The 142220-nt window shown below is 50.9% G+C and overlaps 3 protein-coding genes across 6 annotated transcripts; 2 read left to right on the top strand and 1 right to left on the bottom strand.

The window, feature by feature from the left end:
* The first annotated feature begins 16982 nt into the window (after positions 1–16982).
* On the top strand, positions 16983–32046 carry PSMF1 (proteasome inhibitor subunit 1). Of its 3 annotated transcripts, none has more exons than XM_075900897.2 (8): positions 16983–17086; positions 20263–20433; positions 22012–22227; positions 23057–23139; positions 24500–24694; positions 26428–26481; positions 30159–30317; positions 30467–32046. In XM_075900897.2, the coding sequence occupies exons 2-8, from the start codon at positions 20305–20307 to the stop codon at positions 30516–30518; spliced, it is 888 nt and encodes a 295-aa protein (XP_075757012.2). In that variant the 5' UTR covers positions 16983–17086; positions 20263–20304; the 3' UTR covers positions 30519–32046. The 3 variants fall into 3 exon arrangements, with proteins under 3 accessions (XP_075757012.2, XP_075757013.2, XP_075757011.2); XM_075900898.2 differs by lacking the exon at positions 16983–17086 and adding an exon at positions 17125–17265 and having other exon boundaries at positions 22075–22227; XM_075900896.2 differs by lacking the exon at positions 16983–17086 and adding an exon at positions 17125–17265.
* Positions 32047–47393: 15347 nt separating this feature from the next.
* On the bottom strand, positions 47394–49208 carry TMEM74B (transmembrane protein 74B). Its single transcript, XM_075900771.2, has one exon. It carries the CDS (start codon positions 49186–49188, stop codon positions 48565–48567), a length of 624 nt encoding a protein of 207 aa, XP_075756886.1. The 5' UTR covers positions 49189–49208; the 3' UTR covers positions 47394–48564.
* Positions 49209–70701: 21493 nt separating this feature from the next.
* Positions 70702–131065, top strand: RAD21L1 (RAD21 cohesin complex component like 1). 2 transcript variants are annotated; one of them, XM_075900900.2, is made up of 13 exons: positions 70702–70842; positions 81090–81266; positions 84253–84382; positions 87934–88033; positions 89901–90007; positions 90330–90515; positions 101118–101219; positions 104770–104883; positions 113255–113475; positions 120102–120204; positions 121216–121355; positions 123653–123730; positions 129764–131065. In XM_075900900.2, the coding sequence occupies exons 1-13, from the start codon at positions 70723–70725 to the stop codon at positions 129950–129952; spliced, it is 1767 nt and encodes a 588-aa protein (XP_075757015.2). In that variant the 5' UTR covers positions 70702–70722; the 3' UTR covers positions 129953–131065. The 2 variants fall into 2 exon arrangements, with proteins under 2 accessions (XP_075757015.2, XP_075757014.2); XM_075900899.2 differs by lacking the exon at positions 70702–70842 and adding an exon at positions 70866–70995.
* The last annotated feature ends 11155 nt before the right edge of the window (positions 131066–142220 follow it).

Raw genomic sequence — 142220 nt, 5'->3', positions numbered from 1 at the left:
TAGATCTATCGATGGCCATTAGCCAGGATGGGTAGGAATGGTGTCCCTGGCCTCTGTTTGTCTGGAAATGGCTGACAGGAGAGGGATCGTGTGAGGATTCCCTGTTGTGGTCCTTCCCTTTGGGCATCTGGTGTTGGCCACTGTGGGCAGACAGGACACTGGGCTGGATGGACCATTGCTCTGACTCAGTCTGGCCGTTCTTATGTTCTTATGACCTCGGAGACCCACATACCCATCCCAGCAGGTCGGGGTGAGTTTCAGAATCCGTCACTCCTGAGGGTTGGATTTGTGCTTACATCCCAGGAAGCCAGGAATTGCCACCCCAGACTACTCCACAGGCCTCTCGAAGTCAGGCGCCCTCCCCTGACAGCCAGCAAGTAATAGCTCCCAATGGCCTGGGTGTTCCGGAGCTATCTCCCCCTCTCGCTCGCTTTGGTTTGGATGGGCTGGTACGCCCTTGCCTCCCTCTACAGTACTTTGAACAAGCCATTCACAACTGCCTAGGGGGCTGTGGAACCTCCATCCCTGGAGATATTGAAGAGCAGGTTGGACAGACACCTGTCTTGGGTGATCTAGACAGTACTTGGCCCTGCCGGGAGGGCAGGGGGCTGGACTTGATCTCTCGAAGTCCCATCCAGTTCTAGGATTCTATGTCATTCGGCTGCGTCCCCAGGGACCTCACCCCTTGATCGACACCAGCCCCCTGCTTTGGGGATGGCAAATGGCTAAAAGCGGGCGGTAGCCATCCCTGGAGTCAGGGCTTCTTTCTGGGGTCAGTAGCAGCCCCGCTCACCCATCCAAACACAGGTTCAGTTACAGCGGGATGCGGCGCACGTTCAAACTGTGCGTGGGGCAGAGCCATTGGATTCGATGCCGCATCCGAGCAGTGACCACGGACGCTGTGCCGTTCAGTCGCCCAGCTGTTGGAACCACGGGACATTGGAGGGATATTTATTTTTCCATATATTCTTTTTCCAGCTTGTGGCAGTACCTCCCCCTCTCTCTCTCTTAATCATACCTGGCACCTCCAGGAGAATTTTCCCTTCAAATATCCAGCACCACATTTAATGACTTTTATTCTGCATCGTAATTAATGAGCTGGAAAAAAAGGTCGATGTTCCATATGTGAGTCTGCCCCTCCATTTGCAGGGGAAGGAGGCTCACTCCTAAACGGTTTCCAAGCCCGTTATTGGACCAACCGGCAGAGATAGGCCAGTAAGCTCACCCTGCCGTCACAGCAACTGATGCTAGTGTAAATTAAATGAGGAAGCTCCTCTCCCCTCCTTCACGATTGGATTTCAGCTCCTCCCTGACTCCGGTGGAGAGATCGGGCTGTGCGGTACACGTCCGACGGCCAAGCCCGCACCTACCTCCAGCCCAATTCTTTTTCCAATACAACCCTGGCTGCCGCATTGACCCCATGCAGGAGGTTTCCTGTTTTGAGCAGGCCTGCGGTTCGTTAGCAAGGTTAACGAGACCAAGCTGCCCCACATGGCTTGCATTAGGGGCGACGTTCGGTGCACCGTCCTGTGGGTTCCTGCCCTTCGCAGCGCCCGAGAGGCCCTCACCAGCTGCATCGACGCACATTTCGGGAGCTGCTGGGGAAGCCACGTTGCTTATCTCTGGTATCTATTTTCTTCCCGGACCATTTAAGCAAGAAATAACTCTCACCCGCCTCATTTCCTTCCTTGAAACTGCTCTGCTGCTGATAGAGCCCTGAACAACAGTCACCCTGCCAGGGTACACACCCCACCACCTGTCATGCTGTGGCCGGGATCCTTCTGTTGTTTCTTTGGGTTCCATCATTTCTCCATTCCCCTCTGTCGTCTCGTGGCTTGTACTCAGACTGCCACGGGGCAGGTTCCAGCTTCCTGTTCTGTGTTTGTACAGCGCCTAGCACAACTGCGTCTGGTAAGCGAGGCTCAGAGGCGCTACCCTATGAAAAATAGGGAGGTGAAAGGGTAACCGTGTACACACACACTCCCGGTGTGTGTGGGGGGCAGGCTGAAAAGCCGGCTCTCTGCGCGCACCAGCTACCTAGCGAGCCACCTGTCCCATCCCACACGCTGTTACCTCTGTATCAGAGGCAGTAGTATGGGGCGGGGGCAGGAGGGAGCCGGTACAGGGCTTTTAAGCCCGCTCCCCATGTGCACTGGCTCTCAGGGAGCCGCCTACCCCCTACCGTGTAATGGTGCAAATGCTGAAATTTTCAGCGGTTACACAGTTAATTAATTAAATACATTTTAACATCCCTAATTATAAATAATAATGACACGCCAATAACAATAAAAGATGCTGTCTCCTGAGGTTTAATGGTGAGCACATAAACCGGGGTGAGGGGGGGGGCGGGACTGGAGATTCACGTCTGAACACCCCCATGTGCTTCTGATCCAGTTTCAGATCCAGGCTACCCAGCCCAGTCAATCTGCATTGAAGTTTCATCCCTCTGGAGCCTCTCCGCCTTTGGGGAAGCTTGGAACTGCATCCAAGCCCGGGGTCATCTCATGATCTCCCTGGTCGTGTGACCAAACTGTACGTCCACCCAGGCCAATGCGGCTTCATGGGCACCGCGTCCCTGCAGCCTGTACAATCGCCGAGCGTCTCACAAGCAACACAGCCGCTGGGGAGATGCCAAGGAGCAACCAGGAAAAAGGAGACAGAACAACACGGGTATGACGGCGCGTTGGGGTTTTCCCGTCTCCTGCACCCCCATAATGGCACAGACAGACTCCACCAGCCAGTAGAAGAGAGGGGGTTTATTGCTTCTCCAGGATACAGCACAGCACAGATGTCATCTGGTTACAGGCCAGGCCTAGGATGCCTCAGCCCCCCTTGAGATGGGGGAGCCTGGGCCCCTAAATCCCAGCCCATTGCCTAGGCTGCTTCCTCCATGATACCAGCCAGAAACCTAACTCCCTCACTTCCAGCCCTGCCCCCAGCCAGGGTTCCACCCCCCTTCTTCCCATTGTTCCGCTCCCTGGGAGATAACTGGTCAGACAGGTTCAAAGCCCCCTTGCATAATGACTCACCCCCTGCCCTGCTGGGCCATGCTGCAGCCAGCAGCCAGTGGGGGTCACTCACAACCCACTGCCCAGCATAGCAACCAGCGTCAAAGCGGGGGAGAGAGGTGGCTATTGGGACAGACCTTTGTTGCAGTGGCATAGCCATGGGTGGGACTGAGTGAGCTGTGGCCTGACCACTTATGATCCAGGCCCACCCACCCCATCTCCCCAGCACCCTCTTGCCAGCTCCGCCTGCCTGGCGCGCCTGCTAAGGTCTGGGCACAGAGCTTGCTTGGCTCTTCCCTTTTGGTGCCTCATCTGTGGAGCCCAATTGGGACCAAGCCCCCGCGGCCCGACCCTGCTCCCCAGAGGGAGTGTCAGGAAGATCAGGCAAACCCCCAGCCCACTCCCCAGCTGTAGTGCCAGGTAGGGGACAAAAGACAGGACTATGCAGCACTTTAAAGACTAACAAGATGGTTTATTAGATGAGGAGCTTTCGTGGGCCAGACCCACTTCCTCAGATCAAATAGTGGAAGAAAATTGGCACAACCATATATACCAAAGGGGTACAATCAAAAAAAAGTAGGGGACAGTGGGGGTGCACTTTTTTCAACCCCTCCCTTGCCTCCAGGGTGCTGGCTTTGGGGGGGGGGGGAGAAGATGGCCCTGATGGCTCCAGCCCTGCCCTCTTGTCTGTGCCCACCCCCCTAAATTGAGTCCCATCCAAGCGTCCCAGCCTGCCCATGTCACTGCCTTGTGGTATGAAAAGTCCCACAGACCAGTAACGTTCACCTGGGCCAGACTCGGTTACATGACCAGGTGTGTTGTGAGCGAGACACGAGGAGTCCTTCTTCCGCTCTACTCTGTGCTGATTGGGCCTCAGTTGGAGTCTTGTGTCCAGTTCTGGGCACTGCATTTTAAGAAAGATGTGGAGAAATTGGAGAGGGTCCAGAGAAGAGCAACAAGAATGATGAAAGGTCTAGAGAACAGGAGCTGTGAGGGAAGGCTGAAGGAATTGGGCTTGTTTAGTTTGGAAAGGAGAAGACAGAGGGGACATGAGAGCAGTTTTCAGGTATCTAAAAGGGTGTTACAAGGAGAAGGGGAAAAATTGTTCTCGGCCTCTGATAGGACAAGAAGCAAGGGGCTTAAACTGCAGCAAGGGAGGTTTAGGTTGGACATTAGGAAAAACTTCCTAACTGTCAGGGTGGTGAAACACTGGAATAAATTGCCCAGGGAGGTTGTGGAATCCCCATCTCTGGAGATATTTAAGAGCAGGTTGGATAAACACCTATCCAGCGCTTGGTGCTGCTGTGAGCGCAGGGGACTGGACTTGATGACCTCTCAGGGTGCCTCCCCATTCTAGTGTCTGTGATTCTAGGAAAGGTTTTACCCAGGAGATCTCTGTTCCCGGGGCGTGACACACGAGGTGCTGACTGCTCTGGCCCCCGGCCAGCACGGCACATGTGCTTAAATGTGTTGCTGGATGAAGGCCAAAGAATTCAGCACTGGGCAGTGTTCAGCTCCTGGGTCAATTGAGCTGATATAAGACTCATCGAAACTCCCCAGGGAGCAGGAGAACTGAGTATCCTCCATGGCAGGGCCAGAGGGCAGGTATGTGTCCAAAATTTGCTAACAGGCTAGAAAGGGATTTCTAGAGACTCAACATGCTCTCTCATGGTTCATGGCCCCACAGTGCTCCAGTGAACTGAATAAGGATCCATGCACTTTAGCACATTTCTCATGTGCGGATCTCAGTGCACCTGAGTGGACATTCGTCAATGTCACCTCAACAACCTCTCTGGGACTATTATCCCTATTTCATAGATGGGGAAACTGAGGCACAGGGTGATTGACATGATCCGCCCCAGGTCATGCCCCATGTTAGGGGCTGAGCAGGGAATAGATCCCATGAAGCTTGGTTCTCGGGCTCAGGCCACACTGCCTAACTCATGCCGTGTTTCCAGCCAGAACTGACCCTCTACCACAATATTGCAACCTGGCAATTTCTTAGCAAAAAGCGCCATACAGGAAAGGGAAAGAAAACACTTTCTATGCCCAACGAAGTGGAGCAATGTTTGCCTAAATGACCCGGACGCCAATGGGGCTGCGCAGGATGTAATTCAGAAAACCCAGAACACGTCCTCATCCTGCATCTTAAAGGACAGTGCCTAATCTTCCATGACCTTTATCGGCTATGGAATTCCTGAAACGCATTTGATACCAGTAACGAGATTTGCAAGTGAAAGGCCACAGGCTGAGATACAAACGTGTGCTCTTGTATCAAGACTCTAAACATAGTAATAGAGATGTAGCCGTGTTAAGAATCAATGCACACAAAATGGATATCAGACAGTATCACAAAGAAAAAACAGTTTCTTGCCAGTTCAACCAGAAAGGGCATTGTCTCAATGACTTGATTATCTGCATACTGCTTCAAAGGCATTTTCACACCAGACTTGAAAGAGAAACCTCTGAACTGTCATTCATGCTTAAATTTGCAAAAGCGGCGAGGAGTCCTGTGGCACCTTATAGACTAACTGAAGTGTAGGAGCATAAGCTTTCGTGGGCAAAGACCCACTTCATCATCTGACATGCATCTGACGAAGTGGGTCTTTGCCCACGAAAGCTTATGCTCCTACACTTCAGTTAGTCTATAAGGTGCCACAGGACTCCTCGTCGCTTTTGCAGATTCAGACTAACACGGCTACCCCTCTGATGCTTAAATTTGACACTTTACGCAGGGGTCTTAACAAAGACGCTAATTACCTTACCCATTACAAAGATAGCTTCCCCAATTATCACCTCTAATATCATTAGCCCACAGACATTTACCTCCCCCCCCAATCCCCTTCTGTTCTGAAATTTGATTTGTCCTTTTTATGTGTTCACTTTTTTTGATTGTATCCCTTTGGTATCTATGATCATGCCTATTTTCTTCCACAATTTGATCTGAGGAAGTGGGTCTGGCCCATGAAAGCTCATCACCTACTAAACCATCTTGTTAGTCTTTAAAGTGCTACATAGTCCTGTCTTTTGACTCTAAACATGTGTGTCTTTTGCAAAAAAGCTTTGCCCTATATTGTAAAAGGCTTCGCTTTATTTCCTTACGAATATAAAAATGGTCCATCTAGTCCAGGGCCCTGTCATCCAGCCATGGCCACTGCCAGGTACCCCGGGGGAATGAACAGAACAGGGAAACATCATGTGACCCCTTCCCTGTCACCCACTCAAAGCATGGCTAACCGCTATTCATGGATCGAGGTCCTTGAAATGGGGGTGATTACTCCCACAAAAAGTTGCCAGCATTCCCTGGAAAAATGAAATCAAAACACACATGGAAAAAGCATGAGGATTTGTCAACAGGGAAGAGATTCAAACCACATGCTGGGAGAGGGAGCAGCAGTAGCAGTCGACGGAAGCGGGCAGTAAAAGCACAGTTAGGCAAAGCAATATATCTATCAACAGCGATGTTAAATGGAACCTACATTAATTTAGCTTTGAAAACAACACGCTCTGGCTTAGGGGTTTAAACCAATTAGAAAACCAAAGGGGTTTAAACACAATTAGAAAAAGGCCAATCTCGCGTCTTCTCAGCACAGCCTGTTAAATCTGTGATGAAAGTCCGGTAGGGAGCGTCTCACTCACGTGGATTCATGACTCAGCAGCTGGACGCGTCTGCGAACGTGCTGGTTTCAAGAGCGAAAAGGGCTGGAGTTCTTACTAAGGATGTTAAGCAAATGCTTATCAGATAGTCCAGTCGACTAGTCAATACCCCTCCCTTTGCTGCGACTATCAGATAGAGGCAGCAATGGGGGGGAAGAGGGGGACTTTCAAAGCAGCAGCACGGCACAGCCGAGTCAGGTCTGGCCCACGAAAGCTCATCGCCTAATAAACCATCTTGTGAGTCTTTAAAGCGCTACAAAGTCCTGTCTTTTGTTTCAGCTACACCAGACTAACACGGCTGCATCTCTATCACTGTTCCACCAGGAGGTGGCGCTCCGGGGCAAAGGAATTCCCCGGAGCACAGTCCTAGCAGCTGCCTGTGCCCTGCGACCCAGGCTGGCAGGGGGCAGTTGACTCCCCACCTGCTCGCTATAGAAAACCCTCCAGTCTCCAGTCGCCACAACAATCAATGGGAGGGAACCTGGATTCGGGCTCCTCACCCGCCGTGAGAAAAGCCAGCTGCAAGCGGGGGAACCCTAGAACTCTGGGGCCGGCAGAGCCCTCTGGAGGCATCGAGTCCGGCCCCCGGCCCAAAGCAGGACCAAGCCCAACTAAATCAACCCGGCCAGGGCTTGGTCAAGCCAGGACTTAAAAACCTCTAGGGTGGAGATTCCACCATCTCCCTCGGGAACCCAGCCCAGCGCTTCACACCCGCCTAGGGAAAGAGTTTTTCCTAATATCCAACCTAGACCTCCCCCGCTGCAACTTGAGCCCATTGCTCCTTGTTCTGCCACCTGCCACCAGCCTCTCTCCAGCCTCTTTGGAACCCCTCTTCAGGGAGTTGAAGGCTGCTCTCAAATCCCCCCTCACTCTTCTCTTCTGCAGGCTAAACAAGCCCAAATCCCTCAGTCTCCCCTCGCAGGTCATGTGCTCCAGCCCCCGAATCATTTTGGTTGCCTCCGCTGGACCCTCTCCAATGCGTCCCCATCCTTTCCGTAGTGGGGGCCTAGAACTAGAGGCAATACTCCAGATGTGGCCTCATCAGGACCGACCAAAGAACTCCCCTCTATCTGCTGGCCATGCTGCTCCTGATGCAGCCCAATATGCCGTGAGCCTTCTTGGCTACCAGGGCATCCTATTGACTCACAAGAAGCTGCTGGCCCCTAGGAGGGACCCCCATGTCACCAGCACCCACAAGGAAGCTGGGAGGCAGAGGAGCAGTAGCCTCCCCAGGAATTGAAATTGGGGGGGTGTTCAAGTTTACATGGGGGGGTGTCAGGGCCGATGAGGGGTGAGACCGGGAGGGTGAAGTGGGCTGTTTGGCACCATAGTTCACAAAACTGGGGGGGGGTTGGGGAAATTTGGGGGGGATACGTGTAGGGAAATCCCTGCAGAGGAGGGGGGAAAAGTCTCGCAGCCCACACTTTCTGGTAAAAGCGGTGGCACTGCCCTGCTCCAGAACTACGGTGCCTACGAACTCCCACCCGTCTCGTCCCCCCGGCCTGATGCCCGGAACGGGAGGTTTAAATGCTCTGCAGGCTCCATTTCACCCCCGCTCCTTCCAGAGTGGACTCAGCCCTTAACCAGCAAGGCATCACAAGGAACTCTGTGAGCACCTCCCGTGAGCATCCCCACCCATCTCGGCTGGCAAGAGGGTGCCCCAAGAAAGCTGTTCAGCCCCTACCCGTCACCGCCCCCAGGACCAGCTGTGTTCTGCCTAACAGGTGGCTTCCCATATTCCCACAAATAGTGTGGGCACCGTGGTGCTGGACCCCAGGGATCTCCGGCAGGCGCTGCTGGAGAACGGATCAGCGACAGCTGCCATTAGCATCCCCTCGACCACTGGCACCTCTAGGAGGACTTGCGCCAATAGCCCCTTCCGCTTCCCCGGGGTGCACTCTGGAAAGCACCGCCCGGCCCTGCAAACTCCCCCACAGCTTCGTCCTGCTGCAGGCAGGTAGGCGGGAGCGGTGCTTCTTGGGTAACCGTGGGGTCCGGCATGTCAGACAGGTGCGGTCCTATTGCAACCCGGGGCCCTGCCAGCTCCTTAAACAGCCCCCAGCTGGCTTTTGCCGTAGGGTGCCCCCGCTTCCTTTCAGCTCTGCATGCCAGGGAGTGCTAGCTCAGCCTTCACGGCTGCTTTGGCGCTGGGCAACGTCAGGCCCTTGGCAATGATGAAGCAGCTAAAAAGCCAAGCGCCGGGGTTATTGCTTGGGAGGGCTGCAGCACAGACGCTCCCCAGGCAGTGCGTCCGGGCGCCCGGATGTATTCCTACCACGCTCTGGCTGCCCTGCCTGCAGCGAGAGCCCTGGGACTAAACCCACATGCATGCCCGAGGCCGGTGTCCACGCTGCCTGTGATGACAAGCTGCTTCCCGCGCTGCGAGGGGGTGCCGCGGTTCCCACTCCGCCGCCCGGCAGGATCGTGCACCACCCACGTCACTTCCGCTGAGCTGGCGGCCGCTCCTGCCCTCTCTGCCTCCAGGCTGCGTGTCTGCGCCGCCGCTGGAGAAATCTGGTTTCCTTTCCCCTCATTAGAGTGAAATATTGCACCAGGGCTCATCCGTCGGGAGCAGTGAGCCAAAGGGAAAGTATGAACGCTGGAAAGGGCTGTGGTTTGCGTGACGGAGCCAGAGCCGAGCGTGCGATTCTGCGGCAAGTGACACATCGCTCTACCTGCCTCCTGCGGCCAGCCCCGGGGGCTTCCTTCCAGGCCAGCCGGGCTCGTGTAGAGCGGCACGAATTTAACGAGCTGTCACCATCGCTTCCCGCTTTGGCTCTCCCCCTGCGATTCGGAGGTTGCTACAGGTCGTCGGGCAGGTCCCTGGAGTCATTTGGACCCAGCAGGGATGGGTAGTGAAACTGGCACAGCTGGAGCCGTTAATCTCATTTCAGGATATGCGCTGGGCATCTGTCTGTCGAAGCCCAACCCATCCCTGTTACTAATTTACCGCACAACTCCTGGTGCCTTTCCCAGGGCCTTTCTTCAACAGTTCTCAGAGGTTCCTTTCTGGTAGCTCCTATTCGAACACAGGCGTGGGTCATAGCCCTAGTTTAGTGCAGGGATGTAACTTGCAGCGATGTTGCTCCAAGGAGTGAGAACTAGACGCTCTGCCAATGGGACACAGGAGTCTACGTAAGGGGCCTAATGCCATTCCGATGGGAAAGCAAATAATGTTTGGCACAGTTGAGGCAAACTACACCTGTACTCCCACTCCATAAGAACATATGAATGGCCGTACTGGGTCAGACCAAAGGTCCATCTAGCCCAGTATCCTGTCTGCCGACAGTGGCCAGCACCAGGTGCCCCAGAGAGGGTGGACCGAAGACAATGATCAAGCGATTTGTCTCCTGCCATCCCTCTCCAGCCTCTGACAAACAGAGGCTAAGGACACCATTTTATCCCCTGGCTAATAGCCTTTTATGGATCTAACCTCCAAGAAATTATCTAGCTTCTCTTTAAACTCTATTATAGTCCTAGCCTTCACAGCCTCCTCTGGCAAGGAGTTCCACAGGTTGACTACATGCTGTGTGAAGAAGAACTTTCTTTTATTAGTTTTAAACCTGCTCCCCATTAATTTCATTTGGTGTCCTCTGGTTCTCCTATTATGGGAACTAATAAATAACTTCTCTTTATCGGCCCTCTCCACACCACTCATGATTTTATAGACCTCTATCATATCCCCCCTCAGTCTCCTCTTTTCTGAACTCCGTGGTCCACCAAGGGCACCCGCTGTAGATTTCTGGCTCCCAGCCATCACTTTAGCGTTGCCAGGTGTCCGGTTTTCACATGGACAGTCCGGTAATTGCATCTTCTGTCCGGTAAAAAAAAACCCAGAAAATACTGGACATGTAAAATGGGAATTTTCCCAGTATGTTCAGGATTTTTCCCGCCACGTTTGAGATTTTTTTGGGAAAATACCTGGCAACCCTACCTCTCTTGGGCAGAGACCAGAGAGCTGCCTGCAGTTTTGACGCCACACATCTCCTGCTAAGCAAGTACATTTATTCTTAAGGAGACAGCGTTACCGAGAAAAGAGATTAAAACAATACAAGAACCTGCCCACATGCTAAAAAGCTCACCTGAAGGTCTCCTCCAAACCCAACCTAGGCCTCTGGTCGGTTCTAGGTCTTCAAAACCCACAACTGAGTTTTTACACCCTGTCTGACCAATGTAGCATTTTATGTGTAGTCCTGCCCTGAGTTTTCCAGACTTGAAGAAGAGCGCTGTGTAAGCATGACAGCTTGTCTTCATTACCAACAGAAACTGGTCCAATAAAAGATATTACCTCACCCACCTTGTATCTGCACAGCCTTCCAGATGAGGCCCAGCATGTATTTTTAAAAGCTGCATTTTCCAAATGCCGGAGGAATTAAATGTGTAAGCACTCCTGCCTGTGGCCTCGGGAAGGCAAGAGAATCCGCTGACTCACAAAGGATGTTCTGATTTCTCTGTTCCAGATTACTTGTGGGCAAGGTCACCTTGATAGTCTCCTGAAGATGATACATGAACTTCCCTGTGGTTTGTGGCTTCTCTGACATTGTTCATGCCTCTGATTTATGTGAATCAAAATTAATTGGCATAGAAAATGAAAATTGCTGAAAACATTTCAACTCTCGTTACCACAAAAAAAATAAAGATGAACACGCTATAAACCAAGTGGCTCAGTGAAAAATGAGCATGCAAACATGAAAATAACCCTGTTGGAATGAAGAGCTGTCCTTAATTGTGGTACAGCCACAAATGCCTGAGCAAAAGTAAAGGGATGCTTCTCTTTACACAAAAAAAAAATCCCACCGTCATACTGATGCATATTTTAATGTTTTGTAATATTGGTTTTTCTTTTAAAAATTAGGTTAGCAAAATATTTTGGTCTTATATTGGCAAACTCTGCTTAGTAGAGGCTGCAGAAATATCGATGGGGATCTAGAAAACAAGATAGGGCAGACTTTCAAACAGGCATGTCCTTCAGCTACATACACTAAGTGTGAGTCTATGTTGCATGCCCACTTACCAAAATTATGAACCTAACTTGGATAACAACATACACAAATGACCAGAACGGGCCCTTTTACGTGTGCAGTTACTGAATCGACAGGCACAAACATACCCACTGAGCATACAAATTAGATTCACAACTGCGCGTTTGTTTTGATCCTGGAACAGGGCTATTTGTTTCTTTGCAAGCCAATCCCTCAGTTTCAAAGCGGGAATGTACCAAGCGTTGACAGCCAATAGGTTTCATGCAGTGTTTTAGGCTGAATGAAAACTGGACTGCAGTTGGATATCTGCAGGCCACAGGAAAGTTCAAGGGAGCAACATGGGATATTTGAGGTGACTTTTCCTTCATTATGTTACTGGCACACTATGTCCCCTGACCCACTTGCATACCTGGATGCGGGCTGCTTATCTCTGATACCACACCTTAATGAGGTGGGATCTTTCCAGTTCCCATTTACCACCCCAACGTGGTTGGATAGCCTGCACAAAACCACTGAGGAGAAATCAGTGACGGGGAAAGGGGCAGAGAATTGGGGTTGGCGCCATCCAGAAAACCAACCTGCTCTTCACAGAGCTACCGCCAGAGAATTGGGGAGTGACACCAGCAGACTGGTACAGGCGTCAAAGATGGATGGTAGCTGGTTACCAGGACAGCTATTTCCCTGGCAACCAGAAGGCAGGAAGGAAACGGAGGAGGAAGATGGCAGGGTGTGTTTAGCTGGGGGGTGAGATAAGACCAACACTTGCGTGAGACTGGTGCGCTCAAAGCACCGACAGACATTCACTAATTAAGCCCCAAAAAGGCCTATGGGATGGGTACACCTTAGCCCCTTTTATGGCTTGGGAACCTGGGACCCAAAAGTTAAGGGCTGCTAACGTTTGATTGCTCCATTGTAGGGTCCTGTTGTGGGTGTCTCGGGCCTGCTATCCAGAGGTGATGAGCACTGTGGCAGGGCTGCGGGAGTTTGGAGGAGGGCAGGTACACGGGAGGGGGGTGAGTGGGTTCCTGTTCCCTGCACAGGCGGCCAGAGACCGCTGCTCAGCACCCAAGACAGGCAGGCACCAGAGCCATGCAGAGCCAGCCCGCAGCAGCAGGCTAACGGGACACCAGCCACTCGTTAAGGCCGGGTGGGCCACTACACAGTAATTCCTCATGTAACACGGTAGATACATTTCAGAAAATGATCGTGTTACGTGAAAACATGCTACGTGGGGTCAATTTTCCCACTGAAAATAATGGAACAGGTGGAGGTTGCGTTTCAAGCGGTGGTGTCGAAATCAATTTTCTGTTGGTGCTGAGTTGTCAATGTCAATATTAGACAATGTACTGAACAGTAAAACTCCCAATAGGGCATCAGCTGGAACCCGGAAGTGCTCCGGTCAGCCGCTCTCTCGGCGGGGGTGCTCAGAGCCGCATGTGCGCTCACGGCTCCAGCCTGCACTTGTTAGCAGCCCGGACCGGGACATAAGGTTGGGGGAGAAAGGGGACTGGGTTATAGCAGGGAGGGGAGGGGTTTGGCTCTGGGGAAGGGACGGAGAGGAGAGGGAAGGAGGATTGGGTTGGGAGTACAGTATGCCGCTGTGACGGGTCTTCCGGGACCCACACTGCGTCCGTGCGTCTGACGAGGGGGGGGTCGCCGGGGAATGGCGCGGCGAGCGGCGAACCCTCCGCCGCTTTGCAGGGAGGCGGGGGAAGCCCTGCGCAGCTGCCGGCGACAGGCCGGCTGGGGAAACGGTGTTATTTCAGGGACGGTCGTGTTATTCAAAAAACGTTCCCCTCAAAAAATCGCGCTATCGTGAAAACATGTTAAGTGGGCACGTGTTAAACGAGTAATTACTGTAAAAGGCTTCCCCTCAGGGGAGGAGGGGGAAGGAGAAGGGTGACTGACGGGAGACGGGGGAGGTGCAGCGTGGAGGGGAACTGAAGGCTACAAGCAGGAGAGGGGTCACCAAGGTGCCAGGAAAAGGTGGTATGGGAGCTTTTGGGGAAGTGGCCCTGGGAGAGGCTGCTATTCTGTGGGGATAAGGACAGGAGCCCATTAGTGGCTGCTACCTAGGGCCCTGGGCTGGAACCTGGAGTAAGGGGAGGCCCCTGATTCTCCCCATGCCCGGGGGCTGCCACTGGGGTAAAAAGGAGCCTAGGACCATGGAAGGGGTTTTCCCGCACGCTAGTGACTGGCCTGCAATGAGAATGGCTTGTTAGGTGGGGATACTTGCCGGTGGGAGGGTCACCGTGCGTCGGGGGCAAACTAAAAAATCCACAGTGGCTGCCAGCTACATTCCACATCCTAATGACAAAAAAACCAGCCAAAGGGCACTTAGGCTATGGCCACACTCGCGGCTTCTTGCGCCAGAAATATGCAAATGAGGCTGAGCGTGGAATATCGCCGAGCCTCGTCTGCGTACCTAACGAGCCGCCATTTTCGCAGAAGAGGCTCTTGCGCCAGAAGGAGTGTCTACACGGCCCCTTCTTGCGCCACAAAACCCCTCTTGCGCAACGCCGTTCTTCCTGAAAAGTGATCGCAAGAGGGTTTTGTGGCGCAAGAAGGGGCCGTGTAGACAGCTCCTTCTGGCGCAAGAGCCTCTTCTGCGAAAATGGCGGCTCGTTAGGTACGCAATGAGGCTCGGCGATATTCCACGCTCAGCCTCATTTGCATATTTCTGGCGCGAGAAGCCGCGAGTGTAGACACAGCCCTGGTCTCTCCATGTCTGCCCTAGCGCGGGGGCCGAAGCAGCCAGTGCTCACCTCAGTCTGGTTTCTTTCCCCACGCTCCTCACGGCAGAACCCAAGTGCAGGCCCATAGCACACACAGCACCTTGACGGCACGTGACCCAGGGGGAGATGCCCATGCAATGGAGCCGCTTGTTTTGGTAGGGGGTTTTGTTTTATTCGGGTGTCTTCTGCCCCCTGCTGGCAGAAGGAGACACCTTCCCCGACCCCTCAGAGCTGTCTGTTGTACCTCTTCCTACCAACACCCTTCTTTGAGTTCTCCTGGCCCAGCATGGGGCCTTCCGTGCAGGCAGGCCGACCTCCTTCCATGGAGCCGCTGGCCCAGCACTCAGCCCTGCTCCTCATCCCTATTTCACTCTGACTGTCCCCGCTCCCCTGGGCGGGACGTCTGGGTTCTGACACACTGCACAACCAGGACCAAATCCCCTGAGGTCTGTGCCTCAGTTTACCCAACTACAAAACTGGGGTGGCGCCTGCCTGCCGGGGCGCTGGCAAAGTTGTGCGCAAAGCAAGCTGAGAAGGAGTGGGGAGGGGGGCTAGCATAGTGGGGGCAGCAGATCCGGCAAAGCAGTTGGACCCTACAGGGATAGGACTGAACCTGCCTCCTGCCCCCAAACCTTGGGAGCATTTAGGCTGGGAAACCTGATCTTTGCAAGGCCCTCTTTCTGTGTCTCTAACCTGCTGCCTCTTCTCCCTCGACGAGGGGGGAGGAAGTTCGGGGGCTTCAGAGGGGGCTCCCCCTCTCCTGCCTTTCTGCATCGGAGGCAGGCAGGGGGTTACCCTGTTGGAGGAGCCAGGAACGCCTCTCCTTGGGGGTACACGTTTCCTTGAGCCTTGAACGGAGACTCACCTCCAGGGTCACACATTCAGTCTAGCAAGTGCAGCCCCATTCGGCCCAGTGTCTTATTGGAAGACACAGAGGGCCCTCTAGTGGGCATTTGTAATTCCTGGAACAATTGCCTGTCCAGAACCGGCCTGGTGAGCCCATGGCTGTACCACCCTGAACATGCTGGATCTTGTGTGATGTTGGAAGCTAAGCAGGGTTGGGCCTGGTTAGTACTTGGATGGGAGACTTCCTGGGAATTACACAATCACTCTGATCTGCTTCCTGGGGTTTGCAGGTGGTGGGGAGATGAATTGAGGACAGTGTTAGATCTCCGGTCACAAGAGAGTGCCGTTCCTTGCTGCAGAGAAGTTGTCTCCTTCCAAATACAGCAATGTACCACAACCATCCTCTTGCCAGCATTTCCACCAGCCTCCTGCTGGCCTGTGATTTCACACACACTGGAGGGCGCATGCTGAGAGAGACACTTTCCTGCCCAGTCCCCCTCTCCAGAGCCCCACTGTGGAATAGGGGCATTTGATTTATTTCAGGCAGGATTTGATTTGTCAGGAAAGGTCCTTTGCAGAATTTCCTTCACATGGGAGACTATTTCTGCTCCCAGGAGAATTCCAGGGTGCATCTACACTGCATTATTGCAGCTCTGGGATGGTACTCGCTTTAATCCAGCAGGCATGGCTAAAAGCAGCAGTGAAGATCCACAGATGCACAGGTTCCGGCGCAGGCTTGCAATGCAAGCACGTACCCGGGGCCCCTGGCTGTACTTGTACAGCCTGCTCTGAAACCCATTCTGCCATGCCTTCCCTGCTCTTAGTTGTGCCAGCCTGCCCAGCCTAGGGATGTAATAGCACAGTCGATTAACCGATAAGCAAAAGCTTATAGGTTACTGGTATAGACTACACACGTTTCTCTCCCCCTCCCCTGCCAGTTAATTTTTTAGCAGGCTGGCCAGCAGCCCGGCTCAGTCTTGAATCACGCTGGGTCTGGGACCTATCCCCGCTGTGGGTCTGCATTTAAAGTGTATTAGGAGCTAGGCGGGCACTGCTGCCACGCAGGGTGACAGGTAGCCAGTCTGTGAGGGGAGCTGGATTTTAAACTGCTCCCACCTAGCACCCCATGCTGCTCCCTCTGATCCAGAGGCAGCATTGCAGAGTGGAGGGGGCTCCTCGGGAGTGGGGCCGGCGTGCACTGGCTGCCAGCCCTGCCCCCAGGGCCTATAGAATAGTCGAGTAACCAATAAGAATTAATGAGGTTCATCGACTAGTCAATTAACCAACATTTAACACCCTTCGCCCAGCCATGCTCCAATCACACCTTTGATTGCTATGTAGACAGCCCTCTCCCCCCCGACTGGAGTGTGGTAGCCCCACAGCGCTGGAAGTGAATAAATACGACTTTCGAGACGGCAGGACTCCGCTACAGCTGGCTTCCTGTTCCTCTGGGCTGAACTGCTCGGGAGCAAACCGCCTCCTTGTCAGGTACGTGGTTCTCAAATGTCAGTATCCGTGGCCCCTTTCACATGGCAAGTCTCTGAGTGTGACCCCTAGGTATGGCCGTTAGAAATGATAAAGAAGCAAGGCTTGGGGGTGGAGGCTGGCAGGGCTTTCTTGCAACCTAACCCATAATAACCTCGTGACCCCCAGTCTGAGAGCCCCGGCAGAAAACAGCACGCACAGCTCCACTCTCCATCCCCGGACAGCTCAGAACCTGGAACTCAGAACTCTACAAACATCATCACTCGGCAACCTCGGGGTAAGCAGCAGAAGCTGCATCTGCTGAGTTCCCGTCACCTCCCCTGGGCAGGGCAGAACCGGGTCATTTCAGGCATGGGGGAGAGCTGCTGAAAAGGTCAGTAACAGGCCAGGCAGGGTCTGATTCTGCACCAGGAGGAGGTCCTGCTGCATTCACCAGGGTACCCGTTACTCTTCATACAAAGAGGACCTGATTCTCTGCTCGCACCGTCAGTTTTCCGCCCGAGCACGTGCCTTGATTTCAGAGGCGTTCATCTGGACAGGCACTGATGTGAGGTCAGTAGCATTCCAGGGCTCTGCCTGCTGCTCCAAGCTCAGATCAGCTGGGTTTGTAATGGAGCCAGAGCTTCCCAATGGGACTGAGGGGACGGGCTTCATTGTCCCCCCCTTAAACCACCTCTCCACCCCAGCTTGCCAGCAACAGCAGGTTCACAACTACTTGTGAAAGTCCCATCCAATGAAGCGGGATATGTGGGTGGCACCTTGGAGCAGTAAGGCCCTGGTCTTGCTCACACATATGTGGGAACTTATTTCACAACACCCCAGAAGTGTTTGCAGCAGTAGGGCCTAAGACAATTGTAAAATAGTCACTTCTTCCTGGAATAACCCGCCCCTGCTCCCATGTACACAGCCTCAGAAGCTGGGCCAATAACAGATATTACCTCACCCACCTGTTCTCCCTAACGTATGTCCTGATCCGCCGGATCACTCCTTCCTGTTAGCTTAGCATCAGAGCGTGGTGAATCAAAGGTGCTCTTTTGTAATTCTGTCCCCTGGCAGGAAATCCTCTGATCCATTCCCTGGCAAGAATACTAGCTACGTCTACACTGGCAGCTTCTTGTGCAAGAACTCTTCCAGAAGAGAGAGTCTACACTAGCATGTGCTTTTGCACAGGAGCATCCGTGCCAGTGTAGACGCTCTCTTGCACAAGAAAGCTCCGGTGGCCATTTTAACCATAGGGCTTTCTTGCGCAAGAAATTCATGTTGCCTGTCTGCACTGGCCTCTTGCGCAAGAACAGTTGCGCAAAAGGGCTTATTCCTGAGCGGGAGTGTCAGAGTTCTGGTGCAAGAAGCCCTGATTTCATCCATTAGAACGTCAGTTTACTTGCGCAAGAACACGCGGCCAGTGTAGACAGGCAGCAAGTTTTTGCACAAGAGGGGCTGCTGTGGCACAAGATCGCGCCAGTGTAGACACAGCCTTGGGGTGTTTTGTTAGTTTTAATAGGGACTGTTACTAGGTATTCTCCCCAGTATCCATACTGAACATAACTGGAAACTAGGGATGTTCAATTGCGGGTAATCAGCTAATTGAGTAGTTGATGGAATTTCCGTTGATGGGGGAAACTGCAGAGCCGGCCCTGGGAGCTAACCCCACTGCAGCTCTGCCTTTTAAAATTCATTAAGAGCTGCCAGGCTCTTAATACGTTTAAAAAGCATAGGCACAGCAGGGACCAGGCGCAAGCCAGCTGATTCCCGGCTCGTACCCAGTCCCTGCTACGCTTCTGCCTCCTCTGCCCCATCTGCCCCCGAGATGGTGCTGGAGGGAGCCGGCTTAAAATTCGGCTCCCCAGCACTGACTCCTGCTCCCCCCGCCTCGCTGTCTCTCTCTGATAGAGGCAGCATGGGGTGGGAGGGAAGAGCGACTAGTTGATTCACTACTTGACTACCCAGTAAGTGCATGCTTATCAGGGAGTCAACTAGTCACGTACATCCCTACTGGAAAACTCCGTAAAAAGGCCCAGATCCTGCCAACACTTATGACAAGCTTCACTAGATTTTTGAGAGTGCTCAGTGAAGTGTTTGCAGGATCAGGGCCCATGCCCACCTGGCTCAATTAAACCGAAATCTGGGTGCTAGAATTAGTTCAACCCCCCTGACAAGTCAAACAGTAACTACATCAGCCTGACCGACAGACAACGGAAGTTTCAGGTTTTCCCACCAGGAAGTCAAGTGCAACCTGACTTTCCACCTCTTTTGCCTACAACTGAGTTTTCCCCATTGCCAACTGTGATTAAACTAAAATGTCAGATTTTTTTTAAGCTCAGCTCCTCAGACTAAAAACAGCCTTTGAAAGCATCTTTGGGGAGCTTGTGCTTTGATGCTGGATAAAGTTTCTCCGGCTCTGACGGAGAATTCCCAGATTGACTTGGGGGCAACAGAAGGGGAAAGTCAGGGAGACCCTTCTATCAGATTTGGGGCCACCTCCTGCATGAATAACTCAGGGGTGCACCACTCTCCTGGACATAGGGGAAGTGATATGACCCTGTGGTGCCCTCGCACCAGGAATATTCTTGGCCTGGAGCTGCGTCCCAGTGTTCCCTGTAAGCCGAGCACTTGGGCAGCCACCCAGGAGAGATTCAAATGGTGCCGAGCTGATAAGCAGAGCGCCCACAGTCAGCAGCAAGTGTTTATATTGGCGGTGCACATGACAAAGTTTATTCTGCACACAGATGGAAAAATTAGAGAGAACATTGCTGGGCTCCAGCAAACCTTGCCGCCTGGCCCTGCATCTCCCAGTCCCCCCTGCTACCCCTGGGTGATTTACAATGCTTGGGGGGGGGCCGTCACCAGTACTGGCAGTGCAGCGGGGTTAGGGTGCACAGCCCCCCAGCTGCAGAGATGCACGTGTGGGCAGCTGTGGGAATAAGCAGCCGGAAGCCGCTGTAGCCACACTGAGCTGCCGGTCCCCACCTTTCAGTGTTTTAACTTGCCCAGGGATAGCAGGCAGTCTGGGGGATACCTGGGAGGAGCCGGCAGGGTGGCAGGAGGGATGGGGGAGAACATGCTACCACGGGGGCAGCAGCACCCAGTTAACCTCCACTCCTCCAGGAACCATTACCAGAGAGGGGCACCCCTATCCACTCCCCCACTTGTGTACCCCACTCCCTCCAGAGCCTGCACCCTCTTCCCACCGCCAGCCCCCAAACTTTCTCCCAGAACCTGCACCCAGGACCTCCACCTCCCAGTCCCCCCTGAGCTCCACCCCTCACCCCGCCTGCACCCAAGCTTTAGGCAGGTGGGGGGGGGGGGTAAGCGAGCTTGAGGGGGGGTTCTGGGCACCCCCAAAACTTCTGCCAATCTGGAACAGGGTTTGTGGGGGGGGGGCTGACGTGAGCCAAACAGGGCGCCCCCCCCCAGAAGGGAAACCACTTCAAGGCAGGGGGAGCTGCCGCGCCCCCCCCCGTTCCAGCCCCAACGCGAGCAGGGAGGCGGGTCTCGGGCAGCAGCTGACCGCGGGGGGGTGGCGGCTGAGCACCGCACGCCCCGCCCCAGTTCTCGCCGCGGCAGGCAGGCAGGCGGGGCTCGCAGGGCGGCATGGCGGGCCTGGAGCTGCTCCACGCCTCGCAGGCGGCCGGGCTCGCTTGCCCGCAGGACGCGCTCATCTGCTTCGTGCACTGGCAGCTGCTCTCGCACCAGTACCGGGCGCTGGGCACCGGGGACCAGGTAAGGGGGCCGCGGGGGGCGGGGCACCGCCTTGGGGGGGGGGGGGGGGCTCTGCAAGGCGCCCCCTCCCCGCTGTGCAAAGCCCAGCTGGGTGGCTGAGCCCCGCTGCCAAGCCCGCACCCCACATGCCCGGGGGGGGAGCAGAGGTTCCCACCAGGGCAGGGGCAGAGCGCGCTGCCCGGAATGACTGACAATCGGGGGGGAGACGGACGGACAGACCGACCTCCAGCAGGGAGACGGACGGACAGACAGACAGACCGACCTCCAGCAGGCCCTGACGGTGCAGAGAGACGGCCGGGCCCGCCGTGCAGCAGGACTAGGGCCTGCGCCTTGCTCCTGGAGGTGGTGTCGGCTTTCCCCAGGCCCGGGGGATGGGCTGGCCTGAGCCAGGACCCGGCTGAGTTTCACTTTTGTTTCTGTTGTTTTTGCCCTGCCAGACGCAGGGGCCTGTCTCTGGAGCATCCCTCGCCTGTCCCCCCCCCCGCACTGTCTTTATTGCAGAGCGCACAGCCTGAGGCTGCCTGGAAGTTGAATGGGGTTTTTTTTTCTTACCCCACGTAAAGTTGCGACCCCGAAATGGCACAAACAGACTTCACCAGCCGGTGGAATAGAGGAAGTTTATTGCCTCTCCAGGATACAGCACAGCACAGATGTAGTCTGGTCACAGAGCTGGGCTAGGATGCCTCAGGCCCCCTTGAGATGGGGGAGACTGGGCCCCTAAACTCCAGCCCCTTCTCCTAGGCTCTCCTCCATGCTCTCCCACCGTAACTAACTAAATTCCCTTGCCGCCCTGCCCCCCAGCCAGGGCAGCATTCCACGTTCCTTTGTTCCTCTCCATGGGGGGTGTCTGGCCACTGGTTCAACAAGTTTGGCATTACCTCTGCCTAGCGAGGTTTTCCCTGCTGGGTCTTGCTCCAGACAGCAGGGGTCACCACAGCCCAGCAAGTACCCCCACTACGTCACAGGCGGAAAAGGGTTTTCCTTGCCTTTAGGAGCCACCGATGAGACTTCGGGATGCTTCAGCGCTTCCTGCTCTGCACGGCCCTTCCCTGGGCTTGCAAGGCTATTGAAGTGGGGCCTGTTGTGGACCGTGATCAGCCCATGTGGATTAGCTTGCAGGGCCCGATCCTGCATACTCTAGGAAGCGGCGGGAGCGGGGTCCTCTCCGGGGGGGGCATGTGTGTTTACATCGAGAGAGCTACCTGTAAGAACGCGCCTGGGCTTTGCAGTGACGCTGTAGCTAGCTGTAAGCGTTGTATCATATAGCAAGTATGTACAGGATAGGGCCCTGAAAGGGCTGTAATAGGTTAATTAAGAAGGGAAGGACTTTGACTGTTAGCTGGCAGACTGTCTTGGCCTGGGGGCTCCTTTAGAGAGGTTACATGTATAATCCCCAAGTGCCAATGCCGGAAAATACCCTGCTCGGGGGAGGGGGTCTCATTCGGGAGAGGGTTGTTTGCAGCCTGTTTTGTGGGCGTGATCCAGGTCGCCTGTGCAGCAGAACCCTGGGTCCCGATCCTGTAATCAGTGCAGCCCCTTGGGGGGGGGGTCCCCCTCCTGTCTGATTCCTATGCCCAGCCGGCATCTCCGGGCAGTGTCGGCGGTGACTCCAGCTGTGCTCTCTCTGACGCCCTTGCGCAGCCGGGTCCCAACGAGAGGAAGTCGGAGCTGCTGCCGCCCGGGTGGAACGCCAACAAGGACCTGTACACGCTGCGGTACAAGTCCACGGACGACCGCCACGAGCTCCTGCTGAAGGGCATCATGGTGGACAGCAGCATGATTCTCAACATCATGGTGAGGCTGGGCGCTGTGTACGGATCGGGCCCCCAGGGCGTCTCCACTCCCAGGAGGCGCGGGGTCCGTGCCGTCCCTGTAAGGGATAACCACAGGGGCTCCCTCAAGAATCCGTTTTCCTGGGCCCCTAGGTTCCCCCGATGCCCATGGCGCCTGTTGAGTGAGAGGCAAGAAACCCAGACAGCTGAAGGGCAGAGCGGTAGCCCGCGTGGCCCTGATTCTGTGCTCGGGGCACGCGAGTCGGTGTCCCCGACGTCCGAGAGGAGCGTGGCACCGGCGGCTGTGATGGTGGGGTGGTGCCGAGCTCACGCCCGGGATAGATCCACTGCTGGTGGAGATCAGTGTCCCGTCAGGCCTGCCACGGTGTGGTGCTCTTTCCTGCCCACCGAGGATCTAGCCCAGGCCGTGCTGTGCCCGGTGCGAAGCAGGAGGCTACAGTCAGACATGCCTCGCGGTGTAGCAGGGATCTGGCTGCCCAGCCCACGCTGGCTGACACGTTGCAGCATCCACTACAACTGGCCCCTGGTTGCCAGCCTGCGTGGTCGGCCCCGTCTGCTTTGTAACGGCCCCTCTCCTGCTGGGTCAGCGCAGCGCCCGGCTAGCCCTTGGCAGCCCAGACAGGCAGAGCGGGTTGCACTGGGGCAGCTGAGAATCCAGACACGTGGATCCTGCATTGACGAGCGCCGGAGAAGCCACAAACTCCCGTGAGGGCCCCTGCGTTAGATCCCTCCTCCTCCCCTGCATGCACACTCGCCTGTTCTGCTGTTGTCTGCACCCCCTCCCCCGCGTGCGTGGCTGCTGAGGCAGCATGTCGTGTGTCCTTCCCCAGGATTGCAGCTCCAAGCAGGTGGCGGATTTGACCTTGAGCGTGGCGGATTACATCGACCCGGAGCACTTGGAGGATTTCCACAGGTACCGGCCTGCCCCCCACAAGCCCGGGAGGGGAGGGGAGGGGAGGCGAGTAGCCAGAGGAAGGGGCGGGGCAGTGAAACAAACAAGGGGGAAGAGGGATGTGAGAGGCTGTTTGCAGAAAAAGCTTAAATGCCCCTCCCTGTTCTCCCCTTTCCCCAAGCCCTGGTGCACCCCAGGAGGCTGGGAGAAAAGAGGGAGCTAGGCCACGAGGCCTCTGGCTTAGGCCCGGGATGGGAGTCACTGCTTTGGGCGTCCTAATCCCAGCTGAGCCTCTGGCTGGCTCTGCAACTTCATTTCCCTGCGTGAAAGCAGAGCCCCTGTCTCCAAGGAGCCGACAGCCTGAATCCAACACAGACCCCGCGGTACAGACCTCGGCCATTGACTGGCCGTGGGGGAAGTGGTGGTACTTCGGAGAGGTTTGCTTGCAGTCACGGGTGATGGGTGAAGGTCGGGCTGGGGAAGACAAGCCCCCAGCCCCGCCCCTTCTGCCTAGGCCATGCCCCCATTATGGGGGGTGGGGGGGTGCTCAGAGCATGGGGAGGGCGGGTGCTTGCGGGGCAGCAACACTTCGCCCCCAGTAGCCAACACTTCGCCCCCAGTAGCAGGGGTTCTGGGGATGGAGTGTGGGCGAGGCCAGGCTGGCGGTTTGGAAAGGCAACGCCTCCTCCTGCCTTACGCACCGGCCGCCCATGCATGCAACCCTGCACATGTACCCGTGGGCGATTGTAGCACTGGAATGGTCACTGGAGGGTGGTTGTGGGTGCTCTGGGGCTTAGGACATCCGACCCTAGAGTTCACCAAGCACCCAGCATGAGGTGCAGGGAGCAACGCCGCCCCAGCTGCGGGGGGGCAGGGACTATCCAACAGGGATTTATTTTCCCCGCTTCCAAGTTCTGCAATTCCCTCCTGCCTCTGTCCACTCTCCTGCAAAGCAGAGACTTGCCCCGCTGCTCCCTGCTTCCCAGGCTGCATCTCGGCCGACACGTCCGCACAGGCCAGTGCCAGGTGTCTGGCAGTGGTTCTGTTCCAGCGTTTGTCACTTCCCCTTTAGCAGAGCCCCGCTGGGGCTGCCGGCTGCCCCGCCGTTCACAGATAAGGGAACCCTAGCTTGGACGCCGGCCAGCAATGCCAAAGGAGAAACACGCCCAAATCCACAGAGGTCCCTCCCGCTCGGACAGTCTGGCCGGGGCCGCGGGCCGACCCTGCCCACTGCTGGGGAGTTGGAGAGGGCGCTTGTGCTGCGTGTGTCCCCCATTGGGAGCCCATCGCCCCGTGGCCTTAGGGCCTTCCCCACCCCCCCCTTCCTCGCGGGACCCTGGGAGCGGCCCCGTCAGCCCGGACGCTCCCTCTCGCCCCGCAGGGTGTACAAGAACGTCGAGGAGCTGCAGACCAGGATTGTCACCGGCATCATCTCTCCCTTGGGGGCTCCCAAGGAGAAGGGCGACCCCGAAAAGGAGCCCAAGCCCGAGAAGAACGTCCCGCCTGCCCCTGCTCCGGATTGCGACCCCTTTCGGATTCCTCCCCGGCAGCCTCTCCGGGACTGGCAGCCATCTTGGTGAGCAAGACGCGGGCCAGGGGACGGGGCGGTGTAGCCAGCGCTGCTTTTAGATGAGGTGGGGGGTAGGAAAGCAGCGACGGAGCATCTGGCTCTCCAGAGACCCCCATGTTCCTTCCCACCCTCTGCCCCACTGCCATGGGCCCGGGTGCGTAGTCTAGCGCTGTGTGGCAGGCCTAGCTCTGAAGGGATTAATGGTCTGTCGGGAGCGTCCAGGCTTGGGGAGGGGCCTGCAGCCGGAGTCAGGAGGGCTCAGGACAGGGAGGGAAGCAGGCCGGTCTCTGAGGCGTCTGCCCAGCCGAGGGGGGGCTGAGTGCCCAGGGCTGGGGGGCAAGGGGCTGCCCAGGGGAAGGAGGCCCCCGTAGCCGGCTGGCAGCTCAGCGATGGGCGAGCTGCCCGTGTCTGCGCTAGGTCAGGGCCGATGCTGAGTCCAGCCTGGTGCCTCGTGACTGGAGCGGGGAGGGCAGACGGCCGAGCTCCCTTCCATCCCCGGAGCGGAGCTGGGGTCTGGTGAGGGAGGCCCTGCGGGACAAGCCTGGAGCTGCGTTCTTGTGATGGGGTGTTATCGGGGGCCCGCCTGGCGATGGCAGGAAGAGCCGTTTGTGTGCCCCGCAGTGCCTCCTATGCTGCCAGGGGCTGAGCCGTGGCCCTGCAGGGGCAGAAGACCCAGCGCCCGCTTTTGGGAGGGCGAGGAAAAGCCTTTTCACTTTGCTTCCCTTATCAATGATCTCCCCTCCCCCCCTCCCCTGGAACAGCTTGGCAGCACAACACCCCGGATGGAGAATCATGATGCTGCAGCTGCACTGCCAACACTTCTCCCTCCTCGCCCCCCCCCCCCGCCAGTGGGTGGGGTCCCTCTGCAGGCTCAGAGAGGGAGTTTGGAGGTGGGGGTGGCAAATTCAATGGACCCATGATGCCCAGGGGCCCTGCTCCAGCAAAGTACTGGGCTGGGTGTCTTCCCTGGCCCTGCGTGCTACTCCCCTCTTCCCGCCCCCCCCCCCCCACACACCTTCCCTGGTTCATCCCCTGGGCCACCCATTGTATCCCCTGGCCCCACCTGTTACCCCTTCCCTTTCCCCGGTGTGTCCTCCAGCCCCACCTGCCACCCCACTCCTTCCCCGGTGTGTCCGCTTCCAAACTCCCTCTCTGAGCGTGCACCCCCCCCCCCACACCCTCCTGCCCCCATCTCCCTCTTACCCCCTCCCCCACCCCCAAACTGTTCCAGACCTTGCACCCCAATCCTCTGCCCAGCCTGGAGCCTGCACCCAAATTCCCTCCCAGGGCCTGCCCCCACCCCCACCCTCTCCTAGAACCTTAGGCAGATGTGGGGAGGATGCCTCAGCGGGGGAAGGATTTGTGGGCGTTCTGGGTACCACGAAAATTTCCACAGGCCTGCCGCCCCGTCCCGCGACCTGCGGTCTTCTCCCACTCGTCTCTGTACGAATTAAAGCCACCGGCCACCTCCCAAGATGCTGTTAGCGGCTCGCCGGCCCTGACATGCCGGTAACTCTAGTCCGCACAGGGAGTGAAACCGGATTGTTCTATACTGTAGACAAAAATACCCCACCCCGGCTGCAGCAGAGTCTCGCCCCTGAGCGCAGCCTTCCTCTCCAGCAGCAGGCTCCGCTAGCCGCACGGGCGCATCTGCATGGGGTCTCAGTGCTTCCTGCCCTCTTTCCCCGCACCCGCCGGCCACCGTGAACTCGGCCCTCTCATTGTGCCTTGTGTTTCAGGCCTGATCCGCTGGGCCCCTTTGCTGTGGGTGGAGAGGACCTGGACCCCTTTGGGTGAGTATCACCAGGAGAGGATCTGGCCCCTCGTCAGTTCGCACCCTGGCCTCCAAATGTAGATCTGCTCCGTCAGCTTCTCAGGGCGGCGCGGGGAGCGACCGAAATTCCTCGGCTCGGCCTTGCTGCTGCTGTCACTGACCCAGTTTGCGTGTGTCACGAGCCAGGGACCAACAGCTGGTTCCAAACGAAAAAGGGGGGCGAATTGTTCTGAGTCCCTGCCTCCCCCATAGCTGATCGGTCGAACGTGCGGTAATTCCTCTAGTGCATCAAAGGTAAAGACGCAGCCAAGTGCATTTAAGCCTCCCATTGACACGGTGGCTTTTTCTACCCCCGGACTCTCCAGCCCTGTTGGATCTGTGGGCTGTTCCGACACAGGAGCGAGCTGCCCGATGTGATGTGAGGTTGAGATGAATGGGGGAGCTGGGGGGGGAGGGGTGTTTCTGCCCTGGGCCTCCAGCCCTGTGGAGTGGGGAGGGGGGAACGGTGCCGTCACTTTCCATTCCAGGAAAAGAGCCGTGTAACCAAAGTCAGCCCAGTCCGTGGGCAGGCTAACCAGCTCGTTAGGGAGGCCGGGAAGTCCTGCCATTCGGAGCTCGGGATGTTCGATTTCGATTCCTCGGCTAATCGAATAGTCGGTGCAATTTGCTACACTTGAAAGGCGAGAGCACCGCGGGGAACACGGGGCCAGCGGGGGACTCGAGCCGGCCCCATGGTCCTCACAGCGATTCGAAGCGGTAGGGCCCAGAGTCTGGCCCGGGGTCCATGCGGCACTGCCGTGTTAAAGCGCCTTCTCCTCTTTCTGACGGAGGCGGCGATGGCAGGGGAAGCTGCTAGTGGTCTAGTGTCGACTGTCCGAGAAGCATTTGCTTAGCGGATAGTCGGCTCGTCGTTCCCATCCCGATTTGGAGCCTCGGGCTGCTGAGGTTCGTTTCCCCTCCGAGGGCTTTGTTCTGCAGGGGCTGGCTAGAAAGGGATCTTCGGGAAACCTCCCGTAGAGGCTGGAGAGAGGAGTGTGAAGTGGAGGGGGCTGGAAATCAGTCCTGCATGCCCAGCGGCGGGAGATCAGCCCGGTCCCTTGCCAGCCCGCTTCCTGTCTCCGAAAGCGATTTCTTTCTTACGTGTACTTAGCGTCTGGCTCTGAAGGGGGCCTCCCTGTGGGCTTCCCCTGACGGGCGAGTGGCCCACGAAGGCGCCTGCTGTAGCTGAGGCCAATTACTTGTCTTGTGGTAGCGTCCCGAGGCTCCAGCTGCGATCACACACACTGGACTACCAGGGCAGTGCCGTGCAAGGCACAGAGGCTGACACAGCTGGGCTAGCACGCGGCTTCCAGGCCCGGCTTTGGAAAAGGTGCCAAGCGGCTGGGCCCAAAGAAGGGTTCTGGGAACTCCCGCGACATGGCCTTGGGGCAGGAAATGGGGCATTTCATAAAACCCTAGAACTGGCAGGGCCCTCGAGAGGAATCGAGTCCAGTCCCCAGCCCTCCCGGCAGGACCAAGCACCATATAGATCAGTGTTTCCAAATGGGTGCTCCCCCGCAGCCTCTTAAAGAGACAGAGCTTTTTTGTGTTTGGACTTTTTTTTTGCTCAACAAATTGCCGGGGGCTTTTTTTATTTTTAAGCCACCTTAGGGGTTCCATGGCCAAATAAAATTGGGAAACACTGATCTGCATCATCCCTGACAGGTGTCTATCCAACTGGCTCTTAAATATCTCCAGGGATGGAGATTCCACAGCCTCCCTGGGCAATTGATTCCAGTGTTTAACCACCTGGACAGGCAGGAAGTTTTTCCTGCTGTCCAACCTAAACCTCCCTGGCTGCAATTGAAGCCCCTTGCTTCTTGTCCTGTCCTCGGAGGCCAAGGAGAATAATTTTTCCCTCTCCTCCTTGTAACACCCTTTTAGATACTTGAAAACGGCTCTCATGTCCCCTCTCAGTCTTCTCTATTCCGAAACTAAAGAAGCCCAGTTCTTCCCTCATAGCTCATGTTTTCTAGACTTTTGATCACTTTTGTTGCTCGTCTCTGGCCCCTCTCCAATTTCTCCCCATCTTTCTTGAAATGCGGTGCCCAGAACTGGACACAAGACTCCAACTGAGGCCTAACCAGCGCAGAGTAGAGCGGAAGAATGACTCCTCGTGTCTTGCTCACAACGCTCCTGTTCATGCAGCCCAGAATGATGCTTGTTTGTTTGGCAATAACTCTGCAATTTGTATTTAATCAGAGGCAGCCAAGAGCAGGGAGCTACATGAGTGGAAGGAACAGCCATCAATCAGCAAAGGAAACCGAGGCCGGGGAGGGAGGGGGGAAGCGTCTGACCATTCCTGAAGCTCCACAGGTCTGCGGCAGCAGGGGCGGGAGGGGTGACGCGCTGCCGTCCCAAATATTCTCACAGCTGGCGTGGCTCACGGAGCGTCTCTTGACTCCTTGGAGAACCTGGAGGAAAGTGGAACCTGCCCCTCGGCTGAGCCTCCCCCAGTTCGTGGCTGAGCCCCCCATCACAGAAATGTGGGGAGTCACCGGGTCCTGACTCAGCTGGCAGGGAGAACGGAAGGTTTATTAGTTGACAGGGACTCCGCGCAGGACAGACTGGCTGGCACAGACCCCAGGAGCAGTCAGGGCAGAGGGGGGCCCCGAGCCTGGGCCCCCTACCTGTATCTTACGCCAGCCGAGACTCACTCACACGCTCGGCAACTGGTTCCAGCCTCGCCTCTTCCCTTGTCCAGCTTCCCCTGCAGAAGGTGTCGCCGGGTTGCACCCTTCTCCCAGGCTCAGGCAACCAAGGGCATCAGCCAATGGGTACCTGCTGAGGCAGCCTCCGTCCATGAGTCACGCCCGAAATCCCCATCCCCATCTAGGGATGGGTGCAGCGCCCAGGGAAACTGAGGCACAGCCAGGGGGCCATTGCAGGCCAGCAGAGATCCCATGCCACACAAGGAAGCGAGCAGAGCAAAGACCATCCCGGCTTCGTCTCTACCCTTCCCCCCCGCCTCGCCACACCCCCCCCACTCCCCATGATGGCCAGCGGGGCTGCAAGGGATGCATCTGCCTTGAACAGGCTGCTTTGGGGACAGGAAGGCAGGGCGGTGAAGGGGCTTGTCATTTCCCAGCATGCATTGCGGTAGAACAGGTGTTAACTGACCCTACTCGCACCCTGGGCAGTGCCCCGCCCCCGGGGTGAAGTACTCGGGCCCCTGACGCGATGGGAACCACGACAGCCCTTAGCTAACGCTAAGCCCTGTTTCCCATCACGCCAGTGCACGCGGGTTCTCATGCTCGGAGCTTTCCCGGTAAGACCAGTGATGTCAGGCATTGGATGGTGGGGGCTGGTTCCCACTCACCCTGTGACCCCTTTATGTGGCCAGCGCAGACCACAGGGCCTTGGCGCTGAGCAGGTGTGAAGTCTCCCCCTTGTGCTGTGCCTCTCGTCCCCGGTCTTGGGATTACACCTAACCACGCTGGTTCTCGCTGCCTGACTCTCCCCCAGTCCCTGCTCTGCTGCGCTGCACTCGGACAGTCCCACCCCTCGTCCCGCGCTGCCATTCAACACCGGACTCCGTTTTCCTGGCTGCTCAGGGAGCAGGGATCCGCGCTCGGAGTAGGCGGGAGCCGGAGACCCTGCTTGCCAATTCGCGCTAGCTGCGACCCTGCGCTCATTCGCCTCTCTTCTTCCTCCCAGGGGCCGCCGCGGCGGTATGATCGCCGATCCGCTCCGCTCCGGATTTCGAAGGCCTCCTTTCAACCCATCCTCCGGGCTCCCAAGCAGGCTTCCGCCTGGGGCTGTTCCGCCAGGTGCCAGATTCGACCCGTTTGGCCCCGGGAGAGGCGGTCCTGCAGGGTGGGTACCTAGCTGTGCGTCTGTGTGTTGCTTCAGGCTGGAGTTTTCCTGTTGTTTGCTATCTACACCCGACTCTCTTGGCTCTCTGGGTTGCCCAGGGAGGGGTGTTGCATTCTGACTTCCCTCTCTCTCTTCCTTCCTTGTTGCAGGCCAGATCCGGATCACCTGCCCCCTCCAGGCTATGACGACATGTTCATGTGAGGACGTTCCCGACTCCTGCTTCTCTGAGAGAGATGCACCTTTGCCCCACCTTTCCCCTTTCTGGAGGACTTCAGTGTCTTCTGCAGTAGTTTTCTCCCCGGGCACTGGAGTCTTTCCCTACACTGAAGATCAGCTTTCAAGGTTTTGCTGCCTGTATAACAGCCGAGAAGCGGAGTGTGGGTCTCGTCCCTTTCCATGCTTGCTACCCTGGGGGAATCCCTTGCCGCTTGTAACCTAACACCCGTTGAAACATGACTGCCGTGTGCTGAGAACCGAAAGCGGCGTGGAGTGTGTTATTCACAACCGGAACTGCTGTAGGAGAACTCTAGGGGAAAGATTGTCACTTCCCGGGCTTCGCTTGTGCCGCCTCCTTGGGAGTGACGTGCTGTTCGCTCTGGGATTGGCTCAGCTGTCGGTTGCTAGAGAGGAACATTCACGTCCCTTCCCCGGTCCGGGAACGACTTGGTCTCGACGACCTTGCTGTGACCGAGCCCTACGTTCCAGCTGGCCACGTGTGTGCGTCTCTGACCTGGCCTAGAGTGCAGCGAGCCACGGAGGGGCCAAAGCAGGAAGGGGTAGTGTGGCTGCTGCAACAGGCATCTAAAGGCCTCTGTGGCTTCTCCCCTGTTCTTGGCCCTTCAGCTGCCTGTTGAGTAAGTGATTAGGGAGAGCTGGGAGAGACAATGGATTGATTCTTTGCATTTCTGCCTTAGGAACGGCATGGCCGGATTCTCAGAGCTAGACCCAGTTGCTTGGGTCTGTGCCAATTGACACCCGCTGCACATCTGGCCCCGAGGTGTAAGGACACCAACATGCAATCCAGTCAGTTGGTAAAAAGTTCCCGTTTGGTTCAGATCCTGCCCTTGTGTGGATTTTCTGATGGCTTCGGTCTGTCTGAAAGTCTGGCTCTCTCCCCTGTTGCAGTGAGGGAGTCATACACAGCTCGTGGGAAGATAGCAGTGACTGTCTCTCAAATGCACAAGAGGAATACGCGGGGGGGACACGGGGAGAATGGCTTTTTTCCTCCCCCTGTGCACAGTCGAATCTGTAATAGCTCCCTTAGTTTGGGAGAGGTCCCTGTGCTCTGGGGTGGGTTGGAGTCACTGAGATCATGGTGGGTTTTATTGTTGAGGGGGAGAGATAGAAGACCGGGGAGAGCCACTTAGAGCTGTGACTCCCCTTACATTTTACAGGAGGGCTTTTCCAGCGGGTGGTTCTTTGTTGTATTGTCAGTCACATCCGGCTAGTCTGTTAATGGTAGTTCCCAACCTCTGCCAGTCCTGCCGGCTGAATGCACTGATCTCAGTTTTCCAAAGTGAGTCCCGAGTTGGGGAGCTGCTGTCAGAGGGGCCTGATTCTCAGAGGGCGGGCACCTCACACAGTCGGAAAGTCCTGCTCCGTGGCAGGCCCGCAAGCTCGGACCCGCATTGTTAGTTGTTACTGTTGAAAATTTGAGTTGCTGATTCGTCTCTTGGTTTGAATTTTTTTTAAGGAGCCTCTAACTCAAATAAAAACTTGGTGAACTGCTGCCTTTGTGCTTCCTGGACTCTGCCCCCTCCTCTGACTTACAGGCAACGAGGCGACGTCTCCAACTTTCAGCCCTGCAGCCGCTTCTTCAGTGACAAAGCAAAGCTTCCACCAGGCGTCCCCATCTTCTCGCTTTCCTTCCTGGATAGAAAAATCAGAGTCACATGAAATGTTTTAGAAGGGATTGGTCAACAAAATGACAAATGAAATTTAATGTTGATAAAAAGTTGGAAAAAAGAATCCCAACTATACATACAATATGGTGGGGACTAATTTAGCTGTAACGACTCCAGACAGAGATCTTGGAGTCACGGTGGATAGTTTTCTGAAAATATCCACTCAGGGCGCAGCACCAGTCAAAACAGCAAACATTAGGAATCATTTAAAAAGGGATAGAGAATAAGACAGAAAATACTGTAATGCCTCTGTATAAAACCATGGTACGCGCACGCTGCATGCAGATGTAGAATAGTGATAGAAATGTAGCCTTGTTAGTCTGGTGTAGCTGAAGCAAAATACAGGACTATGTAGCACTTTAAAGACTAACAAGATGGTTTATTAGATGAACAGCTTTCGTGGGCCAGACCCACTTCCTCAAATCAAATAGTGGAAGAAAATAGTCACAACCATATATACCAAAGGATACAATTTAAAAAAATGAACACATATGAAAAGGACAAATCAAATATCAGAACTGAAGATAACAGAAGATAACACTCTAGTTATCTTACCCATTACAAAGATAGCTTCCCCAATTATCACCTCTAATATCATTAGCTCACAGACATTTACCTTCCCCCTCCCCGCCCCCGCCCCCCGCATCCCCCTTCTGTTCTGATATTTGATTTGTCCTTTTCATATTTGTTCATTTTTTTTAATTGTATCCTTTGGTATATATGGTTGTGACTATTTTCTTCCACTATTTGATCTGAGGAAGTGGGTCTGGCCCACGAAAGCTCATCATCTAATAAACCATCTTGTTAGTCTTTAAAGTGCTACATAGTCCTGTATTTTGCATGCAGATGTGGTTGCCTCATCTGAAAAAAATCGCTTGGTATCGGAAAAGGTTCAGAAAAGGGCAACAAAAATGATTCGGGGTTTGGAATGGGTCCCATATAAAGCATGGTTAATAAGACTTGGACTTTTCAGCTTAGAAAAGAGACTAAGGGTGATAAGATAGAGGTCTATAAAATCATGACCGGTGGGGAGAAAGTGAATAAGGAAAAGCTATTTACTTGTTCTCATAGCATAAGAACTAGGGGTCACCAAATGAAATGAATAGGTAGCAGGTTTAAAACAATCAAAAGGAATTATTCATACAATGCAGTCAACCTGTGGAACTCCTTGCCAGAGGATGTTGTGAAGACCAGGACTTGAACGGGGTTCAAAAAAGGACTAGATCAATTCATGGAGGTTAGGGCCACTGATATTTATTAGCCACGGTGGGTGGAAATGGTGTCCCTAGCCTCTTGTCTGTCAGAGGCTGGAAGTCTGTGATGGGATGGATCTCTGGGTGATTCCCTGTTCTGTTCCCTCTGGGGCACCTGGCATTGGCCACTGTGGGCAGACAGGACACCGGGCTAGATGGACCTTTGGTCTGACCCAGTCTAGCTGTTCTTACGTTCCTTCCTTGATTCCCCCTCCCCACAACCGCAGATGTTCTCTTTTCAGACCCCCTTGCAGAAGCTGTGGTGGATAACAGATGAGTTCCCAGCACTGGGTAGTTGGAGGACCAGCCAGTGCTATCAAGTTAGCACCATGGCCAGCTCCTGTGTCAGGGTTCATGGTTCCATCAGTCTCCTGCCCTGGCCACTAAGGCTGCAGCGTCAGATCCTTGCACCACCCTGGCCCACCCACCAGTGCCCCTCTCCGTTGGAGCGTGGCCCCTCCACGGTTCACGGTTCTGTGACTCTTTCCGGTCACTGTGAGGAAGGAAGCAGCTTTTCCCAATGGGCTGCCATTGCCGAGATCAGCCAGGGAAGGAAGAGCCTGGCAGAGTTTAGTAAAATACGTTAAGCTGCCTGTTTTTGTTCTGTCCATGCGGGGGGAGGGAGGGTGCTGGGGGCAGGGCAAAGGGGGTCGGGGATGTTCTGGCTCCCGCGTGGAAAATGCCAGTTCCTCCGCTGTCTTTCTTTCCAGGAGGACTGTGCCGTTAAGGGCTCATGACAGCGACAGTGGGCAGGGTGGGTAATACCAGTGTCCGGCACACAGCCCGGTGGAGGAGATCCCGGGGGAGTGCGTGGGATGGTCAGAGCTGGACGATCTCCCATGTGCCCACGCGGGGAAGCTGGCCGCCAGCATGGGCTGCGCTATGAGCCGCTCGGACGTGGCGGGTGGGAGCCCAAGCAGCCGTCTCCTGGTGAGGGGGCAGCCAAGTTTGCGCAGGCAAGATGAGGCGCTTTATCCCGCAGCGTGAGGGAGGCTGCTGGGGGTCGGCGCCCGGGGAGAGCCCACGCCCTGCTCTTGTGTGTGACAGGCCTGAGCCAGCCGCAGGCCGAGCACCATCGCCTCCTGCCCACGGCCGGCTGGGGGGAGGGGAGGGAGCTCGGCGCCTGACAGGCTTGGTCCCTCAGCCGTGGGGGCTGTATAGCAGCGAGGCAGAGGAGCGGGGGGCCCTCAGCTCCCACCTCAGCCAGTGCCCTGAGCTTTGTTTGTTCCAACCGCTCCCGGCCCTTGAGCGCCTGCCCACGTGTGCGATTGCCAGAGTCCAGCAAAGCCCCGCTCGCGGCCCCCAGGGCAAGCCCCCCCTCCCCCGTTTGCTTTCCCGCTGGGCAGGATTCCTAGCCAGGCAGCATTAGGGATGCTAAATATCGGTTAATCGAATAGCCAAGTAACCTCGTGAATTCTTATCGGTTCGTCGACTATTTGATAGTCCCTGGGGCAGTGTGCTCCAGCCCCACTCCCGAGGACTCCCCTGCCACTCGGCGGGGGGTGCCAGGTGGGAGCTGGTCCGCGAGGGGAGCCAGTTTAAAAACCAGCCCCCATCACAGACCGTCTGCCTGTCGCTCAGTGCCTCTGATATAGAGGCAGCAGTGCAGGGCGGCAGCAGCCCCTGTCTGGGGGTGGGGCCAGAGAATGCATGTAGTCTATAGCATTAACCTATAATGAATTGGTTAATTGACTACACTATTACACCCCTAGGCAGCACGGTCCCTGGCCCTGCTGAAACATTTGCCCTAGACTGGCAGGAGAAGGGTTTGGCTATCTCCTGTGGGGGCTGGCACAGAGAGGGGTGGAAGGCAGTGGATTATATTGGAGGGGATAGCTGAAACAAAATACAGGACTATGTAGCACTTTAAAGACTAACAAGATGGTTTATTAGATGATGAGCTTTCGTAGGCCAGACCCACTTCCTCAGATCAAATAGTGGAAGAAAATTGTCACGACCATATATACCAAAGATATAATTTAAAAAAATGAACACACATGAAAAGGACAAATCAAATTTCAGAACGGAAGGAGGATGGTGGGGGGAGGTAAATATCTGTGAGCTAATGATATTAGAGGTGATAATTGGGGAAGCTATCTTTGTAATGGGTAAGATAATTAAAGTCTTTGTTCAAACTTAGGTGTAAAGTGTTGAATTTAAGCATGAATGACAGTTCAGAGGATTCTCTTTCAAGTGCAGTCTTAAAAGGTCTTTGAAGCAGGATGGAGGGAATCAAGTTGTTGAGACAATGTCCTTGCTGGTTGAAATGGCAAGAAACTGTCTTTTCTTTGTGATCCTGGCTAATATCTGTTTTGTGGGTATTGATCCTTTGGTGAAGTGTCTGAGATGTTTGTCCAATGTACATAGCAGACGGACACTTTAGGCACGTGATGGCATAATTTGTATTTCTGGATGAACAGGAATATGTGTTCTTGATCTTGGAATAGGGATGGTTAGGTCCAATAATGCTATCAGCAGAGTAAATATGTGGACAAAGCTGGCACCGGGGTTTGTTGCAAGGGAAAGTTCCAGGGTTGGTATTAGTGTGGTATGTCCTGTAGTTGTAGGTAAGAATCATCGGCTGTGTCTAGACTGGCAAGTTTTTCCGCAAAAGTAGCTGCTTTTGCGGAAAAACTTGCCAGCTGTCTACACTGGCCGCTTGAATTTCCGCAAGAACACTGCCGATCTCATGTAAGAAATCAGTGCTTCTTGCGGAAATACTATGCTGCTCCCATTCGGGCAAAAGTCCTTTTGTGCAAAAGCTTTTGTGCAAAAGGGCCAGTGTAGACAGCCCAGATTTGTTTTGTGCAAAAAAGCCCTGATTGCGAAAATGGCGATCGGGGCTTTTTTGCGGAAAAGCACGTCTAGATTGGCACGGACGCTTTTCCACAAAAAGTCCGTGCCAATCTAGACGCTCTTTTCCGCAAATGCTTTTAACGGAAAACTTTTCCGTTAAAAGCATTTGCAGAAAATCATGCCGGTCTAGACGTAGCCATCCTGAGGTTAGGTGCTTGTCTATAGGAGACTATGGGTAGTTCTCTAAAGCACTGAGTCTCCAAGTGGGGGCCGCAGACCACAACTGTCTTGCAGGTGGGCTCAGGGCTCATCCTGCCCTCCCCACTGCCGGTGAGGATGGAGCACCACCACTGGCTTCCCGCTGTGTGTGGGGAACCTCGCAGGCCGGATCCAGCTGCTGGGACAGGACATGGCTCCCTGTGCTGCCGCTTCCCCGCCTCCTGATGGGGGCGAACAGCAGCACAGGAAACTGCTCGCCTGGAGGCTTTCCCTACTGCTCCCATTGGCTGGAATCATAGCCAATGGGAGCAGCAGGAGCAGTGCCTGGGAGTCAGGTATGCACCCCCCCATTCCCTTCATGCCTGGACTCTGCACCCCCACCCTGCTCCTGTTCCCTTCCTCCCACCAATACCCCACTCCTACACCCTCCCTCTCAGACCCTTGCCTTCAGCCAACTCCTGCACCCTACTTCCTGGCCGGACCCTGCACCCCCACCCCCTCCTGCATCCATTTTGTCATCATGGGTGGTGGCTGGTGGTTCATAGAAAGGTCTGCATTGAGTGGGGCGGGCAGACAGCCAAAAAGTTTGAGAACCGCTGGTCTAGAGAAAGCACCTGAGCAGAAAGCAGAAGGCTAGAAAGCCCCGATTCTAAACCTGTCTCTGCCACTGCTTTCCTCTGGCTTTGGGCAAGTCAGTTTGCCTCCCTGTGCCTCAGTTTCTCCCTCTGTGAAATGGGGGAGTCTTACTACAGAAGGCTATTGGGCTCTTCTGGAGACACAGGCGGTGCGGTGGATGCTCTGGAGGTGAAGATGAAAGCACTCAAGCCAGACCCCATGACTCGACACCTGGCTAGGCCAGCAGAACGCCCCTGTCTTCCGCCCTTCCCGTTCTCGGTGCCCAATGGGTTTCGCCTCCTGCAGAATGTGGCTGAAACGCCAGCCAGCTTTTCTGCAAGTCCATTTGCCACGCCCCTTAATCAGACCATTGGCTGGCTGGGCGCCGCCGTTCCCGAAGCAGTGCCCCACCCAACCATATATATATGGTTGTGCCAATTTTCTTTCACTATTTGATCTGAGGAAGTGGGTCTGGCCCACGAAAGCTCATCATCTAATAAACCATCTTGTTAGTCTTTAAAGTGCTACATAGTCGTGGTTTTTGTTTCAGCTACACCAGACTAACACGGCTCCATTTCTATCACCACCCAAACCCGCACTCTTCTCCTCCACTGGCATCTCTTTTCCACGGGTGTGTTAACCACACGCTGCTGCCTTTGGGAAGGAAGGAAAATGCAGCTTGCTTGCGTGTGGCCACTTATCGGGAGTTGAGTTCTTGTGGGAGAGGGAGTTTTTTCTCTGGATCCACGTTCCTTAGGCTGCAGGATTTAACCCTTGTGGGTGCATGACTCTGTGATGCTGGAGGAAGAGACACAAAAAGAGCCCATTAAAAAGGCCAGTTGACTTGGCCCCTCATTTTGTAACAATACAGAGTCAGCCTATTTCCCTACCCAGCTCCTGGCTCCAAACTCCCCAAAGTGGACAAGAAAGGGGAGTTTTTCACAAATGAGCGAGTCCCAGGTTCCTAAATCCCTTTGTCACTTTAGAAAGTCTTAGAACAACCTGTCCATACGGGACATTTCTTGTAGCAATGCAATGGCCCAAAGCAGAGAGATTTATAGAAGAGCTGCCCAGAACACGTCAACACTGTCAAAAACGTTGGCACAAATACTAGGGGGGAAAAGTCCCAATTGTGACAATTTCTTCCCCATTTTTAGGCAGTTCACATTTATCTCCCATCTTTTAAAGCCCTAGCAAAGCAAACAGCCATGTCTTCCTTATGGGGAGAACTGTCTAGTCCTTGCTTAGAAACTTACAAAGCTTCTGTCCTCAAGGTAAGTTTGTGGCAAGGAGTTCCACAGATTCATTCTAGGGTGTGCTTGAAAAGAAAACCCTTTTACCACTTGTAAACTTGCTGATGGTGCAGCGATAGGTCAGAAGCAATCACTGATATACAGCACTGAAAGCTTTGTCCTTGGTTAGGTGCATGGGCTGGGATTTTCCCATTTAAGACAAGTAACCCCTAATTGGAGGTGAAATCATTATCAGCTGGAGAAGAGGGAGAGCCAATAATCACAGCTGCTTGGCTCTGTTAAATCTACGGAGCTGGTCCCAGAATGGTGCACTGGGGAGGAAAATTGTTATAAGCGGGCAACCCAATACTAGATAGACTTTTAGTGCCAGGGTGTCTGGGGAAGGGGCTTTGCTATGTTGTGTCTACCTGCACTCTGGAAGCAGGTGCACAACAGGGAAAGAGTCAGCCTGCCTTTCAGATTGTCTGGTGCTTAGGGCAGTCATGCCTAGTGGTCAGAGTCAGGAGCCAGAAACTGGAGCTGGGCTTCAGAGCTGGACTCTGAGGCAGGAGCCCAAGCAAGGGCCAAAGCTGGAGTCAGAGTCACGGGTAGGGCAGAGGAGCAGGGATGTGGAGTGAGGCAGGAGCAGAGGATGAGAAGGCCTGGGAGTCAGGCAAGTAGGAAGGGTCCAATGGGTGGGGCTGGAGGTACCCCTGCCCAAGAGTTTTGTGGGTGGAGCCCTGGGTGAGCAACAGCTGTGCTAGGCCCCCTTCACTGGTCCCAGGGAGCTGCTGGGAGGTGGGCAGCAGCAGTCAAGAAAGCAAACCGAATATTGGGAATCACTAAAAAAGGGAGCGAGAATAAGACCGAGAATCTCTTATTGCCTCTGTATAAATCCATGTTGTGCCCACATCCTGAATCCTGCATGCAGACGTGGTCGCCTCGTCTCAAAAAAGATCTCTTGGCATTGGAAAAGGTTCAGAAAAGAGCAAAAATAATAATGAAAGATTTGGAATGGCTGCCATTTGAAGAGAGATTAAAAAGACTGGGACTTTTCAGCTTAGAAAAGAGGAGACTGAGGGGGGGATAGGATAGAGATCTATAAAATCATGGCAGGTGTGGAGAAAGTGAATAAGGAAAAGTTATGTATTTGTTCCCATAATATAAGAACGAGGGGTCACCAAATAAAATGAATAGGCAGCAGGTTTAAAACAAACAAAAGGAAGTTTTGCTTCATGCTGTGCAAAACCTGTGGAACTCCTCGCCAGAGGATGTTGTGAAGGCCAGGACTTTAATAGGGTTCAAAAAAGAACTAGATACATTCATGGAGAGTCGGTCCATCAGTGCCTATTAGCCAAGAAGGGTAGGAACGGGGTCTCTAGCTTCTGTTTGTCAGAGGCTGGGAATGGGCGACTGGGGAGGGATCACTGGATGATTCAATGTTCTGTTCACTCCCTCTGGGGCTCCTGGCACTGGCTCCTGTTGGCAGATAGGACACTGGGCTAGATGGGCCTTTGGTCTGACCCAGTCTGGCTGTTCCTATGTGTTGAGACCTGTGAACCCGCCCAGGCTGGCACTCCGGGACAAGCAAGTTGAATTTAGTTGAGAAGAACACATGGGACTATCCCCTTTTTGGGCCGTGCCCAGTTCAATGGGTGCTTGTCCATTAGGGCCGATCCTAGACGCTCCCACCCTGCGAACACTCATTGTTAAAGCCAATGACCAATCAAAGCCACTGCAGAGTCATGCCTGAGCTCACCATCCTTTTGTTTGGGCTCCCTCACCTTCCCTTGCCCAAAAACAGGCTCGGGCTGTCTTGGGGGTGATGGGGTGGAATCCTCCATGGTCCCCTCCTCTCACCAGGAGTTGGGGTTAGCTGTGTCCCGGATGGTTGAGGCTGCGTGGGGGTGAGTGCTTTCCCAGGTTAGTGTGTCAAGGAACAGGGCAGGGGATATGCACGCTGATTGTACAGACAGGCCATAAAGACAGACGGAAGCTGGACAATCAGCATTCGTGGTGGAGGCTCGGGCCACAGACAACGAAGAAACAGCCCTGCTCCTCCGTGGGCTAAAGACAAGTCACTTAAATGTCACATTCTAAGAAATGCACTTGCCAGAGTAGTGGCAGTAGCTCAAGATTACTAGAGGCCCGTTTGGGATCTCCATGTCCCATTTCTTCAGCCCCAGGGCAGCCAACAGGTGGGGGAAAAGTCCCAGATCTGCAGACAGCAGGGCTATGTCTAGACTGGCATGATTTTCCAGAAATGCTTTTAATGCAAAAGTTTTTCCGTTAAAAGCATTTTCGGAAAAGAGCATCTAGATTGGCACGGACACTTTTCTGCAAAAGCACTTTTTGTGGAAGAGCGTCCGTGGCCAATCTAGATGCGCTTTTCCGCAAAAAAGCCCCGATCACCATTTTCGCGATCGGGGCTTTTTTGCAGAAAACAAATCTGAGCTGTCTACACTGGCCCTTTTGTGCAAAAGTTTTGCACAAAAGGGACTTTTGCCCTAACGGGAGCAGCATCGTATTCCCGCAAGAAGCACTGATTTCAGACAGTAGGAAGTCAGTGCTTTTGTGGAAATTCAAGCGGCCAGTGTAGACAGCTGGCAAGTTTTTCCGCAAAAGCGGCTGATTTTCCAGAAAAACTGGCCAGTCTAGACACAGCCCAGCATGGATCTAAGCCGTGCTGGACTGAGCCATATTTGCACCCCGGGCAGCGGGCGCACGGCGCATGCACAGCCCCACCCCGGGTGCGTGGCACCTGATTGACATGGTAAGGGGTGCCACACCCTTGGGCGAGCTGCACAGGTGCGGCTGCACCCCCGGGTGCAAACCTATGGGGGAAGCCTGATTGAAGTGGTAAGGGGTGCGCGCACCCGGATGCACGGCGTATGCGTGGCATCCCCTTACCACTTCAGTCAGGTGCCCCCCATAGACTGGCAACCCAGACAGCTGCTCAACTAACCCCCCTCTTAATCCAGCCCTGGATCTAAGGGTAGCACTAACAGACCCTACCACTCTTACATCTGCGCTGCTGCTTCTGCTGGCTCTTCCCTCAGAGCTAGGATCCCGGCCAGCAGCCGCTGCTCTCCAGCAGCCCAGCCCTGAAGGCAGCATCTGCACAGAAATATGTGTTGAAGCATCACAACTTCCCCTCCAAGAACCTTGCACTCCTCCGCCCCACAACTGATCAGTACCCCTACAATTACAATGCCAGGACAGTTCAGATTTAAACAGCAGAAATCATGAACTTGACTATTTTAAAAATCCTATAACTATGAAATTAATACAAATGGTCCTTAACTTTGGTAGAGCCCTGCTTATAAGTGCCTAGAGAGACGGGTTGAAATAAACAATTTCTCTGTTTGAATTACTGTGCCTATCACACCAATTGAGCCTATGGCTCTTTGGAAGCTGAAATGTGTAGATGCCAAGGCTGGAACGGACCATTATTCTCCCCTACCTTCCTGCATGACCCAGGCCAGTGAGCATAATTCCTGCACTGAGCCCATCACTTCTGATTGAGCAAGACACAGCTGTTAAACTCTCCCTGTGAGGGCAGTGCTCTGGAAAGGAGACATCCCTGGCCTCTCCTACTCCCCGCTTATTCCTGAAATGAATACAGCATGGACAGAGACAGCACATGTGTTCCCATACTGCTCTGCCAGGGCGCTGCATGCTTGAACTAGAGGGACTCTCATCCCATTTACCCTTGACACAACAAGAGCTTCTGTCCAGTCTTCGGGAACATCCTCTGTGTTCCCCGACTTATTGGAAAAGCAACCTTGATGGGCCATTGAGTGCCTCGGCCAGTTCTTCTAAAACTCTTGGGTGCAAGTTATCAGAGCTGCTCATTTAAAAATATCTGCCCATAGTAGCCTCTCTTTGACATGCTTCTGAGATACTAGTGGGATGTAAAGACTGTTGTAAATATGATAGCCGCATCAGTTTCCCCCACCCCCAACACAGGACGGAAATATGTATTGAACAATTCCACTTTTTCTCCACTACTATTGAAAATTCTACCATTTCCCTCTAGTAATAAACCAATGCCATTTTTAGCGTTCCTAAAATGTTTTAAAACACCTTATTGGGCTTAGCGCTGCTAGCCATAGAGGTCTCCTTGTGTCCTTTTGCTTCCTTTATCAACTTGCTATAATTCCTAGGTTCTGGTTTATAGTCATTGCTATTATCTTCCATTTGTTTTATGTAAAAAATTCACTTCTCCTCTAACGCAGGTCAGTTTTTCAACCAACATGGCCTTCCTCCTTGATTGTGGCTTTCAGGGCATTTAGTAAGTTCTTAAACAATTCCTATTTACCACTCCCATTTTTTTGGATTGAATTCTTCCTCCCAGCTGATTTGGCTTTTACTAGTTTTCAGCTTTGTAAAATTGATCTTTCTTCCCTCGCACATTCTACACAGGTTTGTAAGGAGCCAGTCCTCCTGTCCCTAATCTGGTGGTTTGTAGCCAACACCAACTAATCCCCCCTTGGTTGGTGCATAAGTATTGAGGATCATTTTCTTACATGTTACCAGTGACTCAGAAATGGGGAATGCCATTTTTTATGTAAATTTCTTGTCCCTCCCCTCCCCTTTTGCCTACTCGATCCTCTAAAAAGGCCACAACCACTGACTTTTAACATCACAGTCCTGCGCATCTCCCCAGCTGGTTTCAGTAAAACCAACCAGATCAAATTTGTGCTCACAAATATGCAATTCAAATTCCTCTTGTTCATAGCATGGCTGTCGAGGCAACTTGAGAATTTCTTCTCTTCATAACCTTTGGAGTCTGGATTGATTTTGTTCCACCATCTTGATTTTGTCTTAAATGAATGCTTCTTCTCTCTTTTCATTCCCCTCTTTAGTTCTTAGTTTAACACCCTCCTCCTGCGGATCCTCCCACCAGATTTCAGTAACACCAACTAGATGGTATGTATGCTGACTAATGCCCAGGCCTCTTCCCTGCCCAACCTTGGTGCCTTGGTTAATTTTGTTCAGAGCATCCCAGTTTGGGCCCCGACCTGGTGTGGGCTGGTAAAGAATCCCCCAATGCTTTGCTCTGAGCCTGCCCAAAGAATAGAGGGGATGGTGGGGGTCTGGATTGAAAGGCATTGACAAAGCTGTGTGAAGACTACCGGTACTTGCCTCATCCAGCTTCCTTTATGGCCCAATTCTACTCTTAGGCAGCTGATGGCAAAGCTCACCCCGACTTCAATAGGAGCAGGATTGGGCCCTGCATCTGGCTCTCCCTGGCCACATCAACCCTCCACTCCGATCAATGCTGAAACTGACGCCAGCCCACGACCAACGCGGCGGCAGAACAGCTGTACCAGCTCACTCCACAGACAGGCGAGCCCAAGGGGGCTGAAAACAGACTGAGCGTGTCGCACAAATAATTGTAACGAGCCCACGGAATAAATAAGTGCACTGGTTAGAGAACCCCCACGGCTAGAAATCCATCGGCTCTGCAGGGCTCCCTGTTAATCGCTCGAGCTTACAGTGAGGGACACAGACACGTTACTCAAGGCAGACAGTGCTTACAATGGGAGGGGAGGAATAACTTAGAATGGCCCTGGTGAGGGGCTGTTTTGAAATAGCAGCAGTGGAGCGTCTACACTGGGGATGTTAAATGTCGGTTAATTGAAGAGTCGATTAAACTCATGAATTCTCAGTGGTTACTCGACTATTCTATAGTTCCCGAGGACGAGGCCGGCAGCCAGTGTGCTCCATCCCCACTCCTGAGGAGCCCCCTGCCACTCCGTGCTGCTGCCTCTGTATCAGAGGCAGCAGCGTGGGATGCCAGGCTGGAGCTGGTCCACGAGGGGATCCGGTTTAAAAACCATCTCCCTTCGCAGCCCGGCTGCCTGTCGCCCTGCACTGCTGCACAGTGTGAAGCGGCAGCAGCCCCTGTCCAGGGGGAGGAGCAGGACTGAGTTCCCAGACCCAGCACGAGCTGAACTGCCTGCCTGCCTGGCTCCTGATAATTTTAAATGCAGAGCCACTGCAGGGATAGGTCCCAGACACAGTGCAACCCAGGGCTGAATTGGGCTGCTGGCCAGCCTGCTAAAAAATGTACTGGCCAGGGGGGAAGGAATGCCTGTAGTCTATAGCATTAATCCATACGCTTTTGCTTATCAGTTAATTGGTTAATCGCCAACGCTATTACATACCTAATCTACACGTGCCATAGTTCGAAATAGCTATTTTGGAATAGGCCTTATTCCTCGTAGAATGCGGTTTATAGATTTCGGCATAAGCCATCTGTTATTTCAAAATTATTTTGAAATAACAGAATGGCTGCGTAGACATTCGCATTGTTATTTCATAATAACGCTAGTTATCTCGAAATAACGGTGCAGTGTAGGCGCACCCTACGACGACTCTATTCTGCCTCTGCAGGATATTAGTGATTCCCCTGGATGGAAATAGAAGTTACTTGACTCCTGTTGTGGGAAGATGGAATGCAGATCCCATCTGATCGGACGCTGCAGTGTAGTGAGTAAAGCACGGCTCTGCAAGCTATCCCTGGCGCACAATCCAGGACTCACACATGCAGGTTCTGTTTTGGTTTATGTTCCGACAGACGAAATCCACAAATTCTAATCAGCAAAGATTGCAGGGATGCTGAACGGAGGCCTTTTTTTTGTTTCTCGTAAGAGCTTCTATTGTTCTCTTGTTGAACAACTCATCACAGAGAAAAGTTACCCCCTTTACCCACAAACCTGGCTTTACCTGGAAAAAACTGTGAAAGGATCTGGCAATGTAACTGGCATGTGAAATATACGAGGGCGGAAATGGCTCTCATTTTGGGTCATTCCAGTTCAGAATTAAGACTCTCCGTAGCCATGATCCTTGCAGAGTCATTTCAAAGTCCCTTCCAGTGATTTTATGCAAATGGATGGAAAAAAATGAGGGAAACTCATTTTCTACCCTAAAAGAATCAAATAATCCCTAATTTTTGGCTCTGGGACCTATCTGACTCCCATGCTAACAGAAATCAGCTCTGACCTTAAGATAAAAAATGTTCCCAGACAGGGACTGATTTTTCCCTTCACTTTAGAATGTTTGTGGGGTTTATTATCACTTGCTAACTCCATGGTGGCACATAGTTTGGCTTAGTCCCTAGCATTAACCTCTCTGGGGTGGTTTTTCGCCTCCATTTTACAAATTCAACGGATCACTGGGCAGTGAGCAGAGATAAGTAAAAAGAAAATAAATGTTAAGCAAATTGTAAAAAAGCTCATTCCAGATGCATGTGGATAGCTGGACCTCTGTGTGAGGTGACTGTTTGCCAGAAAAAAACCAGCTGGCTTTAAATCGAATGTACATCTGTGGGTGTGTCTACAGAGCACCCTAAACTCAAAGTAAGACACACAATTTGCGCCATGTGAATTGTGTATCTTATCTCGAATCTATTTTGAAATAGCTTATTTTAAAATTTGGCACATCTATAACGCACTATGTCAAGGCATCGCTTACCCCTCATGTAACAAGGTTTATCGGAATGGTGAAATAGAATAGCCATTATTTTGAAAAATATTTTGAAATAACTGGCGGCTTGTGTAGACATGGGGTAGCTATTTTGGGATACCTCCGGTATTCCAAAATAGCCATGCAGTGTAGACGTACCCATAGTTTACCAGTATCTGGGTGATTTTTTTTTAAGTCTCTCTCAATACCTAGAGTTTTCTGATGTTACAGCCTCTCTCTCTCATGTATTTTTTCCTAGATACTCTTCATTCATCCTAAACATTTATATTTCATTCAAGGGGATTTCTTCCCCAGCCTCCAGGCCTCCTTAAGGAATATTACAGTAATACATTGGGAAAGCAATGACAGCCTGATTCCATTAAATTCTCTTCTTAACCAGCCTTATGTTATCATACAAATGGAGCCCTTCTTATACCCTCATAAATCAGGGGTGCAGCAGATCTAATCTCCTAACAGGTTCATCCTTTCAACACTTAAGAAGCATTTTGTCTTATTTAAAGTGATAGAAATTGATTTGTCATTTTATTCCCTTAACAGGCTTATTCTCCAAACTGGTCTCCTCATCACTATGATTTGGCATGCCGGGGGTTCCTTTCGCTCATTGCGGAGGGCTAGTCTGCACTCCAGACAGCCACTGGAAGTGGATTTTGTGTTCTTAGAGCAGGTTTAAAGCCTGGGGCCAGATCACTGCACCCTTTATTCACTTGACTACTCCCATGGGGACCAATCTGAGCCTGATTCTGTACCTTCTGGGAAGCACTGAGGGTCTTTATCTCTGGCTGATACTAGCGTCAATTCTAGCTCTGCATCTTATTGGATCAAGCTGATTAACTTCAGAGGGTGTGGCATTTGCTCAATACCTGCACTGATTTAGGGATGGAAAGGGTTAACCAGTTAATCAGTTCTCTGGTAAGTGGTGATGCTTACTGGGTAAGCGGTTAACCAGCAGCCAAACCGTGCTGAAGCAGACCCCTGCCCACACGATCCCAGTTAACCAGTTACATTTAACGGTTCACTGGTTAATTTTTTAAATGGGATTTTACATCTTTACACAAATTTGGACCCATGATTTTAATCCCCGTCATAGATGTCCACACTGATTATCCTCTAGCAAACCTCCCCAATGAGTTTGGGGTAAGAGGCACCAGTAAGGACTGCAGTGCCGGTTCCCATTGATTTCCAGGTGCAAGAGTGTGACCTCAAGCCCAGTGAAGATAACACAAAGACTCCCTTTGATTTTCAGGAGGGGTTGGATCAGGTGTAACAGGATTTCACCAGGGCTTCTCAATGCTCAATGAAGAGTTACAGAACATGGCATCTGAGATGTAATTAACTCCACAAAGATCACAGTTTCTAGGAACTATTAAAGAATGTGGTACTTCAATGGAGTTTATCTAAGGTACTAGAAACCATAATTTAATTCTGTCTCTTTAGGAAGACCCCACCGCAAACTGCCAGAAAAACCCCCCACCAGCTGGCGTATCGACTACTCCCCCTCAATGGATAAACTTTAATAGTTATTTTAGGGGTAACCTTTGAAAGCATTGAAATAAAATATCACATGAGCAATTCTTTTGCAGGCAAAATGACTGTTTTGCTGGTAGACATTTTGTGTTTGGATATTTAAATATATATTTGTGTGTGCCTGGGCACATTTGAATGAAGCCATTAATAGTATATATTTATTTATATACTATTACACAGGATATATGCACTGCGGTACACTGCAAATGTCACCTTTTGCTTAGATTATTTTCCTGTCAAAGAATTATTCCCACTTTTAGACTTCCTGCTTACGCTATTTTTTTCTCTCTCTATGCAGAATATTTTGCTTTACTTATATTTCAGGTTTTATTGCCAAGATGTTACTTCGTCTTCTAACTGCAGGCCCTCTGTTCTGGGGCCAGCATAAATGATCGGCCTCAAATATCTGAATGGGGAGAAATGGTTCATTTAAAATGAAAATCAGGAAATTGTTTACAATGCAAGTTGGTTTTCTGATTTCTCATCTTCTGGGCAAAGCAGAAGGTTTTAAAAAGGCTTCGAGGGCTGTGGATTTGCTGGTGTGACTCTCAGGTGGAGTGAAGATTGTGTGTTTTCTATTCCCCCGTTGTGCAGTCAGGAGGCCATGGTGAAGGACTGGAGAAGTCTTTTATATCCACATAACTTGTGAAAACGGTCGCATGTTATCCACATATTCCGCCCTTACAGTTAGGAACAGTGAAAGCTGCCACACAAGTGTTCCAATTCACTATTGCTAAAAAGTTGTGTACAGCTGAAAATCACACCCGACCTAAAAAACAAAACTGGGGCTCTCCCTGTGCTTTGTGGCCCATACCTAGCTCACCAGAGGGCCGCTGATATGTGACTTTGGCTATGCTTATTACCGCGAGCTACCACTGGAACCCCTGGCACCAAAAACTCCCCGAAATCTTGCCCTTTTCCCTCATTCTGATGGCAGGGAAGCAACTCCCTCCCCTCATGCTCTTAGAAAAAGCCACATTTGGTTCCCCAAAGGCTGCTGGCCTTGTTCAGTAGTGGGGTGGGAGTGTGAGCTGCATGTTCAGTGTCTTGTTCTTGCTTTCTTGCAGCAGGTGAAATTCCAATAGCCCTGCTCGGCTCTGGGGCTTGGAGTGACTGTGAAAACCTCCTTGCTCGACAGTCAACCCCCCACCCCCGTTTTCGGGGTGTGTTCACCAGGCAGGCCCCAGGCAGGGGCAGGGTGAGCGGGGGTCTAAGACCCCTGGCTGGTGGTCACCTGGGCGGCTTCATTCTCCACCAAGGCCTGTCCCCCGTCGCCGCCCAGCTGCCTGAGCCTCAGGCTGACGGAGCCGTAGGTTTTCCTGGGCCCCCTGGCGCCGGGGAAGCTCCGCCCGCGGTGCAGCTCCCCCTTGCAGATGGAGGCCATGAGCAGGCCGGAGAGCAGCAGCCCCCCCACGGTCAGCAGCCCCAGCCCCGCGATGATGCACCGGTCCAGGCGCGTGCCCAGGCGGGCGTAGTAGAGCTCCAGCCGCTCCATCTCGCGGGCCGGCAGGGCGGCGGGGTCCACGCGCGGCGCCCGGGGGATGGCGTAGGCGAGCCCCACCAGCAGGATCCCGCTGCCCAGCAGCAGCAGGGCGGACACGAAGCCGTAGTCCACCGAGGGGCCGGCGGGCTCCGGCGGGGGCGCGTCCTCCGAGCGGGGCGAGAGCTCAGCGCGCTGCGCCCGGGCCCGGCCGGGGCTCCCCGCCTCCGCCGCGCCGCGGAACCGGGTCTCCTCCTCCTCCTCCTCCGGCGCCTGGTAGGAGGCGTTGTCCAGGCCGGCGGGCGCTGTCCGCGGTGCTGAGCCGCTCCTCGGGCTCCTCAGCTCCAGCGCCATGGGCCGGGCGCTCGCCGGGCCTGCGGAGACACGAGAGCGGGCGAGCCCCGGGCAGCCAGCGCCCCCGCAGCCCCGCGCCAGGGCCGCCCGGGGCGCACGCGGGGATTGCGGGGCGCACGGTCTGCAGGGCGCACGCGGGGGGGGGGGCTGCGGGGCGCACGCGGGGGGGGGGGCTGCGGGGCGCACGCGGGGGGGGGAGGGCTGCGGGGCGCACGCGGGGGGGCTGCGGGGCGCACGGGCAGGTGCCGGCAATACCTCTCCCCCTCCCCCACTCACTTGTTATTCTCGGACCTGCCCCGGACGCGCGCTGCGGGCTGGCTGCGCGGGGACGGGCGGGGGTCGGTCCCGGAGCTCGGCTCTGCGGCACAGCATGGGTGCGGGGGGAGGCCCTGCCCCACGGGCTGCGCCCTCCGGAGGTCAGGCCGGCGAGGCGTGGCCGGCGGGGCTGCGCGCCCAGCCCGGCGAGTGGAGTCCCGCAGTGTCTCCCGCCCAGCTCAGCCCCGGCCTCCTCCCTCCAGGCCCGCCAGAGACACCTGCTGCAAAGCAGCCGCCGCCCCTGGCCGCTGCTCGGTCCCCGGGGGCGCCCCCCAGCTGGCTCTGGGGAGCCGGATCGCAGGGGGCTACGCCAGCCCGGGGTCGGGGCCGGTAAACAAAGGCGCCGCCCGGCAGATCCTTCTCCTGGCCAGACAAGGGGCCCCGGAGACCAGCGGCCGAGCAGCCGCCTGCGGGGAGGGGACGCGGGGGCACCTACCTGGCTGGACAGGGCCGCAGCCGCCTGGCCGAGGCGATGGAGCCCGCGGGCTGCTCCGGGCTCCCTGCGGACAGCGCGGGAGACATCCCCCCGGGCCCGCCAGCCAATGGGGCCGGGCTGAGCGAGCCAATGAGGGCACCTACCTGCGGGCTGGGGAGGCCAGGCGTGCGGGGCGGGGCGGCGCAGAGCGGAGCGGCCGAGCCCAGCCCGGAGCCGAGACAGGCCGGGCGCACGGAACCACGAGAGAGACCAGCCGGCGAGAAAGTCCGCGGACTGCCATGCCTGGCGCTGGGGTGTGCCGGGGGAGGGGTCATGTGTCCCGTCACTGGGGGGGGAGGAGAGTCCCACATGGCGGGCGCCACCGCGCCCCTCTTGCCAACCAAGGGCCTGGTTCAAAGCCCCCGGGAGCCAGTTGATGTCAGTGGAGTCGGGATCAGCCCTAAATGTTGCTCAGTTGCTCCATCGATTGCTCCTAGGGGCCTAATGCACGGGGCAAAGCTGCACCGTGTCCCTGCCGTGGCACACTGAGATTCGGCCCTGGCACACAGCAACCCCCCCTCCACCCCGCCCCAGTTTTGTGCAAAAACTTGCTGCCTGTCTACACTGGCTGTGAGTTCTTGTGCAAGAACACTGACGTTCTAATGTGTGAAATCAGGGCTTCTTGCGCAAGAACTATGATGCTCCCGCTCAGGAATAAGCCTCTTGCGCAACTGTTCTTGCACAAGAGGCCAGTGTAGACAGGCAACATGAATTTCTTGCGCAAGAAAGCCCTATGGCTAAAATGGTCATTGGAGCTTTTTTGCACAAGAGAGCGTCTACACTGGCACGGATGCTCTTGTGCAAAAGCACATCGCTTGCACAAAGGCACGGGCCAGTGTCGACGCTCTCTTCTGGAAGAGTTTTTGCACAAGATCATGCCAATGTAGACGTAGCGTCAGCCATTGCAATGAATAAAGTTCTTAGCCTGACCCGCAGATGCTCGGATGAGGGCGGTGTAATAACTGGATTTGACTAGTAGGCCACATTTATCCCAGGGACAAGCCCGTTGTATGTGACACAGTCCCACCATGGGTAAGATTAACTGCATGGATGACCTTTATCTTCGATATTGCCACCTCTGAACATCTTTTAGAGCCAGCTTTAGTGTTGTCTTTTTACAGAAACTACCCCCTTGCTAATGGGGATGCTGGATTTTAGCTGCCTCCTCTGATTTGATCGCAGTGCACCCAGTTCTCTTAACAGTGGGTGGGAGGAGGAGGTCTCAGCCCAGTGTGCAGTAGACAAGAGGCCAAGGTCTGACTAAGGACGGGGACTGAACTTTCTGCTCACCCCCAGAAGCCCTCTCTCAAGGTCCTGACTGGGGCACACGGGCGGGGCATTGTATTAGGGGGAGGGGGAGTTGCACTGTCATTCCCTGTCTTGTACCTCTCCCCTGGACAAGGGGTTTCAGTCTCTGTGTTTGTCAGGCCAGGAATTCTTTCGGGGCACCCCTCTGGCCTGTGTTCTACACGATCAGACTGAGGATCCCAGAGGTCCTTGCTATGACTCTCTGAGCACGGCAATACTTTTCAAAGAGGGATGCACTGAATTTGGGGCTGTGTGGCCTGCACCTACCATAAGAACATAAGAACGGCCGTACTGGGTCAGACCAAAGGTCCATCTAGCCCAGTATCCTGTCTGCCGACAGTGGCCAGCACCAGGTACCCCAGAGAGGGTGGACCGAAGACAATGATCAAGCGATTTGTCTCCTGCCATCCCTCTCCAGCCTCTGACAAACAGAGGCCAAGGACACCATTTTATCCCCTGGCTAATAGCCTTTTATGGACCTAACCTCCATGAATTTATCCAGCTTCTCTTTAAACTCTATTATAGTCCTAGCCTTCACAGCCTCCTCTGGCAAGGAGTTCCACAGGTTAACAACACGCTGTGTGAAGAAGAACTTCCTTTTATTAGTTTTAAACCTGCTACCCATTAATTTCATTTGGTGTCCTCTAGTTCTTCTATTATGGGAACTAATAAATAAATTTTCTTTATCAGCCCTCTCCACACCACTCCTGATTTTATAGACCTCTATCATATCCCCCCTCAGTCTCCTCTTTTCTAAACTGAAAAGTCCCAGTCTCTTTAGCCTCTCCTCATATGGGACCTGTTTTAAACCCTTAATCATTTTAGTTGCCCTTTTCTGAACCCTTTCCAAGGCCAAAATATCTTTTTTGAGGTGAGGAGACCACATCTGTACACAGTATTCAAGATGTGGGCGTACCATAGTTTTATACGGGGCAGTAAGATGTTCTGGGTCTTATTTTCTATCCCTTTCCTAATAATTCCTAGCATCCTATTTGCCTTTTTGACCATGCAACCGCTCGCTCACATCTCCAGCTCTTCGTTGTATCTGTCAGACCCACAAAGCTTTCCAGGAGCCTAGGAGCTGCTGCTCCCCAGGATGCCTCCATAACTGGGGCCTTACAAGCAGAATTAAAGTATAAACAAATGTGCACCCAATATGGTAACCCCATGGACACAGATTGCCAAGCTACACATTCCTAGGGCTAGAAAAATAGCCTCAGACCCAGGCAGATCCTGGGTGGCTGGTAATGCAGGCAAGGGAAGGCATTGCCTTCTCAACATTGCCTACACGCCCTGGCCACCGGGAAGTCTTGGGCCACAGCATGGCAACACGGCTTCCCCAGCCCACTAGGAGAACTGGGCCCCAGCCCTCCAGGTGGCCAGAAAGGATCAGGCTGGGGTGGGTGAAGCTTGGCTCCAGGGGCAGGGCTGCCTTCCCCAACACACACACACACACACACACACACACACACACACACCTCGCCAACACACACACACACACACACACACACACACACACACCTCGCCTATGTGGCAGATCAGGTAGATGCTTAACCCAAAATGGTGCATCCTCATGGGAATATGTGTGCATAGTGTGTGGGCACACGTGTGTGGATAGATAGATGGGGGGGTGTATGGGATAGATCATGGGTTCCCAAACTGGGGGGCATGCCCCCCTGGGGGGCAAGAAGAAATTCCGGGGGTGCGAGGTGACCCAACCCCTCCCCCCATCAAGTTTTGATGCCCTAGTCAGTTCCTTTTTTTTTCTCAAGTTTTGCTGCTATTTGGGGGGGGGGAGGCGTGAGGGTTTCTCAAAAATCAAAAAGGGGACATGATACTGAAAAGTTTGGGAACCACTGGGATGGATAGATAGATAGATAGATAGATAGATAGATAGATGATAGATAGATAGATAGATAGATAGATAGATAGATAGATAGATAGATAGATAGATAGAAACTGATTTATCCACTAGACAGAGACTCTTCTAATTATATTTAAATCATTGTAATAAAGAAATTCCAGCCCATATTTCCTCTAGCAGAGCAATGACTTATTTATTTTCTGGCTTTGTCTGTGAGCTTTTATGGGGCTCAGGACTAGTGATGGGAATGGTTAATTGGTTAACCAGTAAGCATCCCCCTTACCATGTGATGTTTAACTGGAGGGGGCTAGAGCAGCTCTTGTCCATGGCAGGGTCAGCCCAGTACTCCAGACTGGCTGAAGCAGCCCCCATCCATGGTGGGCCTGGCCTGGCATGCTGCGGGCAGGGATGCTCCCGCCTGGCAGCCTCCCCCTCACCCATCCCCGTTTAATCGGTTAATATCACATTGAACCGGTTCACTACTTAAATAGGATTTTACACCCCTACGCAGAACACTGTGGCCAATATTTTCAGAAGTGACAAGTGACTTTGAGTGCCTAGCCAGAGACACCCGAAAGGGTCCAATTTCCTGAAAGAGCTGAGCACCCGCCTCTGAGAATCAGACCCCACAACAGAGCCAAACTGAACCTCTAAAGACCAGGCATGGATAGCTTGTCAATTACAGGTCTCCGCCCCTTTAAGGCCAGGGACCTGAAGAGCATGTGACTGGAACTGGCCACTCAGAGGCTGGTCTGCTGGGCTATAAAAGAGGCAGCCTGGTGCTGCCTATGGCAGTGTGGGTGGCTGTGAGAGAGGGAAGTGCTTTTCTGGGGGAGCTGAAGGGGAACAGCTGTGGCTGTGAAGTCCATCCTGGCACCCCCTTTCCTGGGTCTCAAGCCGAGCGCCCAATGCATGGAGGCCTGCAGGTGGCTAGTGACTGCTAACAGCCCTTGGCCAGCCGTTAGTGTTGCCAGGTGTCCAGGATTCAACCGGACAGTCCGGTTTTTGGGTTCTCTGTCCGGTAAAATAATTCAGGCTGGGCGCCCGATGGAAGCCTGGCGGGGGTGGGGGAAGTGGCTGGGAGGCGGGCTGAGAGCCTCTGGTTGTGTCTGACGTAGAAGTGATGCCTTGGGGAGGAGGAGAAGCCTTGTCCGTGCTCCTGAGCACTCGTGCTTTGTCAGGACCGTGCGTGGGACGGGCAGCGCCCTGGCATCTGCATGTGCCCAGGTCAGTCCCGCTCCCCGCTGGCCAATTCTCCCCCCCCCCCCACTCCCTCTCTGGCCAGCACTGCTCCCCCCCCCCCCCCCCCCCGACACCCTCTCGGCAAGCTTTGCTTCCTGCCGGCCGGTTCTCCTCCTCCCGATCTCTGTGTCTTCCATCACAGCCTCTCACAGGCCCCCTGCACAAGGGCACAGGTGCGAGCACACACACGTCTCTGCCATTACACTGCTACCCTGGGACTTGGGAGAGCCCGGCTCCTGCAGCCTTCCCTTGGGTCCTTGGGCAAGTCACTTAGCCACTCTGTGCCTCAGTTTCTCATCTATACAATGTGGATAACAGCCCTGCCTTGCCCCTTAGAGGTGGTGTAAGATGCTGAAATACTGCAGGGATGAGGGGGGATATAAGTAGAGCCCTGGAAATTTGTGGGGATCACTTTTATATCCACATCCGCATGCGTGGCTGCAGGTATCTGTGACTCATTTTTGTGGATGCAGATACACATTTTGGATGCACGCAGGGCTGTACGTAAGTCTGCATGTGGGGCCTGGCTCCCCACGGTGCATCTTCACTTGTATGCTCAGGGGTGGCCCCCACAGTGTCCGCGGCGTTTCACTGCCATACAAACGGGAGTCCCGCAGCGGTGTCTTGGACCCGCCTGTGCCCGGGGCTGGGCTCAGTCTCCTGCCTGCCCCCAGCCTCGTCTTGGACTCACCGGGAGACGAACCTGACGGCCCTCTGGGGCTTTTCTCTCCCCTCCGCTTGGCCAGCCCACGAGGCTCTGCCTCTGCACGGGGCTTACTGCCTCGCCCACTTCTGCTCCATGCAGTCCCTCCAGCCCCGAGCGGGTACCTTGCAACATTGCCCCTGCATAGTTCCTGTCCTATTTACCCTGCACGCCTCCCCCAGCGGCTGTGTGCTCCCTGCCCTGGCATCCGCAGCGAGCGAGAGGGGCTGCCGCTGGCCTTGCTTGGCTTGGGTGGTTTTCTCCGTGGGGAGCAGCGAGGAGCTCTCTCCTGCGTTCTCTGCCAAAGCCCAGAGGTCGGGCCTGGTTCCACATGACTCACAGCTGCCTCCCCGCTTCACTTGGAGCGAAAACCCACACGTGCACGGTTGAGTCACCAGTTGCTTTTATTCTGCTCGGTGCCACTGTGCAGGGGACGCTGCCGAGCTCGTGCAGCCGATGCGGAGCTGCCCAAGGACGGGGAGGGAGCAGAGGGAAGATGTCCCAGAGGCCTTAGGGGCCCATGCGGGGGCCCAGCCAGCAGGGATGCAGCTGGAGGAGGAGCAGAAACTGCATCTGGAGCAGGCGCTGGCCTGGCTGAGGAGGGAGCTGGTAAGACCTCTTCAATTTCATAGCCCTGCCCAGAACCCTCCCTTCCCTCTGCAAACATGTGAGCACACACAGCCAGGCCTGCAAGATGTGAGCGCGCGCACGCACACACACACACACACACACACACACACAGAGCCAGGCCTGCAAGATGTGAGCGCGCGCGCGCGCACACACACACACACACACAGAGCCAGGCCTGCAAGATGTGAGCGCGCGCACACACACACACACACACACACACAGAGCCAGGCCTGCAAGATGTGAGCGCGCGCGCGCGCACACACACACACACACACACACACACACAGCCAGGCCTGCAAGATGTGAGCGCACGCGCGCGCACACACACACACACACACACACACAGAGCCAGGCCTGCAAGATGTGCGCGCGCGCACACACACACACACACACACACACAGAGCCAGGCCTGCAAGATGTGAGCGCGCACACACACACACACACACACACACAGAGCCAGGCCTGCAAGATGTGAGCGCGCGCGCACACACACACACACACACACACACACACACACACAGCCAGGCCTGCAAGATGTGAGCGCGCGCGCGCGCACACACACACACACACACACACACACAGAGCCAGGCCTGCAAGATGTGAGCGCGCGCACACACACACACACACACACACAGAGCCAGGCCTGCAAGATGTGAGCGCGCACACACACACACACACACACACAGAGCCAGGCCTGCAAGATGTGAGCGCGCGCACACACTCAAACACAGAGCCAGGCCTGCAAGATGTGAGTGCGCACACACACGCTCGCGCACACACACACACAGCCAGGCCTGCAAGATGTGAGTGCACACGTGCATACACACACACACACACACACACAGAGCTGGGCCTGCTAGATGTGAGCACGCGCGTGCACACAAACACAGAGCCACGCCTGCAAGATGTGAGCGCACACGTGCACACACACACACACAGCCGGGCCTGCAAGATGTGAGTGCGCACTTGCATACACACACACATACACACACACACACAGCCGGGCCTGCAAGATGTGAGTGCGCACTTGCATACACACACACACACACACACACACACACACACAGAGCTGGGCCTGCAAGATGTGCGCGCACGCACACACACACACACACAGAGCCGGGCCTGCAAAATGTGAGTGCACACATGCACGCGCGCACACACACACACACACACACACACACACACACACACACACACACACATACAGCCAGGCCTGCAAGATGTGAGCGCACACGTTAGTGGACTTACCATGGGATCAGTTTTGTACCCAACTCCCTACAGCTCCCAGCCCGGTTACACCAGGGGCCAATCTGGCAACGGCCTGCCAATAGGGAAGATCAGGCCAAGCCCAGGGCTGATGATATAAGCAAAGTCTTAACTCCCCCCTTTGGCTGCCTATTCCAGCACGTCACCCAGATGCGGAGGGGTTCGGATCAGCGTGGACAGGGAAGCGAGCCCAGTCGCCTTAAAACTACAGCGCCCCCTGCTGGGGCGGGCCGTGGTTACTGGGATGCACAGGGCCTGTTGCCCCCAAACATACGTAAGCCAAGGATGGTGGAGGACCCTCCCCATGGAGAATCCGCCTCTTGGGCAGAGCTGCCCCCAAAGCCACATGATCTGCAAGAAGAGAATCCCTGGACCAGAGACGTTCGGGAGCTCCGCTACCCTGGCACCGGGGGTGGGAGGGACGGATAGACAGGAGAAGGCTGCAGTTAGTGTCTGCGACTCGGGAGCCGGGAGCAGCAGGGAAGGGCCGCGCTCGAACAACGGGGATGCCAGTGGAAAAGAGAGATGGCTTACGTGGATGGGGTCCAGAGTGACCCGGACAGATTAGAGGACTGGGCCAAACGAAATCTGATGAGGTTCAGCAAGGACCAGTGCAGAGTCCTGCCCTTGGGACAGAAGAATCCCAAGTATTGTTACAGGCTGGGGACCGACTGGCTAAGCAGCAGTTCTGCAGAAAAGGACCTGGGGGTTACACTGGATGAGAGGCTGGAGATGAGTCAACAGGGCGCCCTTGTAGCCAAGAAGGCTAATGGCACATTAGGGGGCATTAGGAGGAGCATGGCCAGCAGATCCAGAGATGTCATCATTCCTCTTTATTCGGCTCTGGTGAGGCCACATCTGGAGTATCATGTCCAGTTCTGGGGCCCCCACTGTAGAAAGGATGTGGATGCATTGGAGAGGGTCCAGCGGAGGGCAACCAAAATGATTCAGGGGCTGGAGCGCATGACATATGAGGAGAGGCCGAGGGAGTTGGGTCTGTTTAGTCTGCAGAAGCGAAGAGTGAGGGGGGATTTGAGAGCAGCCTTCAACTTCCTGAAGGGGGGTTCCAAAGAGGATGGAGAAAGACTGTTCTCAGAAGTGACAGATGCAGAACAAGGAGCAGTGGAGCAGGTCTAGGTTGGATATTAGGAAAAACTCTTTCCCTAGGAGGGTGGGGAAGCACTGGGATGGGTTCGCTAGGGAGGGGGTGGAATCGCCATCCCTAGGGGTGTTTAAGTCTCGGCTTGACAAAACCCTGGCTGGGTTGATTTAGTTGGGTTGGTCCTGCCTTGGGCAGGGGGCTGGACTTGACCTTCTGAGGTCTCTTCCAGTTCTATGGTTCTATGGAGAAAAACCAGATTGGGCTTGTGGAAGATGCTGGGGGGGGGGGGAGTTGGGAAACTAATTAGAAATGGGGGTGGCTGGAAGGAGAGAGAGACACTGGTGGACAGAGACGCGGGGGTGCTATGTAAGGGGGTCCAGGAGGGGATTGGCCACTTGGGAAGTGGCAGCACAGTTCAAAAGGGAGGGAGTGTTGGAGGAGAGATGGGAACCAGACAACGGGCCCATAAATGAGGGGGCGGCTGGAAAGTTCTTGGGAGTGAAGAAATGGGAAGGGGGAGAGACGCGTGCCAAGGGCAGGGGCTGGGGGAGGGGGGTGTCCTGCAATGCACGGTGATTTCGCTGGCAGAAAAGGCGATGTGGGGGGGGAGGCCCCACTCCACTGTGGCCCAGGCCCGAGCTGGCATTCGCTGCCAGCCCTGCTGGGAGGGAACGTTTCATTCCTGCCTCTTTAGTATTCATAGCTTTCCACAGCAGCCTGCACACCCGCTGCTGAATGCAGCTCAAGGGGACGCAAAGGTCAGGTCTGGATTATGAGAAAAACAACCGAGCAATTCTGGAGCCAGCGAAAAGCACCAGAGGTCGCGGGGGGCTTTATACTGAGGCAAAGAACCGTATCTGCTGCGGGGCTTTCTAGCACGCCGGCCGCCTGGCGACGCCACGCCGGGGCATGTGCTGAGGTAGAATCCCTCTCTGAATACAGAGAGCGCTACGCCCACGCACACACACAGTGCATGCCCTGTCACGCTAAACATGGCTTCTCCGCTCCTGCCCACGCACAATCACTCCCCTATTCACAATTAAACGCTTGCGCATGCTCAGAATCACTCATCCCAGAGTCGTGGCCGGAGCTGCAGAACTAGGACTGCCGCTTAGACGGCAACTAAACGTTAGGCCCTGGTGACCTGGCTTCGGCTCCTAGCTTGGCAGCAGACTCCCCGTGTGACCCTGAGCAAGACACGCACTCCCTCTGTGCCTCAGTTTCCCCACCTGGGAAACGGGGGGGGGGGGAGTTTATAATCCTTCCTTTGTCTGCCATATTTGCGTGGCTTGTAAGGTCTTTGAGGCAGAGCTCGTCTCTTATTACATGTATGTACAGCCCGGGGGTGGGGGGGGGGGCCTGATTTCAGCTGGATACTCTAGGTGCTACCTAATAGGTGCCTAGAATCCAGGCTGGCATTTAAAACCACAAAGGACCGTTTTTCTAATGCCCATTCCTGGTTTCAAGGCCCCATCTTCCCTTCCCAGACTAGAGCCCATATTCTACCATGGGCCCTTTCCTCGGGGTCCTGGAAACACTCCCAAGATGAAGTTAGTCATTTAGGATTGAGGTGCCCATAGCATGGGGTTATGGCCAGGGCTGCCGGTGGCTTGCCAGGAGCACAGGCCTCCTTAACGGCCTGAGTTTAACACACAGACCCGGTCTGAGCGTGGGCAGCTCAGTCTCAACCACAGGGTCCCCACCGGGCAGGGGTCTGAGCGTTGCTCTGGTTTTATGTCCCGCCCTCGGTCCATTCAGCGAGACCCGGATCCTGCACCTCCGCTGCTGCGGGGTGGGGCTGCTCAGGCTGAATGCGCCCCCGTTGCAGAACCATTTGTATCCCCCCCCCCCGGTGTTCAGCGGTGCACAGGACAAGACACGGGACAGAATGAGCCACCTCTGTCCCTTTGCTCCACTCCCCGAGGGCCTGGCCCGACGCCCCGTGAAACCACCGACAAGGCTCCCACTGACGTAACGGCCTTGGATCGGCCTCACGTCCCCTTTGTCCTTCCTTTGATGTCCGGGGTGGCCGGGTTCCCACCACGCTGCCAAGTTCTGATCTCCAGCCAAGTGTGGGCATGAGGCGGAACCCACTGGGGGTCCACCGCTCGGCGGCCAGGGGAGCTCCGTTTTATCTGTTCCACCGACAGGAACAGTTCATCTGCAGTGGTGCTGTGGTGCTGGCGCCTTGCGGAGGGGGATTCCCTCAGGAGCCCACTTGCTGTGCCAAAGGATACCAAAGTATTTCCCTAAAACGTGTCCCATTGTACACCCCTGCACACACAAACACACACGCACAAAGACTTACCTGGCATTGCCCAAGTCCTTCAGTGGGGGGGTCCAGGAGTCAGGGCAGGGCCTTGGGATGTGGGGGGCAGGGCAGGAGACCGAGGGCTTGGGGGTGCAGGAGTCAGGGTGGAAGGCTGAGGAAGGCCTCAGGGCAGGAGCTGGGGATGTGGGGGGGTACAAGAGTGAGGGTTGGGGAGTGAGGAAGGACTCAGGATGGGGGGTCCCATTGAGCAGGGCCTTCTCCCCCCCCCATCTCCCAGTAAGCACAGGCCTTCTGACCCCTCCCCCCTCCCCGGTCCCCAAGCTGGCAAAGGCCTTCTGTGTCCCCCCCAGCCCTCCAGTCCTCCCAGTGCTGAAGCTAAGGGCCGGGGGGTGGGAAGGGTTTGGGACGGGGGGGCTACTTACCCCGTCTTGTGGCAGGCAAGATGATGAGCCCCAGCCCTGTTGGCTGCTCTCTTGGTGCAGCTGCCCCCTAGTGGCCAAACTGCAGTTTAGCTCTCCCCTGCGCTCGCTGCCTCCAGTGGCCACGCTCAGTATCACGGCCCTCCTCGCTGTGCCCCCTCCCTTTCCATGGTATGGAAAATAGTCCCATTCTCAGCACTTCCTGTTTTCCTGGCACAACCAAGCCCTGACCTTGCTTTAACTTTGTGCCTTTGCTGGGAGAGACAAAACACAACACAACACACCAGCTAAGCTTAATATACTAAGGAATTTGTTACATCCACATTCTTCCCCTAACAATAGTTCTAATCATCTTTTTCACAAGCTAGGCAGCCTCCTAGCTTGGGTCTGATCCTCCCACTGTTCAGATTTCAGCAGGCATCTTGGGTGGTAAGGCATCTCCTGGCACCTGGCAATTGCCCTATTGTTTGGTTTCCCACCTTTATATCCCCTTTGCCCAAGGCAGGAATTCTTTGTGTTCAGTTCCAGATCCAAAATGGGTTCCAGCATCAGGTGACCTGGCCGCATGTCTTGGCAGGACCAACCACAGTCCAGGCTGACAGGAAAAATAAGACTATTCATAGGTCATTGGTTTGAGCACCAAGCTATTATGTTTCCAGAGTGGCCCTCATTAGCACATCTAGAGTTATAAACAGATCCACACGTCTAATTTCATATGCAAGAACGATACCTGCACACAAACAGAATATACCCCATTCGGCAGATTGTAACTTTAAAAATGAGATGTCACATGATGCATTTTGCCCAAGGCATCTCTGTGTTATGCATATTCATATTTATACGAACATTTCCATAAAGCAGGGGAAAACCCTTCGCCCGTGACTCACCAACCCTGCCTCCCTTGGGCTTCAGTCTGTTTCCCCATGTCCACCCCCCCTTCAGAAAGCCCCCTCCTGTTCTCCAGCAAGGGCTGGAGGGCTGCAGCAAGAGGAGAGGGGTGAAAGGTTGAGGGTTCCCAGTATTGGTTCCCTCATGTCTAGCTCAGACAATTCTCAGCAGTGGCTGGTCAGGACCCCCTCGTGTTTCTTTTCCCCCTTCTCTGCACGGATGGAATAACAGTCTCATTACCCAAAGGCAGATACAGTGCTAAAGACTCAGCGCCCCAGCTACATATATATATTTTTATGCCCTGCTCCAGTCCGAGATGCAGCTCCAGGATCAGCAGCTGCTGGAGAAGCTGGTACAGCTGCATACCAGCATCAAGGAGCTGAAAGTGGAATGGGCGTACTGGGAGAGCGCCGACCCGAGCAGGGAGACAGTCAGCACCAGAGCGCGGTCCAGCTCAGAAGACAGGGGAGCTCCAGTTCCGACAGGAGCCTCGGCACCATCCCCGAAAGGAGAGACAAGCCGGAGAAACTCCGTCCCGTAGGGTGGCCCCAAGCCATGGGAGGAACAGAACTGCTGGTCCCGTCAACGTGACATTCATCTGGAAACAACAAGACGCCTTCTCTCTTTTGTTTTCATGGCCATCCCAATGCATGCGTTGGGGCTGTGCGGGTCACTCTCCATGAACTGAACCAAGCGTTCATCACATGCACCGTCAATCAGTGATACTGCCACGTCCGTCTTGGCATCTTCAGCCCAGCGGGCCAGGATGGTCCCGGCCAACAGGCCTCCTTCAGGGGGCACCGTTTTAATCCAACGCCCCTTCTGGGAAACACCTGTGCATGCTCCCTAGAAAACCACCACAGGCACCGGTTTCATGAACCTTCCTTCCCACTTCCCACCCCCACTGCCCCATGCTTGGGGCAAGTCACCACGAGAGCTTCCAAAGGACAGGAAGCCTGGGAAGGGATTTGGTTGGGTTCCTGAGCATGTCGACATCTTTACTGCCACTCAGAATCACCGTCCTCCCCTTAGTCAATGGGGCGCCTCATGGAATAGGGGCCCGCTAAACCCGAGATAAGGGGTTGTCTGCACTGGCTGACGAGGGTGCTCTCCGGGGCAGCTAGCCGGACACACGCTAGCTCTGTTTGAGCGATCGTGCTGGTAGGGCGGCTGCAGCAACGTGCCTGGCTCCTTGGGCTCGCCATGAATGTTCCTAGGGGGTCGCACAGGCTTGTAGTCAGGCACGTGATTGACGCCCCAAGTCCTAGTTCGTGGGGTGGGGGGGAGGAATTGGCTCCCCCTCCCACAGCTGGTGCAGTAAAGTGCTGCCTGGAGGCTTTTTTCCCCACAAAATCTACTAGTCTGCCCCCCCCCCCCCCCCGCCAGTTTCTTCTGTGCAAGGGGAATATGGAAGAGGGTCTTTTTACTTCTCAGTCAGGGGCCCAGTCCCTGAGGTGTTACTGTTTGTTTTGCTTCTCACTTGTGTGTGGCCCCTCGCTGATCTTTCCATGGGGTCGGGGGCTGCTGACCCACAGAACTAATCGGTCGGGGGCCACACAAAAGTGGACCACCCCTGCGAGACACCTGCAGACTGTGCTCTGGGGCTGAGTGCTGAGTCCCCCCTGCTCCATGGCCTTCCTCTCTCCGCCGATTCTCTGTAGCTCTCCGGAGAGGTTCAGTGACCCCTGCCAAGGAGGGAAGAGCCGACCTACGGCAGAGCGATCCTGCAGGCCACAGTGGGTGGAACGAGCCGCGGATCCATCACCCGGTGAAACCCATGCGGAAGGAAGGACACATACCCCCAGGTGGGAACCAGTCCCCCCTCCCGCCCCAAAGGTTCAATCTGCCCCACTGCAGGTCCTGTGAGCTCTGCACTTCTGAGAGGGGGGCCTATCCCCAGCAGACACGCACAGCAGCAGGCAAAGGATCTGTTTCTAATCCCAAAAGCCGCTCGGGGGGTGGGCGGGGACCACTGGGGTGCCAGGGATTTGCATAAGAAATGTGTCAGTAGGTAACCTAGGATAACTGACGTCTAATTATCTTCAGCTAGCACCAGGCCACGGGGGAGGTGGGGGACGCCGCAGGGGGCGGACGTGTCCCTGGCGCTGAGGCGGCTGATGAGTCAGGCAGAGGCTTTGACGCCCGGGGGGCTGTTGTCTGTGCTTGGCTTTAAGGTAAAGCAAAGTGGATGTGACCAGGCTGCAAAACCCAGTTCGCTGTCTTCTTTTTGCTGGGATGTGTACCAGTGGGGTGGACCAGCTACCTCCCTTGGAGCCATTTGTGGGGAGAGGGGCTGTGTGCCATTGAGGCAGCAGCGGCGGCTGGAGATGCGCTGGGCCCCTTTGAATAGCCAGGCCCTAAGGCAATTGCCCCGTTTGCCCGCCCCTGTTGGCGGGCCTGGCCGGGCCGCTGCATATCCCACCACCACTGCAGCTCAGAAACAAAAGATTTTCCATCAGACACAGAGAGGGAGGCTCACTTTTCTTATCTGTGGTTTCTCGTAGGGCCTGGGATGTCAGCCCAGGGCTTTTATTAATCACTCGCAGACTTACCCGGCACTGCCTGGGTCCTTCAGGGCAGAGGGCTGGCAGGGTGAGTGATGCAGGAGTCAAGCCAGGACCTTGGGAGTGTGGGGGGCAGGGCAGGAGGCTCGGAGCATGGGGGGGGGGTATAGAATCATAGAGCACTAGGACTGGAAGGGACCTCGAGAGTCATCGAGTCCAGTCCCCTGCCCTCATGGCAGGACTCAGTACTGTCTAGACCATCCCTGATAGACATTTATCTAACCTACTTTGAAATGTCTCCAGAGACAGAGATTCCACAACCTCCCTGGGCAATTTATTCCAGTGTCTGACCACCCTGACAGTGAGGAACTTTTTCCTAATGTCCAACCTAAACCTCCCTTGCTGCAGTTTAAGCCCATTGCTTCTTGCTCTATCCTCAGAGGCCAAGATGAACAAGTTTTCTCCCTCCTTCTTATGACACCCCTTTAGATACCTGAAAACGGCTCTCATGTCCCCCCTCAATCTTCTCTTTTCTAAACTAAACAAACCCAATTCTTTCAGCCTTCCTCCATAGCTCATGTTCTCTAGACCTTTCATCATTCTTGTTGCTCTTCTCTGGCCCCTCTCCAATTTCTCCACATCCTTCTTGAAATGCGGTGCCCAGAACTGGACACAATACTCCAACTGAGGCCTAAGTAGCACAGAGTAGATCGGAAGAATGACTCCTCGTGTCTTGCTCACCGCACACCTGTTAATGCATCCCAGAATCTCGTTTGCTTTTTTTGCAACAGCATCACACTTCTGACTCATGTTCAGCTTGTGGTCCACTACAACCCCTAGATCCCTTTCTGCCGTTCTCCTTCCTAGACAGTCGCTTCCCATTCTGTATGTGTGAAACTGATTGTTCCTTCCTAAGGGGAGCACTTTGCATTTGTCTTTATTAAATTTACAAGATAAAATAAAAACGTTATTAAACTTACAAGGGTACAAGAGGAAGGATTGGAGGTGAGGAGGGGCTCGGGTGGGGGATCTCATCCAGCAAGGTTTTCTCCCCACCCCAGGCCAGCGGGGCCTTCTGTCTCCCCCTAGTCTCCCAGGAGACTTTTCTCCCCCACCCTCCCTTCCTGTGCTACTTTTCTTACATTCAATACCCAATTGACATATCTCGATAGATTTGTTAGTCTCTAGGGTGCTTACTACAGGACACTCATTTTTCTCAGAGGATTTGGTGAGTTCCAACAGGGCTCCCATCACCCAATGGGGGACAGTCTCAGAGGGGAGGTGGGCAGGGGTGGCCCGTGGCTATAGGCCGACTCGGCTGTCGCCTAGGGCGCTGCCTTCAATGGCGCCCGATGATGATGTCATGGGGCGCCCGATGACGACGTCACCCCATTGACGGCTCAGTGCAGGCGGGGGTGCCGATTGCTCAGTGCAGGCGGGGGTGCCGATTGCTCAGTGCAGGCGGGGGTGCCGATTGCATGTTCCGCCTGGGGCGCCAGCTGCCGCAGCCAGCCTCAGGCTGCTCCTGGAGGTGGGTCATGTCTTCTGGGGTCCCATTTCCCGGCTTCTGTCCAGGTCACTTTTCTATTGGGGCCCATGTCCCAGGGGGGTTTCCTCACCTCTGGCGGAGCAGCCGTTTGTAAAGCCGGTAAGTTGAGGGTCAGTAATATGGAGTCAGCAGGCCTAAGGCCTGCAACATGGAAACAGCAACAGGCCTGCAATCTAGTGAGCAAGACTTTGGTTCAGTAACAGGAGCCAAGAAAGAGGCCCTATTGATAACTGTGTGATTGTGTCAGTTAGGTCGAGCATGGAAGGACACAGGGAGGCACTGGGTACAGACTGTGAGCCAAAGGGGAGTATTGGAACATCTTAATAAGAAATGTCTTGGTACAAAAACTCCCTAAAAACTAATGCACAGACCGACCTAGGTTCGGGACCGGGTCGAAATTGACAGCATGAAGGATAGTAAGGAAGCCCCCCTTCCATAACGTGAGGGGTGGTAACTAGGCAACAGAGGGTGGTAACCTGGTACGTAAAGAAATGATGTAAGGTGTTTGTACCTGTCTATAAAAGGACACCGCAGAGGGTGCTCTCTGGCCGACCTTGGGGGGGGGGGGTGTGCACTAGGCGCCTGAACAGCAGGTGTCATTGCCTAAACTTACAGAATGCACAGTAACTTAACTTTGACTAACTGCTGTTAATATCTGTTATACGGCAATAGGCCTGCCCGATGTTGGTACCTTGTCAACGCGGGCCATAGTGCCCAGTGGTGTAACATTGTACTGATCTCTGTGACCAGCTGGTAGAGCTTCGCATTTGACAATAAACCTGCTCGATTGATTTCAAACCTTTCCTGCATCTGTCGTTTCCGGGGCCTCTCAGAGATCTCTTGTGTTGACCCAAGTGCACGGGGTCTAACACTCTAGATAAAGGGAGTACCGATTGTTACGCACACAGCCGAGAGTTTATCATCACCGACGGAGTAGAGGACGACCCTGACCAGATGACGCTGACATTGACAGTCCAGACCACCGAAGGTACCGAGGTACGAAAACACCGAGGTACGACAGTGGAATCGCCATCCCTGGAGAGATTGAAGAGCAGATTAGACAGACACCTGTCAGGGATGATCTAGATGGTGTTTGGTCCTGCCGGAAGGGCAGGGGACTGGACTTGATGGCATCTCGGGGTCCCTTCCAGTTCTAGTGTTCTATGTTTCTATGGTTCTATGACGGTGCAGGCAGGAAGGGGCGAGGTACCTCTAGCCATAGGGGATTGGGGGATGGTAGGGAAGTGATAACCCCCGGAAAAACATGGGTCAGGTTATCCGAACCTTCGCCCTTACCCCCATTCCATTGGAAGTAGCTCCCACCCCTTCACTCATGCACATTGCTGATAGGTGGCTGCCTGCCATGTTCTGGTGTGAACCCCGACAGAAACCTCGGGAGGGGTCATGTGATCTTGCATCCTCCCCACATGTTGCTTTGAGAAGATGTGGTGCTGGGTACCAGGAGAGACGCGTCCAACCCAGGGGCCCAGCCGGGTCTGAAGAGCAGAGAGCACTGGGTAGGGAGGATTGGGCCAGGACAGTCAGTCACCCATATCCCCGTATGAGAGAGGTATATGCCAGGGGTGGGCAATAATTTTTGTAGGGGGGCCACTTCACCAATGTTGGTAGTGGTTGTGGGCCCATACTGGAAGGGGCGGAGACTCAGGCAGAATGGGAGGGGCCTCAGGCGGAAGGGGCAGTTCTCTCTAGGCCTCGTGCGTGTGTGGGGGGGGGAGGGGGAGAAGACTTTGCATGCTGCCCCATGGGGTGGAGGAGCACAGGAGTTCTCTCTCCATCCCCCGCCTTGCCCTGCTAGGGGCGTGTGGCTCCCAGAGGGAACTGCCAGCCAGTTTGAACAGCTGGTGGTTCCCTCTGGTGCCGTGCATCCCTGGCTGGGAGAGAAGACTTAGCACACTCCCCGGGCGCTGCAGGGTGGGCCGTGGGCCAGATCATACGGCTTGGCGGGTGGGATCCAGGCTGCGGGCCATATCTTGCCCACCCTTGGTGTATGGGGATGTGTGAATGTCAACTCTCCCCATGCAATCATTAAAGATAACAAGGTAAATAAAAAGACTCCAGCTAGGCAGTATTTCTTTTTAACAGGGGTTCAGTCAATTTTAGGTATGTAATATGTAATATGTAATCAATTTTAGGTATGTAATATGTAATATGTAATCAATTGGTAAATATTATTAGAACCATCAAGTCTCGCTTTGCTATAAAATGGGCTTAGTAAGAACAATCGATGAGAGAGAATGGGCAGGATTGACCCACAGGTCCTGTGCGATGTAATTAGACGTTAACAGGCCCTTCACACCGGTGACCCAGTGCATGGCGTTCCAATGCGTGGGAATTAAAGGAACCACGACCTCCTGCCTGGTACTGTAGTGAAGTGTAAGTGAACTAGGCTTTATTATTGCATTATAGTAGATCTTCTATTAATTGTTTTTCCATTGCTTTGCACTGTATTAATTGCTTTAGAATGTATAGTATTTAAGGTTTCAATTGTATAGTAATTGTTTTTAAGGCTTGTAAAACTTAAACAACTTTGTTAACTGCTTAAAGCTTGCAAAAAATAAGAAAGTGGTTAAGTAGCCCTGGAGTGTCTTAGTTTCCCTTGGATCTCAAATAAATTGAACCATACAACACCTGAGCCCTCAGCCATGATCCTATCTCACTCAGGTTCCTGGTTCTGCTGCCTTCTTGAATGAAGAAAGAGAAAAGGGAAGAAAGTTTCATCCTGGGCAAAGCCAGAGTAATTCAGATGCACATTGAGCTAGTGCCAATGCAAATGTTTTGTGCAATTCTCTATATGCAGGGAGAATCACAGCAACAGAATTGCAAAAAAGCCGTGGGAATCTTTGTCCCTGCCTCAGTCTGACCTGGAATGTATCGTTGTGGCAATTCTCCAGAATGTGCAAAACCAGCATGAGTGACTTGTCTGTCCATCTCACCATGAGCACTACTTAATGCCAGACACTGACGTAGAAGAGTCCATTGGTGCAGCTGTCAGATCATTCGATTTATCCTTTACAGGGGCAGTGCCACCTGGCGTCCAGGTCATGTAAGTTACTGTTCAAAATGCCATTCTGGGAAAGTGATTGTAAAAGGACACTGTAGGGTTCTATATTTAGACTCATTTAAAATGTGCTCAGTTCACAAATCAAAGCAGCTTTTGTCTCACGGCCACAGTTGCATGTTACACCAGGCATGTGAAAAGCCAGCTGTGTGCAGATTCCCACCTCAGCGTCTTAGCAAGTGCAATTGGAACGTCCGGCTCACTCTTGCATATCTGCATAATAATCGGAGTAAATGAACTGGCTCAGATGCAGAATACTAGGAACTCATGAAACAGGTGCTCATGTCTCTTCACTGCCCTACAAGCGCGATTCTGAGATGACCGTGAGGATCGTCAAAGCTCTGAATGGTATGGAACCCTGTTATCTGACTAACATCTCTCTCCTTGGCCCAGCATGTTGGCTGAGATCCATTCAGATGTTCTTCCTGCCAGCTTCTATGGGTAAACTCTGAGCAGTAGCAGCTTTCTGCCAGGGGCTGTCACCCTTTGGAATCATTCTCCATGATTAGGGAGAGTCTGAGTTTTGGAAGTTGGTCGGGCCCAAGACCTGTTTATTCTCTTTTGCACAGGGCTGATTAATTTTGTTCTAAAAGGTTTATTTTCTATTGACATTTGTTGAGGAGTTAGCTGGGGGGAGGGCGGAGAAAAGGGCCACCATTTCAAGGGAGCTAAGGTTGGCTCATATAAGTCTTGTTCTGCATTCACTTACACCAGTATAATTTTGCCCGAGTTCAGAGGAAATAGTCCTGCTTCACACCAGCATCAGATCAGCTTTCCATTCTATGGGCCAGATTCCATTCTCCTATATTCTAGTGTAAACACAGAGTAATTGCATTGCAGCTAATAGATTTATACCCATATTAACAAAAGCAGCATTTGGTCCTTTCTTAATGTACCTTTCTTAATGTCATGGTGATAGGTGTTGTGTAATTAATACATCATTGCACTGTTTTATTAATTGACAATGGTTTATTATGTCCTGTGGATGTTAGCTTAGGCAATTGGACATCCCACTGAGCAAAGAATATAGCAGAGTAGGGTATATGGCTTGATGGGTATGAATGCACATTTCAGACTGGTGGATATACTCGTTGGTCTCTTGCCATTCAAGTAAACCGAAGATTTGCCATTGACTTCAAAGGGAGCTAGTGACGAAAGATTTTTAAGGGCAACCAACCACTGTAAATTGCATGAGCAGATTTAGCAAACATATTTCTTCACTGACAGGAAGAGTGAGTTTCAATAAAATTCAGACCCCTTTCCTAGAGGTGAAGGGTGTTTAAGTTCATTTTGAACTAGGCACAATAGGCAAATTGTGGATGTGTGTTCGAAATGTTGTCCCTTATGTAGGTGTTTGTTTTTCTTTTAAAGATAGTTTCAAAACTCAGGGCAGCATAATCAAACATATTGCCAGAAAAAACAAATTCCTAACATCCTGCGTCTAACGTGAGGCATGTGTGTCAGCAATTGCAGGAGCTAGGGCTTAGCTCGCAAAAAGCTATTCATAAATAAAATAATGATTATGATGCTGACAAAAGAATGGCATTTTGCCCGGATAGGACACCTTTCCTCTCCGGCTCTCAAAGTGCTTTACAATGGAGTCTGGTTACCTGGGGGCTGATTGCATGCCAGGGGAAAACAAGGCAGAAAGAGCCGTGGCTAACTCGTGTTTACCCACCGAGTCAGTGCAGGGATAACTAAAAGCACGTGTGTCCGGTTGCATGTTGACATGATCCATGCATGCCGCATGGTACACAGCAAAATGCAGGACAATGTAGCACTTTAAAGACTAACAAGATGGTTTATTAGATGATGAGCTTTCGTGGGCCAGACCCACCGTTTGCACCTGGGGGTGGTGTATGTTTCTGGCAGGCGCCACGCCCACCAGCGCGCAAAGCCCTGAAAACAGCGGCAGGCCATGCAAGCAGATCCCACCAGCAACCCCTCTAGCGTGGCCAGGCCGAAGCGCGCGCGCACAGCCGGCCGTGCGCGTGCTCCCGGGCAGCTCCCGGGCGGCAGAGCGCGAGCGAGTTCCCAGGTGCGCGCGCCCATTCTGGGCCCCTCGCCAACGGTAGCTGGTGCCTGGTGGCCCAGTGCGCATGCGCAGGCGGGAGGCGTTGGTCGGGCTGACGGCGGCGGGCGCTGAGGAGAAACGCGCGGGCTACGGGCCGGGGCTGCCGCTGCTCTGCGTGTACGGGCTCCCCGCGGGCTATGGCTGCGCCCCCGCCCCCCCCCGTGTGCACCCCGCCCCTCACCCCCTGTGTGCGCCTCCTTCACCCCCCGTGTGCCCCCTTTCTCCTGCCCCTCACCCCCTGTGTGTGCCCTCCGCCCCAGCTACCCCCTGCCCCTCTGTGCCCCCCTTTCTCCTGCCCCTCACCCCCTGTGTGCGCCCTCCGCCCCAGCCCCCCCTGCCCCTCTGTGTGCCCCCCTTTCTCCTGCCCCTCACCCCCTGTGTGCGCCCTCCGCCCCAGCCCCCCCTGCCCCTCTGTGCCCCCCCTTCTCCTGCCCCTCACCCCCTGTGTGCGCCCTCCGCCCCAGCCCCCCCTGCCCCTCTGTGCCCCCCTTTCTCCTGCCCCTCACCCCCTGTGTGCGCCCTCCGCCCCAGCCCCCCTGCCCCTCTGTGTGCCCCCCTTTCTCCTGCCCCTCACCCCCTGTGTGCGCCCTCCGCCCCAGCCACCCTGCCCCTCTGTGTGCCCCCCTTTCTCCTGCCCCTCACCCCCTGTGTGCGCCCTCCGCCCCAGCCACCCTGCCCCTCTGTGTGCCCCCCTTTCTCCTGCCCCTCACCCCCTGTGTGCACCCTCCGCCCCAGCCCCCCCTGCCCCTCTGTGTGCCCCCCTTTCTCCTGCCCCTCCCCTCTGTGTGCGCCCTCCGCCCCAGCCACCCCTACCCCTCTGTGTGCGCCCCTTTCTCCTGCCCCTCACCCCCTGTGTGCGCCCTCCGCCCCAGCCACCCCTGCCCCTCTGTGTGCCCCCCTTTCTCCTGCCCCTCACCCCCTGTGTGCGCCCTCCGCCCCAGCCACCCTGCCCCTCTGTGTGCCCCCCTTTCTCCTGCCCCTCCCCTCTGTGTGCGCCCTCTGCCCCAGCCACCCCCTGCCCCTCTGTGTGCCCCCCTTCTCCTGCCCCTCACCCCCTGTGTGCGCCCTCCGCCCCAGCCCCCCCTGCCCCTCTGTGTGCCCCCCTTCTCCTGCCCCTCACCCCCTGTGTGTGCCCTCCGCCCCAGCTACCCCCTGCCCCTCTGTGCCCCCCTTTCTCCTGCCCCTCACCCCCTGTGCACCCTGCCCCTCCCCCCCTGTGTGCGCCCTCCGCCCCAGCCACCCTGCCCCTCTGTGTGCCCCCCTTTCTCCTGCCCCTCACCCCCTGTGTGCGCCCTCCGCCCCAGCCACCCCTGCCCCTCTGTGCCCCCCTTTCTCCTGCCCCTCACCCCCTGTGTGCGCCCTCCGCCCCAGCCACCCTGCCCCTCTGTGTGCCCCCCTTTCTCCTGCCCCTCCCCTCTGTGTGCGCCCTCTGCCCCAGCCACCCCCTGCCCCTCTGTGTGCCCCCCTTCTCCTGCCCCTCACCCCCTGTGTGCGCCCTCCGCCCCAGCCCCCCCTGCCCCTCTGTGTGCCCCCCTTCTCCTGCCCCTCACCCCCTGTGTGTGCCCTCCGCCCCAGCTACCCCCTGCCCCTCTGTGCCCCCCTTTCTCCTGCCCCTCACCCCCTGTGCACCCTGCCCCTCCCCCCCTGTGTGCGCCCTCCGCCCCAGCCACCCCTGCCCCTCTGTGCCCCCCTTTCTCCTGCCCCCCACCCCCTGTCTGCACCCTCCGCCCCAGCCACCCCCTGCCCCTCTGTGTGCCCCCCATTCTCCTGCCCCTCATCCCGTGTGCGCCCTCCGCCCCAGCCCCCCTGCCCCTCTGTGTGCCCCCCTTTCTCCTGCCCCTCACCCCCTGTGTGCACCCTCTGCCCCAGCCCCCCTGCCCCTCTGTGTGCCCCCCTTTCTCCTGCCCCCCACCCCCTGTCTGCACCCTCCGCCCCAGCCACCCCCTGCCCCTCTGTGTGCCCCCCTTTCTCCTGCCCCTCACCCCCTGTGTGCGCCCTCCGCCCCAGCCCCCCTGCCCCTCTGTGTGCCCCCCTTTCTCCTGCCCCTCACCCCCTGTGTGCACCCTCTGCCCCAGCCCCCCTGCCCCTGTGTGCCCCCCTTTCTCCTGCCCCTCACCCCCTGTGTGCACCCTCTGCCCCAGCCCCCCTGCCCCTCTGTGTGCCCCCCTTTCTCCTGCCCCTCACTCCCTGTGTGCGCCCTCCGCCCCAGCCCCCCCTTACCCCATGTGTGCCCCCCTTTCTCCTGCCCCTCACCCCCTGTGTGCACCCTCCGCCCCAGCCCCCCCTGCTCCTCTGTGTGCCCCCTTTCTCCTGCCCCTCACTCCCTGTGCCCCCCTTTCTCCTGCCCCTCAACCCCTGTGTGCGCCCTCCGCCCCAGCCCCCCCTGCCCCTCTGTGTGCCCCCCTTTCTCCTGCCCCTCACCCCCTGTGTGCCCCCCTTTCTCCTGCCCCTCACCCCCTGTGTGTGCCCTCTGCCCCAGCCACCCCCTGCCCCTCTGTGTGCCCCCCTTTCTCCTGCCCCTCACCCCCTGTGTGCGCCCTCTGCCCCAGCCACCCCCTGCCCCTCTGTGTGCCCCCCTTTCTCCTGCCCCTCACCCCCTGTGTGCGCCCTCTGCCCCAGCCACCCCCTGCCCCTCTGTGCCCCCCTTTCTCCTGCCCCTCACCCCCTGTGTGCACCCTCCGCCCCAGCCCCCCTGCCCCTCTGTGTGCCCCCCTTTCTCCTGCCCCTCACCCCCTGTGTGCGCCCTCCGCCCCAGCCACCCCCTGCCCCTCTGTGTGCCCCCCTTTCTCCTGCCCCCCACCCCCTGTGTGCGCCCTCCGCCCCAGCCCCCCCTGCCCCTCTGTGTGCCCCCCTTTCTCCTGCCCCTCACCCCCTGTGTGCGCCCTCCGCCCCAGCCCCCCCTGCCCCTCTGTGTGCCCCCCTTTCTCCTGCCCCTCACCCCCTGTGTGCGCCCTCCGCCCCAGCCACCCCCTGCCCCTCTGTGCCCCCCTTTCTCCTGCCCCTCACCCCCTGTGTGCGCCCTCCGCCCCAGCCACCCCCTGCACCTCTGTGCCCCCCTTTCTCCTGCCCCTCACCCCCTGTGCACCCTGCCCCTCCCCCCTGTGTGCGCCCTCCACCCCAGCCACCCCCTGCCCCTCTGTGTGCCCCCCTTTCTCCTGCCCCTCACCCCTGTGTGCGCCCTCTGCCCCAGCCACCCCCTGCCCCTCTGTGTGCCCCCCTTTCTCCTGCCCCTCACCCTCTGTGTGCGCCCTCTGCCCCAGCCACCCCTTCACCTGTGTGTGCCCCCCTTTCTCCTGCCCCTCACCCCCTGTGTGCACCCTGCCCCTCACCCCCTGTGTGCGCCCTCCGCCCCAGCCACCCCTGCACCTCTGTGTGCCCCCATTTCTCCTGCCCCTCACCCCCTGTGCACCCTGCCCCTCACCCCCTGTGTGCGCCCTCCGCCCCAGCCACCCCCTGCCCCTCTGTGTGCCCCCTTTCTCCTGCCCCTCACCCCTGTGTGCGCCCTCTGCCCCAGCCACCCCCTGCCCCTCTGTGTGCCCCCCTTTCTCCTGCCCCTCACCCTCTGTGTGCGCCCTCTGCCCCAGCCACCCCTGCACCTGTGCCCCCCTTTCTCCTGCCCCTCACCCCGTGTGCACCCTGCCCCTCACCCCCTGTGTGCGCCCTCCGCCCCAGCCACCCCCTGCCCCTCTGTGTGCCCCCCTTTCTCCTGCCCCTCACCCCATGTGCACCCTCCATCCCAGCCACACCCTGTGTGCGCCCCTTTCTCCCGTCCCTCACCCCTTGCTATCCTGTGTGCGTCCCACGCCTCCCTCACCCTCTGTGCCCCCTTTTTCCTGCCCCTCACTCACTCTGTATACCCTCCGCCCCAGCCACCCCCTACACCATTGTGTGTGCCCCGCTCCTCCCTCACCCCGTGTGCACCCCCACCCTTCACCCCAGCCACCCCGTGCACCTCCTTTGTGCACCCCGCCCCTCATCCCCTGTGTGCGCCTCAGCCACCCCCTGTGTGCCCCGCACCTGCCTCACCCTCTGTGTGTGCCCCCACCCTCTGCCTCAGCCACCCCCCTTCTCTCCTGTGTGTGTCCTGCGCCTCCCTCACTGTGTGTACCGCCACCCTCTGCCCTTCACCCCAGCCACCGTGTCCTGAACTCCTTGTCCCCACCCCCTCCCTGCACCTCCTGTGTGCACCCCGCTCCTTCCTCGCCCCCTCTGTACACCGCCACCCTGTCCTGCACCCCCTGTGTGCACCCCGCTCCTCCTTCACCCCCTGTGTGTACTGCCACCCCTCTCCTCCCTCACCCCCCTGTGTGCAACCCTCTCCTCCCTCACCCCCCTGTGTACACCACTACCCTGCCCTGCACCCCCTGTGTGTACCCTGCTCCTCCTTCACCCCATGTGAACACCACCACCCTGCTCCTCCCTCACCCCCGTGTGCACCCTGCTCCTCCCTCACCCCCTGTGTGTACCCCGCTCCTCCTTCACCCCATGTGAACACCACCACCCTGCTCCTCCCTCACCCCCCTGTGTACACTACCACCCTGCCCTGCACCCGCTGTGCACCCCACTCCTCCTTCACCCCATGTGAACAACACCACCCTGCTCCTCCCTCACCCCCTGTGTGCACCCTGCTCCTCCCTCACCCCCTGTGTGCACCCCGCTCCTCCCTCACCCCCCTGTGTACTACCCTCCTGTGTACTGCCATCCTGGCCTGTACCCCCTGTGTGCACCCCGCTGCTCCCTCATCCCATGGGTGCACTGCCATCCCGCCCTGCACCCTCTGTCCCCTGCATCCCAAAACCTTCATGCATTTGCCAGGCTGGGCATGGGTAACGGGGCGGGATCACTGGTTGATTCCCTGTTCTCTTCCCTCCCTCCCTCCAGGGCATCTGGCACTAGCCACTGTTGGAAGACAGGACACTGATGTCCTTGGGACCTTGGGTCTGACCTAGATGGACCTTGGGTCTGACCTGTCTGGCTGTTATGTATTCCCCCACCTATCCCTGTCCTGTACCCCCTGTGTTCATCCCTCACCCTCTGTCCCTGCATCACAGCCACTCCACCCTCAATTCCCCACACTCCAGTTACCCCCCTCCCTGCACCCGGGGTCCTCTGTCCCCACGTACCCTCACCCTGTGCCCCGGGTGTATGCCACATCCTCAATCCCCAAACCCCAACCACCTCGCTGAACCCCTTGTGTGTACCTCCACCTTCTGTCCCCCACATTCCAACCCTGCAACTCCTGTGTGCATCCCACACCCTAACCATCTTTCCCTGCACCCCTGGTCCTCTGTCCTCACCTATCCCCGCTCTGCACCCCCTGTGTGCATCCCACATCCTTCACCCCCCTCACTCCAACCACCCCACCTGTACCCCATGTGCACCCTGCACCCTCTATTTCCTGAACCACAATTACCCCATCCTGCTTCCATGGTCCTCTATCCTCACCTACCTCTTTGTGCACCTAACCCCATCTATCCCCTCCCTGCATCCTTTGTGTACACCACACATCCTCCATTCCCCTCACCCAAACCACGCTGTCCTGCACCCTGTGTGCACCGTGCACCCTCTGTTCCTTGAACTACAATTACCCTACTCTGCATCCACTCTCCTCCATCCTCACCTATTTCTTGTGTCCACCCTACCCCACCTATCCCTGCCCTGTATCCCTTGTGTGCACACCACACTCTGTCCGTCCCCCTTACCCAACCGCCCCACCCTGCACCCTGTGTTCCCCTCACCGAACCCCTCCACCTGCAGCCCCACATCCTCCCCACCCTGCATCCCTGAATGCACTTCCACATTCTGTCCCCTGAACCAGTTACCCCACCCTGCACCCTCAGTTCTCCATCGCTACGTACCCCTGCCGTGCACCCCATCCTACATCCCTCTCACCCCAACCAACCCACTCTGCACCCCTTGTTTACATCCCCTAGTCTCCATTCCCTGCACCCCAACTGCCCCTGCCCTGCACCTGTTCTCCTCCATCCCTCCATCCCACACCCCCTGTGTGCATACCATCCCCGACACCCCAGCCACCCTAATGTACACCCCCTGTGTGCACCAGCATTCCAGCCACCCCACACTCGGTACACTTCTCATCCTATGTCCCCCTCACCTCAATCACTCAGTCTGCAACCCTGTGTGCAGCCTGCATCCTCCGTTGCTCACACCCCAGCAACTTGCCCTTCACCCCTGGTCTTCCATTCCCACCTACCTTGGGCCTGCACCCCCGTGTGCATTCCTGTCCTCTGACCCTCTTCCCACTTTACCTTCCCCCCATGTGCACCTCACATCCTCTGTCCCCTGCATCCCAATCCACACCACCCTGCCCCCATGTACACTTCCAGCCCTCCGGTCCCTGCACCGCCAGCCACCTCATCCTGTATCTCCTACTTACACTCCACACTCTGTCCTCACCTACTCCGGGTGCACTCTCCTGCCCTCCACTCAACTACTCTGTACTCCCTTGCTCCCCAGTTACCCTCGCCCTGTATTCCTCTGTCCCCTCCTATGCTGCATCCTGCACTCCCCAAATACTTCTGCTTTGCACCCCTAGGTATATCCCATCCCTCACGCTAGTTACTCCCCCACCACGCACCCCCGCAAACTACCCACACTCTCCACCCCCCTCATCCCCAACTACCTGCACCTTGCACTCCCTCTGTGCACTCCAGGCCCCCCATCCTTCTCACCCCTGCTCTGTACCTCACACACCTATATTACCCCCCTCATAAACACCACACACCCTCCGTCACCCTCACCCCCTACTATCTTTCATTCTGAGTTCCCATGTGCTCCCCAGGCCCTCTAGCCCCCTCAGTCCTGTTTTTCACCCTGCATGCCCTATGTACACCCCACACCCTCTGTTCCCCTCATCCCTGCTTTGCACTCCATATCCGCCATCCTTCTCACCATTGCTTTGCATACTGCACCCCCTTACCCTACGTACCCCACCTAGCATACCCATATACAACCCATGCACTCCACCCCTTCACCAATATCACCACATACCCCACCCTGCACCCCTTACATCCCTATCTTGCACACTCCATGCCCTCCACTCCATACACTCCTGCATATTCCATCCAGCATCCCCTGCTCCGTATAACCTGTACTTCATTCACTCCATTCAACCCCCATCTTACACCCCATTTATTGTATCACCCTTACCCCATACACCTGCACTGCATAGATACGCCAACCTGTTTTCCCCATGGCTTGTACAATCTTACCCCATACATCCACATGTATCCTCCCACCATGTATTCCCATCAAGGATGTAAAATTGCATTTAATCTGTTAACTGGTTAAATGAAATGTTTAACCGGTTCACCGTTATCCCTGTGTGTGGGGGCTACTTTGGCCAAGGTGAGCTGGAGCACCCCGCAGCATGGCACAATCTCTCAGCTCCTATTGGCTGGAAACCACAGCGCAGAGAGCTATGTGAACCAGCTAGCCATTTTGAGCCAGGGGCTGTGGCAGACAGGAAGTCTGCCTGAGGGTCCTGCTGGCTGGAGCCACCTGGTTAAATGCCTCCTGACTAGAACCTGCACCTAGTACCTCACCCTCTCTTGAACCCCAACTCCCTGCCTCAAGTCACCACCTAAACCCTCTGTACCCTCTCCTTGTCCCACATCACAACACCCTCCTAGATCCTGCACCCCATCCTACATCCTATTGCCCCCCGCCCTATACCCTATAATATCCCTGCCCCTTCACTCTTTTCCCCATGTACCTCTCTCATTCTCTATGCCACCCTCCTATTAAACATAATCCATCATCCCTGCCCACATATCTTCTGCATCTTCCCCTTCTCCCTGTGCCCCCTTCTCACATCCTTGATCCCTTCTCATCCTATACTCTTTCCCCCTACATGCCATATAATACAGCTCTCTTCCCCATATACCTCTTTCACCTCATTCTCTGCTACATGTTTGTGGCTTACAATCTACTTCTCCCACAAACTTAGATCATAGCTGCTCCCCTAATCTTCGCCCCTACACATTTTTCCACCCTCCAATTTTGTTTCCCCTTTCCATCTACCCCTGCATCTTTATTTCTCCAGACCCCCCACTTATCCTGTTCTTTCAAACTAAACAAATCTTAAGTGGGCAGCACGTTTTGAAAACATTCTCTTCCATGCACCAACAAATTTAGTGATTCTAGATGCTTCACATTGAGTTGTGTGTCTGCTAATGAAATGAGTGTTCCAAATCTCACCCTCACACCCTCTGATGTGTATTGTTTCATGGGGTTGTGGCACACTCAAAGAAGTTCAAGAGGCTGTAAGGCTAGTTGGTGATGATTGGAAAGAGGGGATGAAAATAAGTACTCCAAACTTTGTTCTATTCCTGTCTGCTTTCATGTTATTCCACATCTATTGCTGGATCTGCTCATCTTCCTGTGAACTGGATCCCCATGCTAGTGAAACCTTCCCAATTTCCAGATTTATCCCTACACAAAAGAGAACCCTTGCAGCCCAAGCTTCTTCCTATCATATTCATGCTTTCATGAAAAGCTGCCTCTTAACTCAAAATTGTCACATTAGCACATACACACACACACACTCTCTCTCTCTCTCCTTCCCTGATGAGCCTCCCAGTGCTATGCAACACTTATCCAAGGGGTATGGAAAGGTCTCTTACGTGTTAGCTGTGTTCTCAAGTTCCTTCCTTCTTTCAAGACTTTAAAGAAACTTTATAATTTCTGTCATATCATATAAACCCACTTTACAGAATGAATAACAGTGACACTTTTCAATATGTTTAAAGTATGAAGCAGTAGATTGAGGTGAAAGAGGAACAATAGGTGGCTATTCGCAAGAAGGAACTAGAGGAATGGTATTCGGAAGAGGATTGCAAAAGTAGCTGCTTGTACTTTCAGCAGATCTATGGTATTCTCTTTGCTCCCTCCTTTTCTGAAGATCATTGCAACATTTTATAAAAGTGCATCTTGGGAAGTCTGTGCCCTAGAATGTCCTCTGCTGTGACTCATTGGTACTTCAGAGGCAGTGGCTCCTTTCTTCAGTGGGGAGCCCAAGGAGTACGGTGGTCTTTTTTCAGCCATGATGTGGTGGAAAACAGTCAAATGGCTGTTTCTTGAATCCATGGGTCATGAGATAATAATACTTAAATCTTTTATAGCACTTTTTATCTGTAGATTTCAAAGCATTTTGCGAAAGAATTATTCCTGTCTCTACCCACGCTGAGAAGATAGAAACAATCGCTTCTTGCCTTTATAAGCTAGCACTACAAAAGAAAGAAATGTTGGGTTTTACCTCATGCCCCTGTTTTCCTTTCAGTATTGATTTCCTTTTATATCTCCTACTTTTTCTCTTTTTTTGGCCTATCCCCTTTTCTTCCTCTCCATTTTATTAATTTTCTCTGCATTTAAGTCTTCCCTTTTACTGAAAACACTTTTTAAATTTTCTTTCATTCGTTTGTTTTTTAGCATGCCAGAACATATGTGCAATATTAAAGCAGTCTAATTTATTCTGATATCTCCGAGAGTGGCAAATATAAGATGCTTGAGAGGAAGGCATAAAACTTCTATATACCTAATTATGTTTTTGTTTCCTGATATGTGTTGTTCTTTTGCTTTACCTAATACACTCTGCAATATTTTCCCTGTTCTCTTGTTTTTGTTCGCTGTCCCTCTTTCCACTTCTTGTGTGTGTGTGTGTGTGTGTGTGTGTGTGTGTGTTCTGTTACCATTCTCTGTCAGAATAACCAATTCAGGTTTTTGTACTACTGGGCCAAGTACTTTAAAAAATAAACATTCTGTTTAAAAAATAGAAACACCTGCTATTGGATTTCTGACTCAAATGTTCAGTGTGGCTTACAGTTTATCTCTTTAGTTAGGGTTACAGATTATTTGACGTACGTCTCTATCAAGACAAGAGGCTTCTAATAATTTACTAAAAGATCTAGATTTTTACAGAGCTTAGGGCCCACAATTCACATGCATATATGTAGTTGCCACCATTAAGCACAGAAACAGCTAATCAGGCACATTTTCATGTCTAATCATACAATTTCTACACACAATAGGATTAATTGCACAAACATTTTGCAGGCCTAAACTGCCTAAAAATCCAATCCAAAGTATTTTATCCCTTTTATCTTATAATGAACATTAACATAATTTTTCTTTAATCTCCACTAAAACTCTGCATTCCCATTTTTAAGATTAATTCTTATGTTTTTCCCTAGTGCATGCAAGTTCAGTTACGGAGTGAAGGCAACATGTTTTATATGCATTTGCTTATGAACAAGCGTGGGCCATTGGCCAAAATATGGCTTGCTGCTCACTGGGAGAAGAAGGTCACAAAAACACACATATTTGAATGTAATTTGGAGACTACTATTGAAAAGATCATTTCACCAGGGGTATGTAGCCAATTATGATATTTAAGACCAGTTGTAGAAAGGTAGATCTTTTATTGGATAAAGAATATATCTACAGATTTTGTAAAGGTCCTTATTTGAAGTTAGGGAGACAAGGTGAGTGATGTAATATCTTTTATTGGACCAACTTCTGTTCATGCAGGAAACAAGCCTGTCTTAGAGATCTTCAGGTGTGGGAAAGTACTTGGTGTAGTTATTCAAGAGGGCGGTCGGGATTTACTGCCGAGGTGTTCTCACAGGTTCTGGCTCTGTTGATGATAACTAGAATGCTGCTTTCATGTGTGCTCAGTGCTGTGTGCTGTGTAGACTTGTGCACTTAGTCTCCACAGCAGACCCCAAGAGAGACCCAAAGACCACAAACCAGATAAGGATCAAAGGCTTCCGGCCAGGTTTATTGCTAAGCGAAGTACAGTAATAGTTGTCAATAGACTCTACTGAACCACTATGCATATGTACCCCATAGCAATGGAATGATTCAATCAGTTGGGAATTTCCACTGCCCCCTAGGTCATCCAAAGACTGTCCCCCCAAGACACCACCTTACATGCAGGTACAACAAATCACACCTCACTGCTGACAGATTACTACCCTCTGATGCTACTTAGATACCACCCATCACTCTGTACCTCATGGTTTTATTAGATCATCTCTGTGCATCATTCTGTCATTTTTAGACCCTTTCCTACACCTGAGTCTATAGTCTTTTTAATGAACTAGTGATATAATGCACTTTCCACTTATGACCAGTACGAATTATTGTTCTGCAGTCAGTACCTAGCACCAGTTAGTTTTTTGCACACTCAGCCCTGTTCATGCCAAGTTCAGTGGGCTGACACCTGCCTCTTGCTCACAGATATGTTTTGTCCATTGTTAGGGAGGCCTCAGGCCTCAGACCAGCCCTGTGCTGCACGGGCTTATGTTTTAGGCCTTCATCTTACTACACTCGGAGTGCCACAGCTAAAATAGCATGAAATGGATTGTTTAGCATAAGTAGTTATTAGGGCTGTGGTAGTGTACACAAATAAATGATTACCCTTCACAGTTACACACAGGCTCCACCACCCCTGTGCTGCTGCCTCTGTTTCAGAAGCAACAACACGGGAGTGGGGTTGGGGGGAGCAGGTGGGAGCTGGTACACGTGGGGAGCTGGCTTTTAAGCCAGCTCACTATGCATACTCCCCTTACCTCATGTTGCTGCCTCTGATATAGAGGCAACAGCACAGGGGGAGGGGCAAGCAGCTCTGTGGGAGCCAGTGCTCGTGGGAAACCAGCTTAAAATGTTCAGCGGTTACACATTTACCGTAATCAATGCATTTTAATGTCCCCAGCAGTTAATAGGGATGTAAGAATTTAACTGGTTAAACTCCCGGCCACAGATTAGTTATACAGTTAGGGATTTTTAAAAAAAATTGTACATCCCTAGTAGTTAACATATATGAAGGAACCCTCCAAGGTGAAGTGGGACAAAGGAAGAGGGGTAAGGCTGCTGGCGTGAACAGGTTGTTTATGGATCATAGATTGTTTTTAATAAGCAACAAAGCCAGACCCTCTGTTCCCATGATACTTAGTGGCTATTAGAATTATACATTTAATCTCCAAAGTTTATTTTCTTGTAGGGGTTGGGCAGGTTTCCTTTGATAAAAGGGACTGAGAGATCAAATACGTAGTGATCAGTTAGTGAAAAGTGTTCACCCACAGACATGTGGTGGTGGTGTTCTTTTTCTTTTTCCCATGATAATTCATGTGATATCATCATCATTGTTTTGCTTCACCAACATAGTTGTTGATGGGGAACTTACTGCACTGATGAAGTATGCCATGTATTGTAGTAGCCATGTGTGAGACAACTGGATTTTGAAAGGTGTGTTGTACTCATTGGAACAGTATAGATATGTCTGCAGATTTTGCATCTGTTTTTCTGGCTGGGTCTGGTGCTACTTTGAGATCCACGGACAGGGGCTGCTGCTGGGGTCCAGCCTCTCTACCGAGAGCTCAAGCCCACCACAGACAGAAGCTGCTTCACAGTAGCCTCCCCTGTTCCCTCCAGCAGAGGGACACGGGGCAGACAGCACCACAGAGCCAGTGCAAGGAGAAACCATCTTTTAAGCCGGCTTCTCCCCCCCCCCCCCCCGTTGCTGTCTCTGATACAGAGGCAAGCATGGGGGGGGGGGAGAATGCGTGCAGTTGACAAGATTAACTGATAAGCCTAGGCTTATCAGTTAATCGTATAGTCAACTGCACATCGACATCCCGAGTGTGGAGTGCAGCGGATGGTGGCATCTAGGAACAGGGTGGTGCCACAACTCTGTTGGCAGAGATGGGAAGGTGTTCTAAAAAAAGTTTTGGGACACTGGCTGTGAGGGGAGGGTGGTCATGCAGCTGCTCTGTCAGTGCTAGAAGCGGCTCCAGTGTGTTCACTTGCTGCTCCATATGTGCCCAACCCCTATTCAACTCCAGCTGAGACAGGGGTTATTGCTTGTCATGGTCCCAGCCTTCCCTGGCTGCTGGGGAGCCAGGCTGCCGTGTGGTGTGGCCCCAGGCCCTCCTGGGCGACTGGTCATTGTAGGCAGTTTTGCCTGTATTACCCACCACCCATGAACAAATGGTGGGTAGGGAGACAGAACAGAGAGGTGAAGTGAGTTGCCCAAGGTCAAATAGCAAGTGTGGCAGAGCCAGGAACAGAACCAAAGTCTTCTGAGTCCTAGTCCAATGTTTATCTACAAGGAATTGTCTTCTTTAAGTGATGATAACTCTTGATCTCCAACCCTGTGTTAACTTGAATATCTCAGTGCCAGATATTGTGTTATTTTATTGTTTAATTGAACTCCTTTTCTATGCTTAGTTTGCATAAAATTTATTCCAAGGCTTCACTGGTATACTTTTTGCTTTGTGTAATAATGGAAATGATTTTGTTTTAATAATTTGGCCAAAATAATAAGACTTATACAATTTTTAAAAATTGTTAAAGGTTAAAATTGCTCTGCGCACGTCAGGACACTTGCTTTTGGGAGTGGTGCGAATATATCATAGGAAAGTAAAGTATCTCTTGGCAGACTGCAATGAAGCTTTAGTGAAAATGAAGATGGCCTTTCGTCCAGGTATGTGCAGAAGTCTTCATTTCTCAGACCATATCTTTTATAGTGTCTCTTTAAATGTTCTTTGGGATAGTCCAGTCAGACATACATGATTGATTTCAAGAGAAGCTGGACTTCCTGGTGTATAAATGACTATTACATTTTGTTGTTTTAGTATATTTTGATCTTTTTTGGCTCCTTTATAGTGGAGGAACTAGTGACAATGAAGACAAAACTATCCTGTTAAATACAGATACTTTTTCATTGTTACTTCATTCCTTGTCCTTTCTAATCCGGACACCCAAATTCTCTGCTGACCCTAGCAGTTAGTGCCAATTGTGTTAGTGTTTTTGTAATCTACCAGGATGCAGACCACCACATTCATTTAAAATGTAGCATCTGTTAAAGTTTCCTTTTATTTGGGTACCTAATAAGGAGGTAGTATTGTCTCATAGTTAGAGCAGAGGACTATGAACAGTGGAACTTCCACTCTATTCCCATGTGTACCATTGAATAATTCTATCACCTTTATCAAGTCACTTAAGCTTTTTATGATCTAGGGCAGGTCTACACTTAAGCTGTTGACACTACATTCCTCTGGGGGAGCATCCAGTAACCCCATATTAATCATTTATATATAATTGTGATACTTCACAGGGCATGCTTTCTGTGAAATATTGGGAAAGGCTATGATCTGCTAAATGCCATTGTTCTATCTAAATATGGATATTATTAGTGCATATGAAGTTATGACGCTGTTTTATGGTGGTCACTAAAATATACTGTGATTTGGGGAAGTGCCAAGATATTAGATCCCTGGAGACTAGGAAAAGGAAGCCAATAATGCCTGGGTGGGTGGTGAACAACCATCAATAGTCATTGTCCAGAAAAGGAGTTACAAGTCAATGACTCACTTGCACAAGGCCACATACTGGGAGAATTGCTATGCCCTGGGGATGTCATCAGATAAACCACTGTAGCAGCACAGCTTCAGGGCTTCAGTGAAGATATTACCTATGCCAGAGGGAGATAGGCACTCCACCAGGGCTGCAAACAGCTGAAAATGAATTTTATGGACAGTATATAAAAAAATTACAGACATCCAACTTTTTTTAAGGACACATTCTTATGTAATATAAAGATGGTTCAAAAGGATAAAAATGAACAGTATTTAGTGTTTGTATTCATTCATCACAACAGTCACGTTGTTGTGCTACTTTAATCTACTTACTAGCCACATCAGCGTCCTCTTAATTCTCCAGTTTGTGATCATACATTGCAGTAGCCACACTGTCAACCATTGCTTTAGTAATTTTTCCAGATCCATTTTTGACAATCAGTAATCTTTCCAGCATGGGAGTGGATGGTTTATGTCTTAGATTTAAGTGACTAACCCGCTGCTACACGTGATTCGCCAGCTGAGGAGAGCCCAGCAGGGGTATGTGCTGCATGCCCACACACCCACCAAAAGTTGCTGCTCTGCTGATGCTATGATGCTGAAGAAGAGTTCAAAGCTGGAGGCAGAGAAGAGCAGCCCCCATCAGTTAGGTCTCTGCCAGGAGAATTTCCTTCCCCTCACCTGCCCCAGGAATTGTAGATCCCCTGAAGCTGCCCTGTAGCACAGAGCTCACCCCAAGCCAAAGGGGAGGGAATGCAAAGCTTGATTTTTTTTTTTTTAACTGATATCTAAATGTTTTTACGGATTTTATTGAGAGATCCAATTTTAGCTCTCTTTTGTAGACTGTCCATGAATTTACTGATGGTTGGCAAGCCAGTACTCTACCTCTCCATGAGATGGTAGCTGTGTCAGTGGAAGAATTCTCCTGTCACATTGTCTGTACAAGCCATTTTGTTGTCTGTTCAGGTTGTCCATACAGGTCAGTTTCACTGTGTCACCTCAGCCATATCTAGAGTGTGGGAAGATTGACATTGTGGCGTTTGATTTAGTGGGCCTAGTAAAGACCAGCTAAATCAAACACTGAGGGCACCCCTGTCGGCATCAGTACTCCTCACTGTCGCAAGGAGTAAGGGAAGTTGACAGGAGTATTTCTCCCATCGACCTCCCATTGTGGGAATGGCGCCGAAGTTTGCCTTAAGGTACTTTGACTCCAGCTACGTTATTTACATAGCTGGAATTGCATACCTTAAGCTAACCTTCTCCCATAGTATAGACCAGGCCTTAGGGTGTGGATTATTCACACCTCTGAGCAATGTAGTTATGTCAACCTAATTTTCCTGGGTAGACCTGACCCTAGTGGCTGTCAGTGACCAAAAGCTTCCATGGCCTTTAGTGCTACTAGTAGTAGTTCTAGCAGATTTACAGCATTGCAGAACCTCTAACAATTTTCAATGGTACAGTACATTCGTAGGTATGCCAATAAATAGTGTGCCTCTAAAATGTACATAAATTAAAGATCAAATTCTATTTTGGACTCCTAGTGACAATGGCAAACTTTGTTTAGGTTGGCAACAGAACACCCTGATTGATTTAGTCTTACTGTATACAGGCAGTCCCCGACTTACGTGGATCCGACTTACGTCGGATCCCTAGATACGAACGGGGTGAGGCAACTCCCACACATGCGCAGCAGCATTCCCGGGGCTCGCTCACCTGGGTCCTAGGATCCTCCTCCTCCTCGGGCGGCTCCGACTGGGGTCCCGCAGAGCTGCCGGGCAGAGGAAAAGTGCCTCCCCACGCCCGCTGCCCCCCCTGCCAGCAACAGGCTGCCCCCTCCCCTGAGCAACAGGCTGCCGAACAGACAAAAGCAGCCTCTCCGCCCCTCCTCCCCTCTATACATGCCGGGCTCCCGGAGCGCAGCAGCGTCCCCGGGGCTCGCTCACCTGGGTCCTAGAATCCACCTGCTCCTCCTCTTCGGCCAGCTCCAACTGGCCTCTGCCTGCAGCAGCTGGCCACAGGGACAGGGATCCCGCAGAGCTGCCGGGCAGAGGAAAAGTGCCTCCCCACGCCCGCTGCCCCCCCCCCCCCGCGGCCTCGCATCCTGCACGCCTCCCCCCTCCCCCCTGCCAGCAACAGGCTGCCCCCTCCCCTGAGCAACAGGCTGCCGAACAGCGGACAAAAGCAGCCTCTCCGCCCCTCCTCCCCCTATACATGCTGGGCTCCCTGGGCAAACAAAGACTCCACCAAAACAAACAAAGTGCTGGCCTCATTGTGTTAGCAAAAAAAGGACCCTCCTCCTAGAACCCTGGGTGGTGTGTGGAAATAAAGCTATTAGCTCAAAGCATGGTGCAGAGCTGTTTGGTATTTGATGAGTTACTCCTTTAGTCCTGAGTTTGTCACAGGGACAGAAATAGATGTGAAATCTTCTGAACAGGGGAACAGACAGCAAAACAAACATTAGAGGGGAGTTAACCTTTCCCTATGCTATCCAAAACTAAAAAAAATGTTTGGCTAGAGTTTCCCCTACAATATGTACCAGTTCCGACTTACATACAAATTCAACTTAAGAACAAACCTACAGTCCCTATCTTGTATGTAACCCGGGGACTGCCTGTATGCTTGTGAGAACATGATTGTTTATCACTGCTAATTTTGTTATGTTTTGCATTTCTTTTAGGACTTATTGATTTTCCAAAAGAGTGCTTTGAAGCTGCTTATAATTCTATTACATTGCCTGAAGAATTTCCTGATTTTGACACACAGCTGCCTGACTTGAGGTAAATGTTTCTCAAGGTTTTTTATATATTTTTTATATTTTGTTTGGCCTCATTCTTTCAGAGATAAAATGTATACTCTCGCTTGTTTTCTGACCCATATCCAACATACAGGTAGTCATTCTGGTTATTTGAATTTAATAACCTGATTCTTTCCTATTTTAAGATGTAGAATTATGTATTGGTACAGTTCTTCCAGTCACCTTTTATGAACACAGATTTTTTTCAGTTTAGTAGTTGTTTTTCTTTAGGCTTTAGAAGTTTTTCATTTTATTTATTTGAATGAATACTAGAGACAGAAAAGTTGAACTGCTTTCCTCCAAAGGAAGCAGCCCAAATAGCCCAGTTCATTCTTTTGTAAGAACAGAGTAGCTTGTATCCATGGCATAGCAGTCCTTTACAGCTAAGATATAAAATTGAATGTATTATTCTGGTCTTTTGCTCCCCTGGTATGCTCCCCTAGGGGTAACATGTTGACACTTTAAAGGTTATGAAGAGCTAGGAACTAAAATACTTTTTTCTGAATTACTTTAGTGGGGGTCAGAGCCAAGGCATAATGCACCTTCAGAGAGATTTCCCCTTTATGTCACAATACATTTATTTTGGATCTGAAAGTCTTTAGTGGGGTTTTTTTGTTGTTACAAATCTAATTTAAGAATGCCTGTAGCTTACTGATAAATAATACATAACTATTTTCAGTCTAATCAAATAGCACAGTGTGGCAATCTGTGAGGAACAATGATGGGTCTCCCTCTTTAAAATTACCTTAAGAGTTTATAGGATTTAATTTACAGGTGATAACGCTGTGTTGAGGAGTCCAATATGTGGCATTTTAACAGAAAAAAAACAGATCTTGTTTGTAAGAAAATTTTATAGAATTTTATAGAAGCTGAAGTTGGGGAAGATAAAAATGTGGTTGGTAGACAAAAAGAAGATTTTATAGAACATTATGGGGTGATATTTTCCCCTGTTAAGGGGATGCCCCCATCTTTTGTTAAGCAGGTTTGGAGTCAAGGGATATATCTTGATTACAGATTGCTCTTGGAGTTAGAGGTGGTATCAGTACACAGTAGCACCTCTTTCTAACTGCACTTAGCTAAATACTTTCTCGACAGTGTGGACCTTACCATAGTCATTGTACCTTTGTAACTTCATGCTTAGATTATTTAAAATTCCGTGCAAGCTTTTTTGAAGTAGGGATGTGAAATCCTATTTAATCAGTTAACCAGATTAACTGGTTAACAACTTAAATAGGTGTAAGTGGGGGTGGGGGAGCACTCCAGCTCCTCCCACCTGGGGCACACGAGGCTGGACCCACTGTGGGTGGGGGGAAGAAAAGGGAGGCTGCTCCAGGTGTCCCCTGCCTGTGGCAGGCGGGGGAATGCTCCAACCCCTGCTGGTTAACCGTAACTGGTAAGCATCACCCAGTAAGGGTGATGCTCACTGGTTAATCAATTAATCATTCACATCCCTACTTTGAAGATTATGTAGAACTTCAGCAACTACAGAAGGCAGCTGCCTGCTTGCTTTGAGGTATCAAATGTAGAGAGTATATAGCATCTATTTTCCAGTGGCTACGCTGTCTTCTTTTTAGCTTCTAGATGAAATTAGAAATGTCAGTTTTAATCAATAAAGCCCTAATTGGTTTGGGTTCTGGCTGCCTGGGGATTGCCTTTTTCCCTGAACAAGAATTGACATCATCTGGGGTGTTTTGGAGACTAAAAAGTAGCAATTTCATGCACTTTGTCTTTCTGAAGGAAAACAATGAGGTTTGAGTACCCTCTGGTAACAGGCTTTTTGCCTTCCAGTACCTGGGCCAGTGGATTACAATTTTCATGTGGGTTTTTTATATCTTTACATTTTTCATTAGTGCCATTGATGTTGCTGAACATTTTACTTTGAATCAGAGCAGACGTGAAGACATCACACTTCCAGAGGATTACGGAAGGACCATATTTCCCAGTGATGGGAATTTTGGTGAGAACAACTAATAAATTAGAATTTAGAATATAAAGAGTCCTTAATGTAAAGGAGACTCAAGCCTAGGATTTTGCCTATATTGTGCTTTCATTGGTAAAACTTTTGTCTGTCAGGAGATGAAAAAACTTCTCTCTGACTCGCTGGGAATAGTCTGCAAACAATAAGCGGCTGCACTGCATACCATGGCTGTAGCTGCACTTAAATTGTTCTGTAATGCAACGTTATTTTGAGAATTTTGTAAAACTCTGAGGAAATTGACAAGAATGCATTTCATCATATTGACAGAAGGAGTTGTCAATAATTATGTGTGTTTGTTCAGGTGTGGAGACCGAAATATTAAGAGGACATAGCTTCTTCAGTGATGACATATTGATGAGTACTAATAGTTTCTTGCCTGATCAGAGCTCATTGAGCCTCAGTGGAGACAAAGCTGTACTATGTGACAACACGCATGGATTCCTACACGATGGTTTTGGAGACGAAGATGTTCCTGGGGATATGATTGGTATGGTTTGTCGTAGATGAACAGAATCCAGTCAATTCTGTCCAAAGTATTTTTACTGTAAAAACTGTACACAAAATGTAAACAAAAATAGAATTTGCATTTGAAAACATTTTTTTCTGCAACTTACTGTTTTTCCCTTTTATGCTTTCAGCGTTTCACTATATATATCATCAATTTAGAGTAAAATATATCATGAGATAATTTCAATATTCCCATAATCAGGAATTATAAAACCAGGAGATTGAAAGTTAAGGTTAAACTTGAAATAAATTCAACTAAGATATAGAACTGCACAGTTAGGTGTACATTTATGCCAAAATTTTAAAGTATCTTTTTAAATTTGAACTCAATCTAGTTAACAATTTTCTGGGAAATTCTCAGAAAATTAATTCTGTTCCTAAAGAGTAAGTTTTGCAGCTTTGGGAAAGATATGCTGTATCTTCACATGTAACAAAGCTCTGGAGTTGCTGCTTCAAGTACAACACTGAGCTCTGCCTTTATGTCACCAAAAGTCGTGTATTTTGCGGGATTAAACTCTGTATAACTGCTTCTAAATAATTCATTATAATGGATTCTACTGGTCTACTTCATAAATAATGCTTTTAAAAACATTTGTATCTGTTTGTCCTGCTGACCAGATCACCTATGATTTATTTAATAGCTTTTTATTTGAGATGTAAATTTAATTTTGTGTTGATGCAGTGGGTATACCATAGGGTATTGTAAAATATTCGTTTTAATTTTCTAATGTACGTATTTAACCTTCCGGTGATTACTGCTGTCTTTGGCTATTCCTCTGTGTGCGCCAAGGGGATTCATTGGAGGGTTTTTAGGTGGCTGAGGAGCCCAATTCATGCCCTGCAGATTTTCCCACAGGAGTAACAGGTGTAATCTTGGAGGAGATATGGCTGTTTGTTAGACTGTGTCCTTTCTTTCCTTCCTTTTTTTGCTTCTTTGTCTCATGTTGAGTGTATCTATTCTTCTCCAAAATGAACTGTGGCTTGGTGTACAATGTGGCACTACTGTGTTCTGTTCTGTGCTAAGTCCTCCCAATTTGATAAGTAATGCCTCCCTTTTTAAGGGGTACAGGCAGTCCCCGGGTTACGTACAAGATAGGGACTGTAGGTTTGTTCTTAAGTTGAATCTGTATACAAGTCGGAACTGGCGTCCAGATTCAGCCGCTGCTGAAACTGATCAGTTCAACAGCGGCTGATCAGTTCAACAGCGGCTGAATCTGGACGCCAGTTCTGACTTACATACAGATTCAACTTAAGAACCCCAGGCATCCCCAAGTCAGCTGCTGCTGAAACTGATCAGCGGCTGATTCCAGGAAGCCCGGGGCAGGGGCTTCCTGTAGTCAGCCACTGGTCAGTTTCAGCAGCGGCTGAATCAGGACGCCTGGGGCAGAACAGCTGGGGTGCTGCCCGGTTGGTCCAGTAGCGCCCAGAGCGGCGCTACGGGACCAACTGGCAGCACCCCAGCTGCTGTACCACAGGTGTCCGGAGCAAAGCCACGGAGCACGGGGGCAGCGGGACAGCCCAGATGCGCCGTGGCTTTCCTGCTGCCCTTGGGCTCCGTGGCTTTGCTCTGCTTTGCTCCCCGTCCCCCTGGTCTGCAGACCAGGGGGACGGGGAGCAAAGCGGCGGAACACGCGGCTGGGCTGTCCGCTGCCCGCATGCTCCGGGGCTTTGCTCTGCTTTGCCCCCCCCCCCCCCCCCGGTCTGCAGACCAGGGGGACGGGGGGGGGGGGGCAAAGCAGAGCAGCGCGTGGGCAGCGGACAGCCCTGTCCGCTGCCCACATGTTCCGCTGCTTTGCTTCCTCTCCCTGGTCTGCTGGAGACCAGGGAGAGGAACGGCCCTGTTCGTAACTGCGGATCCGACATAAGTCGGATCCGCGTAACTCGGGGACTGCCTGTACTTTCAGCATGTCTTTGAGGTGTTTCAACTGCCTCCGTGAACCGTTCTTTCCTGACTTAACTCAGAGAACTGGGAGGTGAATGACAGGCATACATAATAAAGCAGAGTTGGTGTTTCATGGTCTGCACTTCTATATTGCTGATGTTGGCTACAAAAAGAACACTGGAGTGTATCAATCTTCCCAGCTGACCTTGAGAATCATCCTGAGGCAGTGCTGCTCCAACCACTTGAGAAGTTGTCAATAGGTTACCCAGGTTTCACACCTATATTGAAGGATGCGGATGACAGCTGCCTTATAAACTAAATTCTTGGTGCCTGTTTGCAGATCCCCATCACTGAAGACTCGTTTGAGTAGTCTTCCAAAGGATGCACTGGCACAGCCAATTTTTGGGTTCAGTTTGTGTCAATGCTGACTGTTTGGAAGAGGTAGCTGCCAAAGTTTGGAAAATGGTCTGTTTCCCAGGGGTTCCCTGCTGATGGTGATTTGTGGAGTGCAAAGAGTAGTTTGTGTAGCTGAGAGCTGATAGAATCATAGAACACTAAAACTGGAAGGAACTTCGAGAGGTCATCAAGTCCAGTCCTCTGCCCTCATGGCAGGACCCAGTACTGTATAGACCGTCCATGATAGATGTCTATCTAACCTGCTTTTAAATATCTCCAGAGATGGAGATTCCTCAGCCTCCCTAGGCAACTTATTCCAATGTTTAACCAAGATAGAGTACCTTGGTTTCTTCTTCGAGTGATGTCCCCGTGGGTGCTCCACTACAGGTGTCGGGCTCGTCCCGGCGCCGCAAACCGGAAAGTTTTGCTAGCAGTAGCCCCCTCCGGAGGACCGCGCATGTGCAGAGTGTCCCGTGGCGGTCGCGCCTTTTCTGCGTTGCGCGGTCCGACCCGCCAGTTCCTCCTAACTGTCCACGGCCGCAGATGGATTTGGAACACGCTCCTCTCCTGAGGAGAAATCGCATTGATATATTTAGATATTCTTTCCCAGTTAGCCCCTTCCTACTTAGTGTTAGTCAGTTATTGCTTAGATTAGTTAGTTAGTAGTTGATAGTTGAAAAAAAAAAATATATATATTATATATATTTCCTCTCCCGTTATAAATCTCTGAGGCACACTCTGGCGAGCCCCTCAAGTTGATCTTTCCCCGGAGACCTCCTCAGCAGACATGCCAGGCTCTCCGGGATTTAAGAAATGTGCTTCGTGTGGAGAGGCCATGCCCGTCTCTGGCCACTCCCATTGCATTCGCTGCCTAGGAGAGGGCCACATCCCCCAGAAATGTGGTCACTGTGCCAAGTTAACTGCACGCACAAGGCGCGACAGAGAAATGCGCCTGAAAATGCTGCTTTTCAATAAGGCCCTCCAGCCCCCGTCAGCAACAGAACGAGAGGATCCGGGTGCGCAGAAGTCTAAGGACAGGAGAGGCTCTGCTCCGTCCAAGAGCCTAAGTGCAACAGACGCACGAGGCTCGTCGGGCCACCCTCCCGCGCAGGGAGCGGTCAAATTATCGAAAGCCCGCAGCACATCAGTGCCGAGTCCCGCGCTCTCAGTGATATCGGTCCGGCCGGGCCGCCTGGAATCGGCGGCACCGAGTCTCCGAACGGCACCGCAGCCAGATACGGTGCGGTCCTTGGCACCGAGGCACTCGGCACCGTTGCCTCATGATCGCTCCCAGGCTAAGCCGGCACCGGGAGTCGACCCGGCACCGAAGCCTAAGCAGGCACCGAAGACTAAGCCACAGCCACCTAAGGCACAGGATACGGCACCGAGGAAACACTCGGCACCTAGGTCATCCCATTCAAGACCTAGTGATGCAGCTATCCCACACACTCAGGGCACGTCCGCACCAACACACACCGACCAACCATCGTGCACGGCCGAGCCGGCTCCGTGTATGGTTTCGGCACCGGCCCTTACGGCCCTACAACCCCATGTCTCTGAGAGTGACACGGCTCCACCATCCCCATCTTCGGCACCTCGGTCACCACATCTTCTGGGAGAAGTCTCGGAAGTTGCTTCAGTTGCCTCGATTCCGGGTAGCCCGGTCCCCCAGACTCTACCATCCACGGCGGTGCCGACTAAGGCGCAAAGGAAGATCCACCATCCTTGCACACCTTCTCCAGGTTCAGATAGAGCAACCTTCTCTCCTGGGCCATCGCTCTCAGCACCTCAAAGACGGCAGGACCATTACTACGATTATTCCCCTACGTATCGCTATTACAATTCCCCAAGGCGATCCATTATACTGCCTCACTATCACCGCACATACTACTTGAGATCCCCGTATCGTTATTCATACTGCTCACGATCCCCGCGATCTCCTCCTCACTCCCGTTACTATCGCCACAGGAGCGCCGCTTCTTACTGTCCGCAGTATTCACACCGTGGTTCTCGCCATCGTATGCACACCTCGCCTCATTCTGATCGTTCACGTTCAGTCACAAGGCACTCACCTTTGTCCCCAGACCGGCAACAATTATATTCGCCACGGCCGACTACCCAGGGCTCTATTCCGCCGGCTCAACGCCCACCAGCACCTACCGGGGATGCGTCAACTACTTCCGTCCCGCATGACGATACCACTCAGTCACCGGTGGCAGAGCATCAGCCCGTGGCCTCTCCGACAGATGCCGCTTCTTCTTCCCCGGACGACGCGGTTTTTAACGACGAACCTCCTCTTACGGATGACTACAAGCAATTTCATGAACTTTTCAAACAGGTAGCACATTCACAAAACTTGGTGCACCTCTGGGGCACCACCAAAACACCATGCCCTCCTTAGAAACTTGCAGCAGTCCAGCAAGTCAAAACTAGCTCTTCCCTTCGATGCCGCTATCCTGGAAGTAGCTAATGACATCTGGCAAACCCGACATCTATGCCCCCTACCAATAAACGTACAGACAGAAAATACTTTATTGATGCAAAAGACGCAGAATTTCTTTTCACTCACCCCGTACCAAATGCCATCGTTGTCGACGCAGCTCAACAAAAGGCAAGGTCCGCACAAGCGAGAAATTCCACCGCGGACAAAGAAGCCAAGCGTCTGGACTTGCTCGGCAGGAAGGTATATTCATCGGCAACAGCCACATTAAGGATGGCAAACTACTCCGCCCATCTTGCTATCCATGACTTCGATAACTACTCGAAGTTGGTGCCGTTGATACAACATCTTCCTCATTCCAAGAGAGACGTACTGAAATCCATTGTGCAGGAGGATTACACAGTGGCCCGTAATGCACTCCAGATATCTCTGGATATTGTCAACTCAGCTTCCCGCACTACGGCGACATCGATTGTCATGCGACGTGACTCTTGGCTCCACCTGGCCTCTGTGCCAAAAGATCTACAGCCAAAGGTGGAAGACCTTCCGTTCGACCGAGCGTCCTTGTTTGCCCAAAACACGGATCAAGTGTTTCACTCTGGAAAGGACTCCCGAACCACGTTAAGAACTCTCGGGATGTACACTCCGCCTTTCAGGCGCAGGAGAGCTTGGCCGTATAACAGACAAAGGCCTCCTTCTCCTTCTCCTTCTTCTCCTTCTCCTTCTTACCAACGCTTTAGACCTTACGACCAACATAGACAAAGGCAGCGCCCCCAACGCCGCCGCCAGCAGCCTAACAAAAACCACAACCAGCAACAACCGCGGCAGCAGGTTTGACGGACTTGTCGAGGGTCTGCGCACCATCCCCCTACTGGAATCCTCAACACGAGTAACCAAGCTCTTCCACCACCGTCTGAACCCTTACTCCCTTCGTTGGTTCGCCATCACCACGGACCGTTGGGTCAGGGAGATCGTAACCTCTGGACTCACCATTCCGTTCTCAACTTTACCTCCCACCAACCCCCCATTCCTGTCCCTTTTCAGGGACCCCTCTCACGAATCCCTGTTACGTCAGGAGGTCATGCACCTGCTTACCATAGGTGCGGTGGAAATAGTTCCTCCCGAGTTTCGAGACAGAGGTTTCTATTCCCGGTACTTTCTCACCGAGAAGAAGTTGGGGGGATGGAGACCAATCCTGGATCTTCGCGGCCTCAACCGCCACCTGCGAAGACACAGATTCAAGATGGTTACTCTGGGTTCTATTATCCCAGCACTACACAAAGGGGATTGGTTTGCATCCCTCGATTTACAGGACGCATACTTCCATATTGCCATCCATCCAGCTCACAGGAGAGTTCTACGCTTTACCGTGGGAGACGATCATTACCAATACACGGTGCTCCCCTTTGGCCTATCCGCAGCCCCAAGAGTTTTCAAAAACCATGGCAGTCGTAGCTGCGTACCTCCGTCGAGCCGGCATCACCATCTTTCCTTATCTCGATGACTACCTCCTCACGGCCTCTTCGAGACAAGAGACCGAGACCGCAATTACCCCTACAAAAGGTATCTTCGACTCTTGGACTAATTATCAATCTTCCAAAATCTACTATGATTCCCACCCAGTCCATCGTTTTCATTGGAGCCAAACTAGACTCTACCACCGCTATGGCGTTCCTACCTACAGACAGAGCCGACACCGTACGGGACCTATCGAGCGTCTTGCTTACGGCCCTGACAGTCTCATACCTTACCTGCCTGAAGCTGTTAGGCCACATGGCCTCCACCACGTATGTCATAACCTACGCTCGCCTCCGCATGCGATGTCTACAACATTGGCTCCTTGTAGCCTACAAACCGGGCATTACCAATATCAACGGTCTCACACCTGTCCCTGCCCGTGTCAAGGAATCGCTCACATGGTGGCTCCAACCGGCCAATACTCTGGCGGGTGTTCCCTTCTGGATCCAATCCCCGTCAATCCAACTTACCACGGATGCGTCCCTTGTAGGCTGGGGGGCACTATGCTGCACTATCGGGTCCAAGGATTATGGTCCCACCAAGAATCCCTACTTCACATAAACTTCCTGGAACTCAGGGCAGTTTTCAACGCTTGTCGCCACTTTGTCCACCGAATACAGGGAACCACTATACAGGTCCTTACAGACAACATATGCACTGTATACTACATCAATCGACAGGGCGGAGCCAGGTTCAGGACCCTGTGTGCGGAATCAGTGCGCCTTTGGAACTGGGCAATTCGTCACAAGGTCACACTCACAGCCTCCTACCTCCCCGGCAAAACCAATACAATTGCGGATGCACTCAGCAGATCCTTCCATTCCCAACACGAATGGGAACTCCTTCACTCCGTAGCCCGCAATCTGTTCCAGCTATGGGGCTACCCAGAGATCGACCTCTTTGCTACTCGCAACAACAAGAAATGTCGCGCTTACTGCTCAAGAGCGGGCATAGGCACCCAATCGATGGGGGATGCCTTCCTGCTCAGGTGGGGAACATACCATCTCTTATATGCCTTTCCCCCAATTCCACTGATACCCCGAGTAATAGAGAAGATACTATCTGAATCAGCGACAGTAATCCTGGTGGCCCCGTTCTGGCCCCGCCAGACATGGATCACGCAACTCATGCAGATGTCGGTATCCACACCTCAACGACTTCCACGGATCAGCAACCTGATCTCGCAGCAGAACGGCAATCTTCTCCATCCAGACATCGACCGTTTGCACCTGACAGCTTGGCTCCTAACTGGCTCCAAGGCCTAGAGCTAACCTGCTCCCAAGCAGTCAGGGATGTACTAGTACAGAGCAGACGCCACAGCACTCAACGATCTTACCTCTACAAGTGGCGTCGCTTCTTCGCTTGGTGTCAATCACAGACCATCGATCCCCTCAAAGCACATATTCAGTGCATCCTAGACTATGTACTTCATTTGCATTCGCAAGGATTGGCTGCTGCTTCCCTAAGAATACACTTGGCAGCAATTTCGGCATCCACGCTCCAATAGAGGGTTTTTCCGTCTTCTCTCATCCAATTACGAAGAAGTTCCTCAGGGGTATTTCGAATCTCTACCCATCACGTAGGCCTATCTCGCAACCATGGGATCTTACCCTCGTCCTCGACACTCTTACCTACCCACCATTTGAACCACTTGCAACTTGTGAATTACAGACCCTCACAATTAAAGTTACCTTTCTCCTTGCGATCGCCTCGGCTCGACGAGCCTCCGAGCTCGCGGCACTCTCTGCCGATCCTCCCTACACAATATTCGCTCAGCAGGGAGTCTCACTTAGATGTCATCCAGCTTTCCTGCCAAAGGTTAATTCATCATTCCACATCAATGAGCCTATAGTCTTTCCTACCTTCTACCCCAAGCCACATGCTACACCTGAGGAAGCCCGCTGGCACACATTAGACGTCAGAAGGGCGTTGGCATTCTATTTAGACAGAACGCGTCCCTTCCGGAAGTCCCCACGATTACTATTGTCATTGGCGAATCGCTCTAGAGGTCATCAACTGTCGTCACAACGTATTTCGGCACATATCGTTAACTGCATCACTCGTTGCTACACCCTCAGGGGCAGGTCTCTATCCTGTCCGCCAACTGCGCATTCAACCAGGAGTATGGCCGCCTCCACGGCTTTCCTGAACGTACCGCTACGGGACATATGCCGTGCGGCTACATGGTCGTCTTCATCCACGTTTGCTCGACATTATGCCCTTGACCGTCTCAAAGCGACAGACATAGCAGTCGCTCAGGCAGTTCTTTCTTCTGTACACAAGTAATTCCGAAGCACGACCAACGGTTAGATGACTGCTTCATAGTCACCTGTAGTGGAGCACCCACGGGGACATCACTCAAAGAAGAAGAAATTGTTACTCACCTTGAGCAGTAACATCTGTTCTTCGAGATGTGTGTCCCCGTGGGTGCTCCACGACCCGCTCTCCTCCCTGCTTCGGAGCTCTCTTTTGTCTCTTTCAGATGTTCTGGCTAGGAGGAACTGGCGGGTCGGACCGCGCGACGCAGAAAAGGCGCGAACGCCGCGGGACGCTCTGCACATGTGCGGTCCTCCGGAGGGGGCTACTGCTAGCAAAACTTTCCGGTTTGCGGTGCCGGGACGAGCCCGACACCTGTAGTGGAGCACCCATGGGGACACACATCTCGAAGAACAGATGTTACTGTACAAGGTGAGTAACAATTTCTTTCCCAGTGTTGGGACAGAGACCCAGGCTGTGATAGGCATCTGCAAAAAGATTTAGGGCACTTTGCAGGGTGGCCTCATGTGCAAGAATGATGCAGTCATCTGAATGCTACAGTATAAAAGCTAGAACAGATTTTGGGGATTTTTTTAAATAAGGAATTTATAGATAAAACTTATTTTGAAACAACATTAAAGATCATACTTTCATAGGTGAGAGGCAGAAGATACAAAATTAAGTCTAATTATCTCCATTATTCACATGGTTTTGCATTGAAAAGAAAGTTATAATTCTAAATCTTCAGTTTCGTTAAGTCAGTCTCTTGCTTTAAACATAAGATGAATATTTAAATAGTATCATTTGTCTGAGTCATTTGTTTTTCCACACCTAATGCTTTCCATCAACCAGTAGATTGGGATCTACCAGTAGATCTTGGAGCCTCTGACAGGTGATTCTGACTGGCCCTTCCACCCACTGTCATGCTGCTCCTGACCTCTGCCTTGGAGCTGCCCCCCCCCTTTCCCGGGAGCCTCCCGCTTGCTGTGCAGTGTGTGGAAGGGAGAAGGGGGGTGCTGATGTCAGGTGGTCAGTCATACCCCACTCCTGTACACAGAAAGAAAGGGATGGAGGGAATTTGGCAATGCAAATTTCTGTCACTCTCACTGTGTGTGTGTCATTCATTCATTTTCTCTCTCACTTACACTCTCTCTCTTTCTCTGTCATTGTCCTTCACATTCCTCTCCCAACACGTTCATGAGTAGTTGTTACTTCTTATACTGCTTGCAGATGTGTTGTTTTTGGTTTTTGACTGGACTGTGCTTTTCATAATTTTCATTTCTCTCTTACGCTTCAATGTCATTCTTTGAGTAGTGAGTTCTAAAATGCCTAACCTGTTGTGGCTGGAGTAATTATCCCTGTGGTAATTGCTGCTCCTGGAAGTAGCTAGTATGACTCTCCAGTTCCTGAGAAGCAAGGGGTCTCCACAGGCAGTCCTTGCCTGCAGACACCACTCCTGCAGCTCCCATTGATCAATAATGGGGAATTGTGGCCAGTAGAAGCTTTGGGCTTGGTGCCTGTAGATGAGGGGCAGCACACGGCACCATGGAGCTGCCAGCTGCTTTCAGGAGTGGTGCAGGAATAAGCCTGCCTTAACCTCTCTGCTCTACTACCTGGAAGCCATCTCAGTTAAACAGTGCCCAGCCAGAGCCTGCTTCTTGAATCCCTGTTCCAGCCTTGAACTTCCTCCTGCCCCGGACATGAGTCCCTCTGCACTCAAAGTCCTTCCAGAGCTTGCATCCTGAAACCCCTCCTGAACCCCAGTCCCCCACTCTGGGCTAAGTCCAGAGCTCCTCCCACACTCCAAACCTCTTGGCCCAAGACTAGAGCCTGCACCCCAACCTCTTATCCCAGCCCAGTGAAAGTGAGAGAGGATGGGGGAGAAAAGGGAATTGAGTGAGCAGGGTGAGGCCTCAGAGAAGGGGTGAAGCAGGAGCAGGTCCTCAAAAAAGCGGCGGGAAGGAAGTGGGGCATGGGTATTTGGGCTTGAGGTAGCTCTTACATTGCACTTACATTGAAAAAGTGATCTTGTTAAAAAGGTTGGAGGCCATTGGCTTAGAATGATTAAAATTATACATTTTATTTTCAAGAAAATCTGCTAAGAACAGACGAAAATAGACGAACTTATGACATTCTTGACATGGAGGAAGAATTTCCTTTGTCACAAGAGCTTCCTAATGATAAGGCAGTGGGTGAGTTTCTAGTGTTTCTATTTCTTATTACCTAAATCAGCATTTCACTTTCTTGTTAATCTACTGCATATTTTAGAGAGTTTGTCTGTTTGCTCAATAATACCTCCTAAATGGTAAGAACTAGGAGTACCACATTTGGTATAGTTTCCTCTGATCATAACTTAAAGCAACATAAGGGTTTAGTCTGCCAGGAAAATGGGATGTGCCTGCGCGCGCGCACACACACACACACACACACACACACACACACACACACTTTGTGCATCTGTCTGTGAGTCTGTTTAAAAACTTCTCTTAAAGCCAGGTCAGGGTTTGGTTCTGCCAAGAAAACAGGATGGTGCCTGCAATGTTATTGTTTTCCATAACATGGAAAGGGAGGGGGCAGAAAGAGGAGGAAAGCAATGCTCAGTCACCACTGGGGGCAGTGAGTGCAGGGGACAGATATGCTGCAGAGTGACTAATGGGGACAGCTTCAGCACTATGGGAGTGGCCAGCTGGGGGATAGGACTTGCCATGTTGTCTGCCACCGGCCCAGATAAGTGGTTCCCCTACCCCAAACCCCTCCCTTTGGCCTCAGGACTCAGGAGCAGCGCCGGGGCTGGGCAGCACAGCCCTGGACCCACCACCAGACCACTCAGTGTGCCCAGGGCCAGCTGTCCTGAGCAGACACTTCTTCTGTCCTGGGGAACACCAACGGGAGGTCTGTATGCCCCGCTCCCCAGCCCTGGGTCACTCCTGGGCAATGTCAGGCAAGTCTTCTAATATATAATATTAGTACAGCCGGTCCCCGACTTACGAATGGATTATGTTCTGAACAGCTGGTCGTAACTCAATTTGTTCATAAGTCGGAAATACCCTTATATGAAGCACTCCCAACAAAACAGCAATCAACAATGAAAAATAGAAACACGTGAAAAAATCAACACTACTGCAATGACAGCAAACTGTATTTAACAAACATCAGCATGAAATACAAACCACAATGCAGTAATTTAAATACAGTAATGTGAACCAACCGTGACTGGCAGTGAAAGTTTGGTCACAGTCATACCTCTCCTTTTTCTTTAAGTCTTTGAAAAGACTACGAGCCTTAGATTGTATTGTCATGAGGCTTAACGGTGTGCGTTTTTCAATTTGGTCTTCCATCCAAAGCACTAAGGGTATGTCTACACTACAAAGTTAATTCAAAATAACAGCCGTTATTTCAAATTAACTTTAATAGTATCTATACATGCAAACCATTATTTTGAAATTAATTCGAAATAGCGGAGCACTTAATTCGAATTTAGTAAACCTCATTCTACGAGGAGTAACGCCAAATTCGAAATAGCTATTTCGAATTAAGTGCTGTTTAGACACTTAATTTGAAATAGGGGGCCTCCAGCCCTTCCCAAGGAGCCCTGGTGGCCACTCTGGGCACAACCAGGAAAACTTACTCTCCTCTCCCCCAGCCCCAGAGCCATTAAAGGAGTAGACCCTAGCCACAGTGTTTGTGCCAGCTCCAAGCCTGCCAGCCCAGAGCCAGCAGTGGCCACCAGGGCCCCTGACCAGTGGCCCCAAAACATGAGCCAGCAAGCCACTGGCAGCCAGCCCTCCAGCACTTCCCAGGAGCACTCTGCCAGCTGACAGGGGCCAGAGAAGGTGGGCGACTTCCTGGTCCAGGGTGGAGATCATGGACCTTATTCAAGTTTGGGGGGGATGCCCCTAACGTCTATGATCTCCACACTAGATGGAGGAACGCGGCTGTCTATGGCAGGATAGCTGCCAGCCTGGCTACCAAAGGAATCCAAGAGATCAGGTATGCATGAAAATCAAGTTGGTCTAGCGAGACCCCCAATCCAGGGCCCTGAGCTTCCTCTCCCTCTTCTTCCCCTTGCTTCCCCCTTCCAGCTCCCTCTTCCCAGGTTTCCCCCTGCCCTCTCCCAGCCTCTCTCCTCCTGTCTCCCACCTCCTTTCCCCAGTTTTGTTAAATAAAGACGGTTTGTGTTTATGAAAAAAACGTGTCTTTTAGTTGACATCAGGAAGGGGGACTAGGGAGGTGTAAGTGGAAGGACGTGAGGGAGGAATGGAGCATGAGCCCCCGGTGGGGAGGACCAGGATGGCTCTGAGGACTCCTCGAGTGGACGCTCTCCCACAGGGCCTCCTGGATCCTGACAGCCCCCCCCGATGGAACCCCCCGCATGGCAGCCTGCAGCAAGTACAGCTGGGCTGATGGCAACGACCCCATGAGATGCACCAGTATGCCCAGGGGCAACTCTGGCTCCATGTGGCCGAGTGCTGTGGTGTCCCGAGTGCGGGCATTCAGGGCACTCCAAGACAGGATTGCTTTGCTGTCCCTCATCAAGGTAGAAAATCAAGTGGGGAACCCTGAGAACTGTCTGTCCGGGGTGGGGGTAGGGTCCCTTTAAGCACGGAGCTCAGTTAGCCTCATGCAGCAGCCCCACACACTAAGTCCTAACCTGATGCCCTGCCGGCACTGGTTCCGGCCAGCCTTAACTTTGGTTCACGGTCCACTCAGTGTGGATGCGCTATTTCAAAATAGTTTTTGTGTATAGATGCGTTATTTCGAATTAACTTAATTCGAAATAGTTAATTCAAATTAAGATAACTCGAATTAATACTGTACTGTAAACATACCCTCGAGTTTTTCCATTTCCAGGGTGGGACCTGCTCTTTTCTTTGTTAGAATTTTTTTATTTCATAGGTGCAGACCCTTTCACTGCTTCACGAATGCGATCACTATGCTTTATAATGGTGCTTACGGTGGATTTTGATAGCCCTAAATTACGTGACATGAATGACGCTGTTTGACCTCCTTTGTATTGTCTCACTATCACTATTTTCTGTTCCAAATCAATAGCTTTTCTCTTTCTTTTCTCACCACCCTCATCACTAGCCCTTTTCCTATTACTTGCCATGATGGCCACAAGTGCAAACTGAAAATACTGTAAGGGCAAGATATGTATATGAGGGAATGAAATGTAAACATGCTGCCCAACCGCAGACATTCAAACACAATGGGCTACTGCGAGATAGATCATAAGTGTGGATGGTCATAAGTCGATGTGTTTGTAAATCGGGGACCAACTGTATTATGCAAACTGCAGAAGTGCAAAATATTTGTATTAGGGATATAAAATCCTATTTTATCAGTTAACCACTTAAACATGGATATGCCAGAGGGAGGGGCATTCCAGCTCATCTGTGTTGGGATGCCTTTGCCCACAAATACCGGGCCAGACCCTCTGCAGGCAGGGGCAGCTCTAGCCAGGCTGGAGCACATCTTCACCTGCAGCAGGCCCCCCTGCTCCAGGCTCTATCACTTAACCGTAACTGGCAAGCATCACCCAGTAATTGTGATGGTTACTGATTAAGCATTCACATCTCTAATTTGTACTGAAGTATCATTTCTCCCTGAAACTAATTTCTAAAATAAATCATTTGTACTTTTAAGATTTATCCTAATTTTTCTAATTCTAATCTTTGTATTTTGATACCAAATGAATTAACAACATGATTTTTATTGGATTGTGGAATGTGTGTTTTACAGTGGATTCCAGCCACGTAGGTTCTATGCTTCCAGAAGAAAGCCACCAGATGAATGAAACTACACTGTTGATCAATGAAAAAGAAGGATTTGTACTTGAACCAGTTGATGCAACAGGTCAGAGTTCAATCAGTTTCCCTTCAAGGTGCATGTAAAGATTACCATTCCTGCTGCATGGCAAACCCTGAAAAGCATTTTATATGAGATTATATCTAGTTATATTACTTTACTCTCCTTGTTCATTATTACTAAGGATATTTGCATTGGAGATTATTTTTATTTATTTATGTCATCTGTTCTTGCTGTTAAAGTTCACACCTATTCTGAAAAATGACTATTGAAAAGGAGCATTTTCTTACTCAACTGATCAACTCCCACTGCATATTCACAGTTTTCTCCACTTACTAAAATAAGTTTGATTACTTTTCATTCCTGTTAGCAATGTGAAACTAACACTGCTATAGGAGAGTGAACTGGATTCTACTGTAGTTCATATATCATCAATAGACTTGTTACCCTAATTCCAGTTGCAGATTTTTTTGTTGGTGAGGTGTGGCCAGAAATAATCAAGATAGGTTTAAGATTCCAGAGTGAGTTTTTAGGGTTTGTAATCAGAAAAAATCTTTTACTTATTGTAATGGTTGGAAGGGGTACTGTTTATAAAGGGTTAAATTCGAAGGGTCCCATATGAGGAGAGGTTAAAGAGACTGGGACTTTTCAGTTTAGAAAAGAGGAGCCTGAGGGGGGATATGATAGAGGTCTATAAAATCATGAGTGGTGTAAAGAGGGGTGATAAAGAAAAGTTGTTTGTTAGTTCCCATAATAGAAGAACTAGAGGACACCAAATGAAATTAATGGGTAGCAGGTTTAAAACTAATAAAAGAAAGTTCTTCTTCACACAGCATGTAGTCAACCTGTGGAACTCCTTGCCAGAGGAGGTTGTGAAGGCTAGGACTATAATAGAGTTTAAAGAGAAGCTGGATAAATTCATGGAGGTTAGGTCCATAAAAGGCTATTAGCCAAGGGATAAAATGGTGTCCTTGGCCTTTGTTTGTCAGAGGCTGGAGAGGGATGGCAGGAGACAAATCGCTTGATCATTGTATTCGGTCCACCCTCTCTGGGGCACCTGGTGCAGGCCACTGTCGGTAGACAGGATACTGGGCTAGATGGACCTTTGGTCTGACCCAGTACGGCTGTTCTTATGTTCTAAGAATTTCTTCCTTGGGGTTCAACTTCAGTTGATCCAAGCACAGAGGAGTTCCAAGCTGGGAAATAGAAGAAACTAACCTGAGTGCAGCTACCTAAACATTTCCTATCTACTTACATTTGTTATCTCAAGTTTTTGTTCTCCTAGATATGGTTATTGCTGTAAATTTCATTTTTGCCTCCCAGGCTCAATCCATCTCTCTCACAGCTCCTGTTGCTTCTCTCGTACACAAACAAGACTAAAACAGGCAACCTGTTTTTCAATTCAAATCTTAACTCTTTCCCGTTGGCTCTCCTGGATACCTGCCAACAGTTCCTGGATTTTTTTCAGGGTTTCTCTGAATTTAACCCTTTACAGGCAATACCCCTTCCATCCATCACAGTTATAAATTGATAAAAGTGTTGGTCACTTTTAAATTAGAAAATATTCTCTATATAAACTAATTTTAAGTTTTCTCTATAATATTAACAATTCTTTATGTAGAGAATGGCAATCTTATCTTCAAATTTCCTGCCTTTTATTGCTTTGTTTCATGATCTTAATTTTACTTAACCATAAAGATTTCCCACTCTTTTTTGCACTTTTCCAGCCTGTCCTTTTTATTCCAAATATTATATTAATTATTAAGTCTAGGTCTAGACTACAGGGCTTTATCGGAAAAAGCTACGCAAATTGCGGAGCGCAGTTTGCATAGCTTTTTCCAGTCACTTTTCTGTTATTTGGCCCTATCTAGATGGGGCCAAATGGTGGAAATGTCTCCTCTTTCTGCAGAGCCCTTATCCCTTGTGGGATGAGGTATAAGGGCTCCCCGAAAGAGCGCATTTGCTCTTCCATGAAAAAAGCGAAAGAGCAAACATGCTCCCTGGATGCGGCAGGGTCTTTCTAGGATATCTCTGGTATCCCAGAAAAAACCCATGGTCTAGACATAGCCTAAGTTTTAAAGGCTTAGAACTTGTATGTATATATTCATACTTCAACAAGAAATCAGAGGGAAAAGTTCTAATCTGGAGTCAAAATGCCTTATTGTTTGGCTGGTGAGTGTTGAATTGACACTAATTTATTTAGCTTCAAGATTAACTTCAGGATGTGAGATGAAGGTGATACTTTTAGCCTTGCAAGAGGGCAATAAACAAAATGCCTTCTAATTTGCTGCAGGAATATTTTACAATATTTTATATTTTACAAAGTGAGTGAAGGACTGGGAGTAAAGTGGGGCAAAGGGCCCACAAGGAGAAGATCAGCAATGTCAGGATGGAATAGTATCCAAGTCTCTCCTTTAGGAAGAACACAGGCCAACCCCTTCCCACTCCTCACTTTTGGTACAATATAAGCTGTCATCAGAAATATGAGTGAGGAGAGCTCCTGTCCAGATGTTGACCCCACCAACATGCTGAACAATGAAAATATGGGAAAAAAATTCAGTTTGAATAGCATAGTTTACTTCAGACGTGTACAGTAATAGACAAGTGCCCATCAGAAAAAGAGATACACGTCCATGTTTGTGAATGTTTCTTATGCTTAGTTGCTAAAAAAGTCACCGTGGCTTAACCACCATGTAAAAGAACCATGAGGGACAAAAAGATATCTTTTAAGAAGTGGAAGTCCAATCCTAGTGAGATAAATAGAAGAGAACATAAACTCTGTCAAATCAAGTGTAAAAATGTAATAAGAAAAGCAAAAAAAGATTTTGAGGAACAACTAGCCAAAAACTCAAAAAGAAATAACAAAATGTTTTTAAGTACATTAGAAGCAGGAAGCCTGCTAAAAAACCTGTGGGTCCCCTAGATGATCGAGCTATAAAAGGAGCAATCAAGGACGATAAAGCCATTGCGGAGAAACTAAATGATTTCTTTGCTTCAGTCCTCACGGCTGAGGACATTGGGGAGATTCCTGAGTCTGCACCATCCTTTGTGGGTGATGAATCTGAGGAACTCTCCCGGATTGAAGTGTCATTAGAGGAGTGTGACGTAGTGGGGGTACTTGCTGGGCTGTGGTGACCCCTGCTGTCTGGAGCAAGACCCAGCAGGGAAAACCTCACTATGCAAAGGTAATGCCAAACTTGTTGAACCAGACACCCCCCATGGAGAGGAACAAAGGAAGGTGGAATGCTGCCCTGGCTGGGGGGCAGGGCTGGAAGAGAGTTAGTTAGTTGGTGGCTGTCTGGGAGCATGGAGGAGACAGCCTAGGGAAAGGGGCTGGAGTTTAGGGGCCCAGTCTCCCCCATCTCAAGGGGGCCTGAGGCATCCTAGCCCAGCTCTGTGACCAGCTTACATCTGTGCTGTGCTGTATCCTGGAGAGGCAATAAACTTCCTCTATTCCACCGGCTGGTGCAGTCTGTTTGTGGCATTTCGGGGTGCAGGAGACGGGGGACCCCCAACGCGCCGTCACACTGGTGTCAGGGGTGGGATGCACTGCACCCCGTGGATGGAGCTTCCAGCGGCGAGCGACAAGGCGCTGTAGAAGCAAGAGCCCTGGAGCCAGGCGCGCTGGAGACAGAGCGAAGCGGTTCCTGAGAATTGTGGGGCGCTGCAGCACTAGACTGGTGAGTCTGCACCAAGGGGCCAAGCGGGCAGATGGCCTACGCCCGACTCTTGAAGGCAGAGCTGGTGGGGCTGTGCAGAGAGAGGGGCTTGCCTGTGCGGAAAGCAACCAAGGCCCAGCTGATTGCCCAGCTGGAAGAGAATGACCAGCCACAGGGCCAGGATTTTGTCCCCAGGGGAGGCAGCCAGACCCCCCCCGAGAGTGTGTCAGTCTCAGAGAGGGGGAGGAGCGCTGGAACCCACCGGAGAGATGAGACAGCGTCTCCCGGGAGGCCTGCAAGCTGTAGCCCATCTAGGGCAGGGGCCAGCCCAGCGGAGCTGCGGCGGCTAGAGATCCAGCTGCGGATAAAGGAATTGGAAGCAGAGGACCGAGAGAGGCAGTGACAGCATAAGCTGTCCATGGCAGAACGGAGAACCGGCGGGGCACCGGCTGCGCCAAGTGCGGATGGGCCCCAGGGTTCCAGGACTGCCAGATGCTTGGAGAGGCTCGTGGTGGCCCAGTTGAAGGACATGGGTGACATAGACGGGTTCCTCAGTGCCTTTGAGAGGGCCTGTGGACTGCAACGGGTTCCCCCAGCTGACTGGCTGCAGGAGCTTGTCCCCGCACTGAGCCAGGAGGCGGCCGGAGTGCTCAGTCAGCTGGAGGACCTACAGCCAGGGGATTACAACCGAGTCAAGGAGGCCCTGCTGCACAAGTTCGGGCTGACCCCCGAGATGTACAGGAAGAAGTTCTGGGGGGTACAGAAAGGGCCACGGGAGACCTATGTGGATCTGGCCTGTCGCAATACGGCCGCAAGTGGGTGTCTGGAGTCTGAGCCCAGACCGCAGAGGAGCTGCTCAAGCTGGTCCTGATGGAGCAGTTCTATGAAGCGTGCCCACCCAAACTGAGGCTGTGGCTCAAGGACCGGAGACCAGAGAACCCCCAGGAGGCTGGGAGGCTGGCGGATGAGTTCACGGAGAGCCGGTCCGGGTGTGAACGGGAGTCCCGGAGAGAAAGGGAACCGCGCAGAGACCGGTTCTCGGCTGAGCGACGGAGGGAGTCAACTACGGGGCGAGACCAAGGAACAGGTCATCTGTGCCCCAGAGAAAAAGCCAGGGCCTGGACAGAGAAAGCCCAAAGCCTAACTTGCCATCGCTGTGGGCAAAAAGGCCACAAGAGGGCTCAGTGCACCAGGTCCCAGGACCAGGGACCTTCCAGGGTTAACTGGCTGGGGCGGGAGGAAGGGCAGGCTGCCCCAGAGGCAGGGGCTGGCAGGCAAACCTCAGCTCAGAGAGAGGGGAAGGATGCTCAGTGCACCTGCCCTGGGAGGTCTGATTCTCAGGAGGCGGATTTCTCCGTGTACCGGGTGGGGGCAGGACGGCCCTTGCGGAGCGAGTGCCTCATACCTCTGGAGGTGGATGGTAGGAAGGTGACGGGCTTCTGGGACACAGGGGCGGAGGTGACGCTGGCCAGATCCAACATAGTGGCCCCAGACTGGATACTACCCCACACCCAGCTGACCCTGAAGGGCATAGACGGGTCCCTGTTTAAGGTGCCTGAAACCCGGGTGCATCTGAAATGGGGGGCGAAGGAAGGCCTCAAGGAAGTGGGGGTGCACCCGCACTTGCCCACCAAGGTGCTGATGGGGAATGACCTAGAGGAGTGGCCCCATGAATCCCAGCGGGCTCTAGTCACTACCCGGAGCCAGAGCCAGCGGGGGGCTGACAACGTGGGTCCAGGGAAGGACTCCTGGCAGCGTCCTCAGGGTCCCATCCCAGTGGACACGGGGTCCAGCCAGGCTGGGACTCCGGTCCTAGGCAAAGGTGGGGAACAGGTCCCGATCCCTGCCTCAGCAGCTGAATTCCAGGCTGAGGTGCAGGCAGACCCCTCCTTGCAGAGGCTGAGGGACCAGGCTGGCCTCCGTGCAGCTCAGCCCAGGGGGAGAGGTGGCCAGGAGAGATTCCTGCGGGAGCGTGGACTCCTGTTCCGGGAATGGCTTCCCCCCAGGAAGGTGAGGGCATGGGGGGTCCAGCGGCAGCTGGTCGTCCCCCGAACGTATCGCCTCAAGCTGCTGTATTTGGCCCACGACGTCCCCGTTGGGGGCCACCGGGGGATCCGGAGCACCCGTCTGAGGCTGCTCCAGCACTTCTATTGGCCAGGAATCTTTACAGCCGTGCAGCGGTACTGCCGGTCCTGTGACTCCTGCCAGAGGGGCGGGAAGGCCCAAGACAGTAGGAAAGCGGCTTGGGGGTCTCTACCCCAGATAGAGGACCCTCTGGGCTTGCTGAGAGAGTTATGGGAGGGGAAGACCTCCCTGGATGGAGCATCGGGGGTGGAAGCCGCCCTGGCTGTCCAGAGAAGGCTCACTGGGCTCATGGCCCCGGCCCGAGAGACCCTGGCCAGGGATCAAGGCCAGTGGAAGGGTGGGTGTGACCCCCCCAAGGACAGGCCTGTGCCAGTCGCCCTGGAGTGGGGTGGCGAGTGGACAGAGGGAAGCCAACTCATGTGGGTCCTCGCCACTGCCGGCCCGAGTCAAGGGGAGCACCCATGTCCCCAGGGCGGGTTCCCACGCAGAGGACCCGAACTTCCCTAGGTCACGAGCGGCGTGACCCTGCTCAGTTCGCTCTCGGAGGGGGGAGAACAAAGTGTGACGGCGCGTTGGGGGTCCCCCGTCTCCTGCACCCCGAAATGCCACAAACAGACTGCACCAGCCGGTGGAATAGAGGAAGTTTATTGCCTCTCCAGGATACAGCACAGCACAGATGTAAGCTGGTCACAGAGCTGGGCTAGGATGCCTCAGGCCCCCTTGAGATGGGGGAGACTGGGCCCCTAAACTCCAGCCCCTTTCCCTAGGCTGTCTCCTCCATGCTCCCAGACAGCCACCAACTAACTAACTCTCTTCCAGCCCTGCCCCCCAGCCAGGGCAGCATTCCACCTTCCTTTGTTCCTCTCCATGGGGGGTGTCTGGTTCAACAAGTTTGGCATTACCTTTGCATAGTGAGGTTTTCCCTGCTGGGTCTTGCTCCAGACAGCAGGGGTCACCACAGCCCAGCAAGTACCCCCACTACGTCACAAGGAGGTTTTGGAACAAATAGAAAAACTTAATGTTAACAAATCTCCGGGACCGGATGGCATTCATCCAAGGGTTCTAAAAGAACTTAAATGGGAAATTGCTGAGCTATTATCTGTGGTTTGTAACCTATCCTTTAAATCAGCTTCCGTACCTAATGACTGGAAGGTAGCCAATGTGACACCAATATTTAAAAAGGGCTCTAGAGGCGATCCTGGCAATTACAGACCGGTAAGTCTAACTTCAGTACCGAGCAAATTGGTAAAAACAATAGTAAAGAATAAAATTGTGAAGCATGTAGAAGACCATAATTTGTTGGACAAAAGTCAACATGGCTTCTGTAAAGGGAAATCCTGTCTTACTAATCTGTTAGAGTTCTTTGAAGGGGTTAACAAACATGCGGACAAGGGGGATCCAGTAGATGTAGTATACTTGGATTTTCAGAAAGCCTTTGACAAGGTCCCTCACCAAAGGCTCTTGTGTAAATTACATGGCCATGGGATAAGAGGGAAGGTCCTTTCTTGGATTGAGAACTGGTTAAAACATAGGGACTAAATGGTAAACTTTCAGATTGGAGAGGGGTAACTAGTGGTGTACCCCAAGAGTCAGTCCTGGGACCAATCCTTTTCAACTTATTCATAAATGATCTGGAGAAAGGGGTAAGCAATGAGGTAGTAAAGTTTGCAGATGATACAAAACTGTTTAGGATAGTCAAGACAGAAGCAGACTGTGAGGGACTCCAAGAAGATCTCACCAAACTGAGTGGGCAACAAAATGGCAAATGAAATTTAATGTGGATAAGTGTAAAGTAATGCACATCGGGAGAAATAACCCCAACTAGACGTACAGTATGATGGGGGCTAATTTGGCTACGACAAATCAGGAAAGAGATCTTGGAGTTATCGTGGACAGTTCTCTGAAAACTTCCACGCGGTGTGCAGCAGTGGTCAAAAAGGCAAATAGGATGCTAGGAATTATTAGGAAAGGGATAGAAAATAAGACCCAGAATATCTTACTGCCCCTGTATAAAACTATGGTACACACACATCTTGAATACTGTGTACAGATGTGGTGGTCTCACCTCAAAAAAGATATTTTGGCCCTGGAAAGGGTTCAGAAAAGGGCAACTAAAATGATTAGGGGTTTGGAATGGGTCCCATATGAGGAGAGGTTAAAGAGACTGGGACTTTTCAGTTTAGAAAAGAGGAGACTGAGGGGGGATATGATAGAGGTCTATAAAATCATGAGTGGTGTGGAGAGGGCCGATAAAGAAAAGTTATTTATTAGTTCCCTAAATAGAAGAACTAGAGGACACCAAATGAAATTAATGGGGAGCAGGTTTAAAACTAATAAAAGAAAGTTCTTCTTCACACAGCGTGTAGTCAACCTGTGGAACTCCTTGCCAGAGGAGGCTGTGAAGGCTAGGACTATAATAGAGTTTAAAGAGAAGCTAGATAATTTCATGGAGGTTAGGTCCATAAAAGGCTATTAGCCAGGGGATAAAATGGTGTCCTTGGCCTCTGTTTGTCAGAGGCTGGAGAGGGATGGCAGGAGACAAATTGCTTGATCATTGTCTTCGGTCCATCCTCTCTGGGGTACCTGGTGCTGGCCACTGTCGGTAGACAGGATACTGGGCTAGATGGACCTTTGGTCTGACCCAGTACGGCCGTTCTTATGTTCTTATGCCATAGGGAGAAGCAGCTTTAAAAGGAAGAGGAAGTTGGTTGTTGATGTAGAGAAGGAGCTCAGCAGCAGTACTATTTACGAACAGCTTAACAACTACGAGGATACTCTTACTAAGTTGGATCTTGCACCCCCCACAAGAAAGTTGATGATGTGGGAGAAGTCAGGAGGAGTGGATAAACTTCTATCCCGTACTACACAGCCTTTGATTAATGCTGAGCTGCAAATGGTAAAGGTTATGTCTTTGTATGCTGTTCCAGCATTAGCATTTAAGTGATGGGATTGTTGCATATTTAGGTTCTTATTATCAGAGAAGGTCTTTAATTTTGCAAGCTTAATTATGTGTGCACAGGTAACTGTGTGTCCAGTAAACTGCAGGTGCAAATGTTAATAATTGAACATTATCTAATTGTACAGAAAAATCAGGTAGTTAGATATCTGATGACTATATTTGTATCCACTGGTATTTACTTCTATCAGTACAGAAAAGTACTACAGTACACTTCTATTCCCTACAACAAAGAAAAGACAATAAATTTTCTAACCTGCTCCATACCACTGGCTACAACAGCAATTGCCTCAACCCACCGGATAATATTCTTAACCTCTCCAGCTACAAACTCAATCCAGCAGAAGATTCTGTCTTGTCCCGGGGTCTCTCTTTCTGCCCCATGTCCCCCACAAACTGGATACAATTTTGTGGTGACCTTGAAGCTTTTTTCGCCGCCTCCGCCTCAGAGAATATTTCCAAACCAACAATGAACATCAATCTAACCTACCAGATCCCCCCTATCAACACCAAAGGAAAAATAATTCTATATGGACTCCCCCTGACGGTCGGAATTACAATCTGGATTTCTATATACACAGCTTCCGCAACAACGCACAGACTAACATTATTCGCAAATGACAACAAGCGACACACAATCTTAGCCGCGCTGAACACCATGCCATCCAGAGTCTCAAAAACAACCTGGACTTTATAATCAAACCAGCTGACAAAGGAGGTGCTGTGGTCATTATGAATAAGGCCGACTATAAACAGGAGGCAACCAGACAACTCTCGAATACCACATTTTACAAACCTCTCCCCTCTGATCCCACCTTGGAATACCAAAAGAAACTACACTGTCTCCTTAAAATCCTCCCCACAGCTACTCGGGAACAAATCCACACAGAATCACCTTTTGACCCCTGACCAGGATTGTTCTATCTACTTCCCAAGATCCTTAAACCTGGGCACCCCAGACATCCCATCATCTCTGGTATTGGCACGCTCACGACTGGTCTATCCAGCTATGTAGACTCTCTTCTCAAACCCTTCGCAACCAATACCCCCAGCTATCTCCGAGACACTACTGCCTTCCTAAGGAAACTACAAAACATCGATAACCTCCCCAATAACACCATCCTTGCCACCATGGATGTAGAAGCTCTATATACCAACATCCCACATGAAGGCGGATTACAAGCCATTAGAAACACTATCCCAGAGGACACTACTGCCACCCTGATAGCAGACCTATGTAACTTTGTTCTCACCCACAATTATTTCCAGTTTGAGAACAACTTATACCTCCAGATCAGCGGCACAGCCATGGGTACACGCATGGCCCCACAGTATGCTAACATCTTTATGGCTGACCTAGAACAACGTTTCCTCAACTCCCGTCACTTTTCACCCCTTCTCTACCTACGGTACATCGATGACATCTTTATGATCTGGACGCATGGCCAAGAAACACTGGAGATATTCCACAGAGATTTCAACAACCTACACCCCACCATCAACCTCAGCCTGAACCATTCTACACGAGAGATCCACTTCCTGGACACCACAGTACAAATCAACAATGGAAAATTAGACACCACTCTCTACAGAAAACCCACCGACTCATACAGTTACCTACATGCTTCCAGCTCCCATCCAGAACACACCACACGATCCATTGTCTATAGCCAAGCCCTTCGATACAACCACATCTGCTCTAATCCCACTGACAGAGACCAGAAGCTTCAGGATCTCTACCAAGCATTTATAAACCTCAACTACCCACCCGGAGAAATAAAAAAGCAAATTGAAAGAGCCAGACGAATACCTAGAAACCATCTACTTCAAGACAGACCCAAGAAAACCAACAATAGAACACCACTTGTCATCACCTACAACCCCCAACTTAAACCTGTCCAACACATTATCAATAAACTACAGCCTATACTGGAACAGGATACCATACTCCAAGAGGCTCTGGGAGACAGACCCATAGTCTCCTATAGACAACCACCTAACCTCAAGATGATTCTTACCAACCACCACAGGACATACCACACTAATACCAACCCTGGTACTTTCCCTTGCAACAAACCCCGTTGCCAGCTTTGTCCACATATTCATTCTGCTGATACCATTATTGGACCTAACCAAGTGAGTTATAAGATCAAGAACACATATTCCTGCGCATCCAGAAATATAATCTCTGCTATCATGTGCTGAAAGTGTCCGTCTGCTATGTACATTGGACAAACATCTCAGACACTTCGCCAAAGGATTAATGCCCACAAAACAGATATCAGACAAGATCACAAAGAAAAAACAGTTTCTTGCCATTTTAACCCAGAAAGGACACTCTCTCAATGACTTAACCACCTGCATTCTGCTACAAAGACCTTTTACATCTGCACTTGAAAGGGAATCCTCTGAACTGTCATTCATGTTAAAATTCGACACTCTCCAAAAAGGAATGAACAAACACTCTAACTATCTTACCCATTACCAAGATAGCTTCCCCAATTATCACCTCTAATACCATTAACTCACAAACATCCCACTCTCCCCACCTCTAATATAATCAATTCACAGACACTTACCTTCCTTCCTTCCCCCCAGCCCCTGCATCCCCCTCCTGTTCTGAAATGTGATTTGTCCTTTTCATATGTGTTCATTTTTTTTAATTGTATCCTTTGGTATATATGGTTGTGACTATTTTCTTCCACTATTTGATCTGAGGAAGTGGGTCTGGCCCACGAAAGCTCATCATCTAATAAACCATCTTGTTAGTCTTTAAAGTGCTACATTGTCCTGCATTTTGCTTCAGCTACCCCAGACTAACACGGCTACATTTCTATCACTACAGTACAGAAAAGTAAGCCATATTTAGAAACCACATCGTTAATTTTCAAAATTCCAAAAATCAGTAGAAGAGGGCATCGAAATGTGAGAGTATATTTTGAGATTTCACATCTAGGCATTTTGAGTGCCCACTGGGAAGAGTGGAACATTTTTCTTCTTCTTCTGTTGTATTGCTCTGTAATCAGTACTAGATCTTCTGCAATTGTTGTAAGATTTAAGAGTACTAAAATGCAGGTTGGTCCTTGCTGGTCCAGCACCCTCGGGGCCTGACTGGTCCCGAACAGGGGATTTGCCAGACCAGGGGAGGTCCCTCCTCTCTTGACCCAGACTGCCATCAGGTTAGGGCACCAGCCTGCACCCACTGCTGCCCCAGCCTCTAGGGCACTCTACATGCCGCTGGCCCCACTGCTCCCGGGGCTGGAGCTCCACAGCTGGAACAGGGCTCTGCAGTCACCTGGCTCTGTGGCTTGGGCTGGAGCTCCACAGCTGAAACAGAGCACTGGGAGCAAAGCCACAGCGGCGGCGGGGTCCCGCGCCTCCCCGGCTTTGCCACAGCAAAGCCTCCGAGGCGTGGGACCCCTCCGCCTCCCTGGCTTTGCTCCAGGTGTCCCTGGTCTGCTGGGGACCGTCTCCAGCAGACCAGGGACACCGGGAGCAAAGCCGCAGCGGCGGCGGGATCCCGCGCCTCTGAGGCTTTGCCAGAGCAAAGCCTCAGAGGTGCGGCACCCCGCTGGCAGCCCAGCTGTTCTGTCCCAGGCTTGAGATTCAGCTGCTGCTGAAACTGATCAGTGGCTGATTCCAGGAAGCTGGGGGCAGAGCAATTCTGCCTCCAGCTTCCTGTAGTCAGCCCCTGGTCAGTTTCAGCAGCAGCGGCTGAATCTGGAGCCAGTTCCGACTTACATACAAATTCAACTTAAGAACAAACCTATAGTCCCTATCTTGTACGTATCCCGGGGACTGCCTGTATTCTGATGTCTTTAGGCTACCAAGTAAATACAAATGTAATATGATTTTTGTTTTGTTATTCTAATGTACTTAAGTAGAAATTGTATTCTAAGAAGCCCCAGTTTTGAACAATGAATTCCAAGGGAAAAAATTACTGCCTTTTACATTTGGAAAGACAGATAAGATCAGCTTGAAGAAAAATGTGTGACTTGACATGGTGCTATATTGTTAAGAGCTTTATAGCAGTCTTGTAAGGCAAGAGTGTTTCAGAGAAATGGTGTTAAAATTGTTTGACATATCTATGGATTTATCCAGTTTTACTGAACTTACTGTCATTTCATTAATTTTAGTTTCTGAAACTAAATGGAAATAGTGCCAGCCAGCTAATCAGATTTGTTTGCGTGTGTTTGTTTAAAAACCAAACTTCACCTGGTTACAAGTAGAACATATTTTGAAAAAACCCAAAACTGTTCTTTAAACTCTTTTCTGGAGCACACAAATCATTTATCTAACCCAGTCAGGATTCAGCTATTCAGTCATGGCACAGTGAACAGTTGTCACTATCTCAGTCCATCAACTGTTAGACAAAAGACTTTAGTCTTTCAGTACCATGGAAATAAAGTAATTGGAACAGAACATTATCACAAGAAGATTTCTGGCAGATAACTGTTGAAGCAAAGCAGAAGGTAGAAGTATGTTGTGAATCCTCAACAACAGTTTGTATGTTTAAACGAGCAGCCTGTGGTATAACTAAGTTTATATTTTTATTTCAAATGTTTGTTTTGCCCTTTTATTTACCGTTTTAGAGGAAGGCAATTGAAATCATGGGGGCTATTTGTATAAACTATAATTATTAATACTTTCAAAGCAGTGCTGGGGATTTAGCTATATCAAAATTTCAACCTGTGGTTTTAATATTTCACTTGAATTAAAAACTTTCATTTGTTAATTGCAATAAAACACGGTACTACACCTTTTTTTGATAATACCGTCCTTACTAGTGTGCCATTGATGTAAAACTTATCTCTGTATCCAGCTATGTCTATATTTAAGGATGTTAAAATGCGGGGTGGGGAATGTTGTTGTTGTTGTTTTTGATAAATGTGTAACCGCTGAATTTTTCAGTGCTTACATGTTTACACCCTCAGGCAAAGCAACACATTTTACTGACTTTCAGCATCAAATTTCTGTATCAAAGTATCCCAGGTTCTTATGGCTCTGCGCTGAGCTCCTCTAATAGCCCTGGTCTTGAGCTGTCCAAACTCAGCTTCCAGGCACCATGGTCCAGCCCTGAGTGAAGTTTTCACCCCTCCCTTTGCAAATATTATGAAGGGTACAGCACGCAGCCATAACCGTAGGGATGTTATCGTCCAGGTCCAGATTCCAATATAAATAACACGAGTGGGCTTTCAAATGGCCAAAAGCACACTCCACGCTTCCATTTTGCGCCTGCTCAGCCTATTATGGAACCACTCCTTGCTGTCATCAAGTTGTCAAGGCTCCCTGTGTAAGGCTTTATGAGCCACCCCATTAAGGAGTGGGCAGGATTTCCAAGGGTCACTGTGGGTATTTCCACTTCCTTCACAGTGATCTTCTGATCAGTGAAGAAGGTTCCTGCTTGCAGCTTCTGAACAGGCCAGTGCTCTGAAAGATGCAAACGTCATGCACCTTTCCGGACCAGCCAGCGTTCATGTCTGTGAAATGCCCGTGGTGATCCACAAACGTCTGCAGAACTATGGAGAAATACACCTTGCAGTTAATGTATTTGGCGGCTAGGTGGTCTGATGCCACAACTGGAATGTGTCTGCCATCTATCACACCACTGCTGATTGGGAAGCCCATCTGAGCAAAGCCACCCACAATGTCACACACGTTGCCCAGGGTCACAGTGTTTTGGAGCAGGATGCAATTGATGGCCCTGCACAGCTCCATCAGCATGGATCCAAGTATCAATTTTCCCACTCCAAACTAATTAGTGACTGAGCAAAAGCTGTCTGGAGTAGCCAGCTTCCACAGTGCGATTGCTACATGCTTCTCCACTGTAGGGCAGCTCTCATTCATATGTCCTTGCACCACAGGTTGGGGGCGAGCTCAGCGCACAGTCCCAGGAAAGTTCTGCAGCCATTGCTCATCATCCCAGGTTTGCATGACAATGTGATTCCCATCATTTAATGCTTGTTTCCCGAGCCCAAAAGTGGCATTCCACTGTGGTCAGCACCTCCGTGAATGCCACAAGAAATCTCATGTACGAATGCTGCACGGACTCCTCCTCATCCCTTTGCAGCTTCAGGAATAACTTGATTGCCATTCGTGACATGTTAGTGAGACCTATCAGAACTTTCAGCAACAGCTGTGGATTCATTCCTGCAGATGGAAGAGACAGAGTGCGCAACACTGAAGCCATTGAAAGATGGTGCCAAATGCAGATAGAGGCATAGGGGTTGCTAGGATGTGAAGTGATGCACCACAGGACATGTGGACAGGACCCAGGATGCCCTGCACCCGTCCCCCCATCCCCCATCTTCCTACAAACCTCCATGGCAAAAGAGGAAAAAGTGCTGGAACTGCCAGCGCTTTGCATCTGCCAGTGTAGACATAGCCTAGAATCTCTGCAAAATTTCTTAACAGGGACTGAATCAATGTCTCTAAGTTCTGGATCAAAGGAATTAATATAGAGTAATGATCCATTTCTTTGTATTTTCTATTGTGTTATGTTGCTAGTTATTAATCTAAATTTACCTTCTGGAAATATGTAAAAGATATATGTTTTGTTTTTATAGTTGTTTACAAATTGCTTTAAATATCATGGCTTTAAGAGTGGAAGAAAAGGTATGCAGATGGAGTCTGACCCTGAAGAAACAAGAAAAGAGACCGAGACTACAGGTGAGGTTTTATACTTTGTTTGTCCTAACTGATACTATCTAACAAAGAGAAAATATTTTTAAAAGAACTTACACACTTTATTTAGCATTTCAGACAAACCAGATTTGATGTGCATCCCTATACAAACCAGAAAGGCAAGAAAGTGTAAAGCTTAAGAAAACTGGTTACCCACTTGACCCAATTTGTTATAATAATTATAGAGAAGAAATACATATTTTGCTTTTGTAAATACTTTGTCCTGTTGAGAGACGGTGTGAGACATGTGCAGTCGGTTCCCCTTCACAGTGGGCTATTGGCCGTTTTGACAGTTTTGAGCACGTTAGTGATGTTTTACCATTGTTTTTAAAAATGTCTTGTCTTGTGCTCCCGCTCCATATATTGGAACATACACATTAATCCACCTCTGTATGATACTATTAAGTCTATTTACAAACAAACAAGCAAAAGGAAGTGAGGACAGAAGCATTTGCAGACCATAGACCAGCTCTCTCAGCACATACAGCCATCCCTATTCTTTTTGGCACTAGTATATCTTGGATTAGTTTCAGTCCTGCCATAAATAAGTGCAGAGAAGACTATATAAAATGCATCTTTTATTCCAGTGCTGAAATAAAAGATTTCTCTCTCTTTAATTTGAGATTGTGATTAGCACTTTACTATTGAGTAGAAGAATATGAAGTGGTTACTTGAATTTCACTATAGGATCTCTTGAGAGAGCTATGCATGCAGTGGAAAACAATGTTTATTCCATGATAAATAAATCTGTTTTTTCATTAGTCATTTATTTTGTAAAGTTTGCACCACTTTCCTGCAAGCGAAAGACTGGTTTTTTAATGCTTCCAAGAAAACTCTTCCACTGGTTCTTTTTATCCCAAGATACCATTGAGTATGCAGCTCCTCCAGTTAGCACTCATTTTGATCCTTATCCTCTGTGATTGTTAGGTGTTAATAGTGGTTGATTTTTGAGATTCAATGTAATTTCATTTTAAACTTTGCTTTTTGTTAATATAGAGATGTTGATAACAGAAGAGTTAAGTTACCCGCAAGAGTCAATTCATACAGAAACTGAGAGATCTATTACCGATGATTCAATTGTGTTGGCAGCAGCCAGTGGCAGATCTGTGGATTCTAATAAAATTGATGAAGCTATAGTAAGCTCTTTTAATAAATGTAAATGAACCAATGCATGTATTTATTTGGTCACACTTCATATTTTCATTTACAAATAGTTAATGAATAATTCATAAATGTTACATTGCAGACATGAGAAGCTTTTGTTATAAAGATGTTTTACGTACACCAGTATAATATCTTACAGATGATTATAAGCCATGGTTATATATAAACTTGTTGGATGCCATACTGTTTTATTAACCATTTATTAAAATATCCATTCACTTATTAATCCTGTATAAACTACTAGAAGGTGAGGTCCGTCATTAACCAGGCAGTCATTTTTCATAGATTACTCTTATAGGAAATGCATCTGACGAAGTGGGTCTTTGCCCACGAAAGCTTATGCTCCAACACTTCGGTTAGTCTATAAGGTGCCACAGGACTCCTCGCCACTCTTATGGGAAAGTTCAAGAAATCAAATATATGTCTCAGAATTTTTTATTAATGTACTTATTTGCAAAAGGGAAGTAAAAGAACAGCCTGAAATTTCAACTTCAAACATTATTCATTTTATTGAATAATTACCATACATAGTAAATTTGAATCAGAAACTCGTATAGCTTCCATTATTCTTTCCATAACTAATTTGAATTATTTTGTGATTTGTAACAGTAAAAATTTTCTTTGCACTAAAATGACAGTTGAATAGGCGACTCAATTTTAATTTTGTTAGCAAATATTTTTATGAACTGTAATCATTCATGACTTTTTTCAGATGAAAAACAGAAATAATTATTTAAACTATTTACCCAGCATATTCTGGTATAAAAAGTAGTGCATTAAGCTAATTTAAGTGGCGGGATTGTTTATGCAAAATTTGGTATCTATAGCTAATCCCGAAGTATGCCTTTATTTTACACAAACAAATCCACAAACAAACTCTTCAAAATATATAATAGATTTATAAATTGAACCTAATTATTATTTATGTGTGCTGAAAAAAATACATGCTATGGCCATTCTTATCAAAGATAGGATTTCAGATCTCCCTGGTGTTTAATAACATCACCCTGGACATGATAAAGTCCTTTAGAGTCCTAAGCAAAGGTAGAAAGTGCCTTGGTTTTGTTATAATTCTGCTGTAATGTAGAGTTCATTTTTATACCAATGTGGTGGATCCCACAGTACATTTTTCTCCTTTTTAAACCATGCTGTAGTGCAGGGCATAAGGGTGTAGAGTGGCTGTCCTCTGGGTCCTTTGTGCACCACCGAGGTAGACTCTGAACAGTAGGTGAAGGTTGGGAAAAAACTGAGGTGGAGTCTTTGCATACACACTGACCATGAATCTGGCCGGTGAGATTTTCCAGTGGTGATTGTGGAGGCATTGCAATCACGCTTGCAGAACACAAGTCTGTACTTTGCCCATAAGGATGGGAAAATTAGTTACTGTAAAAGTTCTGAGATATTTGACTGGTAGTAGTACATACTCCTTTCTATATGGAGAGGATAAAACCAATAAAATAATATCCCTGCAAAATTTCAAATAAAAATGAATAGATGTTTATTTTAAAATGTTGAATGTGTGTTTGTCAAGTAGGTGTCAAAATTTGTACAAATATGAAACTCTGTTATTTTACTCAGGGCCCCTGTGTATTCCATCTTTCCAGCATTATGGAATTTGCCTTGAATTAACTCCTTGCTCCAGTATATAAGCTTTCATTAAAAATGTTTATGACTTTGATGTTTGTGAATAAAACCTTAAAAACTTGCACCAAGTTTAAACTTGAATCTGCAGCAGCCTGAAACAGTAGCTCAGAGTGGTGTGAAGTGTCCTATTCATCTTCTTAATAGGTCATTAATTCCAAAATGTAAAGATTGGCCTATGAACAGCAGCAAAATAGGTTCTGATATTCTTATTCACACTAATAAGCACCTTACTGTGCAAATAGCCCCATTGAAGTCAGTGTGGCCACTAGCACAGTAAATAAAATGCGGTTAAATAAGAGTTGATCCTATCTAAATTTATCTAGCTGACACTGTGATCACAAAATTCCGTGCTGCCAAGTATGATTTGAAAGGTGCCAAAAGCCCCAACTATCCCCTATACAGCTAAACACACTTGATACATATCTAATGTGATCAGGCACTGTCAAAATAAATAACACATGGGCTACATAAAAAAAAATCAGTCTTAAAAAGTAAAGTTTACCAAGTAGGGTGATAACTAACTGTTAATATTGGATGAGTGAGCTATAATACTTGTCCCATTTTTAACATTTTGGCATATGATTTTATATGTTATGTCTAATGTTTGTATTAATCTGCCCTATAGGAGCTGGTTAAAAATGATCAAGACAGTGAAGAAAGAAGGTTGCGCAAAAGAACTCTTAAAATATTGAACACATTACGGGTATGATGTTGGATTCAGCCATTAGATGCTTTTTAAAGCAATTATTGACTTGAACCATAACACATAATTTACAACCATCTGCTATTTGATGATGATACATAACATATGCTACTTGTCTGTCAGAATGATACAACCACATTTTATTGTGTGTTTACATGGATATGCCCAGGCTTCAAAAAGCTTTGTATAGTGGCAAATCCTGCCGAACTTCGGGAATTTTTGGAATTTTCTAATTTTTGAGTACTTGATTTTTCATTTTTAAGTTTGTTTTAACACTAGATTATGATTTTGGTGGTGGTGGGTTTGGTAGCACTGCCTATTATTATTAAGGTTGTCAGATACTTCCCATTATAACGCCCTATTTTCAATTGCTTATAACTTTGTCAAATGTTGCCTAACTTCAATTGTTTAAGCTAAAGTTTCACATATTAGGTATCTCTATCAGGCTATTTTTTTTAAATTTCAGCCCAAATTGTTCAGCCATTTCTCAGAATGATGCTAGGGAAACATACATTGTTTTGCACATACGTATTAAAAAAAATTCTGTTGACTTTTTTTTTTTTAAAGAAGCTCTTGTACTCACATGCTTTGTAGTAGGAACTTGAAATTTGGCAGGGTTTTTTTGCCTTTGTCAGGGATGTGCCATTTGTCTTCCCTATGAAAATTTGCCCAAACAATCAAATTGTAAGTCTTTGAACAACTGAGGTTGGTTCATCCATGGTAGAGACTTGGTAGAACTTCACAGCTGAACACTCAGAAGATTCTGTGTGAACTGGGCATTCGCCATACCAGGACTAAAGCATGATTTCCCTGAGGTTACAGTTGTGGATGGCTGGGGCCAGGCATCAGAAGTGAGAGCAAGGAGATTGGCGCTCTGCTCTTGATGCCCTTCTGCTCTTCTCCCTCACCCCTACCCTCACCCCTATGCTGGCACCACTGAGGAGGTGACTCTGATTTGAATGTAGAGGGGACAGGAGTCAGATCTGAGAGTGTGCGGGTAGATGACAAGGTGGGTGAGCCTGGGAGGAAGGAGAAACTGGGCTTGGGAGCAGATGGATGAGACCTAGGCTGGGGGATGGCTGGAGAGGGGAGACACTGGGTCTGAGAGATCAGGGTAAAGAATTAATAGTTTTTCTTCAAATGGCTCTGCATATTCCTCACTTATGGGCTTTGTCCCTCCTGGTGGCACCTAGCAGTTGAACCTTCTCCAAGCACTGCCTATTAGAGCGCATGCTCACCCCCTCCTAGCCTGCCCCTTGGTGCTTTCGATGTTCTGAGAGCAAGACCATAAAAGCAGGCACTGCACCCTTTACCATCTCAGTGCCTTCCAACTGCTGCACTAGACAGAAGTGAATCCTTCCAGCCCATTCAGATCCAGGGGTTTTCCTCCTCTGATAGGGCCTTTGATAGCTTTCGTAGAAGTTCTCATTTAAATACACTGCCCACTAAGTGTGGGTCGTAAGGGATAGTTGTAGGTTCAATTCCACAATGTGGCAGAACAGAAGCAGCAGCTGGGATTTAAGAGATGTGCTTTGTGCCCAGCCGCCTTCCTAGCATTTGCATGACCACATGATGTGTCTGAAGTGTCAGGGGGAAGGCTATTCTCCTTCTGCATGTTCCTTTTGCCAGGTTTTCATGCCTCATGTGCACACAGACTGGTAGAATAGACTTCAGGTGCTTCTGCTTATGGGAGCTTTAGCTCCTAAATCCTCTGGTTTCAGATGGTCATCAAAGCTAAGCCTAAGAGATCAGATTCAGCTCCTGTGGCTTCCTCCAGCATGATTAAGCTGCATAAAGGTTCCCAGGACATTGGGATCTTCAGTGGTTCTGACTTTAGATTCTTTTGTTAAAGCTTTCAAGGCTTCGAAGACACCATTAGTGGAAAAAGGCCATCTGCCTTCTAAGGATCCTGTAGGCACTTGATTGGCTCCAACTTCTGTGCTGAGGAAGAAGGCAAGGAATAACGGTGTTAGCAATGCCAGATTCTGTACCTTAGATTTATCAGCTCCATCCAACTCTGACATGGCCTTTGTATTTCCGACTCTGAAACCCTATTTGGTTCCAGGTTCAACTTCAGTGTTGAATCCTGGGACTCACGTCTGTAGGACAGGCTCCATCCTCTGCTTTGGTTCAGGGATCATCCTCAGACCTGAAGAGGACTTTCACTGTGGTGTTTGATGTGCACAAAAAATGAGTAACGTTAGTTCGAACCAAGGGGGTTGGTTCGAACTAACGCGTCCCGGCGCGCTCTTTCACTTTCGAAACAGCTGTTGATCGGAGTAACGCGCCGGCGAGATCATGCTAATGAAGTGCGGGATATTTAAATCCCCGCTTCATTGACTATTTCGAATGCCTACATTTGCATCCCTAGTTCGAACTAGGGTGCAAGAGTAGACATACCCTTAGAGACTAAATGTAGAGAAGGACAGAAAGAATCAAGACACTTGATTTATTTCAGTTCATGTCTCCTCAACCTGGGTTCTCTCTCTCCTTTGCTGCTTCTCCTGTGGTGTGCTTCCAGATGCCATCTGTGGAAGAGACTGGAAGCCCTAGTCATTCTCCTTATGGCTGGAGAAGGTGATGTTTCATCTGCTAAGAATCTAATGCCTTAGTAATCCTTGAACATGGTTGCACGAGATCCATTGACAGCTCAGGCAGTGGTGCACTATCAGAAGAGAAGGATGAGGAACAAGAACAAATCGATAGACTTTGATGTCAGCTGTGGCGCAAATAGGCATAGTTTCTGCTGCTTCTCCTCCTGAGGAGACTTTTCAATTCTGTGACCTGGTGAATTGTATGGCATCCACACTGAACCTGACTGAAGTGGCTGAGGAGGAAACCTCATCTCTGGTATTTGACATTCTAGGGACTACCTAGAAATAGAATTTTGCCAGTTTTGGATGGTCTTTTACAGCTTGCTAAGACTGATCAGCTCCTGCCTCCTGTTGGTTTATTTTCAACTACACAGACTAGTTTAGATACCCGAAACTATATTAGATATCCTACTAATTAACTATATTAGTGAGGCATTTTCTTTTTTCCATATACCTCCTGTGCTTAATTCAGTGATTGATGTTAAGTCTACACTACCAAGTTTTGTCAACAAAACTTGGGTCAACACCCAAAAGTCAACACAACAAAAATTGCCAGAGGGCCTTGCTCCCTCTGTTGGCAGATCATGTCCACACTGAGGGCACTATCAGCGACACTGAGAGTAATGCACTGTGGATATGTATCCCAAAATGCAGTGTTGTGGGAAGGCAGAACTGATCCCTGTGCATCTTGGGATTCCCTCCGTTTTTGTTGACTATAAAGAAAGGGGAAAAGAAAAAAGTGTCTCATAGGGGTGGAAGTTTTTTGTCAACAAAATTGGGCATTTTTCCCACAAAAGTTGCATTGCAGTGTGTATGCTCTCACTGTTTTGTCACCAAAAGGCAGTTTTTGGCAACAAAACTTGGTAGTGTAGATATGCCCTAGTAGGTTTGGAACTGCCCAAACCTACTGCATTCCTGCAAACTGAGAGGAAATAAGAGCTTTTTTCTGCCTGTTCCCTGGGTACTGGGATGACTGATTACTAAGCAGTGATGGCCCATTATCAGTTCCATTTATGGGAACAGATGTCTGTGTTTGTTCAAGATTTGCCCGATGACAAAAGATTGCTGTTTTAACAGAGGAACGGAATGTGGCAAAGTATGCTCTCAGTATATTTCTCACGGGCGGTGCATCTAAGAGACTAGGAGAGTATAAGTCTCCCCAGGATATAGCCATGCCGGGGGCAATTGCTGGATATGGCATGGGTCACCTCCCTTTGGAGATTCACCATCCCACTGCCTTTGCACGCTAGGAGCATGAGCACTGGTATTCCCTAGAAGGGAGAGGAAACCTAGTGCCTAGACTGTGACCCTTTCCCTCCCCCCCCCCCCCCCCCCCCCCCCCCCCCCGCCCTGCCACTGTATTCCTGCCGGAGGGGCAGGCAAGGGGAAGAAAGGAGTGAATGGCAATAAGGCCTCAAGGGAAGAGGCAGAGTAAGAGTGGGGTTTTGGGGGGAAAGGGCAGTGTAGGGGCAGGGCCACTGGGTGCTGGTGATTCCCACTTTGAGGGATGTTCTGCTGCTCCTGGAGTCAGCACTTCAGTCAATAGGACTCTGCCTCTCCTCCTGAGTTTGCAGTGCTGCCTATAAACTTGGGAATATGCAGAACAACTCAAAGAAAAAAGGTTACTCCCTTGTATCCAGAGTTCTTTGAGATGAATGCATAGTCACAGTTCCCACTCATCATCTTCTCTTTCTCCAAGCCTTATTATGGTTCTCTGGGTTAACGGTGGAAGCAACCGAGTCGTTAGAGGCAAGACCCCCTTATGAAACATCACTCTCAGAAAGTTCCAAAACACTGGAGGGCAATGGTAGGCAGAGAGATCATATCTGTTCTGGGCATTGTTAAGAGGTGATCTACCTGTAGGCAGCACCAGGAAGTGCAGTGCCCATACATGTGAATATGTAAAGTCACTGGGAAGAGCTCTAGTTACTGTGATGGGATCCCCAGGTTGCAGCATGGAACCATGGGACCGCTGTGCTCTTTGAACTTTCTCCAGCCTGGGCTGTCTCTCACCTCGCCTTGCCAGTGACTAGCAACAAACCCCTCCGGGTGTTATCACTCAGCACAACAGCATGTGAAGCCCTCACACCCAGCTAGATTGCATAAATGCTCCTTGAGCCACTCATGAATCACAGAGAGAGGCACCAACCAGATCCTCCTCCCTCCCCAGCTCCTTGCACTGTACCTCAGGAATACACTGTCTAATGTATTACAGGCAGTCCCCGGGTTATATACAAGATAGGGACTGTAGGTTTGTTCTTAAGTTGAATTTGTATGCAAGTCGGAACTGGTACATATTGTAGGGGAAACTCTAGCCAAACATTTCCCCAGAGCTCAGTTTTATTCTCCCACACCTCACTTCCCTCAGTCCTTTATTCTCAAGCTGAGGTGTCTGCTGAGAAAAGCCGCTCCGCGTTTCCCTGGTCTGCTAGGGGTGGGGGACGCTAGCTTCGCGTCTCCCTGGTCTGCTGGGGGGAAGCAGCTAGTGCGGGGTTGCCTCACCCTCTTTGTAAGTAGGGATCCGATGTAAGTCGGATCCATGTAACCCGAGGACTGCCTGTAATTGGTTCATCACTTCAGCAGTGGAAAGTAGATAGACACAAGTCTTAGCAAACCTGAGCAAAAAAACACCACTGGCAAATATTTCAGGCAAACTCACCGGTAAAGATAAACAGTTAAACAAGTTTATTGACTACAATAGATAGATTTTAAGTGACCTGCAAAAAGTTACAGTTAGCTACCAAAAGAAAAGAAAATACAAACACGCAGTCTAAACTCTCAACTCTATTAGCCTGGGCAGCAACTAGATTAAGCAGTTTTTCTCACCCCCCTGGATACTGTGGTCCTTTAATATATAGGTATGTCCCTTAAACATGGGCCAGTCTTCTCTGTTGGAGTCTTCAGTCTTCTTTTCAGTGTCCTTGTTGTTTGCAGCATAGCTGGGGGCAGGAGAAAGGCCCAGCATGTGTTCTGTTTTTTTATGCCCTCAGTCCCATGTGCTTGGGGAGGACAAATGCGGGGAGGACAAATGCAGGCAGGTCTGGGGGCCTTGCTGAGTCCTCAGGCAGTTCTCCAGCTGTGGCTCCATGCAGGCTCACCATAAACAGAGGCTGCTCTGGGAGATGCTGCTGCTGCGAAGCAGCCCCCTCTCCCTCCAGTGCTGCCTCTGATAGAGGCAGCAGCACGGGGTGGGGGGCAGGCAGCACTGTAGAGCCTGCTGGGCTCCCTCCAGCTCCCTCCCTCCCCCTGCCTCTGATACAGAGGCAGCAAGGGGGGCGGGAAATGTGAATAGTCACCAAGATTAACCAATAAACTTAGGCTTATTGGTTAATCGTTTAGTCGACTACGTGTTGACATCCCTAGTTGAAACACCATGAGATCTAGTTTGATTAGCAGTTAAATGGACCTAACTATATTTTTTTTTTCTTTTTCTATACAGTACATCAGCAAATCAGGAGAAAGTTATGTCAGTTTTCGGGAGCTCTGTAAGAATAATGACCGGAAGCAAGTTGCAGCCAAGTTTTATAGCTTCCTTGTTCTAAAGAAACAGCTGGCTATTGAGCTTACTCAGCGTGCTCCCTATGCTGATATTGTAGCAACTGTGGGTCCAAAGTTCCATACTATCTGAGCGCTAGCACTGACCGTGCATTCAGAGCCATCCGTCCATTCAGACAACTGTGCTCTGAATTTTTGAAAAATTATTTTTTCCATAGAAATATTTGTTAATATTATCAATTGTTAAATATTTTGTACAGTGAAGAACTAAAAATAAGCATTTCACACAAGTAAATTTGGTATTTAATATTAAATGTGTTTAAAAAAACTCGATGAAAATTCAGTAAAACCAGTCTAGAGTTATGACTAATACTATTTTAAAAAATTAAGCCAGAATTGTTTGCACTGGGTATTTTTTCAAAAACACCTTATTACATATTTGATCCAGGTGTCACAGGGTACACGAATAGATTTGACTATTTCCTTTGGCATTGTAAGGTTGTATAAGTGAGATGCAAATGTCCATATGTAATGTCCATGAAAGCCTACTGACCAATGTAAACATTCAGCTTACGTAGATCTTGGAAAACTTACAGCTTTTCATATGCCAGGGTACCGCCTATTTATTTCCTAACTGAAAGGCATGTATATTTAACTTTATTTTTATTGGATAACACCACTTAAGCATATTTTGCTACTTTGTGATGTTACCCTTTAAATGGTCTTAATCAGAAACATGAAAGTCTATTCTAAAATTATAACTTTTTTCTTACAAGGAGAGTTCAAACTTTGTATTTTAAACTCTAGCAATAGATTTTCAAATACTGCTGACAGTGTCTCTTACTCTGAACATTAAAAGTTCCATTTTCTATTATTCTGCTGGTTCTTTAGGGCTTTGTAGAGAAGTTATTCCAGCCTCAAAATATTCACATAACATCAGGAAGACACGTTAAACTAAGAAATATTGCTCAGTATTTTTCTAAAGACTACGTTTAAAAAATCATTCTTTAAATTCTGTTATATTTATGTATAACTAACTCAGTACATTATTATACTTTTCCTTCCTTTTCTCCTAGAATGTTCTGTCATTTCTATTTCAATTTAAATTGGTGATTTCTGCATTGAGAAATTAGTTATCTTATGTATACTGAAATGTGAGATGGTAATGTACATTACAATTTTTTAACAAAGTGCTGATGTATTTTATGTGCAAACCATTGAAATTAAATTAAAAAGTAGAAGCAGCCATCTTTTTATCTTGTTGGTATCATTTGTAAATAGTCAAAACCAATAGATACATATTGGTGCCAGGGTTTGTTTCTTTGATTTAGCCTCTCTTTGGCACCACGGCAAATTATAGGGTTTTAAAAAGTAGTATTTACTCTCTATTTGCAAGAGTAGCCCTAACAGATGATCCACTTTAGGGAAGTATCCTGGAGAAAATGTCTCTCTGTCAGTTGCTTAAAAGTAAGACTGAATGCTAAAGGCTCCTATTCTCCCCATAGGTATCTATTTTTTGTGTAGATTTTATGTAGAAGTGATCTTATTGCCTTTGTTATTAAAATTGTACAATGAGCTGATATGCTCACTCCTAAAATCCGGTGTGCGATTCAGGAAAAGTGCAAGTTACAGATGCCCAGAATGACAGGAAGAAGCTGAAAACAGGGAAGAGCAGAGCTAGTTTGGCATGTATCTAAGCAGATTGCACTGTATGTGTTTTATATTGTACAGGCACCTTGAACTTCCGACATGGGCATACGAGAAATCAAATATTATAAACTTAACTGTACGTCCCAAGGGCTCCAGCTCTGTTCTTTCCTTCTCCCAGTTGGGCTTCTGCCTTCAGGATAGAATTCTGGGGCGCTCTGTTGAATTTACCACTCACTCGGCCGTGTTTCAATTTGAAGAAGAATTCTAATTTGTTTAGCAGTGGCACGGCAACAGACATAAAGATAGACCTTGTCCCGGTGGGCTTATAAGCTAAAAGATGGATACAGAGGAGACAGGCAACCCTGAGAAATTCAGAGGAGGGACTAGCTTCTAGATTTGTTTGTTTTTTTGACATTGCTGGTTTTGGTGTAATGAATTCACAATTTGTAGGCACTGCAGAAGAAGGGAGTTTTAGAGCATGAGCCAAGAAGGGCTTTGGATCAGGTGTAAGGGGCATAATTTAAAGACATATGAGCGGCAGAGATGTTATGGAAGCTAGGATATTTTCAAGATCTTGCATTACTAAGGATGATGTGTGAGAAGGAAAGAAGCCAAAGCCCAGATTAAGTTTATATGGCTGGCATTTTAAAAAATCTCTTTTAAAGTGAGGATATTTGGTTATAGAGTCCACACTACACAGGCAATCTGACCATGACCTTTTTACAGTTGCTTTTCAAAGCAGGACTGTACTTTTAACATTATGCGGGCATAAAGGTGCACTTGCAGTTGCAGAATTAGGGCTCATATTTATATTAAATCTAAGAAATTCTTGAATTGAAATGCGCCTCCACAGGTACAGTTGCTTGCAGCTCCCATTGGCAGCCAATGGGAGCTGCAGGAAGTGGCATGGAGTAGAGAAAGTGAACAAGGAAGTGTTGTTTATTCCTTCATGCAACAAGAATCAAGGGTCACTCCACGAAATTAATAGGCAGCAGGTTTTAAACTAACTGGAAGATGTCTTCACACAATGTACAGTCAACCTGTGGAACTCATTGCCAGGGGATATTGTGAAGGCCAAAAATGTAACAGCGCTCACAAAAGAATTATATACGTTCATGAAGGATAAATCCATCATTAGCTATTAACCAAGATGGTCAGGAATGCAACCACATGTTCTGAACCTTTGACTTCCATAACCTGGGAATGGGTGACAGGGAATGAATCCCTTGATGACTGACTTTTTTCTATTAATTGCCTCTGAAATATCTGGTATCAGCCACTTCAGAAGATAGATTACTAGGCTAGATGGTTGGTCAGTCTTACCTATATTTATTTTAGAGTGTGTGTCTGTCTGTCTGTCTTCTCAAGTACTCCTCCTAAATGGTAAGAGCTAGGACCACCAAATTCAATATACAGCTTCCGCTCATCATAGTTTAAAGCAAGGTCAGTGTTTGGTTGTCCCAGGAAAATGGGAGGTGGTTGGAATGGGATTGTTTCTCAGAAAACCATATAGAAAAGAGTCAGAATCACCAGGCAGGTGAAAGGGACTGGCTGGGGTGCCCCTCCATCTGGAGCCATTCCCACCCTCCCCCCACCACCACCACCAAGTGCCCTGTAAGGAGGGCAATAGGGGCTTCACCCACAACCTCCCCTCCTCCCACATTCATATGGAAACATTTCTGACTCTACCTTTGTCAGAGAACAAGGGGAAAGTGCCCAGTTTGCTGTATTCCTCACTCTGGCTGGGGACCACTGGGGGCAGATGGACCTGGACCTGCCCCAGCCAGGGGACAAATACTCCCCCACCCCCAGCTGTGCCCACTGGAGCTGTAGCAGCCATGGTGAAGTGCTTCTCACCTGGCCCCAACCTACTGCGGTAAGAGAAGGCTGGGTAATCCCAGGCCTGGCCAGAGTTTGCAGGGCCCAAGGCAGCTCTCAGCCAGGGCAGCAAGCGAGCGGGCGCCAGGCAGGGCAGGGCCCTGAAGGCCTGGGGCCCAAGGCAACCGCCTTGCTTACCTTGTCCTAAGGCTGGGCCTGGGTAGTGCTCTCGCCCGGGGCAGCCTGAATACTGAACCCCTCGTCCCCAGCCTGAGCCCAGAGCAATGACACAAATGAAGCTTGGTCATTTTCATTCCATTTTCCAAAAAACAAAAACTGAGTGAAGGAACCAAGCAATGTTGGGTAAATCATCTAGTAAGGAATCACTGGATTTCAATCTAACTAAAACTTTTTTGCTGTCTTAAAGCAGTTTGAAGCAGAATGAGCCTCTGCCTGATAAGTCAAGGATCATATCATTCTGTGTAGTCAGTTATACATCACTGGGTGCCACATACTAGCCATACAGAAAAATGCATGTAGTTTGGTTTTTTAAAAAGGGTTAATTCAAGTAATAGATTGAGCCCAAACTTGGGCCCTAATCCCATAACTGCATCTATGCAGGGAAACTCCGGAACATGTGTGAATACAGTTTCAGGGCTGGGTCCTTAGTACTCCATTATTGGTTACAGGAAACAGTGCTATTTATGTGCAGTGCCAGGAATGGATCCAGGATTTTGAAAAGAGTCAGCAAAGACAGGCATGTTGTTTACCAGGCACTATCATTAAGGTTCAGTCCACCGTGTTGTGTAGGAAAAAATCTCGGGGGTTTAAATATCTCAGTCTCAATTGGTTTTTACGGGCTGAAGGATGGAATACGCCAACCTGGGAGCAAATACTGTTTATTGAAACTGACAAAAAGATTGGTTTGCCATCCCTTTGAGTTACAGGGATGTCTCCCCAAACCAGTTAAATGGATGAGGTTAACTTTATTTCTGAATTTCCTGACATTTCTCAGTTTGGATACTTCCTCCGAGCCCAACCCCATGTTGCTTACCATTGACGCATAACAAGTTACTCGTTTGTGGAATCAGGGCTCAATCTTTAGAGCTCTGCAAATCCACCAATATCTACTTTAAATCCGTGGATGTGGATGCAGATATCCGCAGCTCATTTTTGCGGATACCAGTTTTGCATAAGAATTGCCCTTCCTATTGATTCAATTAGACTACTTGCATGAGTAAAAGTTATTAGAATGAACCATTCGTTGTTACTTAAAAGCTGTTTGCTTGGTGGTTTTTGCCCATGTAACCTCTTAAGATACAAATTAACATAAGGACTAGGGGTCACCAAATGAAATGAATAGGTAACAGATTTAAAACAAAAGGAAGTTTTTCTTCAGGCAGCGAAGGGTTCAAAAAAGAACTAGATAAGTGTATGGAGGTTAGGTCCATCAATATTTATTAGCCAGGATGGGCATGAATGGTGTCCCTAGCGTCTGTTTGTCAGTGGCTGGAAATGGGTGACAGGGAGGGATCCCAAGATGATTCCCTGTTCTGTTTACTCCCTCTGGTGCATCGAGCATGGGCAACTGTTGGAAGACAGAATACTGGACTCGATGGACTTTTGGTCTGACCCGTGTGTTCTTATGTCCTTGCTGTTATTCCTGGACTATCAGTTTGATAGATTGTCTTCTGTGAAGAAAGAGACTCTGAGGCAGAACTAAAAGACTTTAAGTCTTTCTCTACAGAAATAGAGCACTTTGGATTGATGACATGGGCAGGAGAAATCTCCTCCAAATGTAGACTGCCCTGGGCTGAGGCTGTAATTACGAATGGCTTATGTTTTTCTTTGAGGGCTGGCCAGACATCTTTATTTAGGAACTTGAGTACCAATTTGTGGAGGAAAAGCGAGTTTGTTTTTTCAAAATCTAGCATGTTACACCCTGGGAGCCGGCTGGTGACCAAGATAGCAATAAAAACTCTCTCTTACTTCCACACCCAGGCCTCACCCAGCAAATTTGCTGCCTCCCCACTGAGTCATTAAGAGCCATCTTGTGTGGGACTCAGGAAGGTTAAGCGAACCTTCTAGAAAGTGTAGTAAACAGAAAGGGAAATCTTGTGAGAAGTAGACTCTCTGGTATTTTGTGAGGATTGCTTTTGGAAATTGCTTCCTTGCCGGGTAGTTTTCAAGGACTCCCTAGTTGGGAGGAGTGTGTGGGGAGGGGTGAAGAAAGTCCCCACCCCGCCAGACCCGGCTTGCGGAACCTGGCAGAAAGCGGGTCTGAGCACTGCCACTCCCCCAGCAAAGGGGGAAGGGGAAAAAGGGCCATGCACAGAGCACACCGGCAAAGCTCAAATATACCCCCCTCTGCAGCACTCCACCCAGGCTCTGCACGGTCCCTGCAGGGACTCCGGCAGCAGCTTCAAGGAGCGGCTCCGTCCAGCACCCCTCCCCCTCCACCAGCGATGGTGGCCACTGTACAAAGAACAAGCGGCCGCCTGCAGATGGAGAAGGCAGTCCAGCAGCGGGAGGGAAGGGCCACGTGGAGGTGGGGGCTTGCTGGACAGCGGCGCGCACTGCACTGGAGCTCGGAGCTCTGGACACTGCACACCACTGGAAGCGGCCCTGGCTGTCTGCGCAACGCACCAAGGGAGCCGCTTACGTGCTGGGTGGAGGTGGGGTGTTGCTGCTGCGCTGCGCTAGCGCGGAGCGTCTTGTGAAGGTGTCCCAGTGAGGGAGGGAAATGGTGCCATTTGTAGCCGGATCCGAACAGGCTTTCCGGGACATTTGCCTCCTTTCTAGGGACACCAGGACAGAACCTTTAAATCCGGGACTGCCCCGGAAAAAACTGGACGTATGGTCACCATACCCTTGGGCCAAGTCTGCCTTTTTAAGGGAGTAGTTACTGACTATTGCTTGTCACACCCCTACGCAAACTTTTATGCCGTCTGACTGCCCGAAGGTGGGAGTGGGTTATTCAGTGATTGTTCTGCTTATTCCCTGTGAAAGGCTCTGACTTACGCCACTGTTGAAAGACAAGATACAGGGCCAGATGGACCATTGGTCTGACCCAATATGGCCAGTCTTACGTTCTTCTGTATTTGTGGAAAACCTTAAGTGTATATTTTACATCTGCACCCGCCTTCTGATAGTGCTTTCCTATATCTTTGGTAGCCCATTGGAGGATATGTCTAGGCTGCAGGTTTATTTCAGAAGAAGCTTTTTTGGAAGAGAGCTTCCGAAAAAAGTCTTCCAAAAGAGAGCGTCCACACTGCCAACGTGCATTGAAAAAGCGATCCGCTTTTTTGAAAGATAGTGTCCACACTGAATGGACGTGCTCTCACATGTAAGCTGTGATTACTATGGGCAAAGTGGCCACCAGGGCTCCTGCGCTTTTTCCTCTTCTTCTTGTGAAAGAATACCCTCCTCCACGTTCACACACGCCTTTTTCCGAAAGAGCTCTTTTCCAAAAAAGGCTTCTTCCTCGTAGAAAGAGATTTATCAGTGTCGGAAAAATCCCTCTGTTCTTTTGATTTTTTTTTTTCTGAAAGAATGTGATTGCAGTGTGGACATAAGTGAAGTTCTTTCGGAAAAACAGCCATTTTTCCGAAAAATCTCGGCAGTGTAGACATACCCTGGGAGCTGGTTTTCAAGAGCAGAGCAGAGGAGTTAGGGTAAATACAAAGAAGGCAAGGGGAACAACCTGCTGTGGATGGTGCAGCAGAGAAAAATTGCTGCGTGAGAGACTCAGGCGGAGAAAACTGAATGCCATGATGCAAGAGATGGAGAGCAGGAGGGCGAAAAGGGTCAGAACATGAAAATAACGGCAGTACCTGGGGTACAGAAGAAGATGTGACTACTGATCCTAGGTGCTATAATAATACAAATACAAAAGGAAACAGTGACGAGGAAGGTGAACCAGCAGAAATGTAGTCTCCACTACAGCTCGAGCCTCTCTAGCCTGGGAACATCCATGGCCCGGCATGATTTTTCTTACCCGGATGTCCACTTGTCATGGGTGTGGCCAAGTTACCTCTAAATGTCGTCTAAGCAGGGGAGGTGTTGGTGATGCTGCCAGACAATATTGACCTCCTGGCGTTTGGCAAATTCTCTGGTTTGGCCCCGGTCAGGTCCCGAGGGTGGTGGACTAGTGAGGTTCGACCTGTACTGATTGGTACATTGCAATGCAAGCAGGAAGTGAGCCGGATGCTGCTTTCTTGCAGGGAACACTGTCTGTGCCTCATAACTAGGTAGAAGTGCAACACTCCAGTCACTGGGCGATGGAAGGTCTGGACAGTCTCACCTTTCCTGGCTCTCCTGGTGGTCTAGGGATACAATCGTTGGAGCTGATTGTTCTGCTTTCATGGTCCTGGCTTCTGCTGTGGACGGCACAAATTCCTTTGAGCTCCAACTCAGCATGGAACTGAAAAACTGGCCCGCCCAACTTTCCATGGGCTGCCGGTATTTAAGTCACCAAATGCTGTAGTTGTCTATAGGAGCCGTGCTTCTGTCCCCTCAAGTCTTCCCTGGGAGAAGAGATCCTCTCTCCTGTGGGGAACTCTTCGACGGGACACAGATTTCAGTGCTGGAGAGCTGGACTCCCCTGCTTTCAGATCAAGACCTGTCGATGGTTTGGCACCATTTGAAAGACTTCCATGGATGAGAATGTAAGAACAGTTAGCAAAAGACAGGACAATGTAGCACTTGAAAGACTAACCAGATGGTTTATTAGGTGATGAGCTTTCGTGGGCCAGACCCACTTCCTCAGATCACGAGATGTAGACAACGAAGCAGATTTGAATCTGAACTCAACTGCATCCCCTAGATCCAGCTCCTCTAAAATACGGACCACAAAGATGAGACCAGGTCTTCATTCAGCCCTTCTGTAGTCAGAGCACCCATCTGCCCTCCCATCAGCCCGATCACTAGCTTTCCTATCACATCTACTTCTGCTGAAACACTTTGCAGCTGCTTTCGGGACACGGACAGCTTGACCCATAAGTAAGAATACTCAGGCGCCACTAGATTCTTCAGGCAGCTTATGTGACCTTTTCTCAGCAGGAGGACTCGCTCCACGTAGCCCTTCTCTAGAACCGCTCTGTCCACCAGCCAGTCGCCATAGGCCTGCTCCACCTGCCTCTGCAGCACCGTCACCAGCTGGCCACGCAGCCGCTGATCTGAGGAAGTGGGTCTGGCCCACGAAAGCTCATCATCTAATAAACCATCTTGTTAGTCTTTAAAGTGCTACATAGTCCTGTATTTTGCTTCAGCTACACCAGACTAACACGGCTACATCTCTATCACTAAGAACAGTTAGACTGAGTCAGACCAAAGGTCCATCCAGCCAATGTCCTGTCTTCCAGCAGTGACCAATGCCAGATGCCTTAAAGGGAGTGAATAGAACAGGTAAAAAACATAAATGAGCCAAAATGTTCCATAGAATCTCTATGGCTAGTAATTCCATGGTCCAATCATAAGAGTATAGCAGTAGGGAGATTATATCAAACCCCTGAGCAGGACAGAGATAGTGGCTATGAAATGCTAAGGGAGATTAGAGAGGCTACCAAAATGAAAAACTCAGTAATAGTGGGGGATTTCAACTATCCCCGTATTGACTGGGTACACGTCACCTCAGGATGGGATGCAGAGATAAAATTTGTCTGGAAATGGCTAACGGGAGAGATCACGTGAGGATTCCCTGTTGTGGTCCTTCCCTCTGGGGCATCTGGTGTTGGCCACTGTGGGCAGACAGGACACTAGGCTAGATGGACCTTTGGTCTGACCCAGTCTGGCTGTGCTTATGTAGGTAACCGTCAAGTGATCCACTGCCTGTCACCCATTCCCAGTTCTGACAAACAGAGGCTAGGAACACCATCCCTGCCCAGCCTGGCTAATAGCTATTGATGGCTCTATCCTCCATGAATTTACCTAGCTCTTTTTAAAACCTTGTTATAGTCTTGGCCTTCACAACATCCACTAGCAGGAAGTTCCACAGGTTGCCTGTGCATTGTGCAAAGAAGTACTTCCTTTTGTTTGTTTTTAACCTGCTGCCTATTCATTTAATTTGGTTACTCCCAGTTCATGTGTTATTGGAAATAACTTCTTTATTCACTTTCTCCTGACCAATTGTATAGATCTGTATCATACCCCCTCCCCCCAGTCATCTCTTTTCCAAGCTGAAAAGTCCCAGTCTTATTAATCTCTCCTCATATGGCAACTGTTCCAAACCCCTCATCATTTTTGGTTGCCCTTTTCTGAATCTTTTCCAATTTGAATACATCTTTTGTTAGATGGGGGTACCACAGGTACATGCAGTATTCAAGATGGGGGCGTATCATAATAGAGGCATTATGATATTTTCTGTCTTATCTATTCCTTTCTTAATGGTTCCAATGTTCTGTTTGCTTTTTTAACTGCACATTGAGTAGTTGTTTGCAGAGAACTATCCACAGACTGTCTACACTATGAGTTTTTGCAGCAGAAAATATGCTAATGATGGACTCAGCATAAGTCACGATCTCATTAGCATATTTTCTGCTGATCCGTTTTTTTGCTAGGGGTTTTTGCTCAAAAAGAAAACGTCCACACTGCTTGTTTTTGCACAAAAACCCATAGAGAAAAAAACGATTGGCAGGAAATATGCTAATGAGATAGCGACTTATGCTAATGAGTCACTCATTAGCATATTTTCTGCTGAAAAAACTCCTAGTGTAAACGTAGCCACAGTGACTCCAATATCTCTCCGTTGAGTGGTAGCAGCTAATTTAGGCCTCATCTTTGTATCTGTATATATATTTTGGAGTTATGTTTTCTTAGGTGTATTATGTGTATTACTTTGCATTTTGTTGACCCATCACCCAGTTGTGTGAGATCCTTGGGAAGCTCTTCGCAGTCTCCTGTGGATCTTGAGCAATTTTGTATCATCTGCAAATTTTCCAGACCATTTTTGAATTTGTTGAATAGGATTGGTCCCAGTACAAATCCCTGGGAGACTATACTAGTTACCTCTCTCCACTCTGAAAACTTACCATTTATTCCTACCCTTGCTTTCCTGTCTTTTAACCCATTATTGATCCATGAGAGGACCTCTAATTTCATGATGGCTTACTTTATTTAAGAGTCTTTGGTGAGGGACCTTGAGGTATGTTTTGAAGAGGGATTTGAAGGAGGAAAGAGGTTAGTTAGCTTGCATGTGTCTAAGAGTGAGGAGCTTGTGATATGGAAGAATGCATGAAAACAAGAGTAGGAGCAGGATATATCAAAAGTGGTTTGGAAGAAGATCTAAGAATGTAAAAAGGGACAAATAAGAGAAGCGAAGGCATGAGAGAGAGAAATTGAAAACAATGTATATACTTTAGAGGCATCAAATAAAAAAACTTACAAAAGAAAATACTAACCAGTGTCATATACTTCCAAATTACATCAGACTAAATATAAAACAAGAAGTTTCAGGATTTTATGAATGTTGATGGCAAATATAGATTTATAATTTTGGTTAGCTGAGTACATGTAATACTTAAAGTTTGGTTTATTCAATCTAGATGTTTGGATTTTAAATAATGTAGATGTTATATTAAATAGACATTAAAGAAAATGTATGAGTAGCAAGACTGTATATCAAGCTAAATTGCACAAAGGAATCTAATATGGATTGGGGGTCTGAATGCATGTTTCCCAGTAAAGGTTTTGCTTATGAATTGAGAGGACACCCGGAGACATTTAAGAAGGGGGACACAAATGTGTGCAAACTTGTACCGTGGTAACATTTATTAATGTTTGTAGCTATGCATTTTTTTTTAACATTTCCGCCCAGAGGTTGGCTGCATTTCAGTCCTGTGTGAGTGAGCGGGGTGTGCGTGTGTGCACCGAGCTGTGATCCTGCAAAGATTTTTGCACATGCTTGACAAACTCTGCACAAAGTGATGTGGAAAAGTCTTTGCAGGGTTAGGACTTTACAGACTAAAATGACAGCACTTTCCATCCAAAAGTCTCCCAAGCCCCTTGACGGACTGTCTGCGGGATCTAGGTATCTACTCGCACACATTGAATAGCAGGAAATAGAAAATAGAAGCCCAAATTCCTTAAACACACCCCACATCAGATGAATTGTCACCTAATCTCGCTGTTTCCTCTCCTCTCCATCAATTTTACACCAGTACGTTTCTACTGACTTTGCTGGAGTGACTCCTCATGTAACTAGTGGGAGGAGAGAACAAAGCCACGTCTATTGACTTGACTCCCAATTATAATTACATATTTGGTGAGGTGGAGTAGGGCCAGATTCTGACCAGTTCCAGTGGTGTAGTTAGAGTAACGATTGTCTGCAGTGAGTTATTCCATGATGCCTGAGATCAGCATCTATCCCAGAGACGGTGCTTTGGGGAAATCTTTCTGGATTGGGATGCATGTTGCTATAGAAACTATTGCTTGGGTGACATTTCCTGATCCTGTGGGTCTTTCCCTTTGTGTGGTAACCTTCCCAAGCCGTGCAAACCATGGGGCTGCGCCTGGAGCGACGTCTCCTTTTCTTCTTGCTGCAGATTCGTGACGCGGGACCCCGTGAGTCTGTGTGAATTGCAGCGGGGCTGAAAAACCAGGCCGCTAAGCGGCGTGTGCTCAGCTAACCGGGGCTCTGGCAACTGGGAGCTGAAATCTGGAGTAGGGATGTGAAAGTGTAACTGGACAATGTGCACCGTTATACAACCCCCCCTCCCTCCATGCTGCAGGCCTCTCCCCCTCCCCGATGTGTAACCACTGAATTTGTCTGCAGTTACACAATCACTTAAGCCAGGGTGGTGAACCGAAGGGGTGTGTGTGGGGGGGGTGCATTTGGCCCCGTTTGCCTGGATCTGCCCCTGAGGCTTGGGGCTCCCCCACCAGTAATAGGGGGGCTGTGCTGGTGTTCCAGCCCCCCCTTCCGTCCCACTGTGGGG

The sequence above is a fragment of the Pelodiscus sinensis genome, chromosome 17, assembly GCF_052426305.1.
Source record: "Pelodiscus sinensis isolate ZL-2025 chromosome 17, ASM5242630v1, whole genome shotgun sequence".
In the NCBI taxonomy this organism is placed as follows: Eukaryota; Metazoa; Chordata; order Testudines; family Trionychidae; genus Pelodiscus; species Pelodiscus sinensis.
This window is presented reverse-complemented; position numbering and strand designations above follow the sequence as displayed.

What these genes read in the sequence shown, in the direction of transcription:
- RAD21L1 (XM_075900900.2), top strand. Translation starts at nt 70,723, where the DNA reads ATGCAAGCAGATCCCACCAGCAACCCCTCTAGCGTGGCCAGGCCGAAG. An exon ending in ACACAGCTGCCTGACTTGAG is followed by an intron (nt 88,034 to 89,900) that starts GTAAATGTTTCT and finishes ATTTTTCATTAG; the next exon opens with TGCCATTGATGTTGCTGAAC. An exon ending in TGTTCCTGGGGATATGATTG is followed by an intron (nt 90,516 to 101,117) that starts GTATGGTTTGTC and finishes TTTATTTTCAAG; the next exon opens with AAAATCTGCTAAGAACAGAC.
- PSMF1 (XM_075900897.2), top strand. Translation starts at nt 20,305, where the DNA reads ATGGCGGGCCTGGAGCTGCTCCACGCCTCGCAGGCGGCCGGGCTCGCT. An exon ending in CGCTGGGCACCGGGGACCAG is followed by an intron (nt 20,434 to 22,011) that starts GTAAGGGGGCCG and finishes TCCTATGCCCAG; the next exon opens with CCGGCATCTCCGGGCAGTGT. An exon ending in GAGGACCTGGACCCCTTTGG is followed by an intron (nt 26,482 to 30,158) that starts GTGAGTATCACC and finishes TCTTCCTCCCAG; the next exon opens with GGGCCGCCGCGGCGGTATGA.
- TMEM74B (XM_075900771.2), bottom strand. Translation starts at nt 49,188, where the DNA reads ATGGCGCTGGAGCTGAGGAGCCCGAGGAGCGGCTCAGCACCGCGGACA.